Source organism: Gorilla gorilla, chromosome 15 (genome assembly GCF_029281585.2).
Source record: "Gorilla gorilla gorilla isolate KB3781 chromosome 15, NHGRI_mGorGor1-v2.1_pri, whole genome shotgun sequence".
Taxonomy (NCBI): Eukaryota; Metazoa; Chordata; class Mammalia; order Primates; family Hominidae; genus Gorilla; species Gorilla gorilla.
Window position 1 is genome coordinate 69981257 of NC_073239.2, and position 121896 is coordinate 70103152.

General features: G+C 38.5%; 1 protein-coding gene and 1 long non-coding RNA gene across 9 annotated transcripts; one reads left to right on the forward strand and one right to left on the reverse strand.

The window, feature by feature from the left end:
- Positions 1 to 13167: 13167 nt before the first annotated feature.
- On the reverse strand, positions 13168 to 119647 carry DDHD1 (DDHD domain containing 1). Of its 8 annotated transcripts, XM_031001904.3 has the most exons (15): positions 118534 to 119595; positions 69811 to 69984; positions 69159 to 69179; positions 62387 to 62488; positions 59722 to 59850; positions 58198 to 58345; positions 40138 to 40244; positions 38992 to 39098; positions 30029 to 30291; positions 28213 to 28288; positions 25586 to 25735; positions 22769 to 23021; positions 21546 to 21737; positions 18957 to 19040; positions 13168 to 14093 (listed from the first exon to the last, which is right to left on the reverse strand). In XM_031001904.3, exons 1-15 carry the CDS (start codon positions 119378 to 119380, stop codon positions 13912 to 13914), a joined length of 2835 nt encoding a protein of 944 aa, XP_030857764.3. In that variant the 5' UTR covers positions 119381 to 119595; the 3' UTR covers positions 13168 to 13911. The 8 variants fall into 8 exon arrangements, with proteins under 8 accessions (XP_030857764.3, XP_055217375.2, XP_030857766.3 ...); XM_055361400.2 differs by lacking the exon at positions 69159 to 69179 and having other exon boundaries at positions 118534 to 119639; XM_031001906.3 differs by lacking the exon at positions 62387 to 62488 and having other exon boundaries at positions 118534 to 119633.
- Positions 75463 to 93970, forward strand: LOC134757123 (uncharacterized). Its single transcript, XR_010130748.1, has 3 exons — positions 75463 to 75626; positions 76384 to 76474; positions 93848 to 93970. It is a non-coding gene; the product is annotated as an uncharacterized lncRNA (long non-coding RNA).
- Positions 119648 to 121896: the final 2249 nt, after the last annotated feature.

Here is a 121896-nt window from a genome sequence, read left to right on the forward strand (position 1 = left end):
TTACCATCGCCCTAGTTCAGTTGAGAGCTGACAAAGAGCCTGCATTAGTTACTGAATTATTTTTGAGGATAAACTTATGTGTTGACTTGAGTGTATTTTTGGATTACATTTCCAAAACAAATAATGCATTCATTATTTCGTTGTAGTCAAACTTTTCTCAATGCCATGAATAATTAAGAGCTGACTTAAATTTTTTAAGATGTATAGCAGTATGATATACACACCTAGGTAAGTCTGAGTTTCCTGCCACCATATAAATGAGAACATTCTTTAGCTTGTCCCTCTGCAAAAAGACTACTGTGTTCTAAACTAGAATGTTATGCAAGAATCTGAACAGCATACAGTTTACTTAAAGCTCAGCCTGTACAGTGACAACCAAAAAGTAGGACAAAGGTTAAAAGCAAAAACTTGGGGCAAGTTCTAAGCAATAAAGTTAAAGGCATATGGATGATAAAATATTTACCAAAGCAGAGACCAGGCTGTAAAATCTGGCTAGTAAAAGTGTAAAGATGAGCTGTGATTGACATGGCTATTCAATTCAATGATCTCACTGTTTTGCTGAGCATTAAGAATGTTGCCAAAATCATGAAATTAGACCTCTTTGAACAGAGAAGAGGTGGCGTGATAGTGTAATATATCATTTGCCTTTTATTCCCACTATAAAGGCAACACCTCAAGCTATAAATATTAACTATTTGTACATGAGAAATTATTGAAAGGTGAAGCAAAGCTAAGTAAAGGAAGTGGAACATCACACTCTGGGGACTGTTGTGGGGTGGGGGGAGGGGGGAGGGATAGCATTAGGAGATATACCTAATGCTAAATGACAAGTTAATGGGTGCAGCACACCAGCATGGCACATGTATACATATGTAACTAACCTGCACATTGTGCACATGTACCCTAAAACTTAAAGTACAATAATAAAAAATAAAAAATAAAAAAAAGGTGAAGCAAAATAGGCAGCAAAAAGAAACTGTTACATTAAATTAAGCATAAAGCATATCAAGTTAGGACAGCATTTTCAATTCTAGGAAAATGACCTAACACAGATTTCATGATTCTCCACATACATTTATTTTTTAGAGACAGGGTCTTGCTCTGTTGTCCAGGCTGGAGTGCAGTGGTGCAATCATAGCTCACTTGCAGCCTAGAACTCCTAGACTCAAGTGATCCTTCCACCTCAGCCTCCTGAAGAGCTAGGACTACAGGTGTGTGCCACCACACCTGGCTAATTAAAAAAAAAAATTGTAAAGAGGAGGTCTTGCTATGTTGCCCAGGCTGGTCTTGAAGGCCTGGGCTCATGTAATCTTCTTGCCTTGGCCTTCCGAAGTGCTTAGGATTTCAGGCATGGCCACATGTGGCAGATTGTCCTTATATTAATAGAATTTGTCTCAACTGAGTTATATGAGGAATACTTTTTACAAACAGCGACCATGCTGAGTTTTAACATGTGCCTTAAGTATCATTAAGTGCTGTGGTTACAAGACTCAGCAAATCTCAGATAAACGGAAATCTGAGTCTGACAAGCCTCTCAGAGAAATGTAAAACATGATTCCAAAACTAAAGGGTATTCCAGTTCCTTTTGATGACAATTTTTAAAATTTAAGATTTGTGGACTCGTTAAGGACCTCTGTATAGCTAAGAATCTGAGTCTTAGTTTTATATACATATATACATACATAAATAAAACATATATATATGACATGCATGCCACATATATGTCACATATATGTGATTCTGAAGAACCTTTGAAAGATTTCAGAGTCTTTATTCTGGAAAAGCCTTCACACTCTTAAAAATGTGGCTCCAGGATGATTACGACATTATAATACAGGATATTTTCAGACTTAAACCTGGGGAGTGTGAATTGAACCATTCCTAGGACTATGTTATTCCTAGATAAGAATATTTAGCTGTTGTATGTACTGGAAGGAATACAGGTAAGATTATACTCATTGGGCAACTCACTTGTCAAGATACCAACCATTCTGCTCAAAGCCCAGAAGAGGCAAAACAGGAAGTGATCACCTTGGTTTCTTCTTCCATGTGAAAGGTTTCTCTCTTTTCCACTTGTGCACACTGTAGTTATTTTACTAGCAACTGAGATTACTAGCAGGGAAGTAGGCTAGACTTTTGGCTGAATTACAATTTTCAGGCCTCTACATACAGACGTTTATGTGGAGTCTGGTCTCAAGGCCCATCTAGAAGGCATTCCCACACATTAAGCTGGGAGAGGCAGCAGAGTACAGGATTAAGCATAGACATACCACGGCTCCACCGCTATCTCAGAGCTGTGCGGCTGTGGTTACCTAACCTTTCTGTGCCTTGGTTTCTTTGTGGAAAGTTAAGAGCTAACAACAGTATTTCCCTCATAGGGGTATTGTGGACATTAAATGAGGGGATGTATCTAAAGCACCTACAGTGCCAGGTATAGCAAACCTTCAGTAATGTTAACAGTGATCTTAATACAAGCTGCACAATTAAGGATTTGATAAATTTTGCAAGCTAGTAGGCTCTCACTCCTATATACATAGCCACATTCTTAAATATTTTTACAGTTGATAGGGGGAAAAATGAGAATTCTTTGTAACAGGTGGTGTTAGCAAATATTTAAAGCCACTGATCTTGTTGAGAAAAATGCTCAGCCTTTGATGTATCAGCAATGAGTGTTCTCTATTTTGGCATTACTATAAGGAGCCAGACTCGGCCCCTAAATAAGATGCCCCAGTAGTCTCCGTTGCTTAAGTAACTTTCCACCATTACTGTCTGTGGGAGGGGTTTCTCTCCCACATTAGTCCCCTCTTCACTGTGTTGTGGTTTTCTCTCCCCATAGAAATCATTTTTAGTACATCAGCCACACCTTAAAATGCGCTTATATACTGGTAGAAACTGGTGATCCTTAGCCTTCCAAATAGTTGCATTTCTAAAGTTAATAGCTATTTATTTAAAACTTGGAATACATTCCCTTCCTTATAAACAAAACACAACAACAAAATGTTTTAGTATCCCTCACAAAAGCAAACTAATTGATCAACCACCATTTTCCACAAATCTCATCTTTTTCTCCTTTGTTTTCCCTTCCATTTTATTTCAGTTGCAGAATGAGTGAATCATAAATTACTGTCTAGCTTAGAGACAAAATAGTCTGCAGCTGGAAGGCATTGAGAAAGCACTGGGAATGTGTCTTTTTTCCAACTGCAACTCATTGCTGACTCCAAAATAAATGACAGTTCAATACATGGAAGTTTCTGGGGTGAGGGGACAGCAAATGCAAAGGTAGAGAGGGGCAAACATGCACTGTTATGTTTAGGGAACAGCACAGGGCAAGCAGGAAATACTTCTTGGTTTCTGTAGGAAACTGCCACTGAGTTACTATGGGACCAAGCTGGGGAATGCCTGCAATTATAAATATTTTGTTAGGCACTTTAGCACAGGTTAATGTAACAGTTTTTTAAAATAGCACACCCCAGTTCTGCATTCAAGTTCACCCTGACATATAATTTCTACTCTTCTGCCCTGCCCCACAAGCTACTAATTTTGCTTTCTTTGGCTGTGGAAAAAGGAATCTTCCTTTTGTCTGAGCCTTTTGGTTCCAGGTAGGGTTTGCCCTTTCTCAAGGCTTCTCCCAATTCAGCAATTCTCATAATTTTGGTCACAGAATTGCCCATGAAGGCAAAGATTTTTGTATTTTTAAAACTCATGGTTATTCCCAGCACTTAGAGCCTGGTGTATATACTGGTGTAGATATAATTCAGTAAATTTAAGCACCTATGATGTACTGCGGAGGGTCTGGTGATGATTAGGATTGCTCCCCACCTTTAAAGAGCTTACACACACAAGTGGGAGACTGTAATCAAACCCCAAATCAAGGCAAAATGAAACCAGTGCAATTATTGAGAAACATATTGCTTTTGTGTTTTTTAATAAAAAATATTTCAGCTTTTCATTTAGAAACAGTGGGTAAATGTGCAAGTTTGTTACAAGGGTATATTGTATGATGCTGAGGTTTGAGGTACAGATCCCATCACCCAGGTAGTAAGCATAGTACCCAATAGGTAGTTTTTCAACCTATCCTTCTGCCCTCCTCACCCATAGTGTTCTAGTCTGCAGTGTCTGTTGTTCCCACCTTTGCATCCTCAGGTACTCAATGTTTAGCTCCCATTTGTTAGAACATGCAGTACTTGGTTTTCTGTTCTTAATTTGCTTAGATTATGGCTTCCAGCTGCATCCATGTGGCTGGCTACAAAGGACATGATTTTGTTCTTTTTATGGCTGCATAATACTCCATGATTTATATGTACCACATTTTCTTTATCCAGTCCACCGCTGATGGGCAGCCACGTTGATCTGTCTTTGCTACTGTGAATAGCACTGTGATGACCATATGTTTTTGGTAGAAGGATTTATTTCCTTTTGGGAAATAAACCCATATGCTGGGTTGAATGGTAGATCTGTTTTAAGTTATTTGAGAAATCTCCAAACTGCTTTCCACAGTGACTGAACTAATTTACATTCCCACAACAGTGTATAAATGTTCCCTTTTCTCTGAAACCTTACTGGCATGTTATTAGACTTCTTTACAATAGCCATTCTAACTGGTGTGAGATGGTATCTTATTGTGGCTTTGATTTGCGTTTCTCTCATGATTAGTGATGAGCATGTTTTCATATGTTTGTTGATTGCTTGTATGTCTTCTTTTGAGAAGTGTCTGTTCATGTCCTTCACCCATTTTTTAATGGGGTTGTTTTTTGCTTGTTAAGTTCCTTATTGATTCTGGATATCAGATCTTTGTTGGATGTCTAGTTTGCAAATATTTTCTCCAATTCTGTATGTTGTCTGTTTACTCTGTTGATAGTGTCTTTTGCTGTGCAGAGTGCTTTAATTAGGTCTCCACTTGCCAATTTTTGTTTTGTTGCAATTGCCTTTGCGGACTTAGCCAAAAGTTCTTTGCCAAGGCTGATATTGATAAGGGTATTTCCTAGGTTTTCTTCTAGGATTTTTATAGTTTGAGGTCTTACATTTAAATCTTTAATCCATTTTGAGTTAATTTTCATATACGGTGAAAGGTGGGGGGTCCAGTTTCATTCTTCTGCATACGGCTAGCCAGTTATCCCAACACCATTTATTGAATATGGATAAAATCCAACATCCCTCATGATAAAACCCCTCAACAGACTAGGTATCAAAGGAACATATCTCAAAATAATAAGAGCCATCTACAACCAACCCACAGACATCATACTGGATGGGCAAAAGCTGGAACTATTCCTTCTTAGAACTGGAATAAGAAGAGGATGCCCAGTCTCATCACTCCCATTCAACTTAGAGCAATAAGGCAAGAGAAATAAATAAAAGGCATCCAATTGGGAAAAGAAATCAAACTAGCTCTCTTCACTGATATGATTTTATACCTAGAAAACCCCAAAGACTCTGCCAAAAGCTCCTAGACTGATAAACAACTTTAGTCAAGTTTCAGGATACAAAATCAATGCACAAAAATTAGGAGCATTTCTATACACCAATAACGTTCAAGCTGAGAGCAAATCAAGAACCCAATACCATTTACAACAGCCATAAAAAAACTGAAATACTTAAAAATACACCTAACCAAGGAGGTGAAAGATCTCTACAAGGAGAACTACAAAACATGGCAGAAAGAAATCAGGGATGAAACAAAAAAATGGAAAAACATTCCATGTTCATGGATTGGAAGAATCAATATAGTTTAAAAATGGCCATACTGCCCAAAGCAATTTACAGAATCAATGCCGTCCTATCAAACTACCAACCTCATTTTTCACAGAGGTTAGAACATTTTCGCAGAATTAGAAAACAACTATTCTAAAATTCAGATGGAACCAAAGAAAGAGCCTGAATAGCCAAAGCAACCCAAAGCAGAAAGAACAAAGCCAGCAGCATCACACAGATGTGGCTTCAAACTATAAGACCACAGTAACCAAAACTGTACAATAACGGCACTGGTACAATAACAGACACGTAGACCAATGGAACACAATAGAGAACACAGAAATAAAGCTGCACACCTACAGCCAATAGATCTTCAGCAAAGCTGATACAAGCAAGCAATGGGGAAAGGAACACATTGTTAATGGGGGCTCACAAGCAGTAACTTCAACCAGGTGATCACAAGACATTATCTTCGAAGACAACTCCATTAGGAATGTGGAGGTAATTTTTTGTTAAATGATTATTAATTTGAACTCTTTTGGATCCAAGAGACAGAGACCCACCTCAGAATAGTGTAAGCAAATAAAAGTACAACTCATCTGGAGGTGATACTTGCTTCAGTTCTCCAGGAACTCTTGGCTCATTTCTTGTGTATGCTTCCTTTTCATGGCAGATGCATATAATCCATGTCACAGGAAAGGGTGGAGTTTTGCCATGGATGGCTCCATCCTCATATCACCCCATGTGCCACTGGATTGTGTTTAACAGCCATAGAAGGCTACCTGCATTTCAGGGCCAGCAAATAAAATCCTATGGAAGGCTTCTGCCCTATCTAGTTAGGGTCCTGTGCCTATTTCTTGTCTAATCATTGTGGCTTATGGGGTGGGAAATAAGGTCTGACCTGAGTCATGTACTCATCTCCTGACCATGGTACAGACAGTGCTGATTGAGCTTTTGGTGTTTACAGGGACTCACACAAAGCAGAAAATAATTTTAACAAGGAGCAGGAAAGGATTCAAGACATGGAATTGGCTAGGAGAGGATCCAAAAGGAGGGGAAATAGGATGCTGGGCAGACAAAAACAGGTAGCCACTACAATAACTAAAATGCAAGCATTTAAAGGCAAATGGAATGTAGTTTGCTGTAACAAAAATATAGTTTGATTGTTGAAGGTAGGCAGTGGAGAAGCAGGCAGGAGAGTCAGGTTGGGCAGGCTGTGGGGAGCCTTGAGTGACAGATGGCATCATCAAAGGGCTTTGGTTGTCATCAGACCTATGTGTCCCTATCTCCTTTCTCAGAAACAATGCCTCTGAAATGTCTAAGCTGTCAGACTGTCATGACCATGCACCAATCTCTTTCCTTTCACACATTTACCTTTTCTTTCCCCTCACAGTCCGTACACTGTCCCATCTCAATTCTTCATGCAGTCCTTATAGCCTGGCCACGTATTTCTCATCTAAGGTCAGCACCACCTCAGGGAATTGCACTGAAATTCCTGGACTGTTAAAAAACTAACACCTAAAACTCGACTTTTAAAGTCACTTTGGTAGCAAAGGTGGGGGAATGGGAAGGTGAGTGGAAAGGTAGTAGGAGTAGGTTTCTATCTGGCACGGGTTCTTGGAGTTAGCCTGAAGACCTCAGAGCTATGGTCACTGACTGAACTCTGGACTGAGAAATTGTGAACGAACCATAATCAGAATATGCCTGTCTTTTCTAATATATAAGTGTACTTTATCCTCTGATGTTCTAGAGGGAGTTGTGGCCACCAGCCTTCCTAGTAGAACGGAATGTGGCAGCCACAGCTGATGAATAGGGAGATCTTTCAATTTTCATAAACTTTTTGGAAGAGTTACCACAAACTGTATGATGAGGATTATTTTCTCCAGAATGCTTAGAACAGCCTAGTCTGAGGTTGCTCACTGTAGGGCACAACACTTGTTTCGGGTGAGCAAGATAACAAACGGATCAATTCAGCTAGAGAAACACAGTATAATGCAGGAGAAAACATTTACCTCCCACTTCTTTGAAATTATTAAATATGCATGCACCAGTTCCAGCTGAGAAAATCAGAACTGGACAATGCTAGAATAAAAGTTTAAAGTTTCTGTCATCCAAACTGATCACTGCAGACAGAAAACAGAAATAATGCATGCTTCAGTAAAACTGAAGATTCTGAGAAAACTAACCTGCTTTGGCTATTGAAAATAAGAGGTAACAAAGGAAAAGAAAAAGCCTGCCTTCAAAGAGTTGTGATTGCCGTCATTGACAACATTTAGTAGTGTTAGAGAGAGTGAACCTAAGAAGTCACAGGAGCTGAAAGAAAGGAAACAACTTAAGGGTCTCAGGAGAGTTATGGTGCCAGCTGCTTCTGAGAAATGTCCCTATGAGCAAAAATTCTCCATCTTCTTACTGGCAAAGTTGGGATTATGGCAGCCTTAGAACCAGAAAATGGTTATAATTTTTTGTCATGAAGCTCAAAGGGAAACAAAAAGTTTGAGAGATCAAGCAGGGACCGTGATGGGTGTGGGTACAGTCAAGGGAAGGTATGAGTGACGCTCCTAGATATTCAATGTCTTCCAGGAGAAAGCAGTAAAGGTCAAGTGTTAACATACTTGTTTTTCATCTTACTCCAACAGAAGACCAGATGTAATCTTCCTGAAGAATATTCCCCAACATATCCTGACAACTGTTGGGTGGGAAGGAAGCAAGTTGTACCATGTTACATATAAATGAAAAACCATAAGGTAGCAGACAATACTAAGCACGCACCCGCCCTTATTCAAACACAAAGGCAGAGGAAAAGTTCACTCTAACAATCTGCCAATGGACTATTTTTGGGGAATGCACATACATACACACACACACACACACACACACACCAAAAAACAAAACAAAACACAATAGTAAGAACTCTTCTCGTAGTCTCCAAAAAGGATAGTACTTAAATTTTAAATTTCTGAGTTAACCTATGTTGGAACAGTTTTGGAGGTGACCTATTTGTCATGAATTAAGGCCCACATAAACACTATGGAAAGGAATGTTAAACTGTGCAACTTGTTTCCTTAAGTTTGCATTTGTCACCAGAATAGAAAACTAACAAAATATTTCCTGGACATCTTATTTTTTTCTTGATTTTCTTTTTGTTGTTTTGTATTTCTTCTTTTTCCTGGGTATTTTGAATCTGAGGCATAAACGGAAGTCTGTCCAGACCTGATAGGGTACTCTTATGAGAGTCTGGAAGAAAGAAGGGACCAACTGCGAACTCAAGCCTACCGCCATGTGTCAGATTACAGCTTGCTGATGCTTTAATCTGAGCTTAAAGCATCAGATTACAGAGGTGTGTGTGTGTGGAGGGGAGGTTGGGGGACAAAAACAAAGAGAGGCAGTTTCTGCCCTTTAGGAGTAGTTTCCTATCAATTAGGGGAAACAGTCTGGTATAAGACACGGTTGGGAATCAGGGGACTAGGTTCTAATTCTGACTCTGTCATTCATTGGCCATGTGATTGTATAGGGTGGAATCGGTCACTTACAAAATGAAGGAATCACATGAGGAGGTGAAACTGTAAAATGAAGGAATTAAATGTGATAGCATTTCTCTAGGTAAATGCCAAATTTAAAAATATGGTTAAATAAATTTGGAGGCCCCCACGCAGCACTAGATAGATTCACAGAGCATTTAGTGTAGCAAAGGCTCTCAAAACCCTGCTGTAAGGGAGATTTTTGAATTTGTCAATTCCTAAACTTAGTTTCTGACATGACACCTATTAATATTTGCAGAATATTACTGAGAAAAGAATGGTCTCTATGCCCCTTCCAGCTTTAAAATTCCATCAATATTTTTTTACTTTACCACTTCCCTCAGTTGTCACTGTATTTAGTTTTTCATGGAGTTTGCTGCCTTTCACTTCACTTTTCATGACCTTTACTGCTATTTAAATGCTGACATGATACTGTAACAGGGTTGGATTAAATGATCTCTAAAAATCTGTACAGACTCGGAAATTTTACGGTTCTTTGAAAACTATCACAAGCATCTACTGAAGACTGAAAGAGAAAGTATATAACCCAGGCTGTCACCAACTTAGCACTAACATTTACTAAATGAGACCTTTGAGATTCTTATGTTTTAAGTTCAGCCAGAGTACCATCAGATTCCTGGCAGAGGCTTGAGGCACAGGAATGACAGCGGAATACAGATAAGGGATAGAAAACTTTAGAATAGCTACAGAGGTCAACTACCCCAAACATAGTTTAGCAAAACTTAAGTTTCTTTTTCTAGTATATGATTGTTACATTCTTTTTTGCTCTGCCTTGATCTTTAATATTTTACGTGTTTTTAGAAGAGCAATTTTAATACATACACTCAAATTAGTTTTCTCGATTGTCCACATGCCTTACTCATTAATTAGCTGAGAAGATAGAAATACCAATCTAATGGATCAAAAATAAATTTGTCTTCTACTACAGACTTTACAGGAAAATCTTTTGGCTTGATCTGACTCCACTGGAAGGGGCTCATGTACTACACTGGAATGAACAGAGGCACTAGCTGTGATACGGTACTGATAATTTCTTTTCCTTTTGTCTACTGTCTAGGTGATGCAAAGCTGGAATATGGTGTGTTAAATTTTCTGCAGACTAGGATGCTTCAGCTCCCAACGAGAAAACAGAGAAAAAAGAGACTAAGGATGAATGTTTACATGTCTGAGGCCTTTAGCGTGAGTATTCAGCATGAAGTATGTTCAGTGTGAGTACTTCAAAAGATAACAGATGCCGTTTAACAGAAAGAAGTAAAATGTAAGATTCCTAAGGCTTGCTTCACATACAAAAGAGCAGTTATTAGAACATCCAGTGTGTGTGTGTGTGTGTGTAAATATATACTTTTTTTTTTTGGATACAGTGTCCAGCTCTGTCACCCAAGGCGGAGTGCAGTGGTGCAATCTTGGCTCACTGAAGCCCTGACCTCCCGGAATCACGCAGTCCTACCGACCTCAGCCTCCTGAGTAGCTGGGACCACAGGCGTGTGCCAACACACCCAGCTAATTTTTGTATTTTTTGTAGAGACTGGGTTTCACCATGTTCTCCAGGTTGGTTTTCAACTCTTGGGCTCAAGTAATCTTCCCTGCTTGGCCTCCCAAAGTGCTGGGATTACAGGCATGAGCTGCCACACCTGGCCAAAATCCAGTATATTTTTAAATTACGTCCTAAAATACAGAAACACTGGATTATAAACAAGATTACTGTTGAAAAGAAAGTATGAACTAACATAAGGCCTTAGCAAGACTAATTTTAAAGTAAAAATAAAGCAAGATTTAATCTAAGACAGTCTTATTCTAACGGTTAATAATTCTTGGGAAGCTAACTAAAGTTCAGTGATCTAATCAGTACTTGGGAGAATCATCATAGCATGTACACAAAATAGAGAATAAAATTTTAATGGTATCAAAAACAAAACTTTTTTTGGCCGATTTAGTACTTGCTGGAATAAAGTTGCAAAATGTTACTCAGTAACTGACTTAGCTTCTAATCAAGCCAGATTGACACACAGTCTGTATATTAATTAAGTATATACAAATACATCCAATGTTAACATGCACAGACATAGAAACAAGGATACTACAAAACCGAAATCACCATCTCTACTGATGAAAAATGAACTGAAAACAAAACATCCATCCAGTAGTCCAGAACATCTTATTTTTGAAAAGGTTTTGAATATTGCTCTTTCCAAGAATTCAAATAAACTCCAAATGGTTAAATTTGACTGTTTTCTCAACATGAAAAAAAGGAAGCAGACATATTCCTATGGCTATAGGAACATACCTTTTACTCAGTGGTATCAAATTAAAAGGTTTGACATAATTTCACTCTTCTCAGGTAAAAAGGGCTCTTCATATTCTAGTGGTTAAGAATAAATCCCTTCAAGTTCTTATGCATTTGAATGTCATACCACCTACAGCAACATATGCTCAAGTACCTTTAACGATACAGTCATATAGCATGAGTTTAATTTTCCTGAGAACTAAATTAGACCTACAAAATAAACAGGCTATGAAAATGACCTGAGTTCATAGGAATCTCTAAATTAGAGATACTTTAGCTTTGCTAAGATTTCATCAAAAGCCTTTTATAGCAAGGGTTTCTTAGTGAGTCACATACTTGGTCATGGAGCCTTGGAATTTTTTTTAAACATTAAAAAGAAGTGCTTTATGTTGTTGTGCAAATTCAACAAAAGGCCAAAACAGCCAACAGTACTGAAGTGCTAAGTAAAACCTACAAGTAAGCCACAGATTGTACTATCTTATGAAGAAAGGAGGAGGTGAGAGATACAGCTGACCAACTTTGCTCCCAGTTTGACAATGATTATTGGGAAGCTAAGCAATTCCTTGCAAGTTAAGAAAAGACAGCACCTTAAGTGGAACCTAGTGGAAACCACTCAGAAGTGAGGGTTGTGTGCAACAGGGACGGCTACTGATCCCCTCTAGGTAACTGCTCTTTTGTGTGAGAATCCAAGAACATAGAAATCAAGCAGGGAAACACCGGCTTCATGGTCATTTCTCTGAATTATGAATTGCAACTTCTGTTATTATTGTTTGCAAACTACTAAAAGGTCACATGTGAATCAAGTCATTGAACAGCATATAAAAGAATATGGCCTGGCTTCAACCCAAGCTTTTCTTTTTTGTTTTTTAGAGACAGGGTCTGGCTCTGTCACCCAGGCTGGAGTGCATTGGTGTGATCAGAGCTCACTGCAGCTTTGAACTTCTGGGCTCAGGTGATCCTCCCACCTCAGCCTCTTGAGTAGCTGGGACTACAGGTGTACACCACTACAAGTGGCTAATTTTTGTCAGTTTTTGCAGAGAAGGGGGTCTCACTATGTTGCCCAAGCTGGTCTTGAAATCCTGGGCTCAAGAGATCCTCCCATCTTGGCCTCCCAAAGTGTTGGGATTACAGGCGTGAACCACGGTGACTAGCTCAATCCAAGCTTTTCTGATTTGTGATATAATCTAATTCATGGCACTTTAAATGTTTTGGTGCCTTGGTGTATTAACATGTAACATGAGAACAAGATTTATTTACTTACCTCAAGAAGCTAGTACATGGGTTATCGAATGCACTCTTTAAACTTTGAGCCCCTCAGATGAAAAGCACTGTGGAAACAATTACACCTGAAGAAAACCCTTCTAATGCTTCAGAATCCTGACTTACTGTGCCTTGTGTCTCAATGGCACAATGAGAAACAATGTGCACTAGTTAGTGGCATCACATCCCTTCATATATGTTGTTTGGCACACAAATGTTTATACATTTAAAATAGCTGTCATACTACCTATTCAAAAGCATTTACTAGTTTTCTAATAAAGCTAATGAAATGTACCCATTATGGAGTACTCCGTGTCAAGTTTAGAGAAACTTTAGCTTTCTCTGAAGTACATGTAACATAATAAAAAGTTTATTTAAAAAATTGAACTAGTGTTGTATGAAGCCATAAGTTTTTAATGAAAAAAAATGTATGCCACAGTGTCTATATATTCATCTGAAGAGTACAAAGATGGAGTTCTGAGAAAAAAGGGTTTAACACTATAGAAAATAAATCTGGTTCTTAAATTATGTTCAAAGCAAACATTAAAACAGTAATGTCTCATACACTGAAATAAAGCAATTAGAGGTAATAAATTATAAATACAGTAGTTCAAATATTGTTTTAAGCATTAGTTTTTCTAAACAAGTTAAATTCAAAACATTTTAAATCTGTTATATTTTTTCAAAGGGAGTACAAATGAAAGCCTTCATAGAAATCTAAAACAATGATACCACCTTGCGATCTTCATATAGAATATGCTGAACCCTGACCATTTTTAATTTATAACATACTTTGGTTAATACATTATGTTCCATATGCCTTTATATTTGGGAGGAATCAGATTGTGATTTGTAGCCTTTACATGCAGTTTACCCAAACCTTCTTCACATCCAGGTCTTGCTTGATTCTCTGGAGAAGGTTTTGTCAGACTCATAATTAAAATGATGCAAACTGTAAATGACTTCTTCAGAACTGAAAACTTTTTTTTTTAAATAAAGTGCTTTTAAATTCAAATATATGTTGCCCTAAAGAAAACTGAAATATACTTTAACCCTGAAATCTCCGTATCTTGACACACACATTTTAACGGAAAAAAAAAAAAAATCAGTTTTAGGCCATTCATGTCCTTCAAGAGTTCAGATTGGATCTAAATTGGGTTTTGCATCATCATCGTGCTCATGTTTATACATGAAGGTTAAAAGAAAAAGGGCAACATCCAATGATGACCAATAGGCAGTATGCGACGTGACAGCTGACCAATAGCGGCTCTCCACAAGGCCTTCTCTGAGTTCAAAATCAATCCTGTGATCCAACTCCACTAAAAAGAAAAGAAGTTAAACAAATGAATACAGATTATAATAAAATATGTTCTATATAGACTTACTGGAGTTGAGAGTAAAAATTTAGCTAAATAGAAGTGATTCTGTCACTTTTTTAAGAAGTGACTTTCCATTATCATCTTAAGAGAAAAACACTCAAAAGAGCCTCAGTAGTACAGGATTCCATTTGTAAAGTTCTTTCCTTTGTATGCTAAAGTTAATATAAAATAATAAAGGAAGACAAAAAAATCACTTGGCATATCACAGAATATTTTCAGAGTTAAAAAAATTGCTTTCAAAACTTGGCATTACCATTTAATCCTTGTGCCTAATCTATAAAATAAGGAAAACACCCCTCTTGAAGATTTACGGGCCAGGCTTGCATGCAATAATGCCCGTGGGAGTGCAAGAGATCATTCAATCTCCTCCTTAGGGAGGCCCTATATATCCACTAGTTGTGTGAGGGATATGTTAGAAGATAACCATCTGTGTACAATCCTAGAATGTTTTCTTCTCTACTAGGCTGAATGTCTCACAGGCAACCCCCATAAACCCTAGTCTCCATCCAGTCAGCAGGGTCTAACATGTGTCTGGGACATACAAACGCTCATTAAGTGTTTGTTCAACAAAAGAAGAACATGCAGGGTGGCTGGGAAAGTTAAACAGGGAGGAGCAGTGATGATTCTTGGGAGGAAGGACTTTGCTTATAACAGTGCTGTCCACAAACAATTCAGTGAATTCAATCAAGTATTTTCTAAAACCCACAGAAAGTCCTTGCGATTACCTGCTAGAGAAAAATCACCTTAACAAATCAAGGCTCTAAAATAATTCCAATGAGCTCATTTAATAAATTATTAGAGATAAACACTTAAGAATATGACATTTTGATCTTTAGGAACTCCTTTAAACTGTTAATGAGCCGCAGAGTGTTCTGAAGGGTCTGTGTTACAAACAAAACAAAAATGCTCAAATCACTACCAACCAGACACTGTAAAGTCTGCCCCTGAACAAGCACCAAAAGGATTTTAAGAGTAAAACTGGCACAAATTAAGAAGGAGATTGGAGAAAAAGTTGGGTTTTGCTTTATACTGGGAATTTGGTAATCATACATAGGAAATCATAATACTCTAGGGAAATATTTCATATAAATGCTTAAATAGGTATTTTGTGACAATACCATTAGGTAATTTAACAATGCTTATACGGTTGTTATTTTTCTATTAAACTATGCTCTTCTTACAAGGTATGTTCATAAATCTAGCTACACATTTTCAGAGAAGGTTTACATTTAAGTGGTATAAATACCAATTAGGTTATAAAATACTTGTAAAATACATTGACATGGGCTTTTTACTAAGTTTTTTGGGCTTTTTTTTTTTTTTTTTTTTTTGAGATGGAGTCTCACACTGTCACCCAGGCTGGAGTGCAGTGGCACGATCTTTGCTCACTGCAACCTCCGCCTCCCGGGTTCAAGCGATTCTCTGGCCTCAGCCTCCCGAGTAGCTGGGATTACAGGTGTCCACCACCACACCTGGCTAATTTTTTTGTATTTTTAGTACAGATGGGGTTTCACTATGTTGGCCAGGCTGGTCTTGAACTCCTGACCTTGTGATCCACCCACCTCAGCCTCCCAAAGTGCTGGGATTACAAGTGTGAGCCACCGCACTCGGCCTGGACTGCATTTTTAAAATTTAAATTACAATAAGCGAATCAATAACAAGTCAGAAATAGCTGAAATCCATGTGGACTGATGAGTTTGTAAATGTCTTAATCTTTTGTATTCCATGGGACATTTGTATTAGATTTGTAGTACATTCTGACACAATAGACGGGAAGACAAAAATAGAACAAGAAACTGGAATGCTCAAGCACAATGAAGATGAGTCAAGATGAATTACAAAGGAAAAAGAAGATGAAAAACAGTTGGAAAATGTGTTAATATTGGTGAAGACCACAAAGTTATAATTTTTAAGACTTCACTTTCAAATGCCACTTCATGATGTTTTCCTAGTCCAACACTCTTTAGTTACAATTCTGTTTTTTAAGTCAAAGAAAGGAAGATATTTCCTGTTTATAACACGTGTTATTTGGCTCCACTTTGATTTTATGTTCCTGAAATTATTCTTAATACGCTATTACTGTCTTACAACACTGCCCATTGAGTAGACCAAATGTTAAATTTCATTCTTGTCCTATATTATGTGCCCTTATCATTTTATCACTTAAAGGGACTTTACTCAGTGTCACTAACCAGATTGACTCCCTCTATCCTTCCATATTTATCTACAGATTGTCTACATCAAAGTGGGTATTAGGAAGCTAGCTTGTACTTGATGAACCTGTTTCAGTTTCTCGTCCTCCCTGAAAAGGTTTACCCCAGGCAGTCTGGCTATCAGTGCAGTGGACCTCACATCTATGTTGGTTATGTAGGTGGATGGATGAAACTAGGTGGGCCTATGTTCCATCTTTTTTCTCTCTTTTAGGTAGATCACAGATTTCCCAAGGGAGTGAGGGTCTACATAGTAGCACCATTCTGTATGTGTTGTGAGATCAGCTCTTGGCCAAAGTAGGCTCGAATCTATGTGGATTAGCCTAGGACCTACTTTCTCATTATTACCATCTCAAGAATGGGTGTTGTCATACAGGTTGGTAGTTTTTCCCTGGTTTCTCTGAGCTAGGCCAAAAAAAAAAAAAAAAAAAAGAACATAAATCATCACTTCTTTTTCTCTCTGGAATGCCCAAGTGACAGAATTTCTCTATCCATAAAAAAGAAGAATCAGGTTTCTGAACAGTTGAAGAGAAGTAAAAATGAGAAAAGAAGCTGTGTTTTTAAACAATCATCAACTCTTTGCTTACACTGTTTTAAAACACGGATTATTTTCTTTCTGGGGTGTCACATACATAGGCATATTTCTTTCCCTCTTCCCCAAAGTAGAGTATCTGCTACATTCCATGTGGAAGTGCTTGACAATCAAGGAATCTCCATAGTGTGAAGGTCAAGTGTCATCAGTAGTGTGCTTTCATCAGAGAATTCTTTTGTGCACAAGGCTTGTCAACAGACATATAATAAGTAATTATAATATATGGTAGAATATGATGAACCACAAAACAGAGGTACAGTAAAGGACTCCCAGTTCTAAGGAATGAAAGATGGCTTTCACCTGGAGAAATCATAAGAGGCTCTCTGGAAGGAGGAGGATTTGGACATGTAGAGATGAAAAGACATTGCAGGGAGAAGAAACAGCATGAGCAAAACTGCAGAGGTGGGAAGCATGGGGTACGAAGAGAAATATAAGTTAGTTTTCTTGAGAAAAACCAGGAATGATTAAAAGGGAGTAGTTCTGAATTTGCCTAGAAAATTTTGTCAAACCAAATTGTGAAGGGTCCAACAAATCTAGCTATTCATTTCTTTGTATGAATGATTTTCATAGGGTCAAACAAATCTAGCCATTCATTTCTTTGTATGAATGATTGAGACCTTTCTCCAGGTGAAAGCAATCTTTCATTCCTTAGAACTGAGAGAGTCCTTTCTTTTACCTATGTTTTGTGGTTCGTCACATTCTACCATATATTATAATTACTGATGCAGTTATCTACCTTCCCTACTAGAGTTTATGCTCTTTAGAAAATACACAATTTTCACACTAGCATCTTTATAGGCAGTATTGAAATTTGTTTCATCTTATCTTTTCTAGTGACTGCCATGGTCTCTTGGCTCAAGGTAAACAGTGAAGTAAATAATTGTTGAGTGAATGAAAACAGGAAGCGCAAAAAGAAGCCATATAGATATTACCATCTGAATCATTTTGTGTAGTTATGATTACAGGTTTAACTACTTAGGTAGCTAGGTAGTATGGCTTTGAGATACTGGATATATGGGCTACTTGGTTGCAGGACAAATATGAGTGAATTAATTTTCCTTTCTCCAACCAAAAATGCAAAAAACATAAATAAAATTATTTATTTATGAAACAGGCTGGCTTGGGCAGAGACCAGAGAGAGCACTTATGTAAGATAATTTCTTAAGGGGAATTCACTGAGTTAGATCAACGCAAACTGAAGTAATGTAAGAGTTTTTTTTTTTTTACTTGAAAAAATTTATGAAAATTGGTGATCAAATAAAGAAACTATAAAATGAGATTTGGTTAAAACATTAAAAGAAAAAAAATCCCACAAAGCCCTGTAACGTGTTTTGTCAAAGACAAAATCCAGTATTTTTTTTTTTTTTAAAGAGAAGCTGTGGAAAAAGAATCAGAAGTTAGTCATAAAAATAATTTTAAACTGCTAAAGTTAATCCATAGTGATACATTTAGAATATATTGAAAATTAAGAGATTAAAAATATCTCTTACATCCAAGAATACTGTTTTTAAAAGTGAATGTACTCCCCTAAACTACATTAAATATTTGTGTTGAAAGCAATCAACTATGACATACCTACAACCCTAAGTGGTAAATTTACTGATACCTGAAATAACCAAGAATGATGACATTCTTTGTACTATTAGAAACGCTTTTATATCTAAATGTATTAAATGAAAAGAAATAGCAAACCTCTTTGGAGCCTTTAGGACAATAAAGAAGAAAGAAAATGACCTTATGCTTTTCTTCAGGTTCCTTCTTTGTAGAAGTATACACAAATATACTTTAGCACATTAAGTGGCTAGTCAATTTTCAGGTTTCAGAACCACTACCATTTAAGACTAGAAAATATGGGATGAAAATACACATAAAATAGTCTGTAATGGTAACACTGAAGCTGGGATCTCATAGAAGAACTGATCCAATTTTTGAATAAGCAGAAGAACTCTAAGTAGATCATTTTTATAGTATTCTGAATGCTATTCCTGACATATACCATACCGAGGGCATTATCTTTATTCTGCATTACATTTTCCGGAAAAAGAAGTTGTGGGAGATTAAAGAACGATTCTTGAAGTCTGAAATCTGTGAAAAAAAAACACAAGATGCTGTAAAGGGTTGGCTGGTGATTAAAAATGGCCTTCAATGATGTAGTGGCCAAAAGTTAGAACAATACTCCCAAATAAGCTGACTAAATCTAGCATACATAAAGTAGTACACATCTTAATTTTTGTAAGGAGCTCTTTCATGGAAAATGTAAGCATAACTAACTTGAAATATAATCTCATAATCTGTTAACACCCAGATATTCCCCAAATTCATAGCTAATTTAGTTCCTAACCTAGATGCAAAACAATGCTAAAAGAAACAGATCTTTGCATTATATGTTAGAAAAGAAGTCTAGACTTTTCAAAAGAAGAATAGCTATGTAAGATGCTTCAACTGGATGAAAATAAAATAGGTTTCAATTGACAACACTGATTCTTCACATAAAGAAACAGATCATGAATTCTAAGCCTGTGCCCCATTTTACCCTCAAATAGCAAGTGAATCAAAGTCGGTAGCTTCAGAATAAAGGTTATCCAGAAGAACTGAGGCAATTAATGTAAGTAGAAGGAAGAAAGGAGGGAAGCCAAAATCACCTAATCACAATGACCAAATTACAGAAAGAAGATTTAATGAAGAAAAGTTTTATGATTTGCACGATATAGCCAAGACAGCACTTACGACGAGAAATTATGACGATTACACAGATTACGTTATTGAAGCAAGCCAAATAATTAGTAAAGCAAATCTTGGGAATAGGATTTAAAAGGCAGAATCTTATTATAATAGTCCAATTTTAATAGTTATATCTATATCTAGAGGTGAATATGTGTAATATGTATAATATATAAGTATGTGTAATATGTGAATATGTGTAAGACTCATAATTACCTCATATTGAGTCTTGTTGACTATTTTACCATTTGGACTATCAAAGAATTTAGTGTAAGAATGACATAGTATGTATTTTGTTAAGCTCTCAAAATAAAAAGATGCAATACAGCTATGCACCTCTACTAACTGCTGTTCTGGAAGAAAAAACTGGGGGTTTCTCTATTATTTTGAAATTATTATGTTAAACAGAAAAAAAAAACCTAAAAAAGTTTTATTCCCTCAGAGCCTGTAGATTCTATACATACATTTTCATTACCCTTTCTCTAGGGGGTTAAACCCTACCCTGCTCTTCTTGCTCCCTCCCTCACTCTAATGTTTACTAGCACTACTGTTGCGCATTAATGACATTACAGAGAACCATGACTTTTTACCTGCTACCTTACAAAATTCTTTGAAATTAATTTTCCTCAGCAGTTAGAGTTTTCTTGACATCTGCATGTCACAATAGAATTTTGTATTTTCACAATCACATTTTTGATATTAAGTAGAAAAGGAAACAAGTCAGAAATAGTATGAGAACTCTTATAGGAAAAGTAAAATATATGCAAATATCAAAGTCTAAAAAAGAATTTTCCAGACTTGCAATTATAAAATTTTCAGTGTCCAGAGTCTGGCACAGATATAATTAAATTAAAAATGCTGTTGGCCCAAGTAGGAATGTTCAACCCTATTAATAATTCATCCTGGAGTGGAGTTGACTGTAGAAGAATTATTCAGCCTCTAGGAGTGTCACACCTGAACTTTCTAAGAATGGATGGCAATGAATGCCATCATTTTACAATTTAGAGTAGTAGACACAGTAAGAACACAATACTCTAAGTAACAAATAAAATCTGTTTAAAAATTTCTAGAGAAAGAAAAGTTTTCTCCCTGCTATAGTTACAGAAAAGGAGTAGCTAGTTTCAGAATTTATATTTCATTATAGGTGTTGATGAAAAAATAGGACTTGACGTTTTAGTTTTATTTTACTAGACACCTAAAAATAACGTTCAAGTTCAGACTCTTGGAAGTAAATATATACTAAGTGTATTAGTGTTTCACAACTGCTCAACATTTCAAACTTTCTAAGTCCACCGGAGAAAGCTTAAATAAAGATCCATATAATGCTAAGTCCAACATAACTATCCATTTATTTACTCATTTTTTCAATATCTGCTTTACACTAGGTAGCTGGGATAGAATTGGAAGCCATTCAGCAGATCCAATACAATTTCTAAGCTTTGAATAGAAGTAGGATGACTTTGGTATAGCAGTTTTTAAAGTCTCAAGACCAGATACAGCACAGATCTAAAGCAATAATTACACGATTTTTGAGACTGAGAAGATCACATTAGTAAAAATCTACTTTATAAACTTCAGGGGGTACTTACCCTAAAGAGATTTGTTTTATGCTTGATGGTTAAGACCCTGTGCCAAAAGGCCCTAATTATTAATATTCTATTAATTCATCAATGCAGAAAGTAAAACTGCATTTTCCTGGAAATTATTCTTAAAAATATAAGCAGAAGGAAAGCATTTTTTTCTTTCAAAGTTAAGGCACACTTTAGATCTTAGAGTTGACTAGCTAGTATTAATATCTTATACCTCCCTGCCCTCCCCAAGTTTTAAAAAGATACAGTATAAACTTAAGGAAATAATGTATGAACTAACATGCAGAATCGAGGAAGCCAGAACTGCTATGTGGAAGGGTCTGTGTCCCTACGGTGGTAGCAGAAGGTGAGGCAACTGGCTTCTTCTCATCTTCCATTGAGTCTTTTGATGTTTCAGATGACTGTGTTGTAGATGAACGTCCAAATCTTGAGAACAACATTCCTCCAAGTCCCTTTCCAATGCTAGCAGCCCCTGTATTTCACAAAGCAGGGTAGTCATTCTGTTGAATCACACCACACTCTAAGCTAAAGAGCACCACCCATAATTATAGCCAACTGGCAGAGGGACCAAACCCTAGTCATGTTTTTCCAGGGTGGGAACATAAGAAAATTATAATTTATATTGCAGGTTTCTAAATAAAAATGGCGAATAGAATGAGAGTTGTATAAGCTCTAGGAATATAACACAGGAATATATAAACAAAGGAATAAAGATTCTATTTTATTCAAGTGATCATGGTTTATTAAAATATTTGGCAAGATTAAAGTCTTTAATAAAAGAACCATGCCATTGACATGAGTATAGATTTACTATTGATATACTTACTACTGAATTTAAATGGACATGTAAGAAAAAGCCATCAATAAACAATGTATTAACATGAGAAAGTAAAACAGCCAATGAGTCCAGGAGATAAAGCCTATTTATAGTGCCACCTTGTGGTATTTTACATTAAGGCAACTTGTTACCAAAGGCAATGGACAGATTCAAATACCACATAATCGAGTTCCAGTGATACAGCAAACATTGTGCCAGTATTGGAGATCATTCAAAGAAAAATTAAACATCCTTGTTGCCCTCAGGAATCACATAGTTTGAGAGACTTTTAGAATAGATCAGAGAACTGGTTGACAGGGAGCACCCTCTGACACAAGTGCTTTCTCATTTCACAGATGAGCAAGTAGAGCATTAAAAACTATATTATTTACTCAAGATCTCACAGCAAGTGGTAGGACCAAGATTAAAATGAGGGACTTGATTCTCATAACAGCTTTTTCTGGTCCATCCAGCTATCTCATATTCTAAAACTATAAGATCTGATCTAATCAGAGAACTTTAGAGCTTTTTGAGCCTCAAATATGAACATTGGGAGGGTAGTTAATTCTAGACACAGGGATTAACTATTGGGAGTTTCCTAATACATAGAATACTTCTAATCCCCCAAACTTAATGTCTATGAAAGTGCTTATATGCATAGATAAGGAATACTTAAGAGAAATTACCTAATATGCTTGCTTTGCCTATATTTGTTATAGATTCTCCATAGTGTCGGCGGGACAAGACTGGTGAGGTCACAGGGCTTGGTATGGTTGAAATGCCTTCATTCTCTGAAACTGAGGTAGGTTCTTTAGCTGGGTTGAGAAAGCTTGGCTTCATATGTTCATAAGGTAAAGGATTTGAAGTATTGTACCAGTGGATCTGGACAGGTGAAATGTTGCTGTAGTGTTTCAGTATTAATGGTTCTAATCTATAAGCCTTGATTTAAAAAAAAAATTCAAAGAAACACAGTGTTAAATCACAATGCTTGGATTTTAGTAAACTCTTCTTACTCTATTGCATGTTAAGTAAACCTCCGAGAAGGAATTTAATTAAAAAAACAATAGCTATTTCAAACATGTATTTGTATTTGTTCACTGTTAATATGCAGTTGGTCTAATGATGAGATTATGAAAAACAGTCTAGGCTAATAGTGTCTATCAGTTAGTTTTTCAGAGAAATATTTTTATTATGTTCTGATATGTAACAATTAGATTTATTTTAGTCTCAGGAGCAAAGTTGAAGTAGTAGATGGTAATCCTGGGAAACAGCAAATAAGGCCAATTTTTAATATTTTAGGAGCTCTATTTAAGCTCTGTTTTAAAATAGATTGATACAGTAACAGCATAAATCAGATGCCAGCATAAGAGCATCTGTCTCATGTGAAGTAGCAATGAGACAGCAGAAAAGGCAATGGATATGGCATCAGAATCCCCCAAATTCATATTCTGGTTTCTATCACTTATTTTTTAATTTACATTTTTAGAAAATTTTATTTTTTAAGATGGAGATGGGGTCTCGCCATGGTGCCCAGGCTGCTCTCAAACTCCTGGGCTCAGGCAATCCTACCACCTCAGCCTCCCAAAGTGTTGGGATAATAGATACGAGCCACTGTGCCTGGCCTCTGTCACTTATTAATTGCATGATGCTTGTTAAGTCACTAGGTCTTGGAGCCCTGAGTTTCCTGAGCTGTAGAAAGGAGGTAACACTTCCTCTCTTACAGAGATGTAAGAAAGAACAGATAACGTTTGTAAAAACTGCCTTGCACCGTTCTGACGTAAACTATTTAACAAAGTATTAATTTTTTTAAAAATCACAGAAAAACTATAAAACGAATAATACAAATTTAAGAGTTTGGAACCGTCCTTTAAAGTTACAACAAAGTTTAAGTTATACAAAGGACAGGGCTCAGAGCAGACCTATGAACTGAAATTCACTTTCAAGTTACAAGACAATGAATAAAATGAGTATATGTTAATGAAATGCTTATTGTCTAGCTGGGTGTATATATATTTTACTTAATCCTAACAATCCTAGAAGGCAAAATATTATCATCTACATCATACAGATAAGATACAATCTCAGAAATAACTTGGCCAGGATTGTGCAGTTTGTATTTGAATCTTATATTAAACTTCCAGTTCAGTGAAGTTAATATGGCAGTTGTAAGTCTTTAACATATGAGAGATTTTCTAAAATTCGAATGGTTAGTCAATGTTGTTTATTTGGTACTAGCTAAAAGGATCCTTTAAAAGACTTTCCACAATTATATGAAGCTATTTTTTCAGAGAATAAATGCTATTTAAAATAGTTTAACATTTAGTTAAACCAGCCTTGTCCCAAAGAAGTTTTAAGGGGGCATTTTTCTTGTCTGAAAATCTTACTTGGCATTACACTGTTTAACAGGATGCAAGGTTCTTGGAGTGCTTCCATTAAAAAAAATATTTACAGCATAAACATAATAGAGAATAGAAAAATCCAACATCTTACAATTCTATTAGGCTATAATAAAGTTTTATTTTGATGTTCAGTATTTGAATATTTTCATTTTTCAGAGAGCCTACAAAATACATTCCAATATTGTGGCATACTTTAGATTAAAAAAGTATTTAGAGCAGGATTTTTAAGATTTATGGTTTCTAGGTTACTGGTATTACAATTGGTTAAGGTTTGAAAGTCCAGTAGACTCCTGTCTCTTGTATTAACTGTCTGGGAATAATATTTTTACATTACATTCTTGTATTACAAGTGCAACATAACCAGACCATCTCTAAGGTATTTTATCTCATGAGCCCTAAATTAACCAAAACACACGTTTAGTAATCAGATAAATGAAGTGTTTTCATTAATTCGATGGCACCTTGTAAGATGTCTTAGATAGATTTTTACTTTTTGGAGACAGAGTCTCGCTCTGTTGACCAGGCTGGAGTGCAGTGGCACAATCTCGGCTAACCGCAACCTCTGTCTCCCAGGTTCAAGCAATTCTATTGCCTCAGCCTCCCGAGTAGCTGGGATTACAGCCGTGCCCAGCTAATTTTTTGTATTTTAGTAGAGATGGAGTTTCACCATGTTGCCCAGGCTAGTCTTGAACTTGAGCTCAGGCAATCTGCCTGCCTTGGCCTCCCAAAGTGCTGGGATTACAGGCATGAGCACCACGCCCGGCTTTTTTCTTTTTGTTTGAGATGGAGTCTCACTACTCTGTCACCCAAGCTGGAGTGCAGTGGCATGATCTTGGCTCAGTACAACCTCCACCTCCCAGGTTCAAGTGATTCTCCTGCCTTACAGGCACCCACTACCACGCCCAGCTAATTTTTGTATTTTTAGTAGAGATGAGGTTTCACCACGTTGGTCAGGCTGGTCTTGAACTCCTGACCTCAGATGATCCGCCCGCCTCAGCCTCCCAAAGTGTTGGGATTACAGGCGTGAGCCACTGTGCCCAGCTGATAGATTCTTTTTAGGAACAATTTGACATTGAGAAAAAAAGAGTCTATATTGCAACTCACCACTGGATCTGTAGGATGAAAAATATTTAGTAACCGGTTACAAATCTCTCTAGGCAAAATATGGTCTTGACTTCCAGTATTTCCTGGGCGGATGCCACGCAACGCCAAGAAAACTGCTAATGGGGATCCCATACAGAAGAAATTCTCAACCTAAAATGATAAAGTCATCTTAAAGTTTAAAAATGGTGAAGTGTTATTTTTCAACAAAATTTGGGCATAACATAATATATGGCAAAATACAAATAATAAAATTATCTTTGAGTATATTCGTTTTTAATAAGAGTTATCCAGATGGGCTCTGCCAACCATTAACCATTCTAGAATAATCTATTTCCATGAGATACTTCATTATCTTTAAATCTAATACAAGTTGAATAAAAGGAAGATAAGGATCATTTTCTTATATATTTGTATACACAAATCAAATATTTATTGAGGTACTACTTTGTGTGAAGTAATACACTCGGTGCTGTGAGATATAAAGAAAAGTAAGACACAGCTTCTGCACTCAAAATTTACAGTCCTGTGGGGAAAGCAGAATAAAATACGTGCATAACAGAGGGAAATAATGCTTTAAGAGAGTGAAAAAAATTATTCCAACTTTGAAGGCTTTACAGAGGAGGTAGCATATGCATTGGCCAGTAAAAGACGAGAAAGGTTTCTACAGCTGGGGTTGGATATTGGTGCTGGAAAGAATAACATTCCAGGCTCATAGAACCAAATGAACTAAAGCCAAGGTGGGAAATAACTTGGTTTATTTTATTTCATTTATTTATTTATTTTTTGAGACCGAGTCTCGCTCTGTCACCCAGGCTGGAGTGCAGTGGTGCGATCTCAGCTCACTGCAAGCTCCGCCTCCTGGGTTCACCCCATTCTCCTGCCTCAGCCTCCTGAGTAGCTGGAACTACAGGCGCCCGCCACCACGCCCAGCTAATTTTTTTGTATTTTTAGTAGAGATGGGGTTTCACTGTTAGTCAGGATAGTCTCGATCTCCTGACCTCGTGATCCGCCCACCTTAGCCTCCCAAAGTGCTGGGATTACAGGTGTGAGCCACCGTGCCCTGCCATAACCTGGTTTATTTTTGAGAATAAAAATAGTCTGATAGGCTGGGTGCGGTGGCCCACGCCTGTAATCCCAGCACTTTGGGAGGCCGTGGAGGGCGGATCACGAGGTCAGGAGTTCGAGACCAGCCTGGCCAACGTGGTGAAACCCCGTCTCTACTAAAAATACAAAAATTAGCTGGGCGTGGTGGCGGGCACCTGTAATCCCAGCTACTCGGGAGGCTGAGGCAGGAGAATCATTTGAATCGGAGGGGCAGAGGTTGCAGTGGGCCAAGATCACGCCACTGCACTCCAGCCTGGGCGACAGAGCAAGACTCTGTCTCAAAAAAAAAAAAAAAAAAAAAGTAATGATAGTAGAGATGAAATGCAAAATCTACAATGGGATCACTCCAAAGACCATACTCTTAGGACTTTTAAAAATGTTATAACTTACCATATTGTTTTACAATGTATGGTATATATATATTTTTAAAAAAACACTTTGTAAGTAATGGAGATAGATTCAATTAAAAAACTCTTAACGTTTTAAAGAAATTTCTGCATCATTCCACATCTTAACCTGTGTGTTAAGTTCTTGTGAGAAAAGAAACACATTTCAAGAAGAGGTAATACAGTATACAGACATGAGCAAATACTCAACAGGAAATGAGTATTAGGAAACTTATGACATTTCCCATTTAACACTGCAAGCAAGTTATTTGTTATTCAGCTATAGGGTATGTCCTTTCCAATAGTCTAGTCAATGCTCACACCTCCTAAATCACTGCTTTCAACAGGTCATTCTAATACTTAAAAACCCTGCAAAGCTTCCCAATGCCCATATCAATATAAGTTCCTTATTTCTAGCTATTCCTGCTCTCTCACTGCCTCCTTGTCCTGACTTCTGTATATTCTAGCTAAACTAAGTTTGCTCGCACAGCTCCAAGCTAACCCTGTGCACCTCTGTCTTGTGCTTTTGTCATATATTGTTCACCCATTGAAATGTCAGCTTTCCATCCCTGGAATCATTACTCATATACTTCCTCTGATTTTTTCTCACCACTGACCAACTAGGTGGTCATTAAGATTTCTTAATTCTAAATAATAAATATTTCTCATCTGTCTCTATTTTTCTTTACCACTATTCTAGATTAGTTGATGTTTCTTGAGGTATATGAAGTTACAGCCCTCCATGCCTTTGTTTATGCCATTCCTCTTACACAGAATAGCATCTCTCCTTTCTTTCACTTGGCAATATCTAATTTACTGAGACCAAGTACAAATATCACTCCTTTGTAAACTTTTGCAGGCAAAATTAGAACCTCCCTCTCTTGTACATATATTGTTCTGTATACTGATAATAGCATCAATAATACTGTGCCATATAACCTGAGGACTGGGGAACTGACTTGTCTATTATTTTCTTTGTACGACCAGAAATGGCAGTGTCCAACATATAGTATATGTTGAATAAATATTTATTTTGAAAGAACAATAAACTTTCATTTGAATCCTAAAGGCATATTTCACATGACGTTAAAAAAAATACTGAGATCAATGTTGAAGAACACATTGCTCTTTCCTTACCTTAAATTTTAAGGCAGGTGTTTGTGTCATAGATGATGCTTTCAATCCATGCAGCCGTTCTTCTATTTCCTTCAGCCTAACAAGGGGTATGAGATTATATACACACACGTATTTACAATGTCATAAATATTAGATGCTTGCTAGCTTACTAAAGTATAAAGACGCAGATGATGGCCCACTATCCCTCACATTAATCCTGGTTGACAGTATTTAATAAATGTCTCTGCCACAGTACAGAAAGTATATAAAAATTTATGAAATAATTAGTAAAAGTACCGCTAGTTGTCATGATACCTGCTGCTAATAGCTTTTTTTGTAGTAAAATGTGAGTCATATACAAGCACATATACATCTTTTAAAAAATTATACCAAATGGTTAATACCATATATACTGTTCTCTCTTTTCTATACTTAAGAGTTTAGAGATCTTTTCATTTCATTGCCTCCTGACCGACTTCAATTTTTTTTTTGTAACAACTATGACTGTCCAAAATACAGGTGAACCATATAGTCTAACCCTTCTGTTGATGAACATCATTTTCAATTACAATGTTTCATAGCTACTTACATTTAGTAAACTATGGAATTAAGTTATTATTATCATTATTATTTTTTAAAAGCTATAGTTGGCCAGGCACAGTAGCTCATGTCTGGAATCCCAGCACTTTGGGAGGCTCAGGTGGGTGGATCACTTAAGGTCAGGAGTTCAAGACCAGCCTGGCCAACATGGTGAAACCTCATCTCTACTAAAAATACAAAAATGAGCCGGGCGTGGTAGCAGATGCCTGTAATCCCAGCTACTGGGGAGGCAGGGGCAGGAGAATCACTTGAACCTGGAAGACAAGAGGTTGTAGTGAGCTGAGACCGTGCCACTGCACTCCAGCCTGGGCAACAGAGCAAGACTCCGTCTCCAAAAAAAAAAAAAAATTTGTTATTTTCCATGCTTTTTTTTTCTTTTTCTTTTAAGTTTTACTGGATTTATACATCTAAAATGCTGCTCTGAGTATTGCCAAACATGACATTTTATTTCAAACGTGTCAATTACTTTGACACTATAATATTTATGTGTCTAGCCTATGGTACTTAACAAGATTCTAAATGAAATCCTTAGTTAACATCTATAAGACAAAAACAAAACTAGTAAAAATTTTAGTCAATTAGCACATTTGTTTTAATATGCTAGTAAATTATCAAAATGAGTGATTTTTCATTTTTATATTAGAATTAATCATATAAAGAGAACAAAGAAGATAAGGCATGTAACTAGAGATGAAGATAGGAATGCAGCAAAGAATTAAAAGACAGTATCAGGAGGGCCACAAATGATTAAATAATTATAAAATCTTATAATTATATAACACATATAATTATGTTTATACATATAACATGTAAAAAAATATATTTGCTAAAAAAAAGCACTTAAAAATTATTTTCAGAATAATAAGAAAGGTAGAAACCCACCTCAAAAGGTCAGTAAAACTACAAAGGATTATAAACTGGTAAACATTTTCAATAAGGATTCTATGCAGTGACTAAGCTTGGAATAAGTTTTAAATTTCACTCCTAACAAACTGTGAAGAAACGATGAAGGGAAAACAAGGAGAATAACAAAAGAATTTATTTTATGCTACAGGAAAATGCATGTAATTAGCATGAAAATCAACAGTCTCTAGCTTGATTAGGCATGCTATATAGTAATCTTTGTATCTTGAACAATGCATTATTTCTTTATCATGAAATTCTTAGTTTTCTCCTAAGAGGTCCAGTAATTCCATAAAGACATTTAAAAATTTTTCAAAAGATTAGGATATTTTACCGTCGTTTTGTTATATAGAGTTCATCAAGAAGATGTCGTTCTTCATAGCTCATCCATCGTTCATCAGGCAACTCTTCTTCCTTTTGCAGCAACTGTTCATACAGTCGAACTGGATTCCAGCCAGTCATTATGTCATAAGTAATTACACATCCCAAGGAATGTGATACTATTGAGACTTTACCCCCTTTTTCTTCAAAGTCTGGATTCCGAGAACAGAAAAGGGAATACAATCGATTCAGCTCTTGCTGAAGGCCTTTAACTAGCTGTTTGAAATAAGAAAACATTATCATATTAGAGTTGTCACTGACTACTATACACTTATTCTAAACTCAAATACATTAAGGTAGAAAAACATACATTACCGATCAAATATACCTAGGTTATTAAAATTAACTTAGGTCTTTCAAAATCTTGCAGGAATGAAGTAAGGTATACATACTACTATAATCCATATCATCACTAAGAATATAGGCAGACACTACCTACATAGATCCTTCTGTAGTCCTTAAACCAACTGTATAAGCCAGCAGTTCCATAGATTTAAAAAAAAAAAAACCAAAGTTCTATGCAAATACCAATAAGATTTTCAAAGACCCCCGCAAATTTCTTTTTTGTTGTAACTTACCCACATGCAATTCTAAGTTTTTTGTACCTTGCAGTTTTTAGTCAGTAAGTTTTAGAAAATGAGTATCTGGGCTTATGATAATAGGTATACTAACATATTATAAATTATTGTGCATTTAGATAGAGTAATGTAATAAAAGGCCACTGAATGATTGAAGAAAAAACTAAAGTTGATCTACTGGGTATTTCAAAATTCCCACTAAGTTGGCAATACAGATATAAAAGTAAAAAGTTGTTTTCTATGTCTGGAAAGCAGGGCTATTTTAAGTTTAGAGGTTAATAATGGGGGGAGTATTTTCGTAATTTTTCTTTGTAAAAGTGCTTTCTTTGAAATTAAGCTTTAACAAATATTACTGAAATATTCCATAAAGTCAGAAGAATAAGGTTCTTTTGTTACTCAAACCCATCCTGGGCCCTGATCTGAGTTTTAAGGCAGTCTTCTTTCTTCCTACACTTTAGAAACTACTGATTTAATGGCAATGTACATAAACATCTTCTAAGACATGGGTTGTAAGTAAAACTCTAACATAGTTTCAGGAATATGCAGTGTGAAATACTACACGGCTCTGTCTGAAGGGAGCTATAATATGCTTTGGATTTGGCTTTGATAAGAATATCAACCAATCCTTAAAATTTCGTTATTTTCCTGATTTACAATCTACATGAGGTAGGTACACAGAAGGCTAATATTTAGATAAAATAATTTCCTTTAAAAGCAACAGTTCTTAATTGTTTTTATTTTTGAAGACCTTGATTTTACGACTTGTACCATGTAAATCTCAAAGCACTAAAAGATATATACTTTAGTACTCTGACAAAACATACCTAATCTTTTTGTTTTTATAAAATACCAGCCTACTCCCATATTAAAGTTTGTTAAAAAAGGAAATCACACTACCAGTAATTAACCTATTTCATATTCAAAAATTTTAAAACATCTCTCACTACACCAAATACTTCATTAGTTTGGCAATCATATAGGGGTAAAAAAACAAGATCAAATTATCTAAGGCAGAGAAAGTCTATTTGATACTAAAATATTTCACTATGGAATGAGGCATAGCATGGACAGTTTCTGAAGGCCTGATGATGTCATCTGTTTTAATAATTATACACTTGAAGAGAAATGGCCTTTGTATTTCCTTATTAAAGCATATCTGGATTTGACAGCATTTTCTTTTTCTATTGCTTATGCATATATATGAGACATCTATGGTCAGACATTATGATTTTGAAAGCCAACTTTTTAAACAGCTTTGTACTACCTCTAAACGCTTCTGTATCTCATCTGCTCATCAGTGAAAGGAGAAATTCATCTCTATGTTGTATCCAACAAGTTTACTCTAATTGGAAATTTTTTTTTCCTTTTCCTTCTCCTTTCTGATCCTATTATATTCTCCTAATTAGGATCCCTTTGTGACCAAGTGTATTCATTTGGGACATCTCAGCCAAGATTAACAATATATCCTGTGATCTTAACTTTATTATCTATTAGGTCTACAATATGATCTAATCAAGTCAACGAACCTCTTACACAGTAAGCACTGGATAGCTTTTCAAAAGTTTAAAACAATTTCTAATTTCCATAACCACTGCTCAAGAGTTAAAATTTATGAAGGAAACGAACGTAAGAAGGAAAAACCCGGCAGTTTCAAGAGTTGAGTCCAAATACACAAAATATGGCTGAGGAATAGAGTTAGCCCTTTGTTCTCCCTGCTTCAAGAAATTGTAATGAGAAAATGTAATTTAGAGAGTTCTAGTCATCTATATCAATTAAATAATTCAAATAATGTCAAGATACAGCTAGGACAATTCTCTTTATAATTCTTCAATTTTAAAAGCTATTAAAAAGAGAGTTCAGATTTACACAAGATGTACAGTTCTCTCTGGATTTCTTGTGTTACTTCAGAGTTGAAGTAAGGGCCAAAGGCTCTCTGATGATCTCCTGATAGTCTGAAATTAACTTTTTTGGTTGATTTTTTAAACTGGTCCTCAGAAAGTCATCTGAGAAGTACTAATTGATATACACAACTTTTCCCCTAACCATGACTTTTCAGAAATTATTAGGAAAATCATTAGGGTTTTCCTATGAGCATGTAAGAATCTGAGAGTTAAAAGGGACCTCAGCAATGATCTAATTTAAACTGCTGTGAAGGTAGGAGTCCCTTCAGTAGCATCCCTGAGAAGTGGTCACTCAGTCTCTACCTTAGTGCATGTCTCCATTTTAAAGTGTCCACTTCTATCTTTAGAGACAGCTTTGTTACTACAAAGTTCATTACAGTTAACATGTTCCTTCCTATATTTTCTATCCACTGACCTTCACTTTTTAGAGTTAACAGAATAAGTCTATTAAAAATATGGTGGCCCTTGTAAGACATAAATATACACAGAATCAATCATAATTTGAATGTCTAAGGACCATGAGTTGTACCAGAAACTTTATACACATTTCATTTTTAATCCTAATGACAAACTTTATCAGTACATATTTTATCCCATCTTATAAGTGGCGAAGCTAAGAAAGTGAGAAATTCGATCTAAGATCACAGAGCTGGTTAAGTGGCAGGTTTTTGTTGTTGTTGTTGTTTTTGTTTTTTTAGATGGAATTTCGTTCTGTTGCCCAGGCTGGAGTGTAGTGGCGTGATCTCAGCTCACCGCAACGTCTGCCTCCCAGGTTCAAGTGCTTCTCCTGCCTCAGCCTCCTGAGTAGCTGGGATTACCGGTGTGCACCACCACGCCTGGCTAATTTTTGTATTTTTAGTAGAGACGGGGTTTCACCATGTTGGCTGGGCTGGTCTCGAATTCCTGACCTCAAGTGATCTGCCTGCCTTGGCCTCCGAAAGTGCTGGGATTACAGAAGTGGCAGGCTTTGAATCTGCATCTATTTGACTACAAAGGCTCAGAGAAGAAGGGGGAAAAAGGCTCTTTCAAATGCCTCACAAATAAACCAAACAAGGTTCATTCACCAGGTATGTGACTTAGTCCTAATCATTCCTTCCCTAAGGAAACATATACTTTTAAATAATTTATCCTAGAATATTGCCTAACACCAATGCCATGTTAATATATTTTAATTTACAGAATCAACTTTTCTTTTTTAAAAATAGGAATAGGCCGAGCACAGTGGCTCACGCCTGTAATCCCAGCACTTTGGAAGGCCGAGGTGGGAGGATCACTTGAAGTCAGGAGTTCAAGACCAGCCTGGGCAACATGGTGAAACCCTGTCTCTACTAAAAACACAAAAATTGGCCAGGTGTATTGGCTCGTGCCCATAGTCCCAGCTACTCAGGCGCCTAAGGCATAAGAATCACTTGAGCCCAGAAGACAGAGGCTGCAGTGAGCTGAGATCATACCACTGCACTCCTGCCCCCGTAAGAACCTGTCTCAAAAAAAAAAAAAAAAAGTTTGCCCACCTCTCACTTAGGAAGCACCCCTTTTGTTCTTCACAATGCCTTAAGTAGTATTTTCCCAGAATTCCCAGGATAGTATCAAGTAGGGGAACTGTTAAAAATACAAAATCACAGACTCCATCTCAGAACCACCAAATGAGAATCTCTGGGAGATCTGGGAAACTATTCCTTTTCTTTTTTTTAAGTTATACTTTAAGTTTTAGGGTACATGTGCACATTGCGCAGGTTAGTTACATATGTATACATGTGCCATGCTGGTGCGCTGCACCCACTAACTCATCATCTAGCATTAGGTATATCTCCCGATGCTATCCCTCCCCCCTCCCCCCACCCCACAACAGTCCCCAGAGTGTGATATTCCCCTTCCTGTGTCCATGTGACCTCACTGTTCAATTCCCACCTATGAGTGAGAATATGCGGTGCTTGGTTTTTTGTTCTTGCGATAGTTTACTGAGAATGATGATTTCCAATTTCATCCATGTCCCTACAAAGGACATGAACTCATCATTTTTTATGGCTGCATAGTATTCCATGGTGTCTATGTGCCACATTTTCTTAATCCAGTCTATCATTGTTGGACATTTGGGTTGGTTCCAAGTCTTTGCTATTGTGAATAATGCCGCAATAAACATACGTGTGCATGTGTCTTTATAGCAGCATGATTTATAGGCCTTTGGGTATATACCCAGTAATGGGATGGCTGGGTCAAATGGTATTTCTAGTTCTAGATCCCTGAGGAATCGCCACACTGACTTCCACAATGGTTGAACTAGTTTACAGTCCCACCAACAGTGTAAAAGTGTTCCTATTTCTCCACATCCTCTCCAGTCTTTTTTTTTTTTTTTTTTTTTTTTTTAAATGAGATGGGCTCTCCCTCTGTGGCCCAGGCTGGAGTGCAATGGCGTGACCTCGACTAACTGCAACCTCCGTCTCCTGGGTTCAAGAGATTCTTCTGCCTTGCCCTCACCAGTAGCTGGGACTACAGGTGCCTGTCACCATGCCTGGCTAATTTTTCTATTTTTAGTAGAGATGGAGTTTTGCCATGTTGGCCAGGCTGGTCTGAACTCCCAGCCTCAAGTGATCTGCCCGTCTTGGCCTCCCAAAGTGCTGGGATTACCAGCGTGAGCCACCATGACTAGCCTCTTTTTTTTTTTTTTAGAGATGGAGTCTCGCTCTGTCACCCAGGCTGCAGTGCAGTGGCGCGATCTCAACTCACTGCAAGCTCTGCCTCCTGGGTTCACGCCATTCTCCTGCCTCAACCTCCCAAGTAGCTGGGATTATAGGCGTGTGCCACCACGCCCGGCTAATTTTGTATTTTTAGTAGAGACGGAGTTTCTCCACATTGGTCAGGCTGGTCTCAAACTCCCAACCTCAGGTGATCCACCCGCCTTGGCCTCCCAAAGTATTGGGATTACAGGCGTGAGCCACCGTGCCCTGCCCAGCCTCTTCTTATTTGAAAATAATTTCAAATATATAAAATGTTGCAAAATAAAAATAACACAAAGATCACTCATAACCTTTACCCAGGTTCACATATTGTTAGCATTGTATTCCATTTGCTTTATTCACTTGTTCTGTTTCTATGATAAACACATAAACCGCCACCTTTTTTGGGAATCATTTGAGGATATATTATATATGTCACGATCTTTCACCCCTAAATTCTTCATTGTATATTTTCTAAAACTAGGAATATTCTCTTCTATAATCATAGTAATCAACTTTATAAATTTATTTTGATATAATATTTCATCTAATCTACCACCCACATTCTAATTCTGCCAGTGTATCTAATAATATCTTTTATTGCAGTTTCCCCCATCCAGTACAGGATCCAGTTTAGCATGAGATATGGTATTTAGCTACATGTCTCTTTAGCATCCTTTAATCAGGAACATTTTCCGCAGCCACTCTGCCCTTATGATACTTTTTTTTTTTTTTTTTTTTTGAGACGGGGTCTTGCTCTTTCACCCAGGTTGGAGTACAGTGGTGTGAGAACAGCTCACTGCAGCCTCAACCTCCCAGGCTCAAGCAGTCCTCCCTGGCCTCAGCATTCCGAGTAGCTGGGACTACAACCCAAACCACCATACATGGCTAATTTTTAAAAAATTATTTTTGGTAGAGACGGGGTCTGGCTATGTTGTCCAGGCTGGTCTAGAACTCCATGGCTCAAGTGATCCTCCTACCTTGGCCTCACAAAGGGCTCATGCTCTCCCATGAAATTCATCTGGATCAAAAGACTAATTCAAAGGACTGGGTGTCCCCTTTGCCCCCCATTTATCATAGCCATTGGTTCCCTCTTCCTACTATCTATTTTATTCAGTTCCTTTCTGAGGATAGTTATCTTTCCACATATAAGAGCATTACAGAAAGTGACCATTTGCTCAGTCACCACTAGCCAATAGCCAGAGCTTTGAGCCCTCTTAGGGGTACCACCAACCATATATATGCACATATGTGTATTTGTATGGTAACACGTGTTCTGATATCTTCCTCCCTCCACTCTCACTGGTTTCACTTTTAATATTAGAGTATATTCTGTGCTATAAAACTCCAGAAGGAAATCGTAAACATACCAAAAACTTGCAAGTATAATTCATTATTTTCTTTATGTTCTACTCTCTTCCCCTACAAAAATCTGGTTCCCTTTCCTCCGTTTATAGTTAATATCAGAACAATCTACCAGTTGCCTAAGCTAGAAATTGTAAGCATCATCTGTCTCTTCCCTTCCTGTATCACCCATAACAAATCATTTCAAGACCACTTAATTCTATCATATTTTGAATCCATCTCTTCTCTTTATTCCTATTGACACTATTTTGGGTTAGAACCTTGTTATTGCTCACTTGAATTTATGAAGATAGAATTGGGGTATGGAATAGAACTGTTTTTTCCTTTTTTCATTCTCAAGAACATAAAAATATTGGGGAGAAATGAGACACAACACTATCTGTTACTTCCTTTGCCAAATCTATGTCATTTTACTAGCTTATAAAAATGAAAATGTGTCAAAATGTGCTCAGAAAATATTTGGCAAATTAAATCTATAAGTTAATACATACAAAATAAACCTGTTAACTCTGAAATGCTTTACATGTCTATTATAAAAATAGTTACAGGTTATGAAACCTTAAGAAATCTGAGATCTTTGTACAGAAAACATATACACTAAATCCATTCCATACTTAGTTTTTCAAAGCTTAGTTAAGAATATTTTTAGATTAAAAACACTGATAAAAGAAAGCTCCCAGAGAAAACATCGAACCCTTCTTTCTCTTATGAAAGCAGAGGGATCTACAGGCAGCAACACATCTGTTTCTGCATTGGAGAATTTTACTCAGAATTCAGAAACTAAAATGATTTGATATTACAGTACCTGTAATAACAGTAATTCTTGACTGCCATGTGCCACATGTTAATATAAGCATTACCTCAATTAATCTTTACAAGAATGCTATGAAGTAGCTACTTGTTAGAATATCCACTTTGCAGATAGAGAAGCCATACAAAAATTAAGTGTTACAGTGGGACTGGAATCAAGCAGTCTATCTCTACAGCCCATATACAATTGGCAAAAAATAATTTCCACTGCATGGTTTTTAGAACAAAAATTGGGGCCATATATGATTATGAGGAAATGTGGAAATGTAATTTATCTTAAGTACTATAACAATAAGCGTAAATGCTTTTTTCAGAGTGAAAAAAAGAATAATTGCAAAAATTTCCATGGATATCTCTTCCTTCCATACATTTCATAAATGTGGCCCTATGTACTGTAATATTTTAAACTTTCTTGAAGGCAGAGACTCCCCCTTGTACAAGATCCTTGTACAGTATCTTACACGTAGTAAGTTCTCAATAAACAAATTTTCAATAAACATGTAGACCATATTCTTAGTTCAAAACACCTTTAACCAGCTGATTCAGTATACGTATATATTATCAAATCTTACCTGGGATTCCTGATAAATAAATTTTACCAAAGTGACTTATCTTACTTTCAAACACTTGCACTGATTTTCCCTGTCTCCCTGCTAATGAAGGGTAACAGTCTGCAGTAAAGTGGCCCCCTGTTAGCTAGTGCTTGGCATAGAGTAGGGCTCACTAAATATTTACTGATTAAAGGCCCAGGAAAGTCAAAATAATCAGCCAATAAATAACAGAGAGACTGGCTATATTGTGAACACAGAGGAGAGAAGCAGTAAACAGTGTAAGCTGTGAAGCTGTATTACCTGGGTTCAAATACTGGCTCTGCCACTTATTAAGTGAGATGCAATGAGCAAGCCTCAAAACCTCTTTTGGCATCAGTTTTCTCATCCTTCAAATGAGGATACTAATCATACCTACTTCACAGGATTTTTTAAAATAAGGGTTAAACAAGTTCACACATGTTAGGCAATTAACAAATGTTAGTTATTCCTACTAAACAGAATTCCTTTCCCTCTTATCAATAAAGTGACAAAATGCATTTGGTGGAGATTCCCTCATCTTCTTGAATAAACCTTCACCTCTCGCCCCCAGTGTTACTCTTGGGAGACATCAGCTCCACTACCATTTGAAAACTGTACAAATTCATTACAGAAGTGAAGCAATAAAAGTCCATCACATACAAAAAGTTTAAAGGACATTTTATGTCTAAAACTCTTTTGTGAAGACAACAATCATAGATATAATTAATTAGATTTATGAAAAATGTTATGTCTCAAAGAACTATTTTCTAAACAGTCCTCCAACCTGAGACCATCTGTTTTATTAAGGGTCACAATGTCTAGTTTGAAGACTATCAAATTTATTAAAAGTAGGCTATTTATAGATTAATGAATTCCTGTAATTTCTCATTTCCTTAAAAAAACATAAAATGTAAAAATTCAGGACATTTATAAGCTATCACTAAAAAACACCCACCAGCAAGATAATCATGATACTTACTTCATCTCTATAAAGTGGACTAGTATAATACATTATGTCCATTGCACTGCTGTTCAGCATATCCCTTAAACCTCGTACTTTGTCAGGAGTAATGGAATCAACAGTGTCTACAAAAACAAACAAAAAAAGCAAGTTAACTTATAGAAAGTCTCTGTTACAGGAAAATAATAGTGAAGAAAATTACGTTGCCTGAAATAGTAACTATTTAAGTTAACATTTAAATATTCAAGACCAGCTTTGGCTCTAAAGGATCTTCCCTTCCTATAAAATACTTCAAGAAAAAAAACAGTAAAAGACAACATAGGAGATGAAAAGAAACATTAAAGGATGAAAGCCATTATCAAATCTATAAAGCGTCACCCTTTTTTATATGTACTGGCTTTTGCATTAAATTCAGGGATACTCAGAGCAAAATGAGGCCACATATTTAGAACAGGTGTCAAAACACAATCCCAAATGGCAGCTGCTAATATTATATCCAGTATAACAACTCTCTCATTTTGCAGATTATGTAAATAATCAATCTAAACATTGTTTTTATGGTTTTAATATTTAACAGACATAACTTTGTGTAAAGAAAGACACATATTTTGGTTGATGACAGCTCTTTAAGGAAGACAACTAAACTGATTTTATTTAAACAAATATACAAATTATCTATGCTAGACTGTAATTCACCAGCCCAGGGAATGTACGAAAAACAACAAAGGAAAACAAAAAACCTGAGATTTTTATCTTCCGATTATGGGGAGAAAATTATTAGAAAGAAAAATGTGAGCTCGTATGGAATTATGGAAAACAAATATTTTTAAAGTACTGACAAATCAATTTCGTGTCAAAAACTTTAGAAAACATTTTGTTCCCACTATATCCCTCCACCATGCCACAATCCAGAGGGCATGCATGAAAACAGTGCTATCTATGAAATCTATGTAGTGGTCCAAATGATATTAGTCAGTATAATTATTCTAGAAATCAATGGATTTTATTTTCTTCATCTAGAACAAAGGGTGAGTATATCTCAAGACAATTAAATTGAAGACACTATATTCTCAATTAACAAAAAGTGTTTTCTAAAACTTTCTGCATTTATTTTGGTAAAAGTTTGCCATTGGCTAAATCATTCAATTTTTAAATAAAATATACCTCCATCAAGAGTAAGTTTTGACCGCCACTCAACAGGCAGAAATTCAACATGTGTTGCATGGTTGGAAAAATGCCTTTCTTCTATTTTTCTTGCAGCCTCTCTCATCCTAAAAAAACAAACAAAGAAAAATGCAAACAAAGCTTTATGAGAATAACTTCACATATAAATTTATGAGATAAAAATGTGTTTAATCATAACACTTCCATTTGCTTATAGCTTTGTCCAGTTACATTCCAATGACTACCACACTAAGCAAGTCTGCAATACTAGGATACCTTCATTTCATGGTTATTTTCCTAAATTTGCCATCTATGATTTCAAATATTTTAAGCTTTTACATTATATTCTAAATAATTATATGTAAGAATTTTTAGTACACAGAATGGCATAATGAATATCTCTGTGCCATCACCCAGCTCCAAATATTAGCAAGTCATGATCTATCTTGTTTCATCTATTACTCTCTTCATCCTTTCCATAATATAAATTTTAAAATTTTATTTAAAAATATTAAGATACTATAAAATTGACCCTTTTCCCCCTTTTGGTGTCAGTTATATAAATTTTAGCACATGTGCAGATTTGTGATTAGTATTACACAATTCAGAACATGCTATTCTTTTAGTAGTCACTCCCCTCCCCCATATTTAAAAGCAAATCCTAGATATTGCATTATTTTGTCTGTAGTTTAGTATCTACTTCTAAAATATAAGAAAAACATAACCTATTCAGTATTATCATGCCAAAGAAATTAATAATTCTTTAATTTCAGCAAATATGTAGTTCAGTGGTCCTATTTGCCCAGTTGGACTATAAAATATTATTTTAAATTATTTTATAATATTAAAAATTTTTTTACACTTGTTTAAATTCAGCTCTAAATACAATCCACACACTGCAATTGGAAGACATGTCTCTACTATAGGCTCCTTTCTCTATTTGCCTTGTAAAGGCATACCCTGTTTTACTGCATTTATTTTTTAAAAAATTGCACTCTGCAGATATTGCCTTTTTCTCCACTTTTTAAAAAACTGAAGGTCTGTGGCAACCTTGCATGGAGCAAGTCTATTAGTGCATTTTTCCAACAGCACGTGCTCACTGTGTGTCTCTGTGTTACATTTTGTAATCCTCACAATATTTCAAACCTTCTCATTATTATTACATCCACTATGGTTAACTGCACCCATATAAGATGAGCTTAATCGATAAATGTATGTGGTCTGACTGTTCCACTGACTGGCTATTCCCCAACCTTTCTCCTGCTCCGAGGGCTTCCGTATTATCCCTGAGACACAACAATATTGAGATTAGGGCACTTAATAATTCCATACTGGCCTCTAGGTGATCAAGTGAAAAGAAGAGTCGCATATCTCTCACTTCAAATAAAAAACCAGAAATGATTGAGCTTAGTGAGAGAGGCATGTCAAAAGCCAAGCATGCCAAAAGCTGGACCTCTTGCACCAGGTAGCCAATTTGTGAATGCAAAGGAAAAGTTCTTGAAGGAGATTAAAAGTACTACTCCAGTGAACACACAAATAAGAAAATGAAAAAGCCTTATTGTTGATAAGGAGAAAGTTTTAGTGGTCTGGATAGAAGACCAAAACAGCTACAACTTTCCCTTCATTTATGCCAAAGCCTAATCCAGAGCAAGCCTTAACTCTTTTCAATTCTAAAAGACTGAGAGGGGCAAAGAAGCTACCGAAGAAAAGTTTGAAGCTAGCAGGTTGGTGCATGAGGTTTAAGGAAAGAAGCTGTCTCCATAACATAAAAGTGTGAGGTAAGTGCTAATGTAGAAGCTGCATCAAGTTAAGAAGATCTAGTCAAAATAATCAATGAAGGTTGCTACACTGAACAACATATTCTCAATGTAGACAAAAAAGCCTTCTGGACTTTCACAGCTAGAGAGGAGAAGTCAATGCCTGGCTTCAAAGCTTCAAAGGACAGGCTGACTCTCTTGTGAAGAGCTAATGCAGCTGGTAACTTGGAAGTTGAAGCCAAAGCTCACTGACCATCCCAAATAGCCTAGGGCCCTTAAGAATTATGCTAAATCTACTGTGCCTGTGCTCTATAAATAGAACAACAAAGCCTGGATAACAGCACATCTTTTTTACAGCATGGCTTACAGAATATTTTAAGCCCACTGTTGAGACCTACTGCTCAGAAAAAAAAACGATTCCTTTCAAATGGTTACTGCCCGCTGACAATGTACCCGGTCACTCAAGAGCTCTGATGGAGATGTACTAGGAGATGAATGTTGTTTTCATGCCTGCTAACACAATATCCACTCTGCAGCCCATGGATCAAGGAGTAATTTTAACTTTCAAGCCTTATATTTAAGAAACAAATTTTATAATGCTATAGCTGCTATAGATAGTGGATGAATCTGGGCAAAGTAAACTGAAAATATTCTGGAAAGAACTCATCATTCTAGATGCCATTAAGAACATTTGTGATTCAGTGATTCATGGGGGGTGAAAATATCAACATTCCAGAAGTTTGGAATAAATGGATTCCAACCCTCATAAATGACTTTGAGGGGCTCAAGACTTCAGTGAGGAAGTAACTGCAGATGTATTGGAAACAGCAAGAGAACTAAAATAAGCAGAGTGTGAAGATGTGACTGAATTGCTGCAATTTCATGAGAAAACTTCAGTGGATGAGGAGTTGCTTCTTATGGATGAACAAAGAAAGTGGTTTGAGATGGACTCTTGGTGAAGATGTGAATATCGTTGAAATGGCAACAAAGAATTCAGAATATGCCATAAACTTAGTTGATAAGGCAGTGGCAGGGTTTGACAGGATTGATTCAAATTTTCAAGTAAGTTCTACAGTGGGTAAAATGCTTTCAAACTGCATTGCATGTTACAGAGAAATCTTTCATGAGAGGAAGAATCAATCGATGTGGCTAACTTCACTGTTGTCTTATTTTAAGAAATTGCCACACCCACCCCAAACTTCGGCAACTACCATCCTGATCAGTCAGCAGCCATCAACATGGACGCAAGACCCTTCAACAGCAAAAAGATGCTGTGAACTCACAGAAGCCTCAGATAATTGGTTAGTGACATTTAGCAGTACAGCATTTTAAAATTAAGATACGTACACGATTTTTAAAGACATTATGCTATCACATACTTGTTTATAGTGTAGTATAAACGTAACTTTTATATGCACTGAGAAGCCAATTTGTGCAACTTGCTTAATTATGATATTCACTTTATTGCAGTGGTATGGAACCAAACCCACAATATCTTTGAGGTATAACTGTAATTTTTTGTGTATGTGTCCTACAGAGTTACTCAGAGTCCGATTTTCATTCACTGCATCCCTATGGTGTTGTTTAACATGTTCTTTGTCCCGTTTCCTATAATTTGGTAGTTAGTTATAGGGGCTTCATCAGATGCAAGCTCTGTTTTGGCGAGACTACTACTCCATATGTACATAGGTACACACAACTCTTCTCTTTTTAGTGATGATAGCAGTTACTGATGATCATTGTTTAAATCCATTAGTTTATCATGGTGGCAAAAGGGCCTTTTAAATTCCATCACTCTTCATTTGTTTATAGGCTTATACTTCCAGAAAGAGAAATTTCCTTACATTAAATATTTAGCTGCACTGGGGGTATAACCAAATAGTTTCTGCATGAACTGAGGCACAGTTAATCTAGAAAAGGTAGGATAAATGGTTAATTCTTCCCTTTATTAACAGTTTTCAAAATAACAAGTCATTAGGTTTTATATATTTTGATGTCATTGCTAACTCACAGATTTAAGCATATTTGATGCATATGAATCCACTGTAATTATTATCCTTGCCAAGGTTCAAATTGTCTATTTTAGGTCTGTGAATCTCTCCAAGTTGCTTTTGACACAACTTCATTAGTTTTTTGTTTTTTATTTTTAAAAAACAATTGTGGCTTTTAGTATATTCAAAGAGTTATGCAGCTATCACCATTATCTAATTTCATAACACGTTCATCACCCCAGAAAGAAACACCATACCCATTAGCAGTCACTCTCTATCCCTCTTCTTCCCACCCACCAGCACCCACTAATCTACTTTCAGATTTGTCTATTTTGAACATTTCATATAAATAGAATCATACAATATGGGGCCTTTTGTGTCTGGCTTTTCAGTTGGTGTAATGTTTTCAAGACTCATCCATGTTGCATCATAAATCAGTACTTCATTGCTTTTCATTGTTGAATAGTATTTCATTATATGGATATGCCACTTTTGTTTAGCCACTCATCAGTTGATGGATGTTTGGGTTGCTTCCATTTTTTGGCTATCATGAATAATGCTTCTATGAACATTCTTTAACAAGTTTTTGTGGACACACATTTTCAGATCTCTTGGGTATACACATAAGCGATATTACTGGCTCATACACTAACTTTAACTTTTGGAAGAACTGTCAAACTCTTTCCAAAGCAGCTGTACTATTTTCTGATCTCACAAGAAACATGTAAGGGTTGTGATTTTTCTTCATCCTAGCTAATACTTGTTAATTTCCATCTTTTTGATAAGAGTTATCCTAGTGGGTATAAAGTGGTACCTTTAAAGTGGTAGCATTCAAGGTCACATCTCTCTAATAACTAAAGGTGCTGAACATCTTTTCCTGGATTTATTGGCCATTTGTATATCCTATTTTGACAAATGTCTACTCAAATCCTTTACCCATTTAAAAAAACTGGGGTCTTCCTTTTTCAAAAACTGTTGAGTTGTAAGAGTACTTTATATATCCTAGATCCTAGACCTTTATCAGATATGTGGTTTGCTAGTATTTTCTCCCATTCTGAGGGTTGTCTTCATTTTCTTCAGTGTCCTTTGAAGAACAAAAGGACTTTTCTACTTATAATGTCATGTCATTTGCAAACACAGATAGTTTTATCTCTTCCATTCTAATCTAGATGCCTTTTATTTCTTTTCTTGCTTAATTGCTCTGGCTGAAACGTACAGTACAATGCTGAACAGAAGTGGTGAGAGTGGATATCCTTGTCTTGTTCCTGATCTCAAGGAGCAGCTTTCAGTCTTTCACTATTAAAGAATAAGTTTAGCCACAGGCTTTTTGTAGATGCCCTTTACCAGGCTGAGAAAGTTGTCTTCTGTTTCTAATTTCCTGAGTGCTTTTATTATGAAAGTATGTTGAGATTTTGTCAAATGTCTTTTCTGTATCTGAAAATCACATGTGTTTTTTTTCCTTCATTCTACACATGTGGTGGATTACCTTGATTAAAAAAAAAATGTTGACCCAATCTTGCATTCCTGGATAAATCCCACTTAGTCATGGTATATAACCATTTATATATGGTGCTGGATTCAAGTTTGTTGGCATTTCATTGACATTTCTGTGGTCTCTATTCAGTAAGGGATATTTGTATAGTTTTCTTTTCCTTATGATGCTTTCACTGGTTTTTGGTATCGGGGTAATACCGGCTTCACAGAATGAGCTGGGAAATCTTCCTTCCTCTTCCATTTTTTAGAGAGTTTGTAGAGAAGTGGTGCTAATTTTTCTCTATTTTTTTTTTAAGACACAGGATCTTACTATGTGGCCCAGGCTGAAGTGCAGTGGTTAGTCACTGGAACCGTCGTGTACTATAGCCTGGAACTCCTGCTTTACTTGTTACAGGTCTACTCAGATTTTCTATTTCTTACTCGTTACCAGATCAGTTTTCCTAGTTTGTGTCTGTCTTGGAAAGTGATTACTAAAACAGTTTTGGTAGTTTGTTTCTAGAAATCTGTCTATTTAATCTAGGTTATATACTTTGTAGCATAGAATTGTGCATAGTATTCCCTTATAATCCTTTTTATTTCTGTAAGTTTGCTGGTAGTAATGTCTCCTCCTTTATTTTTCATTTTAGTAATTTGAATCTTTTTCTCATTTGGTCTAGTTAAAATGTTCTCAACTTTGTGGATCTTTTCAAAGAACCAGAGTAATACATACAGATCTTCCCTATTTTACAACTGCATACTACTCCATTATATAAATAAAAGCTGTAGTTTATCAAGCCATCTCTTACTGATGAATATTTGAGTAGTTTCCTACGTGATGCTGCTATCAAAAGCCTTGTGCATGCCTCTTTTATTTTTTGCTGATTTTTTTTTTTTGGGATAGTACCTGGAAGTTGGTTTTCTGGGTCAAAGGATAAATACATATGCAATTTTGATAGATACTGCCACATACTCGTTTTCATTGCATTCCATCAGCTGTACAAGAACATCTATTACCTACAGCCTGGCCAAAAAAAGCATGTTGTCAAATTTTGAACTTTTGCTATTGCTAATCTGATAGTTAAGAAATGACATCTGTTTGGGTGCACTGCTCACGCCTGTAATCCCAGCACTTTGGGAGGCCAAGGCAGGCAGATCACTTGAGGTCAGGAGTCTGAGACCAGCCTGGCCAACATGGTGAAATCCCTACTCTACTAAAAAAACATAAAATTAGCTGGGTGTGGTGGTGTGCACCTGTAGTCCCAGCTATTTGGGAGGCTGAGGCAGAAGAATTGCTTGAACCCAGGAGGTGGAGGCTGCAGTGAACCGAGATCACGCCACTGCACAAGAGTCTGGGTGACAGAGCAAAACTCTCTCCAAAAAACAAAAAAAAGACTTTTCACATGGTTAAGAGCCATTTCCTTTTCTGGGAACTATTTGCTTATATCTTTAGCCCATTTTCCTATAAGGTGGTTGAACATATTTTTATTTTTAGAATGATTTTACATATTAAGAATCCTTCATCTGTAAGTTGAAAATGTTTCTTTCAGTTCAACTTAATTTTTCTTTGCCATATTTTTTTTCCTAGACAATATATTTATCAATATTTTTCCTTATTTCTCGTGGATCAAGTCGTAGAATAATTTTCTCTATTCCTAAATTCTAGAAGAATTCAAACTCTCCTTTAAAAAAATCCCTAATACTTGTATAATTTCATTTCTTTTCCTTCCCCCTTCCTTTTTTTTTTTTTTTTTTTTTTTGGAGATGAGGTCTTGCTATGTTGCCCCAGCTGAAGTGCAGTGGCTATTCATAGGTGTGGTCATAGGGCACTACAGCCTCGAACTCCTGGGCTCAAGCGATTCTCCTGCTTCAGCCTCCCATGTAGCTAGGACTATAGGCATGTGCTACCATGGCCTGGTTTCATTTCTTTCACTTAAATGTGATCCAACTGAAATTTATCCTTGTGTGAGAAATGGATCCAATTTATTTTTTTCTATATGCAAATCTAGTTATCCCAATAGTACTTGTTGAGAAGTCTATCTTCATTTTCAGTACATTTTAAAAGACATTGCATTATAATTATGTTTATTGACTGCATATCCCCTAAGTTCGCATTTTAAGAAGCCTAGATTCTACTTTGCCAAAATAAAGATGTGCTTCCCTTATCATCACTGAAAATAAAATGACAGCCAAAACTTTAGACTTGAAGGCAGGATTTCTTTATTATCCACAAAGTCTGAAAGTTCCTTTTTTACATCAGATAAGTAATCGCAGAAACATTTTTAAAGTTTCTTTGTCATCTTTTCAAATGTTCAGTTTTAACAAATATGAGTATATGCAAGGAAGAACATATTTAAAAATTTCTAATATTTTTCTACCCACTCATTCAATTTTGATGGCTGTGTAGTTCTTATGTAAATCATTGTGGCATAGTAATTAGGAAGTGGTACATGTGCTGTGGTTTGAATTTGCACACAAAAGAGTTCATTTAGATTAGTGGTTCTCAACCATAGACAATTTTGTACTTCGAGGGACACTTGGCAATGTTTGGAGATATTTTTGGTTCTAACAACTAAGGGTTTTATTTGCATCAGTGAGGAGAGGCAAGGGATACAGTTATACATCTTACAATGTACAGGCCAGCCATCATAACAAAAAATTATCCAGTCAAAAATGTCAATAGTGATGTAGCTGGGAAACCCTAATTTTGAGTTCTAAACTTGGAAACACTACATCTGCTTAAAATGTTGTTTTGTTATAAAGCAAACTTACACAATCCTTCACTCCACAGGATCGCTATCATAATTCTCAGATGATTAAAAACTGATCAAACAGGTATGTCTACTGAATCATTTGGAGTACTGGAGTGACTGTTAAGAAAAAAAAGAAAAGGATGGAAGAAAAATGAAAAAATAGTGAGGGAAGGAGAAGGGAGAGAAGGGAGAGGAGGGGGATGCGGAAAAGAGGAAGGGGGAGACAGGGAGAGGGAAGAGAGAAGATGGATATGTTCTGGCTATACGCCCAAATTTGCCTTACTAAAAACAGTAAAATCTATTTCTTAAATATCTCATAAGAACTACTGAGACCAATGGGAGATAGAGAAAAATGAGAAAAAGGAATGATTAAACAATATTATACTATACCTCAGACAATGACCCACTACTGTGCTGCTAGGCATGCACAAAAATCATGATTTCAGTCCTGTTATAAGCTTATTTCAATTTCCATGTTCTCTGAGCAATGAATGTTTACTTCACATTGTAAGAAGAGAAGATAGAGATTAATAGCACTTAAGAATTACTGTACAACTGAGGATCATTAAATAGCTGTAAAACATAAGTCTTCATAATTCCTCTCAATTAGAAAAAAATTGGTAAACTAATTGGTTTTAAGAAAATATATGTGTGACATAAATATAGAAAAAAATAGAAAAAGATATAAATAGAAAATCATGAACAGTGATCTCCAAGATACCTTTTTTTTTTTTTTTTTTTTTTAAGAGATGAGGTTGGCTGGGCATGGTGGCTCACGCCTGTAATCCCAGCACATTGGGAAGCTGAGGCGGGTGGATCACCTGAGGTCAGGAGTTCAAGACCAGCCTGACCAATATGGTGAAGCCCTGTCTCTACTAAAAATACAAAAATTAGCCGGGTGTGGTGACGTGTGACTGTAGTTCCAGCTACTAGGAAGGCTGAGATAGGAGAATTTCTTCAACCCAGGAGGCGGAGGCTGCAGTGAGCCAAGATCACGCCACCACACTCCAGCTTGGGCGACAGAGTGAGACTCTATCTCAAAAAAAAAAAAAAAAAAGACATGGGGTCTTGCTTCATTATCCAATGCTGCAGTGCACTGGCAACTCACAGGTACGATCATAGCACACCACAGTCTTGAACTCTTGGGCTCAAGCAATCCAAAATACATTTTTTAAACAAACAAACAAACAAACAAAAAAAACAAGGTCCAGAAGTCTATAGCATGCACCTTTTGTGTGGAAAAAAATTTGTGTATGCCTAAAGAAAATCTAGAAGACTCTAAATGGGGACACAAGGACAAAGGAAAATGAGGGAAGATGAGGACAGAAATGAGAATCAGCCTTTTTACTCCATATTTTAATATTTTGTTTTGTGAACTACATGTATGTCCTGTGCAAAAAAATAAGTTTCGTTGATATTCTTGTCACTATTGTTTATTCTCCCATTTTTTTTCTGTACTTACGGGTTTATGCCTTTTTGCTTTTTAAAATTCTTTTTTATATCATGTTCATAGAGGTTTCAGGAGGGAATAAGATAAGCTCATGTGTTCAACATACTGTGTTTAACTGAAAACCTCTTTATAGACTTCTAAGATTATAGCTTTAAAATGACTAATTTAGGGTATTAGATATGCCAAGTTCTATGAAGAGTTCCCTTGTAATTAAACTCCACAAAAAGTAAATTCAATTGTATTTAAAATGCCTTCCGTTTATCCCTTTTAGTAAACTAATTCTGACATTCCCAGAAGTTGTCTAAAAATTTGCTTCTCAGTCTATGTAAGCAGTAAACGTATTTTTCTGGAACAAAGGTGATTAAAGCTAGTCTGAACTAATCATTAGCAAGTTTGCTAAAATAAGGTTAAGAGGGAAAACTCTCTATTCCCAGGAATCTAAGACATGATTTAAAGAAATCCTCAGAGAACAAAAGGCTGTCAAATCAATCACAAGTACACACAAGCTTCAGGATGGCACTGATAAGGATGAAGTTTTGTATAGTCCTGAACACTGAACTTAGGAATGACAGCAAGCAGGGAAATGGTAAGAAATCCTATGGATTTTCCCATCTTTCTCTCTTTTATTATGCAGAATTCCTTTTTATATGAATATTTTCCATTGATTACTAAGTTATGTGTAGAATTTTCCATCAAATTAACCTGTCTACGAAGAAATGATGGCAATGCTCCCTGTAGTGGACACTTGGGTTTTTTTTTGAGCCACCTTGGATTCATTCATCCTGCTTCCAATAATAGCTCTTGATTTTTATCTGTGAATCTAGCTCTTCCTACAGTTAAGATGAAGTCAACCTCCATCTGATTCTAGGTTGGGAATATGACAAGTTTAGCCAATCATACCCTGCATGGCTACATACATAGATTCAGGAAGTTGGATCAACATCATTAGTCACTAAAATGCATAGACTAGCTGGGACTTCTGGAAAAAAGGACTTATTCTTCTTGAATTTGAACACAAGATTATATAAATCACATTTGGAATCAAAGGAGATGTGTGATAATGGCTCCAAAATGAAGGCGATAGAGCAGATAAAACTGGATTTTGATGACTTGCTTGGCAATATGACTCCTAGACTCCTCAGTTTTATGAGTTACTAAATCCTGCTTTTGGCTTAAGCCTTTTTGGGTTAGGATTTCCCTCACTTGTACTCAAAGAAATCAAACTGATACCTTCTTATTTATCAATGGCTCCAGAGAGAATATACAAGTAAACCTAGTTCTCAGGTTCCTAGATATTCAAGCAAAATATCTGCATACTAACATATAAATATAAACATCACGGGAAGTAATACATAACTCATCAGAGAGTAAAATCAGGATCAGAGGGAAGAGATTCCTGTAATATAAGCTATGGAGATTGAAAAGGATCAAGGTTGGCCTGGCACTATGTGACAAGGTTTTTTCTTTAAAAAGTTGAATTTGAGGTCTTTTCCAAGATGGTCAAATAGGAACAGCTCTGGTCTGCAGCTCCCAGCTTGATCGATGCAGAAGACAGGTGATTTCTGCATCTCCAACTGAGGTACCTGGTTCATCTCACTGGGACTGGTTGGACAGTGGGTGCAGCCCATGGAGGGCGAGCCGAAGCAGGGTGGGGCATTGCCTCACCCAGGAGGCGCAAGGGGTCTGGGGATTTCCCTTTCCTAGCCAAGGGAAGCCGTGACAGACTGTAATGGGAAAATCGAGACACTGCCACTTAAATACTGTGCTTTTCCAACGGTCTGAGCAAATGTCACACCAGATTATATCCCGCGCCTGGCTCAGCGGGTCCCACACCCACAGAGCCTTGCTCGTTGCTAGCGCAGCAGTCTGAGATCAAACTGCTAGGCGGCAGCCTGGCTGGGGAAGGGGCATCTGCCATTGCTGAGGCTTGAGAAGGTAAATAAAGCGGTTGGGAAGCTCAAACTGGGTGGAGCCCACCGCAGCTCAATGAGGCCCGCATGCCTCTGTAGACTCCACCTCTGGGGGCAGGGCATAGCTGAACAAAAGGCAGCAGAAACTTCTGCAGACTTAAACATCCCTGTCTGACAGCTCTGAAAAGAGCAGTGGTTCTCCCAGCACGGGGTTTGAACTCTGAGAATGGACAGATTGCCTCCTCAAGTGGGTCCCTGACCCCTATGCAGCCTAACTGGGAGACACCTCCCAGTAGGGGCCAAAAGACACCTCACACAGCCGGGTGCCCCTCTGAGACGAAGCTTCCAGAGGAATGATCAGACAGCAATAATTGCTTTTCTTCAATATTTGCTGCTCTGCAGCCTCCGCTGGTAATACCCAGGCAAACAGGGTCTGGAGTGGACCTCCAGCAAACTCCAACAGACCTGCAGCTGAGGGACCTGACTGTTAGAAGGAAAACAAACAAACAGAAAGGAATAGCAGCAGCATCAACAAAAAGGACATCCACACCAAAACCCCATCTGTACGTCACCATCATCAAAGAACAAAGGTAGATAAAACCACAAAGATGGGGAGAAACTACAGCAGAAAAGCTGAAAATTCTAAAACCCAGAGCACCTCGTCTCCTCCAAAGGATCGCAGCTCCTCGCCAGCAATGGAACAAAGCTGGACGGAGAATGACTTTGATGAGCTGGCAAAAGTAGGCTTCAGAAGGTTGGTAATAACAAATTTCTCTGAGCTAAAGGAGCATGTTCGAACCCATCGCAAGGAAGCTAAAAACCTTGAAAAAAGATTAGATGAATGGCTAACTAGAATAAACAGTGTAGAGAAGACCTTAAATGACCTGATGGAGCTGAAAACCATGACACGAGAACTACGTGACGCACGCACAAGCTTCGGTAGCTGATTTGATCAAGGGGAAGAAAGGTTATGAGTGATTGAAGATCAAAGTCATGAAATGAAGCGAAAAGAGAAGTTAAGAGAAAAAAGAGTAAAAAGAAACAAACAAAGCCTCCAAGAAATATGGGACTATGTGAAAAGACCAAATGTATGTCTGATTGGTGTTCCTGAAAGTGACAGGGAGAATTGGAACCAAGCTGGAAAACACTCTTTAGGATATTATCCAGGAGAACTTCCCCAACCTAGCAAGGCAGACCAACATTCAACTTCAGGAAATACAGAGAACACCACAAAGACACTCCTCGAGAAGAGCAACTCCAAGACACATAATTGTCAGATTCACCAAGGTTGAAATGAAGGAAAAAATGTTAAGGGCAGCCAGAGAGAAAGGTCAGGTTACCCACAAAGGGAAGCCCATCAGACTAATGGCGGATCTCTCGGCAGAAACTCCACAAGCCAGAAGAGAGTGGGGGCCAATATTCAACATTCTTAAAGAAAAGAATTTTCAACCCAGAATCTCATATCCAGCCAAACTAAGCTTCATAAGTGAAGGAGAAATAAAATCTTTTACAGACAAGCAAATGCTGAGAGATTCTGTCACCACCAGGCCTGCCTTACAAGAGCTCCTGAAGGAAGCACTAAACATGGAAAGGAACAACTGGTACCAGCCACTGCAAAAACATGCCAAATTGTAAAGACCATTGATGCTGGGAAGAAACTGCAGCAATTAATGGGCAAAATAACCAGCTAACATCATAATGACAGGATCAAATTCACACATAACAATATTAACCTTAACTGTAAATGGGCTAAATGTCCCCAGTTAAAAGATACAGACTGGCAAATGGGATAGAGTAAAGACCCATCAGTGTGCTGTATTCAGGAGACCCATCTCACATGCAGAGACACACACAGGCCCAAAATAAAGGGGTGGAGGAAGCTCAACCAAGCAAATGAAAAGCCAAAAAAAAAAAAAAAAAAAAAAAAAAAAAGCAGGGATTGCAATCCTAGTCTCTGATAAAACAGACTTTAAACCAACAAAGATCGAAAGAGACAAAGAAGGACGTTACATAATGGTAAAGGGATCAATTCAACAAGAAGAGCTAACTATCCTAAATATATATGCACCTAATACAGGAGCACCCAGATTCATAAAGGAAGTCCTTAGAGACCCTACAAAGATACTTAGACTCCCATAGAATAATAATGGGAGACTTTAACACCCCACTGTCAATATTAGACGGATCAACGAGATAGAAGGTTAACAAGGATATCCAGGACTTGAACTCAGCTCTGCACCAAGCAGACCTAATAGACATCTACAGACCTCTCCACCCCAAATCAATAGAATATACATTCTTCTCAGCACCACATCACACTTATTCCAAAATTGACCACACAGTTGGAAGTAAAGCACTCCTCAGCAAAGGTAAAAGAACCCAAATGACAACAAACTGTGTCTCAGACCACAGTGCGATCAAATTAGAAGTCAGGATTAAGAAACTCACTCAAAACCACACAAATACATGGAAACTGAACAACCTGCTGAATGACTACTGGGTACATAACGAAATGAAGGCAGAAATAAAGATGTGCTTTGAAACCAATGAGAACAAAGACACAATGTACCAGAATCTCTGGGACATTTAAAGCAGTGTATAGAGGAAAATTTATAGCACTAAATGCCCACAACAGACAGCAGGAAAGATCTAAAATTGACACCCCAACATCAGAATTAAAAGAACTAGAGAAGCAAGAGGAAACAAATTCAAAATATAGCAGAAGGCAAGAAATAACTAAGATCAGAGCAGAACTGAAGGAAATAGCAACACAAAAAACCCTTCAAAAAAATCAATGAATCCAGGAGCTGGTTTTTTGAAATGATCAACAAAATTGATAGACCGCTAGCAAGACTAAAAAAGAAGAAAAAAGAGAAGAATCAAATAGATGCAATAAAAAACGATCAAGAGATTACTACTACTGATCCCACAGAAATACAACAAACTACCATCAGAGAATACTATAAACACCTCTATGCGAATAAACTAGAAAATCTAGAAGAAATGGATAAACTCCTGGACACATACACCTTCCCCCAAGACTAAACCAGGAGGAAGTTGAATCACTGAATAGACCAATAACAGGCTCTGAAATTAAGGCAATAATTAATAACCTACCAACCAAAAAAAGTCCAGGACCAGAGAGATTCACAGCCAAATTCTTCCAGAGGTACAAAGAGGAGCTGGTACCATTCCTTCTGAAACTATTGCAGTCAATAGAAAAAGAGGGAATCCTCCCTAACTCATTTTATCAGGCCAACATCATCCTGATACCAAGGCCTGGCAGAGACACAACAAAGAGAATTTTAGACCAATATCCCTGATGAACATCAATGCAAAAATCCTCAATAAAATACTGGCAAACCGAATCCAGCAGCACATCAAAAAGCGTACCTACCAAGATCAAGGTGGCTTCATCCCTGGGATGCAAGTCTGGTTCAATATACGCAAATCAATAAACGTAATCCATCACATAACCAGAACCAAAGACAAAAACCATGTAATTATCTCAATAGATGCAGAAAAGGCCTTTGACAAAATTCAACAGCACTTCATGCTAAAAACTCTCAATAAACTAGGTATTGATGGAACATATCTCAAAATAATAAGAGCTATTTATGACAAACCCACAGCCAATACCATACTGAATGGACAAAAACTGGAAGCATTCCCTTTGAAAACTGGCACAAGACAGGGATGCCATCTCTCACCACTCCTATTCTACATAGTGTTGGAAGTTCTGGCCAGGGCAATCAGGCAAGAGAAAGAAATAAAGGGTATTCAATTAGGAAAAGAGGAAGTCAAATCATCCCTACTTGCAGATGACATTACTGTATATTTAGAAAACCCCATTGTCTCAGCCCAAAATCTCCTTAAGCTGATAAGCAACTTCAGCAAAGTCTCAGGATACAAAATCGATGTGCAAAAATCACAAGCATTCTTATAAACCAATAACAGACAGAGACAAATCATGAGTGAACTCCCATTCACAATTGCTTCAAAGAGAATAAAATATCTAGGAATCCAACTTACAAGGGATGTGAAGGACCTCTTCAAGGAGAACTACAAACCCTGCTCAACGAAATAAAAGAGGACACAAACAAATGGAAGAACATTCCATGCTCATGGATAGGAAGAATCAATATCATGAAAATGGTTATAATGCCAAAAGTAATTTATAGATTCAATGCCATCCCCATCAAGCTACCAATGACTTGCTTCACAGAATTGGAAAAAACTACTCTAAAGTTCATATGGAACCAAAAAAGAGCTCACATAGCCAAGACAATCCTAAGCAAAAAGAACAAAGCTGGAGGCATCATGCTAACTGACTTCAAACTATACTACAAGGCTACAGTAACCAAAACAGCATGGTACTGGTATCAAAACAGAGATATACACCAATGGAACAGAACAGAGGCCTCAGAAATAACACCACACATCTACAACCATCTGATCTTTGACAAACGTGACAAAAACAAGAAATGGGGAAAGGATTCCCTATTTAATAAATGATGCTGGGAAAACTGGCTAGCCATATGTAGAAACTGGCTAGCCATATGTAGAAACTGGCTAGCCATATGTAGAAAGCTGAAACTGGATCCCTTCCTTACACAAAATTAATTACACCTTATACAAAATTTAATTCAAGATGGATTAAGGACTTAAATGTTAGACCTAAAACCATAAAAACCCTAGAAGAAAACCTAGGCAATACCATTCAGGACATAGGCATGGGCAAACACTTCATGTCTAAAACACCAAAGACTTCATGTCTAAAACACCAAAAGCAATGGCAACAAAAGCCAAAATTGACAAATGGGATCTAATTAACCTAAAAAGCTTCTGCACAGCAAGAGAAACTACCATCAGAGTGAACAGGCAACCTACAGAATGGGAGAAAATTTTTGCTATCTACCCATTTAAACAAGGGCTAATATCCAGAATCTACAAAACTTAAACAAATTTACAAGAAAAAATCAAAGAACCCCATCAAAAAGTAGGCAACAGATATGAAGAGACACTTCTCAAAAGAAGACATTTATGCAGCCAACAGACACATGAAAAAATGCTTATCATCACTGGCCATCAGAGAAATGCAAATCAAAACCACAATGAGATACCATCTCACACCAGTTAGAATGGCAATCATTAAAAAGTCAGGAAACAACAGGTGCTGGAGAGGATGTGGAGAAATAGGAACACTTTTACACTGTTGGTGGGACTGTAAACTAGTTCAACCATTGTGGAAGACAGTGTGGTGATTCCTCAGGGATCTAGAACTAGAAATACCATTTGACCCAGCCATTCCATGACTGGGTATATACCCAAAGGATTATAAATCATGCTACTATGAAGACACATGCACACGTATGTTTATTGCGGCACTATTCACAATAGCAAAGACTTGGAACCAAACCAAATGTTCATCAATGATAGACTGGATTAAGAAAATGTGACACATATACACCATGGAATACGACACAGCCATAAAAAAGGATGAGTTCATGTCCTTTGTATGGACATGGATGTAGCTGGAAACCATCATTCTCAGCAAACTATCGCAAGGACAGAAAACCAAACACCGCATGTTCTCACTCATATGTGGGAATTGAACAATGAGAACACTTGGACACAGGGTAGGGAACATCACACACCGGGCCCCACTGGGGTGGGGGGATGGAGGAGGCATAGCATTAGGAGAAATACCTAATGTAAATGATGAGTTAATGGGTACAGCAAACCAACATGGCACATGTATACATATGTAACAATCCTGCAGGTTGTGCACATGTACCCTAGAACTTAAAGTATAATAAAAAAAAAAAGTTGAATTGTATTTTAACTTTAATCCGTTATCTGGCATTAAGAGATGTTACAATAAAAAGTGAAATAAAACTCAGCATTGCATTATTATTATAGAGGTGTTGCTGAGGACATACTTCCTAGTATCACACACTGTTTGCTTTATAAGGACTCAAGGCTTTATAAGCCTCAGAGTCAAATAAACTGGGCTTGTCAACAACAGACTTGCTCTCTTGGCATCATCTATAACTGATTATATTTTTCTTTATACTGGTTGCTAGCTCAGAGCCAAATTTGTGGTGGAACCCTTAACCCTAACATGCCCTTTTAACAAAGTTGTTAATGTTTTTGAAACATGCAAATATCACATATACCCCTAAGACATCTTAAAAAGTTTCAGGATAAAGCTGAATATAAATAAACTAATGAGGTAAATAACCTGTCCGGTGTGTTGGTAAATAATCCACTGTTTTCCACATAAAATTCAGAGTTCAGTCTCCTTGGGTAGCAATTAATCAGATAGGTTAAGCTGCTAACTGGCTAATTCTTAGCCTTTTTAGAGTTGTGCAACTTTGCAGTATTCTTAGTTTCTGAAGTTCAGAGAGTAAGATGTAACTTAAAACTAGATCTTTTTCTTGCTTTCAATGTTAGATTATAAATTAACTTAATATATTAGATTAAAAAAGTCTTCCTTATCCCTCTTCTCCATACTGTGGGGAGAAAGATCAAACACTGTCATCATCCTGTAGACATAATCCCTCTCAAAATTTGGTCCAGATACTTGATCTATGACTTAAGAGGTATTAGAACAGTTGGCACTGGAGGAACATGCAGTGGAATTAGTATACTGTTAATATCTCTTATACCCTGGATCAAAGTTTGGATTCTAGATTAGATATAGAATGTATTCATCAAAGAACTTACATAGCTGTATTTTTGATAATTCTTCCTTGGTCCATTTTCTGCCCAATGCCATGCACAACAAATACAATATGGGTAGTCTGTGATGGCTTGTCTTCTAATGTGGCTTCTTCTACATAACCTCTATGAAGTCTGGTACCACTACTTGATGCTGTAGAAAAATTATAATTCTAAGTTTACTATTTAATCTGAGAAATAGCATTTCCACAATATATTAAAAGAAAAAAAAAGAAGTAAAAGGAATATTATGAAAAAATTTCACTGGCTGTGGGGGAGGAAATAAAAACTGTAAGAAGGTATATATTGATCAGCTGTGATATAAAGTGAACTGGACACAACACCAAAGCCAGAAACCATAAAGAGAAAGAAATGGAAGGAAAGAAGGACAAACTGAATATATAAAAATTTAAAGCTTCTATATTATAATAAGAAAATATCAGGAAAAAAGAAATGGCAAACTGGAAAAAAATATGCAAAATATAACACATAATTACTTAAGCATACAGAGAGAGCTTACTAATTAAAAAGTAAAGACAACCATTCAAATAGCAAAATAAAGTTATGGAAGGTAATTCAGAAAATCAATATAACTAATAAACATAAAAAGATATTCAAAGCACACTTATTGATGAAATTAAAATTTTAAAATAGGATATAAAAATTTTATCAAACTTTAAAATTCTTTTTACATTTATTTTTTGATAATGCTCTCACATCTTTCCCAGGTATCATTCTCTCTTTTCTTTCATTTAGTCAAACTTCTCTAAACAGTTGTCAGGCCAGGCACTGTATTTCAAGCCTGTAACCCCAGAGCTTTGGGAGACCAAGGCGAGAGGATGGCTTGTGCCCAAAAATTTGAGACCAGCCTGGACAACACAAGGAGACTCCGTTTCTACAAAAAAATAAAAAAAATTAGCTGGGCATGGTGATGCATCCCTGTAATCCTAGTTACTGAGGAGGCTGAGTTTGGAGGATTGCTTGAGCCCAGGAATTAGTTCCAGGTTATGATGTGCTATGATCACACCACTGTACTCCAGCCTGGGGGACAGAGTGAGACCCCATTTTAAAATAAAACAAGAAGAAAAAAAAAGGAGTTGTCTATTCTCATTGCTTCCATTGCTTCACTTTCTACTTACGCTTCAACCCATGCCGATCTGGTTTCTGCCCCATCAATCCATCTAAGTCACCAGTGACCTCCAGGTCACTAAATACAATGGAAAACTTTCAGTCCTCATCTTCCTTGACACTATATTTCAACTGCCACATTTTAGGTTTAACAGCTTTTGTGCTTTTAGAAGTATAAAAGATATTTATTAATTTTGTGAAATCATTCTAAATATATAATTATTCCTTGATGAACACGTCAACTCAATCAACTTAATACAAGTTTCATTTAAAAAGGAATCTGTCACTAAATTTAATATACTTAAAACATACTAAAAACAGAATATGAATTGTCTATTTTGAATATGACAGAAAGTCAGATTCCCAAAATTTTGATAAGCTCTAGTAATATTTAACAATTACCTTTAGAAAATCCCAGTTTTTGGGTAACTGTTCTTGCAATTTTAGATGTTGTTGCATCACTATAAAGATATACTTCATCCACACTGTGCCAGTCCACATGGTTTCGACTCAACTTGAAACTATGAACAGCTATTGCAAAAAGGAAAAGCTAATTTGAAGGTCTCCAAGACAAACTTTATTTGTTTGAAGAATTATAACACTCAGATTTTAAAATCAATATGTTATCTAACAAACTCAGATATGTAACTTAATTCAATAAAACACTATTTCACATAAAAAAAGTTATGTGAAGCAAGTAATGGATAGGGACTTTATTTTATAAATGATTAATCCTGCTACAGGGAATGGCAACTTTTTAAATCATTGAGTGACTTAAGTATCATAATTTTAACCTCTAATATACAGCTTCTATGTGTTTTGATAATTAAACAACTGCTTTCCCGGGTGATGTGGCTGACTCTTCATTGGGTCTAAGGCATATATATACCTCAAGCCCTCAATAGCTTTGACAGAGCAACTTAATTTCAGTTTCTTCTACTGATTTTACTAAAAATATCAAAGGATTTGTAAAAATTTCACTAAGTGGCCAGGTGCAGTGGCTCACGCCTGTAATCCCAGCACTTTGGGAGGCCGAGGCAGGCGGATCACGAGGTCAGAAGATCGAGACCATCCTGGCTAACATGGTGAAACCTCGTCTCTACAAAAATACAAAAAAAAATTAGCCGGGCTTGGTGGCGGGCGCCTGTAGTCCCAGCTACTCAGGAGGCTGAGGCAGGAGAATGGCGTGAACCTGGGAGGTGGAGCTTGCAGTGAGCCGAGATCGCGCCACTGCACTCCCGCCTGCGCTACAGAGCAAGACTCCGTCTAAAAAAAAAAGAAAAAAATTTCACTAAGTGCTAGACAAAATAAGACTCAGAGGGGAAAAAAATTTACCTTTAAACTGGGAAAAAAATAATCTATTAGAAAATGAGGTATTTTTGTAATGGATAGTAAAGCCAATAATTACTGGATATTGCTCATCATAGCAGAAATCCAAAATTGAAAGATATTTTAGTAATACAAAATTAAGGAAATGTTTTTCTGCTACGATGTTCAAATCAGTATGGTTGGCTGGGTGCAGTCAGTCATGCCTGTAATCCAGCACTCTGGGAGGCTTAGGCAGGAGGATCACTGGAGCCCAGGAGTTTGATAGCAGCCTGGGCAACAATAATGAGACCCCGTCTCTTAAAAAGAAAACTAAAAAATTAGCTGGGCATGGTAATATGTGCCTGTGGTTCCAGCTACTTGGGAGGCTGAGGCAGGAGGATCGCTTAAGCCCAGGAGGTCAAGCCTGCAATGAGCTATGATCATGCCACTGCACTCTAGCCTGGGCAACACAGAGAGATCCTGTCTCAAAAAAAAAAAAAAATCAGTATGGTTGCTGCATTTCTGTAACTGGGGATATGCTTGGTGAAAATGAGGCCTTAAAAAAATTCCAAACCTATTTTCTTTAGGAATTCATAAGCCCCAGGAGCCAGGGAATGTGTCTTGACCATTTCTTACATATCCCTAGCACCAAACAGAATGTCCTATCACAGTGTCTGGCACATACCACAAATACAGCAATGTTTGTGGAAGTAGTGAAGAAATTGATATAACATATCCATCAATTCATAATTTGATAATTCTTACGTTTTGAGGGCCTTAAGCTTTTCCTTTATAGCTCTGGTATATAGGTAGGAAAAATTAACATACCCATCTTCAGAAAGCTAAGTACCTTCAAATCACTATGCTTGATTTATTTTCTTAAAATTATTTCAAGGCAAAATATTATCTCCCATTTTACTTACAAAAATACAGAGGTACAAAGAGACAAACTGACCTGCCACAGAGTTAGCTACTGGCAGAGTCTAACTCTTCTGATTTAAAGATGGGATGAAAATAACCTCAAGCTAAATATAAAAAGATATAGCTCTGGTCAAGATGTATGATCATAAGACATTTTTATGAAAACCTATGCCCCACTAGGATACAAGTACATTATGAGGAATTGTACTTCTTAGTTATATTAAATGTGCAACTTCAGAAGTTTATGAAAAACCAATTTATATTTTACTTACCTGCCACGGCACATTACTAACACTGTACACCAGATCAAGATTCAATTAACATAATAAACATAAATTATATCTTCGGTTCCAAAGAAAATAATGTATAAGGTCAGCTTTTTAAATAAAAGAGCTTTTCATAAACTAAAAAAAATCTTTTGCAAGGGTTTAACAATCACTTTTCTAATTACATATCTGATCCATGCCACTACTTCAAGCTCTTATATGTTTCTAAACCACATTTTTGTTAAAATAGTTGTCAGCAACAGATGCTTAAAACGTTAAACTATGAGATCAAGATATTTAGAGACGAGTGTTAAGCCAGAAAAATTCTTTTCCTCTTTAAATCATCCATATATCATCTTAAACCATTTTAATGTTGGGGAACATCTGAATATCCTGTTACTGGACTATACACACTGTTTACCAATATTTATACACATAATAAAGTAGCAGTAAACAAACTAATACAATGGACACATTTAAAAAAAACTAATAATTTCTATGCTTTAAATGCAACTGAACACTATAAGCCAGGAATATAACTACATGGAGAAATAAAACTACAATTACTGTACCTTGGGAACGCTTTCGTTTAAGACCTGTCGCATCTGTACTCTCCTTATATCTTCTCCATTTGAACAGAGAAGGGAGGGAGAAGGGAGGGAGGTGGTAGACAACTAAGAAAGCAAAAACACTGAGCTTCAAAGTAAATTTTAAATGAGATTTGCCATTTTGCCTTTTTGTTCTAGTATTAACTTTAAAAAATGAGTTGTATTTGAAAAACATTATTCTAAATGCTTCATTTATATGATTTCTAAGAATCAGTAAAGCAAAACATTAGTATAATGTTTATCAAATAGCTGCTGTTACTGAAAGAAAAAAGGCAAATGATATCTAAATTTATTAAAAACAACTGTGATTATCATGTTTAATGTCTTTGCATAGAAAGAATTTTTTTAAAAAGAACATAACATTTTCAAATGCCAAGAGACTTATAAACTCCATCTTTACAACACAAAGGTTATTTACTGTCACCAAATTTGTGACTGACATAGCCAACAGCTGATGTACAAATTGAGAATGCAATAAATAACATTTTACATATCTAATGCAACCTTCCTGAGAAGATACCACAGCATACATTCTACTAGATGCTTTCCACTGCTGAAGTATAATGGAACCTTCCCCTAGGGAAAAGAAAAAAATTCTTTTCTTTGAGAAAAGAAAACTCGAACTCCATTCAAGTTCTTAAAAGACTTTAAAAAACAAAACTTTTACTAAAAAACAAAAATCAAACTGGAAGCTCTGCTTTTAACTTCGCTTTTGAAAAGACTGTAATAAAATAATGAAAAAAGTCATTAGTAAAAATGTATGCTGTGACAACTTGTAAGCACTAAACAGACAACATAGAGGAAAGCTAGGCACAGACTTGATATTTGGCAAATCAGTAGATAACCTTAAAGTCAACATTTTCCCTGTCAAATTTTGGTAGTTATATAAATTTCTTTATATTTTAAGTAAGCAATTATTTAAAAGTTCACTTGAACTTGAACCTTACAAATTAGTTTCTCACCAGTTAATAAATTACAGGATCTTTATGATTAGCTCAAATTCATGTTCAAATACATTTGATTTTCATCCTCACTCCCTTCTATATTAATGTGACATTCAAAGGTTAAATACTGCTCAAATACAAAAATATTTAATTCCTGTTTTATAATACTAGAAATGTAACAAATCTGTTGAATATGCAGATGTAGTATATGCAAAGATTTGTGTAATAAAAGTAATTGAGAAATGCTTACAAGACACAATAACTATATCTATATGTAATTAGATGGCTACAAAAACTATAAACTGGAACTAAAAGCTGTGCTACGTCAGGATTATAAAAACATTTCCTTGTCACAGAGAGGTAGAAAATGACAACTGATGCAATTTTCTTCACTGAAAATGTTTCTTCTTTCATGTGCCTTCTGGTCAGTTACTGAGGAGCAGATGTACCACTTAGACCAGGAAACAGTTTTAAACAAAAAATTCATTAGGAAAAAGATGCTAATATATCAAAGTAAATCAAACTGACACAAACTTGAGACTTTACTGCTTGAAACAAAAACTAGATTTTGTAGATCTGGTAGTAAAACTAACGTGAACCAATTCCATATTATTAAATATTAAAAGAGAACGAAATGGGAAATGTATGGACCATTTGACCATGTTTTAAAATTATGTAAACGCTTTCGGAAAGCTAGCCAAGATACACAAATGAAGGATTTCTTTTCTAAAAGAATAGTATAATTTAAGGATTAAAAAAAAGACAAACACCCCTACACACAGAGAAACAAAGAAAAAAATTTTTTTCATCCTCCAGAGAAACATATTTAAAACATTTTCACAAAATTAAACAGACATGGTTCTTTCTTTTCAAATGTAATTCTTATTTTCACTTGAAAGTCATTTGCTTTATTTATTACACATCCTGTAGCATACAGAGCTTAACTTTTTCAACCCAAAGCACAGAATTAGGGGTACTATGAAAAGTACAGTAGAGGAAAAAAAGAGTTTACTATCGATCCAAACAAAGATCACTGTTAAAGAAAATTCAAGTGCCAGAAAGCACTATTTAATTTTTTTTAATACAGTTTTAGTTAGAAATTCTTACATAGTATTAGCAAAAGATGCATAACCTCAAAACACAACTGCAAATGCTAATTTATTAATGCTAACATTTAATAAAAATTAATATGTTGAAGTCTTACATAGCAATGAAAAAGATTTAAAATACTAAAAATATTTCCAATAAATTTCCTTACTATATCTTAAAGAAACTTTCTGCATTATATAATTCTGAAAGCACAAGAGTATCACAAAAGAGGGTTACTGCTGCTGATGACATACTAATTCCTACAACAGAAAAACTAACTTTTCCCTTTAGAAAAGCTGGCAACCTGAAAAATTCCAACCCCAGGGAAGCAGTCTTACACATCTCTAGAAGGTGAGCACCCCTCCATCTTTTTAATTGAGCTTTGAAATGCTATGTTCACAGTATGGGGTATATTTATTCAGCTACAGTGATAGGAATATACACTTCATCCACCAACTTGTTAAATGTCATAAATCTTTACAGAGACACCAACACCTGTGCTGCTATGGCACCTGAAATTACCTGGAACAGTAAAAATTCCAATCTTTTACTTTCAATTTATCTGTGATTTTTATAGTCAGGTCTTGCGTTCTTAAACAATCTGTCACTTTGCCTTTTAATTGGAGTATTAATTATCTTATATATACAAATATATTTATATTTGTTGTTATTGATATGGGTGAATAGGTCTGCCATTTTTCCATTTATTTTTCTCTTTGTCCCATCTGTTTTTTGTATCTCTGTTCCTTTTTCTTGGTTTATTTTGGGTTAATTGAATATTTTTTAGTATTTCATTTTAATTCCTCTACTAGACTTAAACTTTGTATTTTGGAATAATTTTAGACTTAACAGAAAATAGCAAAAATAGTACAGGGAGCTATGACATATCCTTCATCCAGCTTCTCCTAATGTTAGCATCTTGCATAACTATAGTATAATTATCAAAACTAAGACATTAACAGTGGTACAATACTATCAACTAATATACAGACTTTATTCAGGTTTCTCTAGTTTTTCCACTAGTATCTTTTTCTGTTCTACGATCCAATCTAGGGTACCACATTGCGTTTTGTTGTCATGTCTCCTTAGTCTATTCTGTGACAAATTCCTCAATACTTACTTGTCTTTCATGACCTTGACACTTTTGAAGACTGCTGGTCAGTCAATTATTTTGTAGAATCACCCTCAGTACGAGTTTTCTCATGATTGAATTGAGTTTACTCATTTTTTGGGCAGAGTGATGTGCTGCACTTACCCATTCAGTTCAACCTATTTTTTACTGATTACTATGCATGTTTGGACAAATAAGATGTAAAATGAGTGAAACACTAATCCAGCAGTAGATTTAAGTATTAATGTTTACCAAATTACTTGTTGACGTCTTGATTTCTATTTTTATGTTTCATCCCAAGTGAAACAGTAGGCTTTCATTTGTTAAACTGCTAAACATTTTCTAGCCCAGGAGGTAGGGTAAGAAGAAAATCAATTTTCATTTTAACTCTCACAGAGAACTAAATTTAGATTAAAGTATCTAAATCACAAAGTCATTATCTCTTTGTGGGTTATCTTTATTTGTATGCTACAAAGAGTTACACAGTGTACCAAATTTTCATGTTTTTTTAATTCAATGCTCATTTTGAGATTAGTAAGGAAAGTTAATAAGGAGGAAAAAATTAAATACAGTTGGCACTCCTGATCTGCAGATTCAACCAACCACAGACCAAAAATATTTGGGGAAAAAAACAATAAAAAAAAAATTATCAATCAAAAACCAACACAGTGTACAACTATTTACATGGCATCACATAGTATTAGGTATCATAAATAATCTAGATATTATTTGAAATATACAAGAGAGGGCTGGGCACAGTGACTCACACCTGTAATCCTGGCACTTTGGGGGGGCTGAAGCAGGAGGAACACTTGAGCCCAGGAGTTCAAGACCAGCCCGGGCAACATAGTGAGACCCTGTCTCTACAAAAAATTTTAAAAAAAAATTAGCCTGGTGTGGTAGTGTACACCTTCTTGGGAGGCTGAGGTGGGAGGGTCCTGGAGCCCGGGAGTTAGAAGCTGCAGTGAGCTGTGATTATGCCACTGCACTGAGGCCTGGGTGACAGAGAAAGACCCTGTCTCCAAAAAGTAAAATAAAATATATAAGAGGATGCTCATAGGTTACATGCAAATACCACTCCATTTTATTAAAGGGACTTGGATGTCCTCAGATTTTGGTATCTGGTGGTGGTAGGGGGCACCTAAAACCAATCCCCCACAAATACCAAGGGACGACTGTACAGCTAATCTGTTTGTGGCAAGAACAACCCTAACCAAACAGCCAAGGTCAGAAGAAAAAGGAATTATTATTTATTTTAATGTCCCTGAAGGCAAGAACTATTAGTTTCTTTGATATTCCCTAGAGCATTTAATAAACATCCCTGAATATAGTATTTTAAAATGTTTTAAATTATTAAATGAGGTTTTTCCAGAAAGCCTTATGTGAATAATTCCACTGCATTGTGATTATCTACTCACTTTATTCCAAATATCTTTTCAGAATATGTAATATTGACTGTCTACTACTATGTCTTCTTGTACTTACTCTTTTGTAACTGTTTTCATCTGTTGGCTTTGTCTACTCTAATAGGCTTAAAACTCCTTGAAGGTAGAAACCTTGTCAATTTCTTTCACAAAAGTGCCTATCACATTACTATACATGGCATCATTCAAAATCTGACAATATGAATAGTCAAGGCTTTATACATGAGAAAATTTAGGTGGAAAGGGTATTTTCCTCCCTCAAACTAATGAAGTATAAAATTTCAGAAGCTTAGAGGTAACAGTAAATTAATTAAAAAGATTATAATATTTTTTAGTCTTTGTAGTTACAAATTTGAATGATTTTCCCAACAATGGTAGCTTTTTGGATAGCCAATGTTCTTTCCTTAAGACTTGTTATTATTTTCAAATGTACTACACAATTTCCCATAATTTTCAAAGCCAAATGTAACAAGATATAAATATATGTTTAATACTGAATAAAAATAAAGTGACCAAAAATTATGACAAAGATATGTTCAGTTGAACATCTTTGCTAATAACAGAACATGCTGAATCTTATATGCCACAGTACATTATAAAAACAAATTTTCTTCTAATGAACCTCAAAGAATCATTTTTGAAAGATTACAATGCAAAAGTGTTCTAATAATTTAATAATTTTCCATTACTAATTAAAATTTTACTACTCCGTGTATATCCATAAAGATAACAAAAAATATTACAATATCCTAGAGATTGCTACCCTAGAACTGATATATACACTCACACATACACATACGCAAAGACATTCTAAAAAATGTACTCACACAAATAAACCATCTTCTTACATCAGTCTTATTTAAATTCAAACACTTTGAGAAAAACTGAAGTATCTTGCTACATTTAGCATTTAGGCAGGAAGCAGAAGTAAAAAGGACATATTAAATTCTAATTTTTATTGTAGTAAAAACAATAGAAACAGGCAGAATCTAGAGAAGAAACAGAGCTGATTATTAATCTCCACAGGATGACTTAGCAAATGGAAAAAAAAAGTTCTGAACACAGAATGAGAAAGGGGAACCATCTACTTGTATTTTTCATACTCATCCTCTTTCTCCTCCAAGCTCCTGGATTTTTTTCATGTGTTAATAATAAGAAATTCAGGTGGCTAAACTGGGTTTGTGATGGTGAATTGACATTTTTGAGGCAGAAGACTTAGGGGAATTAATAGAAGGAAAAAAAAATCTGGAACTCAGACTTCTCCAATGGCAATAAGATTATTTTATGATAAAAGGTCTATCCTTCAAATACTATGAAGTAGACTTTTGAAATTATTCTGACCAATATTGATGAGAAGTTATAAAATATTTCAGTCACTACCATAAGTCACTACCATAAGATCACAGATATGTAAAACTTGGTATTTTTACAATAAGGAGAACAAAGTATTATATGGCAATCTGTAGAAACATACCTAGGGCTCTTACACTGGGCTGCTCCTTATTTATTGATATGTAAGAACCTTTAGTTTAAATTTTACAGTGAAATAAGGACATATTTGATTCTACCAATTAGGAAAATATATTTAGAATTTCCAGAGTATGGTATCTGGCACATAAAAGACAACTATTATTATATAAATTTGTTAGCTTTAATTGCTAATTTATTCAGAAGTCACAAGTTTCCTCAGTTATGTAGACTTTTAATCAACTAGATGCAAATGATATTTTAATTTGATATAAGCTAAACTACACAGTTTCCTTGCTTGTGACAAATGTATACATATGTTCAGAGAGGTAAGAGAGAGCAAAGAGTGGAAGAGAGAAAAAATATGGAGTGTTACTAACAATAAGAAGAAAAAAATCCCCTGCCAACTTAAAGCTTAGTGCTGACATTAATTATGTTATGTAAACAATTACTTCCAACCACATAATTCGTTTTTTTCAAGCTTCATTCTGTAAATTACCTGATCAATATTGAGTTTTTCTGCTTTAGAGATGTTTCAGGAGGGGAAGGGAAAAAATCAATTAATATTTTAATTCACTAGATTCAGTAGAGCTTGCCAAGAAACCTCCCAAATAAAGGCTAGCATGGATGAAGAAACGGTTTTAGAAGAAAAACTTCAGACAAATCTACAAATTCTAATCTACCTGTACAGTTATACTCACCAGAATAGTTGATCCCACTGCCTGCAGTAAATGGAACAATAGAAGTATTTTTAACTTTACCACATATTTTGAAGTTTACTCAAGATTTAGACACACAATGAAAACATGGCAATCTTAGCTACTATACAGTATTTTTAACTGTTACAAAAATATGCAAGTGCTGAATAAAGAAATGTAAGGAGTAGATTGTTTCAAATTAAAACTTGATACGGTTTTCAATAGGGGATAGCTAAGAGATACACAAAGATAATTAAAGATTTTTTTTCTGAACTTCAGGAAAAGAACATTGAAATATTAATGAAACTTGTCTTGATATAACAACAAGGAATTTTTTGGTTAAGTTCAATTTCCTTTGATAACTAAAAAATTACTAAAAAAGATTAAATAGGGAGTGCACTGTAACAATCTGTACATTTATAGTAAACTGTGTTAATATCATGACAGTTACCATACATATTAAAATAAAAATTGAGATAGTTCAGATATTTATAGCAGTTAATTTTTAAATTCTAGAATAATCAAATGTTTAAAAAAATCAAATTTTCTAATTCTAAACCTCCTGAATTATTATGTCAAATTTACAAACCACTCTAAACTTTATCAACAACTTACTTGGTTTGTAGAATATATTAAATGTATCAATTGATCTTACCATCTTTTCCATCTATGGATTTTGACACTTCAATATCGAAATTTTCCTGCATCTGCTGGCCCCTAAAACAATTGAGATGTTCTTGCTCAATTAAATTACTTTCTTCCTCTTCTAGAGGCTGCCAAGTGCCATCAATAAACCACTGTCCACGCATTACTGGTATTTTATCAGCCTCTGAAAAAGAGAAATCACAGAATTATACACATTTTAAGATTCAACTTCCCCAAAAGAGACACAGTATCTACAATCTTATATTTTGCTACTGCTGTCACAAAAACAGATTTTCATGACCCAATACAATCATCTCAACTTTTATTTGTGTTTATTTATTTTGAGATATTTATCTTGCTCTGTTGCCCAGGATAGAGTGCAGTGGTGTGACCACAGCTCACTGCAGCCTTGACCTTCCAGGCTAATTTTTATATTATTCTGGTAGAGATGTGGTTTTGCCATGTTGCCCAGACTGGTCTCAAACTCCTGGGCTCAAGAGATGCGACCACCTTGGCCTCCCAAAGTGCTAGGATTACAGGTATGAGCTGCTGCGCCTGGCCCATTTAAAGTTGTAAAATCCAGATTTTGAGCCAGAGTGTATCATATTCTATGGCATATAGTTTTACTTATATTAAATTATTATGCCTAAAAATCACTTTAGCACTAGAAAAATAGATGAGCAGCTACGTATATAATTGAGACTCTGAGTAACCAAAATTAATAGGCTAAGGGTTTGTCAAAACGAGTTTCATGCAAGGCTCTGATGATAGTTCCAATGTCTTAGAAAATATTAATATAAAATCCAGAATAGTGTTTAGAAATAGTGTGTGTGGTAGTAGTGTATGGCACTTTTTAGAGCTGCCTTGGAGACTAGAGGCTTCTAGTACATATACAGGATAAATGAAACTATTATATTAGTAAATATTTCATCTACTTTAGGGAAAAAAAAATCAAGAAAAACTTTCTTGGCTAACTTTTGATGAAACACTATTCCTAGAAACTCAAAACTTTTAGTTGCTATTTAAAATAAACCACAACTGTCAGCTAAACTATCTTGAATTCTTTAAAACAATTTTTTAATAAAGCAAAAATACAATAAAAATAACAAAACCCTAAAAGTAAAAAGCAAAATGAAACAAATGGATCTAATTATGTAGAATGCTGGTGGTTTAATCATATAAAGAGAAATTATTTCAAGTGAATTTAAAACTCCGTCATCTGTACATACATATTTGGAAATAAAATATGGAGAGAAAGAACTGCAAACATCTTAAACCTTTTGCAATAAGCATATTGTTAGTAATACTATTTGTATTACTAATTTGAAACTGTAGGTTAAGATGAATGTATTAATTTTATTAATATCATTAGGAACCTAGATTTTAAGCATAAAACAAAAGAGATACAAATATAAAAATCAAATAAATAAAAAAGCTTGTAATCATAAATTTTAATTAAAAACTTCAGTATGGACTAATGATGTGTTTTCTCTTTGTAAAAATGTCCTAGTAAAGGCCTAGAACTGAAGACAAACCCAGTATAAGTGAAACTCCTAATATAAAGATTGTGAACTATAAATATCATTTCCCATTAAAAGAAACCAAGAGTCCTTGAAAAAAATGGCTAACTTCAGGTTTGAGACAAGAAATATACTAGATGATCTTGAGACATCTTGTCATACCAGATTTGTACTGTGATGTATTTAAAATTTTCTATTATGTGTTTCTATTGCTACTTGCATTCTCCTATATTCTGCTATAGTGATTCTGGTATATTTAGGTGTTTGCTGTGTCATTTGGTACCTAGATACTAAAAAATATTATAACTTCATTGTGAATTATGGCTTTAACCATTATAAATATACTCTGTCATACTGAATAGTTTTTGCCTGGATTCTACTTTGTTTAGCAAACTGGAAACTCCTGATTTCTTATTTTTTCCATTTGCCTGTAATATCATATACATTCCTTTATTTTTGATGGTTGGAATCACTGTTTTATATGTCTCTTGTGTAAGGCATAGAATTGGGTTTTGCTTTATAAAGCCATCTGAACACCTTTTTATTTTAATAGATGAGTTAAGCCCATTTATGTTTACTAATATGATTGACATATTTGAACTCAACTCTATCTTTATAGTTACCATGTTTGTTATTCATACTTATTCTTTTTTTTCCTTTATGTGGTATTTCTGCTATTTTTTTATTTTTTGTACTTTCTTTTGGTAGTTAGGAAAATTTTAATTTTTTGTTCCAGTGGTTCTCTCTCTCTCTCCTGTGGTGGTGGTGGTGGTGGTGTGTGTGTATGTGTGTGTGTTTTAGAGTAACCCAAATCGACTTTTTGCTTACTTTACCTTTTATTATCTGGTCAATCCATTTAAAAGGTATTGTATGACTCTCACTTATTACCTATATTGTGGAGAATAATCTTAATTCTTTGTTCACCCACTTATTTTTAGTTTTATTCTTTTTACTTTGTCAGAACATATAAAAATTACATCTATGTCCCCAACACTGTTTTAAGTCTTGGATCTACATTTAAACATAGTAAATTATCACCACATATTTCCTAAATTCTTGTATGTTCAAACTGTTTATCTGATACTCTAAAGACAGGTTGGCTAGCTTGTGCTTTATTTCTTTGAGTTTTTAAAAATGGTGCTCTACTGTAGCCTTCCTTTGAATATTGCTCTAGGTCAGGTGCAGTGACTCATGCCTGTAATCCCAGCACTCTGAGAGGCCGAGGCAGGTGGATCACTTGAGGCCAGGAGCTCAAGACCAGCCTAGCCAACACAGCAAAACCCCAGCTCTACTAAAAATATAAAAATTAGCTGGGCATGGTGGTGCATGCCTATAATCTCAGCTACAGGAGGTTAAGGCATGAGAATTACTTGAACCTGGGAGGCGGAGGTTGCAGTGAGCAAAGATCATGCCCCTGCACTCCAGCCTGGGTGACAGAGTGAGACCAAAAAAAAAAATATTGTTCTTAAGGAATCTGATGTCAGCCTGATTTTATTAATAATATAATCTTTTTTCCCCTCTCCAGAGGCCCAGGAAAAAAGTCTTTAAAATCTAATAGTTTTACTAGGCTATGACTCAGAGCTGTTCTGTATTAATCTGTCCATGATGGGGCCTTTTAATATGTAAAATTTGAAATTTCCTATTATTTCTGAAAAGTGTTGAGTTATGGTTTAATTAGTTCTGTTCTAGTGATTTGCTTTTCTTCTTTAGGGACTCCAATTTTAAGTATGTTAGGTCTTCTTTTGCCTGTATTGAATTTAAACTACTTTTTACATTCTCTTGGTTGTTTTCCTTCCTTTTATCAATGGCTCTTATTAGATTTTTATTTGAATCTATTCTCCACAGGCACCTTGTAATTAATATACAGTAGTCCCCCCTTATCTGTGGGGGATACATTCCAAGACCCCCACTGGATGCCTGAAGCCTTAAATAGTATTGAACCTTATAATGTTTTTGCAATATATACATATTTATGATAAAGCTTACTTTATAAATTAGGCACAATAAGAGATTAACAACAACTAATAATAAAACCCAACAATTATAACAATGTGCTAGCACCACCACTCTTGCGCTTTGGAGCCATTATTAAATAAAATAAAGGTAACTTGAACACAAGCACTTCAAAACCACCACAGTTGATCTGATAACTAAGACAGCTACTAAATGACTAAGGGACCAGTGGCATAAACAGCTGCATATCCTAGACAAAGGAATAACTCCCATCCTGGGCAGGATGGAGCAGGATGGCTGGAGACTTCATCACACCAATCAGAAAAGCATCCAATTTAAAACTTGTAATTGTGGCTGGATACAGTGGCTAATGCCTGTAATCCCAGTACTTTGGGAGGCCGAGGCAGGAGGATCACCTGAGGTCAGGAGACTGAGACCGGACTGGCCAACATGGGGAAACCTCATCTTTACTAAAAATACAAAAATTAGCCAGGCATGGTGGTACACACCTATAGTCCCAGCTACTTGGGAGGCTGAGGCAGGAGAATCACTTGAACCTGGGAGGCGGAGGTTGCAGTGAGCTGAGATCGTGCTGAGAGACAGGACTAGATGGATTTTATAGGCTGACTAAGAATCCCTGAGCCTAGCTGGGAATGTGACCGCATCCACCTTTAAAACATGGGGCTTGCAACTTAGCTCACACCCGACCAATCAGGTAGTAAAGAGAGCTCACTAAAAAGCTAATTAGGCAAAAACAGGAGGTAAAGAAACAGCCAATCATCTACTGCCTGAGAGCACAGCGGGAGGGACAATGATCGGGATATAAACCCAGGCATTCAAGCCGGCAACAACTACCCTCTTTGGGTCCCCTCCCTTTGTATGGGAGCTCTGTATTCACTCTATTAAATCTTGCAACTGCACCCTCTTCTGGTCCGTGTTTTTACGGCTCAAGCTGAGCTTTCGTTTGCCATCCACCACTGCTGTTTGCCGCCGTCACAGACCCGCCGCTGACTTCCATCCCTCCGGATCCGGCAGGGTGTCTGCTGTGCTCCTGATCCAGCGAGGCGCCCACTGCTCCTCCTGATTGGGCTAAAGGCTTGCCATTGTTCCTCCACAGCTAAGTGCCCGGGTTTGTCCTAATTGAGCTGAACACTAGTCACTGGGTTCCAAGGTTCTCTTCCGTGACCCACGGCTTCTAATACAGCTATAACACTCACTGCATGGCCCAAGATTCCATTCCTTGGAATCCGTGAGGCCAAGAACCCCAGGTCAGAGAACGTGAGACTTGCCACCAGCTTGGAAGCGGCCCGCTGCCATCTTGGGAGCTCTGGGAGCAAGGACCCCTGGTAACAGTGCCATTGCACTCCAGCCTGGGTGACAGAGCAAGACTCCGTCTCAAAAAAACCAAAACCAAAAACAAAAACAATTTAAAATTGCTTATTTCTGGAATTTTCCATATAATATTTTTGGACTCCAGTTGACTGTGGCTAACTGAAACTGCAGAAAGCGAAACCACAGCTATAAAGCTGGATTACTGTAGTCTTCCGAGATGGCTTTGCCTTTCTCTTCAATTTCTTTCCTGTGTTCAATCAAATTTTGTTGCACTTCTTCCTTTTTCACTTCTTTTCATGTCAGAGTTTAGATTTCTGCTTCTAAGTTTGTGGTTTTTGTAGTATGTTCACAGATTTGAGAATATTTTATTTGGTTGGAGCACTGAGATGCCCTTTCCCTTTGCATTTGCTTTTTTGGGGAGAAGTTTTATCAACTGAAACACTTTCTTTCAAATTTCTATATTCCTCTTAAAGTAGCTTTGTGTAGCATTTGATTCATTTCTATTCTTGAGCATTTTGTGAATAGGGTTCTTGGGTTCTTAGTTTAAGAGCATTCACTTCTGCAGATTAGTAAAGAGGAGCGCCTATAATGGATGGTGTTACGGTGGAGTTGTTGGGTGGGGGTTGGGTTGCCGTGCCTTGTTTCTCTTTCATTTCTCTAGAAGCCTCAGTTTTATCCCCACTTCCTTCTTTCCTCTTGCTGCCATGCCTCCAAGAGGTATCGTTCTTTTCTCTGTCTCTTCTAGGAGCAATGCTACTCTGAAGCTGCTGCTTGTGGCCCCTCTCACTTTCATACAGCTTCCTGTAGCTAGTTCTATAAATTACCAAGTCCTAGGCCTGTCTTTGTATCTGGCAACGTTGAGGACTTTTTCTGAGGGTGATGTTGCCTGTGGTTTATTTTAACCTCTGTTCCCTTCTCCTATTTTCTCAGTCTCTTAAGCCTTTCCTTACCCAGCTCTTCCCACTCACAGGTTTGTAGCAGCAACAGGAACCATTGTAATGTGCTATTTCCTTGTATAAAGGTAATTAAAAATTCATGGTATCATCTGTCTTGCAGTAGTGCTGAAAGTGTGAGTTATGTATGGTTTCTGTGTATATATATGTGTGTGTGCATGTGTCTGTGGAGTCCTTTTGTTCTTACAGCTTTTGGGGAGGGCATGCGGAGAGATTTAGATTTGGACAGTTGCCATTTATCTTCCAGACCCAGAAGCTCATCTCATTTAACAATAATCTTAAAAGGCTATCATTCTCCCAACTTTACAAATGAATAAGCTAAGTCTTAGTGAAACTAAATAATTTGCTTAAAGGCACATAGCTACTAGTAATGTGAGAACCAAGATTCCAAGCAAAGTTTGAGTTCAAAGTTCATTCAAGCTCTTTCTACTACATAATACAACCTATACTCTCAAATACAAAATGCATTTTCAGCTCTCATTTAGTTCTCACCTCCCAAGCAATAGAGGTTCTTTACTGGTGTTCAACCACAAATAGTCATGAAACCCTTAGCTTCCTGGAAAAAAATTGAACAAAACAAAACACACACCCATTTTTCCACCTGTATTCCCTATCACAGTGAATGGAAAGCTGACAGTATTTAGGTGGCTACCCAAGGCAGAAACCTGGGACTCATCCAAGATGCTGCCTCCTCAAGTACTTCTTACAACTGGACACTAAATGCCGTTTATTCCATCTCCTAAATCACTCTCAAATTCATCCCTTGTTTATCAGGCCTACAGTCATTATTTGAGTTCACACTAATCATTTCTTGTTTTATTTCAGAAGCCTCCTACGTAAACTCAGTATCCCTAGTTTCAACTCTGCAACACTCTCACCACCATTACCCAGTGCCTACTCACAAGCAAGTGTATATGTAAGTACATGCCCATACATTCAGATTCCCTTCATTTCCTCTCTCCTCCTTAAAACCCAGAATGTGTTGTGCTGGTTCTTACTTCTGTATCTTGCATATGCTGTTCCTTCTATCTGGGATGCTTGTGCCTATTTTCTACATTTAGCTAGCTTTTATATTTACTTCTTCAGGAAAGCCTTTCTTCACCTTCTATGATTTCACTGAAATAATTCTGCACATGTCTGTCAGTATTTTTCTTAACTGTATTCTATTTAGTCTTCCTCCCTTCTCTGGAATTCTTAGATACAGGTGTTATGTCTTCATACATCTTGAGAACTCAAAAGATAAGAGTAACTATCATAGCTAGGCGTGGTGGCTCAAACCTGTAATCCCAGCACTTAAGGACGCTGAGGTGGGCGGATCATCTGAGGTCACGAATTCGAGACTAGCCTGGCCAACATGGTGAAACCCTGTCTCTACTAAAAATATAAAATTAGCTGGGCTTGGTGGTACACGCCTGTAATCCCAGCTACTCAGGAGGCTGAGGCAGAAGAATCTCTTGAACCCGGGAGGCGGAGGCTGCAGTGAGCTGAGATCACACCATCGCACCTGCACTCCAGCCTAGGTGACACAGCGAGAGTCCGTCTCAAAAAAAGAGAAAATAACTAAGTCATTATCCTAATTACAATTGCTAGGAAGAATGGTCTTTATTGAAATCAAAAGAAGAACATGGGTTCTTCTTGACTGAAAAATAATTCTAAGGTTCATTTTCTACTATGCAAATGCTTGAGTGGATCTCATGTGTGAGTAGGAATACATTCACAATAAAGATATTTATGTGGCCGGGCGTGGTGGCTCACGCCTGTAATCCCAGCACTTTGGATTGTCTAATCCAGATCAGCCCCTGAACTATTAAATATCTAATGTATTAATGCACTGTTGCCATCAAACCATCCTTTATGTTTTCTTATAGAAAAACATATTCTAAGTTATAATTTAGACCATCAAGCATTTATTTCTCCATTAGGGTAAAGACTATATCCCATAAATCATTTTTTTTTTTAACAGTAGCTAGGACTCGGTAGCTATTGGTGATAATGACTCTTCCTTCTTCCCTGTAGTTAACGTGCTTACAGCACAGGCATCAGGCTTTTTCTGAATTAGAAAGACAAAAGGCAGGTTGGTACCTGTGTACTGTAGACTTTGAGTTTTCCTGTACAGGTCATGCAAAAGCTGTTATGCATTACCAAGAGGAGGCTAGGTATCTTGGTGTTTTGGTAATTATCTTTGAAGTTTATTACCCCTCCCCCAAAAATACATTAGACTCAGCAAATTAAGAATTTTTCACTTTAATGCTTGATATGTAATATACATTGAATTAAAATCCATTTTACAGAACTAGAGTTGAACAGAAATACAAGGTTTCAGCTATTCAGGTACAATTTCTTTGCAACCTCATTTCTTTACAACCTCATTAAAATTAGTCTGGTTATTGAAATGTAATATTGTGGATAATTAAGATATCCCAAAGCTAACTGTCCAATTGAAAGCACAGAACACTTCCTGAAGTCTTTAACACTTCCCTTAGTAAACAGAATAGGGTAAATATAAATTTACATTTTCAAGGCATTGCCTTAATTGATTATGAAAGGGAGCTTTGTCGTGGAAGCTATATATACTGCTTATATTGAAAGGATTTTGACCACAGAGTAATGTTAAACATTGTCTGTGTCTCTACTGTCAACTTTGTCTACTGCTAATCTGTATCAGTCTTAGATGAATATAACAAGTTACACAGGGCCTGGCGTGGTGGCTCACACCTGTAATCCCAGCACTCTGAGAGGCTGGGCAGATCATGAGGTCAAGAGATCGAGAACATCCTGGCCAACATGGTGAAACCCCGTGTCTCTACTAAAAATACAAAAATTAGCTGGGCATGGTGGCGCACTCCTGTAGTCCCAGCTACTTGGGAGGCTGAGGCAGAAGAATCGCTTGAACCCGGAAGGCAGAGGTTGCAGTGAGCTGAGATCGTGCCACTGCACTCTAGCCTGGCAACAGAGCGAGACTCCATCTCAAAAAAAAAAAAAAAGTTACACAGTTTAATGTGACATGAATTTAGCTAGGTAAAATTAATTGCTATATCAAAGCCTTTTCAAACAGGTCTTTTCTCAAATTACCATAAATAAAACCATTTTCTATGGTGACTAAGTTTTTTGCATGCTCTCCATGCCTATGATATTCAACACCTATATCTCTTATTCTACATTACTAATATAACTTATCAATCTGCTTATAAAAACATCTATGTCCTTATCGACTATTTTCTATTCCTATTTGTGTAAGTAACATGTGGAATAGTCTTTACAGCATCTATCATCTATACCAGTATAATTTGTGGAGCCTACACATTCTTTATTATTGCAAGACAATGGTAGACGTTCTTCACACCTATCACTAAGCCCTGCTTGACTTTAACAAAACTGGTTGAATGCTATTCATGATATTGAAAATCATGAAGAGTGCCTGAGTATAAAAAAAGATACGTTAGAGTCACTTGGTAAAGAAATATGTAATAATTTAAATGTGACTTTCACTTTTTTTTTGTTTTTTGAGACACAGTCTCGCTCTGTCGCCCAGGCTGGAGTGCAGTGGTGCGATCTCAGCTCACTGCAACCTCCGCCTCCCAGGTTCAAGCAATTCGCCTGCCTCAGCCTCCAGAGTAGCCAGGAATATAGGGGTGCACCACCACACCTGGCTAACTTTTCTATTTTTTTTTTTTTTAGTAGTGTCAGGGTTTCGCTATGATAGCCAGGCTGGTCTCAAAACTCCTGACCTCAAGTGATCTGCCTGCTTCGCCCTCCCAAAGTGCTGGGATTACAGGCATATGCCAAGATGCCTGGCCATCTTTCACTATTTTTTAAAAAAGGGTTAGAACTAGAAGAAATTATTTATAATGCATATAGCCATTCTATATTTTCTTTTTCTTTTTTTAAAAAAAAACCCTGTACAAGCCAAAAAAAAAAAAAAAAAAAAAGTATGAGAAACTCTATTTTAAAATATGGGCAAAGGAGGAGAGGCCAAGATGGCCGAATAGGAACAGCTCTGGTCTGCAGGTCCCAGTGAGACCAATGCAGAAGGCAGGTGATTTCTGCATTTCCAACTGAGGTGCCCAGTTCATTTCACTGGAGAAATGAACCCACGGAGAGTGAGCAGAAACATGGTGGTGCGTCACTTCACCTGGGAAGCGCAAGGAGCCAGGGGACCTCCCTCCGCCAGCCAAGGGAAGCCATGAGGGACTGTGCTACCCAGCTGGGTTACTATGCTTCTCCCATGGTTTTTGCAATCTGCAGATGAGAAGATTCTCTTGTGTGCCTACACCACCAGGACCCTGGGCTTCAAGCACATAACTGGGCAGCTGTTTGGGCAGACACTGAGCTAGCTGCAGGAGTTTTTTTCAAAACCCAGTGGTTCCAGGAACCCCAGTGAGACTTCACTTCCCTAGAAAGGGGGCTGAAGCCAGGGAGCAAAGTGGTCTCACTCAGTGGGTCCCACTCCCATGGAGCCCAGCAAGCTAAGAACCACTGGCTTGAAATTCTCACTGTCAGCACAGCAGTCTGAAGTCGACCAGGGACACTGGAGCTTGGTGAGGGGAGGGGCGTCCACCATTACCAAGGCTTTAGTAGGTGGTTTTCCCCTGACAGTGCTAAGGAGCCTGGCAGGTCTGGACTGGGTGGAATTCACCACAGCGGGGCAAAGCGGCTGTGACCAGACTGCTTCTCTAGATTCCTCCTCACTGGGCGGAGCACCTCTGAAGGAAAGACAGCAGCGCCAGTCAGGGGCTTACAGATAAAACTCTCATCTCCCTCGGACACAGCACCTGGGGGAAGGGGTGGCTGTGGGCACGAGGCTTCAGCAGATTTAATCTTTCCTGCCTGCCGGCTCTGAAGAGAGCAGTTGATACTGACAAGGGTGATTCTCCCAGTACAGTGCACCAGCTCTGCTAAGGGACAGGCTGCCTCCTCAAGTGGGTCCCTAGCCCCCATACCTCCTGACTGGGAGAGATCTCCCAACAGGGTCTGACAGACACCTCATACAGGGGAGCTCTGGCTGGCATCAGGCCAGTGCCCCTCTGGGACAAAGCTTCCAGAGGAAGGAGCAGGCAGCAATCTTTGCTGTTCTGCAGCTTCCACTGCAGGTCAACAGGGTCTGGAGTGGACCTCCAGCAAACTGCAGCAGACCTGCAGGAGAGGGGCCTGACTAATAGAAGAAAAACTAACAAACAGAAAGCAACGACATCAACAAAAAAGACCACCACACAAAAACCCCATCCAAAGGTCATCAGCCTCAAAGATCAAAGGTAGATAAATCCACGAAGATGAGGAAAAATGAGTGCAAAAACACTGAAAATTCCAAAAACCAGAAAGCCTCTTCTCCTCCAAATTATCGCAACTCCTCTCCAGCAAGGTCACAAAACTGGATGGAGAATGAGATTGCCGAGTTGACAGAAGTAGGCTTCAGAAGGTGGGTAATAACAAACTCCTCTGAGCTAAAGGAGCATGTTCTAACCCAATGCATGGAGGCTAAGAACCTTGATAAAGGTTACAGGAACTGCTAACTAGAATAACCAGTTTAAAGAGGAACATAAATGATCTGATGGAGTTGAAAAACACAGTCCGAGAACTTCATGAAGCATACACAAGAATCAATAGCCAAATCGATCAAGTGGAAGAAAGGATATCAGGGATTGAAGATCACCTGACTGAAATAAGGCATGAAGAAAAGATTAGAGAAAAAAGAATGAAAAGGAATGAACAAAGCCTCCAAGAAATATGGCACTATGTGAAAAGACGAAACCTAAGTTTAACTGGTATACCTGAAAGTGGTGGAGAGAATGAAGTCAAGTTGGAAAACACACTTCAGGATCTTATCCAGGAGAACTTCTCCAGCCTAGCAAGGCAGGCCAACATTCAAATTCAGGAAACACAGAGACCACCACTAAGATACTGCTCAAGAAGCGCAACCCCAAGACACATAATGATCAGATTCTCCAAGGTTGAAACAAAGGAAAAAAAGGTTAAGGGCATCCAGAGAGAAAGGTCAGGTTATCTACAAAGGGAATCCTATCAGATTAACATCAGATCTCTCTGCAGAAACTTTACAAGCCAGAAGACAGTGGGGGCCAATATTCAACATTCTTAAGGAAAAGAATTTGCAACCCGGAATTTCATATCCAGCCAAACTAAGCTTCATAAGCAAAGGAGAAATAAAATCCTTTACAGACAAGCAGATGCCTAGGGATTTTGTCATCACTGGGCCTGCCTTACAAGAGCTCCTGAAGGAAGCACTAAATATGGAAAGGAAAAACCGATACCAGCCACTGCAAAAAGAAAACAAAATATAAAGACCAATGACATTATGAAGAAAACACATCAAATGATGTGCAAAATAACCAGCTAGCATCACAATAACAGGATCAAATTCACACATAACAATATTAACCTTAAATGTACATGGGCTAACTGCCCCAATTAAAAGATACAGACTGGAAAATTGGATAGAGTCAAGACCCATTGGTGTGCTGTATTCAGGAGACCCATCTCATGTGCAAAGACACACAAAGGCTCAAAATAAAGGGATGGAGGAACATTTACCAAGCAAATGCAATGGGAAAAAAAAGCAGGGGTTGCAATCCTAATCTCTGATAAAACAGACTTTACCAACAAGGATCAAAAAAGACAAAGAAGGACATTACATAATGGTAAAGGGATCAATGCAACAAGAAGAGCTAACTATCCTAAATATATACACACCCAATACGGGAGCATCCAGATTCATAAAACAAATTCTTAGAGACCTAGAAAGACACTTAAGACTCCCACACAATAATAATAGGAGACTTTAACTACCACTGTCAATATTAGATGGATCAATGAGACAGAAAATTAACAAGGATATTCAGGACTTGAACTCAACTCTGGACCAAGATGACCTAATAGACATCTACGGAACTCTCCACCCCAATCAACAGAATATACATTCTTCTCAGTGCCACATAGCACTTATTCTAAAATGACCACATAATTGGAAGTAAAACAATCCTCAACAAATGCAAAAGAATGGAAATCATAACAAACAGTCTCTCAGACCACAGTGCAATCAAATTAGAACTCAGGATTAAGAATCTCACTCAAAACCACACAACTACATGGAAATCAAACAACCTGCTCCTGAATGACTACTGGGTAAATCATGAAATTAAGGCAGAAATAAAGAAGTTCTTTGAAACCAATGAGAACAAAGAGACAACGAGCGAGGATTTCTGGGACACAGCTAAAGCAGTGTTAAGATGGAAATTTATAGCACTAAATACCCACATCAGAAAGCAAGAAAGATAGAAAACCAACATCCTAACATCACATTGAAAAGAACTAGAGAAGCAAGAGCAAACAAATTCAAAAGCTGGCAGAAGCAAGAAATAGAGCAGAACTAAAGGAGATAGAGGACACAAAAAACCCTTCAAAAAATCAATGAATCCAGGAGCTTGGTTTTTGAAAAGATTAACAAAATTGATAGACTGCTAGCTAGACTAATAAAGAAAAGAGAGAAGAATTAACAAAATAGACTGCTAGCTAGACTAATAAAGAAGAAAAGAGAGAAGAATCAAATAGGCACATGAAAATGATAAAAGGGATATCACCACTAATCCCACAGAAATACAAACTACCATCAGATAATACCATAAACACCTCTATGCAAATAAAACAGAAAATCTAGAAGAAATAGGGGTCCCTTCCAAGATGGCCAAATAGGAACAGCTCTGGTCTGCAGCTCCCAGTGAGATCGACACAGAAGTGAATGATTTCTGCATTTCCAACTGAGGTACCTGGTTCATCTCATTGGGACTGGTTGGACAGTGGGTGCAGCCCACGGAGGGCAAGCTGAAGCACGGTGGGGCGTCGCCTCACCCAGGAAGCAGAAAGGGTCACGGGATTTCCCTTTCCTAGCCAAGGGAAGCTGTGACAGACTGTACCTGGAGAAATGGTACACTCCTCACCAAATACTGCATTATTCCCACAGTCTTAGCAACTGGCAGACCAGGAGATACCCTCCTGTGACTGGTTTGGCAGGTCCCACACCCACGGAGCCTTGCTCACTGCTAGCGCAACAGTCTGAGATCAACCTTTGAGGCTGTAGCCTGGCGGGGGAAAGGGGCATCTGCCATTGCTGGGGCTTAAGTAGCTCACAGTGTAAACAAAGAGGCCAGGACGCACAAACTGGGCAGAACCCACTGCAGCTCAGCAAGGCCTACTGCCTCTATAGATTCCACCTCTGGGGGCAGGGCACAGCTGAACAAGAGGCAGCAGACAGCTTCTGCAGACTTAAACATCCCTGGCTGACAGCTCTGAAGGGAGCAGTGATTCTCTCAGCAGGGCATTTGAGCTCTGAGAATGGACAGATTGCCTCCTCAAGTGGGTCCCTGACCCCTGTGTTGCCTGACTGGGAAACACCTCCCAGTATTGGCCGACAGACGCCTCAAACAGGCGGGTGCCCCTCTGGGACGAAGCTTCCAGAGGAAGGATCAAGCAGCAATATTTGTTGTTCTGCAGCCTCCGCTGGTGATACCCAGGCAAATAGGGTCTGGAGTGGACCTCCAGCAAACTCCAACAGACCTGCAGCTGAGGGACCTGACTGTCAGAAGGAAAACTAACAAACAGAAAGGAATAGCATCAACATCAACAAAAAGGACATCCACACCAAAACCCCACCTGTAGGTCACCATCATCAAAGACCAAAGGTAGATAAAACCACAAAGATGGGGAGAAACCACAGCAGAAAAGCTGAAAAATCCAAAAAACAGAGCACCTCTTCTCCTCCAAAGGATTGCAGCTCCTCACCAGCAAGGGAACAAAACTGGACGGAGAATGAGTTTGATGAGTTGACAGAAGTAGGCTTCAGGTCGGTAATAACAAACTTCTCTGAGCTAAAGGAGCATGTTCTAACCCATCACAAGAAAGCTAAAAACCTTGAAAAAAGATTAGACAAATGGCTAACAAGAATAAACAGTGTAAAGAAGACCTTAACTGACCTGATGGCGCTGAAAACCATGGCACAAGAACTTCGGGACCCATGCATAAGCTTCAATAGCCGATTCATACAAGTGGAAGAAAAAATATCAGTGATTGAAGATCAAATTAATGAAATAAAATGAGAAGAGAACTTTAGAGAAAAAAGAGTAAAAAGAAACAAACAAAGCCTCCAAGAAATATGGGACTATGTGAAAAGAACAAATCTATGTTTGATTGGTGTACCAGAAAGCGACCACGAGAATGGAACCAAGTTAGAAAACACTCTTCAGGATATTATCCAGGAGAACTTCCCCATCCTAGCAAGGCAGGTCAACATTCAAATTCAGGAAATACAGAGAACACCACAAAGATACTCCTCGAGAAGAGCAACCCCAAGACACATAACTGTCAGATTCACCAAGGCTGAAATGAAGGAAAAAATGTTAAGGACAGCCAGGGAGAAAGGTCAGGTTACCCACAAAGGAAAGCCCATCAGACTAACGGCGGATCTCTCGGCAGAAACTCTACAAGCCAGAAGAGAGTGGGGGCCAATATTCAACATTCTTAAAGAAAAGGATTTTCAACCCAGAATCTCATATTCAGCCAAACTAAGCTTCGAAAGTGAAGGAGAAATAAAATCCTTTACAGACAAGCAAATGCTGAGAGATTTTGTTATCCCTAGGCCTGCCTTACAAGAGCTCCCGAAGGAAGCACTAAACATGGAAAGAAATAACCAGTACCAGTCACTGCAAAAACATGACAAATGGTAAAGGCCATCAATGCTACGAAGAAACTGCAGCAATTAATGGGCAAAATAACCAGCTAGGATCATAATGACAGGATCAAATTCAAATGTAACAATATTAACCTTAAATGTAAATGGGCTAACTGCCCCAATCAAAAGACACAGACTGGCAAATTGGATAAACAGTCAAGGTACCATTCCTTCTGAAACTATTTCAATCAATAGAGAAAGAATCCTCCCTAATTCATTTTATGAGGCCAGCCTCATCCTGATACCAAAACCTGGCAGAGAGACAACAAAAAAGAAAATTTTAGGCCAATATACCTGATGAATATTGATGCGAAAATCCTCAATAGAATACTGGCAAACAAAATCCAGCAGCACATCAAAAAGCTTATCCACCACATACAAGTCAGCTTCATCCCTGGGATGCAAGTCTGGTTCAACATATGCAAATCAATAAACGTAATCCATCATATAAAGAGAATCAATGACAAAAACCATATAATTATCTCAATCGATGCAGAAACGGTCTTTGATAAAATTCAACATAACTTCATGCTAAAAACTCTCAATAAACTAGGTATCAATAGAATATAACTCAAAATAATAAGAGTTATTTATGACAAACCCATAGCCAATATCATACTGAATGGGCAAAAGCTGGAAGCATTCCCTTTGAAAACCAGCACAAGACAAGGATGTCCTCTCTCACTACTCCTATTCAACAGAGTACTGGAAGTTCTGCCAGGGCAATCAGGCAAGAGAAAGAAATAAAGAGTATTCAAATAGGAAGAGAGGAAATCAAATTGTCTCTGCAAATGACATGATTGTATATTTAGAAAACCCCATGGTCTCAGACTAAAAACTCTTTAAGCTGATAAGCAGCTTCAGCAAAGTCTCAGGACACAAAATCAATGTGCAAAAATCACAAGCATTCTTATACACCAATAATAGACAAGCAGAGAGCCAAATCATGAGTGAACTCCTATTCACAATTGCTAGAAGCAAAATTAAATATCTAGGAATACAACTTACAAGGGACGTGAAGGACGTCTTCAAGAGGAACTACAAACCACTGTTCAACAAAATAAAAACGACACAAATAAATGGAAAAAAATTCTATGCTCATGGTTAGGAAGAATCAATATCGTGAAAATAACCATACTGCCTAAAGTAGTTTATAAATTCAATGATATTCCCATCAAGCTACCATTGACTTTCTTTGCAGAATTAGAAAAAAAATACTTTAAATTTTATATAGAACCAAAAAAGAGCCCGTATAGCCAAGACAATCCTAAGCAAAAGAACAAATCTGGAGACACCACACTACCTGACTTCAAACTATACTACAAGGCTACAGTAACCAAAACAGCAAGGTACTAGTACCAAAACCAATATACAGACGAATAGAACAGAACAGAGACCTCAGAAATAGCAGCACACATCTACAACCATCTGATCTTTGACAAACCTGACTATAATAAACAATGGGGAAAGTATTCCTTATTTAATAAATGGTGCTGGGAAAACTGGCTAGTTACATGCAGAAAACAGAAACTAGACCCTTTCCTTACATCTTATACAAAAATCAACTCAAAAATGGAGTAAAGACTTCAATGTAAAACCCCAAACCATAAAAACCCTAGAAGAAAACCTAGGCAATACCATTCAGGACATAGGCATGGACAAAGACTTCATGAATAAAACACCAAAAGCAACTGCAAAAAGTCAAAATTGACAAGTAGGATCTAATTAAAGAGCTTCTGCACAGCAAAATAAACTATCATCAGAGTGAACAGGCAACCTACAGGATGGGAGAAAATTTTTGAAATCTACCCACCTGACAAAGGTCTAATATCCAGAATCTACAAGGAACTTAAATCTACAAGAAAAAAAAAACCCCATCAAAAAGTGGGCAAAGGATATGAACAGACACTTCTCAAGAGAAAACATCTATGTGGCCAAAAAACATGAAAAAAAAGTTCATCATCACTAGTCATTAGAGGAATGCAAATCAAAACTACAATGAGATACCTCTCACACCAGTTAGAATAGCGATTATTAAAAAGTCAGGAAACAACAGATGCTGGTGAGGCTGTGGAGAAATAGGAACACTTTTACACTGTTGGTGGGAGTGTAAATTAGTTCAACCATTGTGGAAGACAGTGTGGCAATTCCTCAAGAAGCTAGAACCAGAAATACCATTTGATCCAGCAATCCCGCTACTGGGTATATACCCAAAGGATTATAAATCATTCTACTATAAAGACACATGCACACATATGTTCACTGCAGCACTATTTACAATAGCAAAGACTTGGAAGCAACCCAAATGCTCATCAATGATAGACTGGATAAAGAAAATGTGGCACATATACACCATGGAATACTATGCAGCCATAAAAAGGATGCATTCATGTCCTTTGCATGGATGAAGCTGGAAGCCATCATTCTCAGCAAACAAACACAGGAACAGAAAACCAAATACTCCATGTTCTCAGTCAAAAGTGGGAGCTGAACAATGAGAACACATGGATACAGGGAGGAGAACATCACACACCAGGGGTCAGGAAGCAAGGGAGGGAGACCATCAGGATAAATACGTAATGCATGCGGGGCTTAAAATCTAGATGATGGGTTGATAGGTGCAACAAACCACCATGGCACATATACACCTATGTAACGAACCTGCACGTTCTGCACATGTATCCCAGAACATTAAAAAAAAAAAAAAAAAAGGGCAAATGATACTGTGTAAATTATCCACTTACTGCCTCTCAGCTCTAAATCTACCCTTCCTTGTGTGCTCTACAATAATGGAGCTGAACTCTGTAAATAGTTCTCTCTTGCCAGCTGGTCCAATTAGGCTTTACCAGTAGATGACACTTGAAGGATGCTGGAAGAAGAAGGTGTTTCTCCTTCTGGTTCCAGTGTGCTTACCTTATTGGGTTCCTGCAGGATGCAGATTTTAATTTTTGGCAGCGTCCAGGTGCTAACAGCCGTGGCACCTTCCCATGAGCTGTTTCCCTGGCACCAACCACCCCAGACCTCCTGGCAGTTTCATAGTGAAATGTCACCTGCTATGTAACTCCCCTTGGACTACTTTTTTAGCACCTAACTCAGGCAGCTTACAATGAGTTCCACAGCTAGGCACCTCCCTGGGGAAGACTATCCCGAGGGCAGATTTCTAACAGTCCCCATGGGGCAGCACTTTGTGACCATTGCCACACTCTCCAACTAGGTCTGAATCTCAACCTTGAGGGGGAATGTCTCTTCCTTGGGTGCTCTATCTCAGTTCCACAGATAGTGGCTGCTACCTGTATCTATTATTTCTGTATTCTTTACACACTTCTCTTTGCTCTGTTACTTTGTTCCTCTGCTAATAGTTTTTTTTTTTTTTTTTTTTTTGACAGTCTCACACTATTGCCCAGGCTGGAGTGCGGTGGTGCGACCTTGGCCCAGGTTCAAGCAGTTCTCCTGCCTTAGCCTCCTGAGTAGCTGAGATTACAGGCACCCGCCACCATGCCTGGCTAATTTTTTTTTTAATTTTTATTTTTAGTAGAGATGGAGTTTCACTATGCTTGTCAGGCTGGTCTTGAACTCCTGACCTTGTGATCTGCCCGCCTCAGCCTCCCAAAGTACTGGGATTACAGGTGTGAGCCACTGTGCCTGGCCAGTAATTATTTATGTTATACTCTCTCTGTTAAAATTAAGAGTGGTTTCTGTCTCCTGATTAAAATATAACAACATTTTTACAGAAGGAGAAATCCAAATAGTTAACAAAACTATGATGTAAAATATGCTCAGATTCACTGGTAATGAGAGAGACAGAGAGAGAATTTGAAACAGTCTATTCCTAAATATATAATCTAGAGAAATTCTGGCACATTTGTACAGAGACACAAATGTGCCAGATAATTGCTGTAATTATTATTATTATTATTATTATTATTACTATTATTATTATTTTGAGATGGAGTATTGCTGTGTCGCCCAGGCTGGAGTGCAGTGGTGCGATCTCAGCTCATTGCAACCTCCGCCTCCAGAGTTCTAGTGATTCTCCTGTCTCAGCCTCCCAAGTAGGTGGGATTACAGGTGTCGTGCAACAACACCCAGCTAAGTTTTGTATTTTTAGTAGAGACAGGGTTTCACCATGTTGGCCAGGCTGGTCTTAAACTGCTGACCTTAGGTGATCCACCGACCTTGGCCACCCAAAGTGCTGGGATTATAGGCATGAGCCACCGCACCTGGCCAATTGCTGTAACTATTACAGCAATGTTTGTAATAGCAAAACAAACAAACCTGCAAACAACCCAGATGTCCAAAGAGGAAAATAAACTGTGGTATATTCATGCATTGAAATACTACTATGCACAGTAAAAACAAATCACTGGAACTATATGCATCAGTATGGTTAAATCTTGAAAACCTGTATTAAACCAAAATGCAAGTTTTAGGAGGATGCAAACAGAATGAGACTGTTTACATAAAGCTAAAACAAGCAAAAAATGCCAATGGGAATAATAATGCATGGAAATAAACAGAAATTTGGAATGGTGGTTACTTCTGGATTAAAAACCGGAGAATGGAGGAGTCAGGAGATTTTGATTGTATCTGTAAAGTTTAATTTCTTAAGGTAGGTGAAAGAGGTGCTGATTATATTTTTTTACATCTTTGAAATATTTCATAATAAAGTCAACAATTAAAAATAATAAGCTGACAATACTCAGATGGGTGATAAAAATATATTAAGTTGGCTGGGCATGGTGGCTCATGCCTGTAATCCCAGCACTTTAGGAGGCCAAGGCGGGCAGATCACCTGAGGTCAGGAGTTCGAGACCAGCCTGGCCAACATGGTGAAACCCTGTCTCTACCAAAAATACAAAAAAAATTAGCCGGGCATGGTGGCAGGCGGCTTTAATTCCAGCTACTCGGGAGGCTGAGGCAGGAGAATCACTTGAACCTGGGAGGCAGAGGTTACAGTGAGCCGAGATCACGCCAGTGCACTCCAGCCTGGGCGACAAGAGTGAAACTCTGTCTCAAAAAAAAAAACAACATATATATATATATATATATATATATACATATATATATATATACACATATATATATACACACATATATATATACACACATATATATATATATACACATACACATATATGGTTAAAAATCAAACATTTAATTGGTAAATGGAATGAAAGGTAGTAACTTAGGATCTAGCATCAAAATGCTACCTTGCATTAGAATACCCGAATACTTGTTCATTCACTAGCTAGAAACTGTAATCTGAAAGAATAATGCAGGACAAAAGTAATTAATCATTATCCTAATAATCATTTAGCTTGGCTGCTAAGTTGGATAGTAGTTAGCAATTATACAGAATTTTATCTTACATAAAAAATACCTATACCTCAAAATATAACTGGGATCGCATTTGAAAATAACAGTCATGCTAAGAATACTAAATAATGCTTCAACAAGGGATAATGTCAATAGTATTTACAAACCACTTTGATAGAGGTAAAGAATTCCGGACAATGTAAGTATACCCTAAATACCATTTACTAATTTTGATTCAAGAAACAAGGCTGTAAGGGTTTTAAAACCTGCATATATGTCTTAGTGCTTCAGCAGTGTAGCTGTAAAATTAATGAAAAGATTTATTGTCTCTATATTAGTTAGCTAGGGCTGCTGTACAAAATACTACAGATTGAGCGGCTTAAACAACAGAAATTTATTATCTCATAGTTCTAGATGCTAGAAGTCCAAGATTAAGGTGTCAGCAGGTCTGATTTGATCTAAGGCCTCTCTCCTTGGCTTGCAGATGGTCATCTTCTTGCTGTGTCTTCTTATGGCCTTTCCTCTGGGTGTGTGTGTCTCTCGTGTCTCCGTGTGCCCAAATTCCCTCCTCTTGTGAAGACACCAGTCAGACTGGATTAGGGAAGTTTAGGACCTACCCTAAATGTCTCAATTTAACTTTATCACCTCTTTTATAGGTCTTATCTTCAAATACTGTCACAATCTGAGGTATCAGGGCTAGGACTCCAACATAAGACTCTTAGCCTTTTTGCAAATTTTAATTCATGGAGGTAGCTTTTATATATTCTCAATTCTTTGCATCTCAATTTGGAGAAGAGACTTTAAATCATAGGTCATTTTATATCAACTCTTCCAAGTTTAATATTTTGGTGGATCTAGGCAATGCAGAATTTTATATGCTTAGGGAAAAATTTCTCTCTAGGTACTTAGCTAAGAAAAAAAAATTTGATATAACCTGCATAGATATGGAAGAAAAACCTTGCTAAATAAAATGGAGTATACAACTGCAAAACAGTTGTCTGAATTTTCAGTGTTGATTTTAGCTTAGTAGATACAATCAATTCCACACTGATTATAGCCATTCTATCAGATTATTAAAATCAAAAGAATATGTATTAACATAGTTGAAACTTTTAATATCAGCACAGTGTCATTCAAACTTTTCTATTTTCTCTTTCTACTCTACATATTTTCCATGATTTAAACCTGTGGTTTCTAAACCTGGCCTATAATCAGAATCACCTGAGGAATTAAATTAAAAGATGGATTTTTTTTTTTTTTTTTTTGAGATGGAATCTCACCCTGTCACCCAGGCTGGAGGGCCATGGTGTGATCTTGGCTCACTGCAACCTCCGCCTCCTGGGTTCATATGATTCTCCTGCCTCAGTCTCCCGAGTAGCTGGGATTACAGGCACCCACTACCATGCCCGGCTAATTTTTTGTATCTTTAGTAGAGACAGGGTTTCACCATGTTGACCAGGCTGGTCTTGAACTCCTGACCTCGTGATCTGCCTGCCTTGGCCTCCCAAAGTGCTGGGAGTACAGGCGTGAGCCACCGCGCCCAGCAAAGATGGATTTTTTAAGATTCCTTCCTAAACTTAATAAACCAGTCTCTGGAGATAGGGTCCAGAAATATGTACTTTAAGTTCTTCAAGTTATATATCACAAAACACAGTCCTTGCATAAGTGATCACTGGTTCCCAACTAGTTAAAAACAGTTAATTCTCTAAATCTGATCATTTACCCAAGGTAAAAATATTTTCAGTATTCTTATGTATACATATTTACAAATTATGTATATATATTATTGTTCTAAAATGTTTGATTCATTATGATACACAAAAAATAGAAAAATTGAAAGGGTGAAATAGAAGTGAATATGAATTCAAACATTTTCATTATAATACATCTAAATGTAGTGTCTGCATACCCTATTTTACTCTTTTTGACACAGGGTCTCACTCCCATCTCCCAGGCTAGAGTGCAGTGCAGTGCAGTGCAGTGCAGTGCAGTGCAGTGCAGTGGAGCAATCACGGCTCACTGCAGCCTCGACTTCCCGGGCTCAGGTAATCCTCCCACCTCAGCTCCCAAGTAGCTGGGACTACAGGCATGCGCCACCATCCCAAGCTAATTTTTTGTATTTTTAGTAGAGATGGGGTTTCATCATGTTATCCAGGATGCTCTTGAACTCCTGGGCTCAAGCAATCCATCCACGTTGGCCTCCCAAAGTGCTGGGATTATAGGCATGAGCCACCCACCCAGCTGATGTAACATCCTTCTTTAAGACTCATATCAAGCATCAATTTCTCTGGAAAGCTTTTTACTTGATGTAGAAGTGGTCATTCCCATCTTTTTTTTACCTAGTAAATATTAACTATTTGTTGAATAAATGAAATTAAAGTTTTGAAAAAATGTATTAAAAAAACAATTCACGTTACAAAAGAGAAGCACAGCGTTCAGAAGATGGCAAACAAATGTCAGACTGTCAAAATAGTTACTAGTCAGGAGGATTAACTAGCTATAAATAAAACAATCACATGAGAATTTAAGCTCTAACGGGTTGAAATCAAAAGAGAAACTAAAAATTTTTAAAAAAGGAACAGAGAAAAAGGAGAAAAAGATTGGTGTAGTCGAAATTCATAATGCTAACAAGCACAGATGTAAACGCTTGAACATTTTTTTTTAAAAAAAGCAGAAGAAACATTTAAGAAACTAAAGTTACCAGACAATTGAGAAATTTATTTAGAAAATCATCAAACAGGAGGAATACATAGCAATAAAGTTGAGTGAGGAAATTTTACACAGGTTACAAAATAATCCAGGATATTAAGAATTATTGGCAACCTAAGCTTCATTATCTGCTCAAATCGTGTAAACAGTGAAGTTGCAGACTGTACAACAGTAGAAAAAGAACTGGGTTAAGGACTCAGGAGGCCTAGCCTAAAATTCCAGTTCACCCCTTAACCTCTCTGAGCCTCAGCTTATCATCTATAACATGAGGATATTGTCTCACTGCAGGGTTACAATGGGGATTAATAAAATAATGTATGTGAAAGTACTTTGTAAACTACAAAATCTCATTCTAAATTATGGCATTATTTTAATTTGTGAAATATTGTTTGAAGTTTCTAAAACCACATGCAGTAGTTACACACAGCTACATCAAGACTAACCGTCAAGAATCCTTAGCCATTTGGTACAACTAAACACCATTTTCCCCACCAAGTCTTCTAAAATAAAAACCTTATGCCATGACAGCTGGAGAAGCAAGCCCAGAGAATCAAAAAACAAATACATACTAAGACCTGAAGATGAGATCGCTACAGACACACAATGACTGGCAAGCTAACTCAATGCTCTGATTTACTTCCTGGTGTTATTAGTAAAAGGTAGGTCTTTTTATGTGAAAACAGATCCTTAAGAGTCTGTTTTTACATTGAGTTGTATAGTTGTATGAACCAAGACAGAATAAGAAAGGTGGAATGACATGGTTTGGCCGTGTCCCCACCCAAAATCTCATCTTGAACTGTAATTCAAATTGTAATCTCCACGTGTTGGGGGAGGAACCTCATGGGAGGTGAACAGAACACGAGGGTGGTTGCCCCATGCTGTTCTGATAGTGAGTTCTCACGAGATCTAATGGTTTTATAAGGGGCTTTCCCCTCTTCGCTCTATATTTCTCTCTCCTCCTACCATGTGAAGAAGGACAACTTTGCTTCCCTTTCCACCATGACTGTAAGTTTCCTGAGGCCTCCCCAGCCACGTGGAACTCTGAGTCAATTAAACCCCTTTCCTTTATAAATGACCAAGTCTTGGATATTTCTTCATAGCAGCATAAGAATGGACTAATATATGGAGACTAAGGATCTGTCTTAGTCCATCTAGGCTGCTGTAATAAAATACCATAAAGTTGGTAGCTTTTAACAATGGAAACTTATGTCTCACATCTCTGGAGACTGCCAAGTCTAAGATCAAGGCACCAGCAGATTTGGTGTCTGGTGAGGGTCCACTTTCTGGTTCATTGTGCCTTCTCACTGTGCCCTCACATGGTGGAAGTGGGGAAGGAGCAGGGTGTTAATGCGATTCACAGGACTCTGCCATATGACCTTATCACTTCCCAAAGGCCCCACTTCCCCAATACCATCACCTAGAGGTTTAGTATTTCAACATACAAATTTTGGGGAGATATTAACCTTCAGTCCACTATAGGAGCATAAGAAATTAAGTGCAACAGTTGGTTCAGTTAGGCCATATGTATCATGTCAGCAAAAAAGGGCCAGAAGCCAACAGTTCTGATACAAAAGTCTAACTATCACTTCTACCTACAGCCCATAACTGCATAATGTCAGACCTCTAAGCCCAAGCTGAGCCATCATATCCCCTGTGACCTGCAGGTATACATCCAGATGGCTTGAAGCAACTGAAGAACCACAAAAGATAACATTCCACCATTGTGATATGTTCCTGCCCCACCCTAACTGATCAACTGACCTTATGACAATACACCCTCCCTGCCCTTGTGATAATGCACTTTGTGATATTCCCCTGCTCTTAACAAGGTACTTTATAATATTCTCCCTGCCCTTGAGAATGTACTTTGTGAGATCCACCCCCGGCCCACCTATCCCAAACCTATAAGAACTAATGATAATCCCACCACGATTTGCTGACTCCTTTTTCGGACTCAGCCAACCTGCACCCAGGTGAAATAAACAGCCTTGTTGCTCACACAAAGCCTGTTGGTGGACTCTCTTCAAATGGACGTGCATGACATTTGGTGCCGAAGACCCGGGACAGGGGGACTCCTTTAGGAGACCAGCCCCCTGTCCTTGCCCTCACTCCGTGAGGAGATCCACCTACGACCTCAGGTCCTCAGACCAACCAGCCCAAGGAACATCTCACCAATTTTAAATCGGGTAAGCAGTCTTTTCACTCTCTTCTCCAACCTCTCTTGCTATCCCTCCACCCTTCAATCTCTCCCTTCCTTAATTTTGGTTCCTTTCCCTTTCTGGTAGAGACAGAGGAGACGCGTTTTATCCGTGATCTCAAAACTCCGGTGCTGGTCACGGACTCAGGAAGACAGTCTTCCCTTGGTGTTTAATCACTGCGGGGATGCCTGCCTGATTATTCACCCACATTTCAGAGGTGTCTGATCACCGTGGGGATGCCTGCCTTGAACCTTCACGTTGGTGGCAAGTACCACCTTCCCTGGGAGGCAAGCACCACCTCTCCTGGGTGGCAAGTACCACCCTCCCACCCCCCATGTCTCTACCCTCTCTTTTCTCTGGGCTTGCCTCTTTCACTACGGGCAATCTTTCAACCTCTATTCCTCCTTCTTCTCCCTTAGCCTGTGCTCTCAAGAACTTAAAACCTCTTCAATTCTTGCCTGACCTAAAAACCTAAGCATCTTATTTTCTTCTGCAACACTGCTTGGCCCCAATACAAACTTGATAATGGCTCTAAATGGCCTGAAAACGGCACTTTTGATTTCTCCATCCTACAAGATCCAGATAATTATTGTCATAAAAATGGGCAAATGGTCTGAGGTGCCCAACGTCCAGGCATTCTTTTACACATTGGTCCCTCCCTAGTCTCTGCTCGCAATGCAACTCGTCGCAAATCTTTCTTCTTTCTCTCCTGTCTGTTCCTTCAGTTTCCACCCCAAGCTCTGAGTCCTTTGAATCCTCTTCTTCTACGGACCCATCTGACCTCTCCCCCTCCTCCCCAGGCTGCTCCTCACCAGGCTGAGCCAGGTCCCAATTCTTCCTTGGCCTCCGCTCCCCAACCCTATAATCTTTCTATCACCTCCCCTCCTCACACCCGGTCTGGATTACAGTTTTGTTCCACGACTAGCCCTCCCCTACCTGCCCAACGATTTCCTCTCAAAGAAGTGGCTGGTGCTAAAGGCATAATCAAGGTTAATATTCCTTTTTCTCTATCAGACCTTCAGACCTTCCCCAAATCAGTTAGCATTTAGACTCTTTTTCATCAAATATGAAAACCCAGCCCAGTTCATGGCCCATTTGGTAACAACCCTTAGACGTTTTACCACCCTAGACCCAGAGGGGCCAGAAGTCCGTCTTAGTCTCAACATACATTTTATTACCCAATCTGCTCCCAACACACATCAGGACTTAATTAACCTCGCCTTCAAGGTGTACAATAATAGAGAAGAGTTGCAATTACTTGCCTCCGCTGTGAGACAAACCCCAGCCACATCTCCAGCACACAAGAACTTCAAAACGCCTGAACTGCAGCAGCCAGGCATTCCTCCAGGACCTCCTCCCCCCAGGATCTTGCTTCGACTGCCGAAAATCTGGCCACTGGGCCAAGGAATGCCCGCAACCCGGGATTCCTCGTAAGCTGTTGTCCCATCTGTGTGGGGCCCCACTGGAAATCGGACTGTCCAACTTGCCCGGCAGCCACTCCCAGAGCCCTGGAACTCTGGCCCAAGGCTCTCTGACTGACTCCTTTCCAGATCTTCTTAGCTGAGTGGCTGAAAACTGACGCTGCCTGATCTCCTCAAAAGCCTCTTGGACCATCACAGACACTTTGGGTAACTCTTACAGTGGAGGGTAAGTTCATCCCCTTCTTAATCAATACAGAGGCTACCCACTCTATTACCTCCTTTTCAAGGGCCTGTTTCCCTTGTCTCCATAACTGTTGTGGGTATTGATGGCCAGGCTTCTAAACCTCTTAAAACTCCCCAACTCTGGTGCCAGCTTGGACAACATTCCTTTATGCACTCCTTTTTTAGTTACCCTCACCTGCCCAGTTCCCTTATTAGATCGAGGCATTTTAACTAAATTATCTGCTTCCCTGACTATTCCTGGGCTACAGCCACACCTCACTGCTGCCCTTTTCCCCAGTTCAAAGCCTCCTTTGCATCTTCCTATTGTATCCCCCGACCTTAACCCACAAGTGATAGGACACCTTTACTCCCTCCATGGCAACCGATCACATGCCCATTACTATCCCATTAAAATCTAATCAGCCTTACCTGGCTCAATGCCAGTATGCCATCCCACAACAGGCTTTGAAGGGAATAAAGCCTGTCCAGGATCTTCGTCTTATTAATCAAATCATCCTTCCCATCCATCCTATGGTGCCAAACCCATATACTTTCCTACCCTCAGTACCTTCCTCCACAACCCATTATTCTGTTCTGGATCTCAAACATGCTTTCTTTATTATTCCTTTACACCATTCATCCCAGCCTTTTTTTGCTTTCACTTGGACTGACCCAGACACCCATCAGTCTCAGCAACTTACCTGAGCTGTACTGCCGGAAGGCTTCAGGGACAGTCCCCATTATTTTAGTCAAGCCCTTTTTCATGATTTACTTTCTTTCCATCCATCTGCTTCTCAACTTATTAAGCATTTTGATAACCTTCTACTTGATAGCCCCTCCTACAAATCTTCCCAACAGGACACCCTCCTGCTCCTCCAACATCTGTTCTCAAAAGGACATCGCACATCCCCTCCAAAGCTCAAATTTCTTCCCCAACCGTTACCTACCTCGGCATAATTCTTCATGAAAACATGTGTGCTCTCCCTGCTGATCATGTCCAGCTAATCTCCCAAACCTCAACCCCTTCTACAAAGCAAGAACTCCTTTCCTTCCTAGGCATGGTTAGGTACTTTCGCCTTTAGATACCTAGTTTTGCCATCCTGACAAAACCATTATATAAATTCACAAAGGAAACCTAGCTGACCCCATAAATCCTCAATCCTTTCCCCACTCCCCTTTCCATTCTTTAAAAAACAGCCCTAAAAGCTGCTCCCCACTAGCTCTCCCTAACTCATCCCAACCCTTTTTCATTACACACAGCCAAAGTGCAGGGCTGTGTGGTCAGGATTCTTACACAAGAGCCGGGACCGTGCCCTGTGGCCTTTCTGTCCAAACAACTTGACCTTACTGTTTCAGGCTGGCCCCCCCATTATTCCTGATACCACACATGACCCCCATGACTGCATCTCTCTGATCTACCCAGCATTCACTTCATTTCCCCATATTTCCTTCTTTCCTGTTCCTCACCCTGATCACACTTGGTTTATTGATGGTAGTTCTTCCAAGCCCAATCGCCAATCACTGGCAAAGGCAGGCTATGCTATAGTGTCTTCCACATCTATCATTGAGTCTACCGCTCTGCCCCCCTCCACTACCTCTCAGCAAGCCGAACTCACTGTCTTAACTCAGGCCCTCACTCTTGCAAAAGAACTGTGCGTCAATATTTATGTTGACTCTAAATATGCCTTCCATATCCTGCACCACCATGCTGTTACATGGGCAGAAAGAGGTTTCCTCACTACACAAGGATCCTCCATTATTAATGCCTCTTTAATAAAAACTCTTCTCAAGGCCGCTTTAATTCCAAAGGCCACTTTACTTCAAAAGGAAGCTGGAATCATTCACTGCAAGGGCCATCAAAAGGCATCAGATCTCAGCGCTCAGGACAACGCTTCTGCTGATAAGGTAGCTAAAGAAGCAGCTAGCGTTCCAACTTCTGTCCCTCATGGCCAGTTTTTCTCCTTCTCACTGGTCACTCCCACCTACTCTCCCACTGAAACTTCCACCTATCAATCTTTTCCCACATAAGGCAAATGGTTCTTGGACCAAGGAAAATATCTCCTTCCAGACTCACAGGCCCATTCTATTCTGTCATCATTTCATAACCTCGTCTATGAAGGTTACAGGCTGCTAGCCCATCTCTTAGAATCTCTCATTTCCTTTCCATCATGGAAATCTATTCTCAAGGAAATCACTTCTCAGGGTTCCATCCACTATTCTACTACTCCTCAGGGATTGTTCAGGCCCCCTCCCTTCCCTATACATCAAGCTCGGGGATTTGCCCCTGCCCAGGACTGGCAAATTGACTTTACTCACATGCCTCTAGTCAGGAAACTAAAATACCTCTTGGTCTGGGTAAACACTTTCACTGGATGGGTAGAGGCCTTTCCCACACGGTCTGAGAAGGCCACCACAGTTATTTCTTCCATTCTCTCAGACATACTTCCTCGGTTTGGCCTTTCCACCTCTATACAATCTGATAACAGACCGGCCTTTATTAATCAAGTCACTCAGGCAGTCTCCCAGTCCCTGGGCATTCAATGGAAACTTCATGCTCCTTATCGCCCTCAATCCTCAGGAAAGGTAGAAAGAACTAATGGTCTTTTAAAGACACACCTCATCAAACTCAGCCTCCAACTTAAAAAGGACTGGACAGTACTTTTACCACTTGCCCTTCTCAGAATTCGGGCCTGTCCTCGGGATGCTACAGGGTACAGCCCATTTGAGCTCCTGTATGGACGCTCTTTTTCATTAGGCCCCAGTCTCATTCCAGAAACCAGCCCTCTAGGTGATTATCTTCCAGTCCTCCAGCAAGCTACACAGGAAATTTGCCAAGCTGCTAATCTTCTCTTGCCTACTCCAGATTCCCAGTCATATGAAGACACCCTAGCTGGATGATCAGTTCTTGTTAAGAATCTGACCCCTCAAATTCTACAGCCTCGATGGACTAGACCCTACTTAGTCATCTATAGTACCCCAACTGCCGTCCACCTACAAGACCCTCCCCATTGGGTTCACCATTCCAGAATAAAGCTGTGTCCGTCGGACAGCCAGCCTGAAGTCGCAAGTACTCTCCCCTACTTCCCTTAAACTCACTTGCATTTCTGAATAACAGTAATAAACCTTATGAGCCTAATACATCCCTTCATTCTATTAGGTCTATTTGTCCTTACCCTACTTTTTGCAACAGGGCTTTACGCAGTCACTCCCACTACTTGGACTGCGCCCCAAAAACTTGTCATCCCTCCTATCTTCTGTCTAGCCATACCCCTATTCACCATTCTCAACTACTCGTAAATACCCTGCCCTTGTTTACACTGCTGGTTTACACTTTTCCTCCAAACCATCATAGTGGATATCTCCTGGTACTATCCCCAATCAGCCACTCTTGACTCCCTCTTGGAGTGAACAGATGATCTTTGCTGACAGGGCACACTCCAATACTTTCACCCTGATGAAGTCCTATTCTTTACTTTTACACTCACTCTTATTTTCATTCCCGTCTTATGCCACCCTCTACCTCTCCCCGGCTATCTCCACCACACTATCAATCTCACTCACTCTCTCCTAGCCATTTCTAATCCTTCCTTAACAAACAATTACTGGCTTTGCATTTCTCTTTCCTCCAGAACCACCGAGACCTCGACCTTACTCACTGCTAAAAAAAAAAAAAAGAGCAGACTCTATATTTTTAAATGAAGAGTGTTGTTTTTACCTAAATCAATCTGGCCTGGTATATGACAACATAAAGAACTCAAGGATAGAGCCCCAAAACTCCCCAACCAAACAAATAATTACGCTGAACCCCCTTGGGTAATCTCTAATTGGATGTCCTGGGTACTCCCAATTCTTAGTCCTTTAATACCTGTTTTCCTCTTCCTTTTATTCAGACCTTGTATCTTCCATTTAGTTTCTCAATTCATACAAAACTGCATCCAGGCCATCACCAATCATTCTATATAACAAATGCTCCTTCTAATAACCCCACAATATCACCCCTTACCCCAAAATCTTTCTTCAGTTTAATCTCTCCCACTATAGGTTCCCACGCTGCCCCTAATTCCGCTCGAAGCAGCCCTGAGAAACATTGCCCATGATCTCTCCATACCACCCCCAAAAATTTTCGCCACCCCAACACTTCATCACCATTTTGTTTTGTTTTTCTTATTAATATAAAAAGACAGGAATGTCAGGCCTCTGAGCCCAAGCTAAGCCATCATATCCCCTGTGACCTGCAGGTATACATCCAGATGGCCTGAAGCAACTGAAGAACCACAAAAGATGACATTCCACCATTGTGATCTTTTCCTGCCCCACCCTAACTGATCAATTGACCTTATGACAATACACCCTCCCCACCCTTGTGATAATGCACTTTGTGATATTCCCCTTCCCTTAAGAAGGTACTTTGTAATATTCTCTCTGCCCTTGAGAATGCACTTGGTGAGATCCACCCCCGGCCCGCCTATCCCAAACCTGTAAGAACTAATGATAATCCCACCACCCTTTGCTGACTCCTTTTTCAGACTCAGCCCAACTGCACCCAGGTGAAATAAACAGCCTTGTTGCTCACACAAAGCCTGCTGGCAGCCTCTCTTCACATGGACGCGTGTGACACACAACACATCTCAATTCTACTCTGTGTGGCAGCCGCATGATCTGTATTAGCTCACTAAAGAGTTGTCCATTTTAACACTCCTGAACAGGAAGGCACATAGGATATGTAAGCACTGGGTTGTGCCTAATAGAGAAATAAAGATGGTCAAGAATGAAGAGAGTAAATCAGTTAAACTGGAAGAACAGACTTCTACTTCCAGCAATGACAGAATAACACATAATGGATTTAATATCTCGATGTTATGCCCAGACCGTTAGTTCCCCAAAGAAGACCACCAGAGTCCAGAGTCAAAGCCAAGCGGCAAGGATCTTTACTACAAGTTCGAACCTGGTCCCTCCATTCCACAGCATACAAGAGGGCCCTGAACAATGCGAGTGTTTGCTTTTTATAGCATGAGAGTTACAGGGGAACAAAGGAATTCTTTTGGTTCCCGCTTTTTCAGTAAAACTTTGAACGGCTGTCCCCTTATCGGAGACTTTCCTGGTGGTGTTTGTACTGGGCTCAGGAAGTTTGAGAGATATATGGCGATATGTGGTGAGATGGGAGGATGGGATGTGTTTGTACTGGGCTTGTTTGTTTTAAGCCCGGGGCTGAGGAATGTGCCCGGCTCCTTTCATCACCTTAAATAACTAGAAAATCAGACAAAATATATGTAACAATGATTTTCAGATATTGTACAAAAGACAGAAGAGGACAGTGATCACTGAAAGAATTCCTACCACTGTAATGTCAGGCCTCTGAGCCCAAGCTAAGCCATCATATCTCCTGTGACCTGCACGTATACATCCAGATCACCTGAAGCAACTCAAGCTCCACAAAAGTGAAAATAGCCTTAACTGATGACATTCCACCATTGTAATTTGTTTCTGCCCCACCCTAACTGATCAATGTGCTTTGTAATTTCCCCCACCCTTAATTAAGAAGGTTCTTTGTAATTCTCCCCACCCTTGAGAATGTACTTTATGAGATCCACCCCCTGCCCGCAAAACATTGCTCCGACCTCCACCACCTATCCCAAAACCTGTAAGAACTAATGATAATCCACCACCCTTTGCTGACTCTCTTTTCCGACTCAGCCCGCCTGCACCCAGGTGAAACAAACAGCCTTGTTGCTCATACCCTGTTTTGGTGGTCTCTTCACACGGGCGCGTGAGACAGTACAAGCTTAGTGCCAGAGTTTCCAGGCAATAGCACAGGGAAAGTTAATCCAAACAAAGCCTAGCACTCTAATTGAATTTTGAAACAGCTAAGAGTTCAGGAACACCAAGACCTAGAATTTGTGAGGCAAAATGTAGTACATGGCATTTTGGCACTGTAGAAAGACAGTGCCAAAGATCTCTAGAAGAGTTCCCTTTATTCTTTAGCTGAGTACTGGCTTATGCACATAAAGGAGAAAACTACCTGAAGCCAGGGAAAAGAACCACTGGAAAGGAGCAGGTGGAACAATCTCCAGAGCTCATATAAGGCAATAAATAGTTCATGTTCCAATCAGCAGTCAGAATATAAAGACCTAATCCAAGAGGCAGTGAGCAATGTCCTCAGAAAGGTAGTGCCTCAGTAGTGGAGATAAATTATCCCATTAAATGCTGCTGTGACTACCCTAACAAAGCTCAAAAGAAAGCCTTGGTAGAACAAATTAATTTGAAGTATCTTAACTGTCCATTAGAATAAAACCCAAAAGTACTAAAGGAATCCTACATAATCCAAAAACATCTAAAGCATATGCCTAACAGGTATCCAAAGCAGCATGAAAATTCAACACATACCCAGGAGAAAAGTCAGTCAATAAAAACATCCAGAAACAACATGGATGGGAAAACTGGCAGAAAAAGATGTTAAAACAACCATTCCTCACCCCCTAGATTCAAGAAGGTGGAGGAAAATACAAACATGATGAGGAAGAAAACAGAAGATACAAAAAAATACCTAAAATGAACTTCTAGAGATGAAAAATACAATATCAAAAATAAAACATGTAACAAATGAGATCAATAGTAAATTAGAAATTACAGAAGAAAAGATCAGTGAAATTCTTCAAAGTCATAATATAGCAACAGGACATATTCATTCAAGAAAACAGCAATAGAAACATAATAGAAACTAAGGTGAAATACAAAGAAAAAAAGAAAATAACAGGGCAGGCCAGGGGCGGTGGCTCACGCCTGAAATCCCAACACTCTGGGAGGCTGAGGCAGGTGGATCACTTGAGGTCAGGAGTTTGAGACCAGCCTGGCCAACATGGCGAAACCCTGTCTCTACTAAAAATACAAAAATTAGCTGGGCTTGGTGGCACATGCCTGTAATTCCAACTATTTGAGAGGCTGAGGCAGGAGAATCGCTTGAACTTGGGAGGCAGAGGTTGCAGTGAGCTGAGATTGCACCACTGCACTCCAGCCTGGGTGACACAGTGAGACTCTTTCTCAAAAAATAAAAATAAAAATAAAAGAAAATCACAGGGCTACAGGGCAATATCAAAATGTACAGAGTTGTGAAGCAATATCAAAGCATACTGACTTACATGTAGTAGGAATCCAAGATAAGGGGTAGGATGAACAGAAAAATAAATTTGGAGAATAGCCAAATTTGATGAAAGTGATAAACCCACAGTTCCCAGAATCTCAACAAATCCCATGCAGATGAATTATGAAGAAAATCACAGGAAGACACATCATAATCAAATTGCTGCAAGTCATCAATAAAGTCAGGGGGTTGGGGGGAGGAAGCTGTCAGGGAAAAAAAAGCTGAAAGTTAGAAGAACAAAGATAAAAACGATAGCAAACTTCTCATCAGAAACTATAGAAGTGAAAGACAATGAAGTGATAATTAAGTTGTGAAGGAAACAAAAATGTCCACCTAGGATTCTATATCCAGCAAAATTATCTTTCAAAACTCAGAGAAACAGTTTAAAGAAATTGTTTTTTTAAAAATTGACTACTTAAAGGCTGGGTGCGGTGGCCCATGCCTGTACTCCCAGGACTTTCAGAGGCCGAGGTGGGCAGATCACTTGAGGTCAGGAGTTCAAGATCAGCTTGGCCAACACGGTGAAACCTTATCTCTACTAAAAATACAAAAATTAGCCAGGTGTGGTGGTGCACATCTATAATCCCAGCTACTTGGGAGGCTGAGGCAGGAGAACTGCTTGAGCCCTGGAGATGGAGGCTGCAGTGAGCCAAAATTGTGCCACTGCACTCCAAGCACTTGCTTACTTAGGGGGAAGACATCAGATGCCATACAAGCCAGTAAAAAGATTTCAGCAAAAATGTTTCAGCAATTTGCTAAAGGTCCAGTGTGGGCTATAGTAAGAGTATAAAACTGCTGGGGCTTCAGACACGAGAGGAAATTACACCTTGTTGCAGGTTCTTCTCCACAGATATTACCAGGAACTCATAAAAAAGACTGAGGGAAGGGCAAGAAACGTGAAAAAGTATCCCCTTTATAGTGCAGGGTTGGGAGAGGGGAACAGTGGCAGCTATGGAAAGGTCTGCCTGGATCCTTACAAGGTCTTGTCTAGATCCTTACTCCCTATCTCACCTAAGGAATGAAAGCCTTAAGCTGCTGCTAGAAAAGCAACAACTAAAGAACCATAGCAGCTGGGAAAAGGTAATAGGAGAGAGAAAAAAAAAAACCACACCCACACCCACAACCACACAGGCAAACTATCAGAGGCAGGAAATTGTCCTGGGCCTAGAACATGAGGTCATTCATGGCTGGGGTCCGGCAGAATTGCTGAGAAGGCTCCACTCTTGAGACCCAGAGACACTGTGCTTAAGAATAAGGCAGAACCAGAACAACAGAGAATGTCCCTTCTCCACTCTCGCCCACACCATCATCACCAAGTTCGGGAGTAAGTTTCATCTATTTCTGGGGGAGAGTAAAAGCATGAAGAACCTTCTTGAGATAAAGGTGGAAAGGGAAAACCTGAAGCTAAGAATAAAGCAGACCTGAAGAAAAATCCTTGGCGAACAAGCCCTCTACTCGAAATGCAAGGCAATGCTATGGGAATTTGAAGCCTGTGGTGCACTGATAGTAAGTACAGCAATAATGAAACCCAAACACAGATCAACTCCCAACTAGGTTGCTCAATCCCCCACACTAAATGTCTAGCGAAATACAACATGTGCCTTGAGAATTACTTGAACCCGGGAGGCAGAAGTTGCAGTGAGCTGAGATCGCGCCACTGCACTCCAGCCTGGGCAACAGAGTGAGACCCTGTCTCAAAACAAAAACAAAAACAAAAACAAAAAAAAACAAAAAACAAGCCATGCCTATTTCTAGGCATAAATACTCTACTGCCCACCACAAGATGTCCAACTTTAAATTAAATTATAAGACATACAAAGAAGATGGGAAAAACCAACACACTGTCAAGAGACCACGAAAAAAAAAAAATCAACAGACCCAAACCAGAAATGCCCACAGATGCTGGAACTATTAGAAAACTTAAAATAATTATGATTAATATACTAAAGGCTCTAGTGGAAAAGGTAAGCAACATGTATAATTAGATGAGAAATTTCAGCATGGAAATAGAAACTAAAAGAGTCAAATAGAAATGCCAGAAACTAGAAAAATGGTAAGATAGATAAAGAATACCTTTGATCAACACAGCTGAGGAAAGAATCAGTAAACTCGAAAATAAGTTAATAAAAATTATGCAAATAGAAATACAAAGAAAAAAAAGAGTGGGGGAAAAATTAAACAGAATAGAGCATCCATGAGCTGGGGAACTATATCAAATGATCTAACATATATATGTAATTGAAATTCAAAAAGCTTAGAAAGGCCTGGTGCAGCGGCTCATGCCTATAATCCCAGCACTTTGGGAGGTCGAGGTGGGTAGAGCACCTGAGGTCAGGAGTTTAAGATCAGCCTGACCAACATGGTGAAACCCCGTCTCTACTAAAAATACAAAAATTAGCCAAGTGTGGTGTACGCCTGTAATCCCAGCTACTTGGGAGGCTTAGGCAGGAGAATTGCTTGAACCTGGGAGGTGGAGGTTGCAGTGAGCTGAGATTGTGCCACTGCACTCCAGCCTGGGCAACAGAGCAAGACTCTGTCTCAAAAAATAAACAACTAACCAAAAAAACTCAGAGAACACAAACCTAGACAAATACAAAAAAGTATCCCTAAAAATTAATATTAAAGATAGAAGAGAATCATTAAACAAAATCCAATCCCAAAGAAGGCAGGAAAAGAGAAGAAAGGGAATGAAGAACAAAGGGGACAAATAGAAAATTAGTAGCAGGATGTTCATTTTAAAATCAAACTTAGCATTAATCACACTAAATGTAAATGGTCTAAAATGCCAATTAAAAGGCAGAGGTTGTCAGAATGAATTTTAAAAAGCAAGACCCAACAGATAGGTAAAGACACATACAGGTTTAAAAGCAAAAGGACAGGAAAAGATACAAATTGCAAATACTAATCAAAAGGAATCTAGAGTGGCTATATTAGTATCAAATAAAGTAGACTTCAACAAAAGAAACATTACCAGAGATAAAGGGGGATATTTCAAAGTGATAAAGGCAGTATTTCATCAAAGGATGTAATAATCCTAAATGTATACACATCTATAAACAGAGCTTCAAAATACATGAAGCAAAAACCAATATAACTTTATCCAGGCTAACTATACCCACAATTATAGTTGGAGACTTTATCCTTCTCCTCACTGACAAAATAATACAGATCAATAAGATACAGAAGTTTTAAATTAGAAGGACACAGTGGCAATACATAGGTAGAAAGAACAAAAGAGATTAAATAAAACTACTAACTTGCCAGAAGAAGGTTAACTCCCCTAGAATCTCTTGAAATGCAACCTTGGATTGACTGAACTGGTAATTCTCAGAGTGTAAGTGAAAACAAGTGAAGATGATGCAGCTTCTGGCCATTTAGACTAGGGGGTTTATGAACTAACAGAATTACCAAAGTAAGGTCTTCGAACCCCTTGTAAACAGAATTTCTTCTACTAAAGAGGAAGATTGTCTGGACCTAGCTCAGATCTCTTGTACCAAATCTCCAGGGATAAGATCTGAGAATCTGTATTTTAACAATCTTCCCAGTAACTGTTACACTCAATTAAATCTGCAAACTACTGGTCACACAAAAGTGTTAGAAATTAACAACACAGGTTGCCATTCTGCAGACTAGAGAATCCAACAGAGGCAATCAGAAGCTGAAGAGTATTCCGTTGTCTTCATCTTAGCTAGAAAGTTCTACATTTTCTTCAAATTCAGAGTTCAAAGGAGGAATTAAGGTGAAGTGTGAAACTTCACTGTGACTCCCAGAACTCTTGGAGTGATTAAGTAGTTTTAAGATGAGTACATGAAAATATATATAGTACATGTGTGTATGTACGTGTATATATGGTTATCAAGTATAGGCTGAAGTAATTTTGATAGAGTCATAGCTTTCCATCCTTCCCCTCAACCCCAAATAGAACAGGTTTACCACGTATTTTTTTTTAATTCCCAGAAGATAGGCTTCTATTTAAAGAGCAAATATACCAGCCTGGCTTAGCTAACGCTTATTGACCTAGGTACTGTGCTAAGCATTCTGCATATATGTACTTCAATTAAATCTAAATAATAATAATCACCTGATGATAACTCTTGGAAGCAGGAATGATCCCCATTTACAAAGGAGAAATAAATTAGGCCACAGAGATTATAACTTGGCCAAAGGCATATAACTATGGTAAATCAAGCATTCAAACTAAGGGAATTTGACAACAAAGATCTGTGTATCTGTTCCCACATGGTTTTTATTGCCAATGCTGGATAAGGAATGGCTGTCATGTCCATTGACTAAGGAGAGATTCAAGATTATTTTATACTGTTAGATTTTACACTAAGTGCCAGAACCTAGCTGCCATCCCCACTACTGCTGGTTTAACTGCAGATCAATTAAGAGGATTCTCTCATAGTTTTCATGCTAAGGTCTCCATCATAAGAAGAATTGTGGGCCATTTTTTTCTTGCCGGCATGGCAAAAACAAACAAACAAACAAACAAAAAAAACAGGAACATTACTGGCTTTGCCTTAACTGAAAACTGAGCAGTCTTTTAGAAAACTGTAAAGTTCTCTATTTTATCAAAAATCCTGGTAGCTGGGAGAGTCGTCTAAATGAGCTCTGGGGATAAAGTTGGTATCTCTCACATTTGGTGACAGGATCTGCATACCAACAAAAGCAGATGCTCAAGAATTTAGAATGCTTTTACGGGAAAAAATTCCTCCTCTCCCATAGGCAATAGATTTGTAAGAGAATGACTGGTGAACTTCTCCCAGGTCCAAGCCAGGAGAACTCAAGACAGCACCGATCTTTCTGGGGCCTGAGAGACCAGACAAAAATCACAGCTTCTCATAAAGGCAGGCAACAGTTACAGAGGATCTAGGGCTGTGCCCATTTGAGAGTTGATTATCAAGATGGCAGGCCAAGAATATGCCAAGTGAGGAAACAGACTACAAATTGAAACAGGAGAGCCAAGAATGTCAAGCAGGTTGGAAATTTGGAAGAATAGGCAGGAAGATGGAGAAACAATCATAGCTAACAGTTTTACAGAACTTACTATTCATCACGGGATATTTTTAAGTTCTTTAAATATTTTAACTATTAAAAACAATCACGAGGTAGATAGTATTATCCACATTTTCTAGAAGAAACTAAGACACAGGGAATTTCAGTTGCTCAAGGTCACAGTGTACAGCAGAGCTGGGATTTGAGCCAAGTCTGGATCCAGTGGTCCTTAACATTCTTGAAACACTAAACAATGTTGCCTCCCTAGAAAAACCAGTAAGAATTGAAATGGAGGTGGCAGAGATGAAACTGATGAGCTGTGGTAAGGTGAGTGGTGATTTGAAAACAAATGCTGTAAACCATGTTTGTTAGAAATGCTTGTTCCTCGGTGCAGTAAAGAAATAGCTCTTGAACATAAATTTAATTTCCTCAGCAAGGCCATTTTTACTTTCTGCAGAAAGGGTACACTTGCCAGCAGTTCTGCCATGAGAGTGCACCAAACAAAGGAGACAGGGTCATTTATAACCTGACACGTCCACCTTACTACTGTGTCTGGTTTCTACTGGCTGGAACGGGACCTCATATTCTGTATCTGCCCTGATTGGCTAACAACTTAGAACTTTTTAAAAGAAGCAAAGGCAGAGGACAACGAAGGAAGGAGGAAGTAACTTGTGGAATGCTGAGAAAAGTAAAAACACCTTCAAATAAGGAAGAGGAATAGGCTATGACTTAATGCTTGCTTGGACCAGTATAAGCATGCGAGGGCAAATATTTAGGCTAAATTGTAGGAGCTAAGAACATAAAGTACATTGATTTCTTTATTATGGCTAGCAGATATTTAAGAAAGTTACCACAGGTCTTTGAATAAATTTTGCTTCTAAGAGAAGTTACTCTTTATTCTTAATTAGGTGGGGAGGAAACTCTTTGAAGAGGAACTTCTACTTTACTTTTTACAAGGCTCAACCTTTGTATGTGGCCTATCATACTTCTTGATGGATTGCAGGTCTTTCCATAAAAGGCAGAATCCTGCCAGGCAATTAGAATTCCAAATGATTCAACCCAGTATTCCAAGATTAGGGGCATTCACTATACATGAGACATAGTTGCACCTTTCTCCCCTACCAAAACAAATAGATAATGTAGTTTACACAAAATAGCATAACAAGCAAAACAGTAAATAGGTGAAAGAATAAACTGCAACTATATCCAACCAGATATTCTAAAATATAAAGTCCTAATGTTTTCCAGTGAAAGGCAAAAAGCGGAATCATGGGTAACTTGTGCTAATCTTAAATAAGAAGCATAATAGTGATTGGCTATACAATGAGAATGTTAAGCAAAGGCAAGTATCTTTTCCTAAACCTTACAGACAGGTACACTTGTCTCATATGGTGTTAGCCATATAAGAAAGGTTCATTTCAGCAGTAGATAGCCACACTGGAAGAATATGAGTCACTGAAAGTGCTTCAGCAACCACACTGTGCTTTCTTTCCTCAGTTTGGATGCTCAACAACATCTTTGGTTTGAAGAAGATTCTCTTTCCTACAACTGTCTTTTGATTTATAGCAAAGACTTTGTTTAAAAAATAAACAAACTTGGGTGCACTTAATGTTGAAACATGTACCAGATGTTAAAATGCAAGTTTTACTGAAGGTCTAAGTAGGTGTGTCAGGTACACATGAGATACCCTGGGCCTAGTTAGAAGCAGTTCTACAGAATGAGAATAACAGACTCAGCCAATAAAATATGAACTAAAAGTTGCTATTAAGTAGTTGTAGTAAGTTGCAAAATGTAAGAGTGGGATTGCATTTAACTAAATGTCTACACTAAGGCTTAGAAGTAATTCTGACTCTGCTCCCTGTGCATCATCCAAAATTACTGAGCAGAGGCTGGGAGCGGTGGCTCACATTTGTAATCCCAGCACTTTGGGAGGCTGAGGCAGGTAAATCACCCGACGTCAGGAGTTCAAGACCAGGCTTACCAACATGGTGAAACCCTGTCTCCACTAAAAATACAAAACTTAGCCAGGTGTGATGGCGCTGGCCTGTGATCCCAGCTACTTGGGAGGCTGAGGAATGAGAATTTTTTGAACCTGGGAGGTGGAGGTTGCAGTGAGCCGAGATGGCTCAAAAATAATAATAAAAAAAAAGCAGAGCATTCCATGGCACGTGCTTTAAAATCTTCAGTTTTAATAAGGCTGGGTGTGATGGATCATCCCTGCAGTCCCAGCGCTGTGGGAGGCTGAGGCAGGAGGGCTTCTTGAGCCCAGGAGTTTGAGACCACCCTGGGCAACATAGGAAGACCATGTCTCTACAAGTAATAATTTTAAAAATTAGCTGGGCATGGTGACGTGCACCTATGGACCTAGCTTCTTTGAAGGCTGAGGTGGGAGGATTGCCTGAGCCTGGGAGGTCAAGGCTGCAGTGAGCTATGATCACTCCACTTTACTCCGGCCTAAGCGACAGAACAAAACCTTGTCTCAAAAAAAAAAAAAAAAAAAAAAAGTTTTAACATAGTACAACTAGTTATTTGTCCCATATCATGTTTCTCAAAGGATATCCTGCATCAATGTTCAGAAAGATAGTCCACTGAGAAGCAGCCAGAGACAATTAGTAATATCAGAGAGATTTCCATTCATATAGTTAATATTACATTCTAGCACATAAAAGCTTAACTCTCCATTATTTGGAAAAGCCATCCATTCAGATGGAATTTGTATTTCTCAAGGATTTTCCAGTATCTGAGGTCTTGGAATACAGAAGTACCAATAACAATGTCATTTCCAAAGGGTGGCCTGACCCCCAGCAGTCATTCAATAGAGTTTATTTAAACATACAGAGCAATGATTATAAATATTATCTAGAGATAGCTTAATGTAGTAAGACATTAAAATAAACATTAATGGGCAGGGTATGGTGGCTCATGCCTGTAATCCCAGCACTTTGGGAGGCCGAGGCAGGCGGATCACTTCAGGTCAGGAGTTCAAGACCAGCCTGACCAACATAGTGAAACCCTGTCTCTACTGAAAATACACAATTAGCCAGGCATTGTGGCACATGCCTGTAATCTCAGCTACTTGGGAGGCTGAGGCAGGAGAATCACTTGAACCTGGGAGGCAGAGGTTGCAGTGAGCTGAGATCGCGCCATTGCACTCCAGCCTGGGCAAATAAGAGTGAAACTCCATCTCAAAACAAACAAAAAGGTCAGGCGCGGTGGCTTACACCTGTAATCCCAGCACTTTGGGAGGCCAAGGTGGGTGGATTACTTGAGGTCAGGAGTTCAAGATCAGCCTGGCCAAAATGGTGAAACTCCGTATCTACTAAGAATATAAAAATTAGCCGGGCATGGTGGCACATGCCTGTACTCCCAGCTACTAGGGAGGCTGAGGCAGGAGAATCGCTTGAACCTGGGAGGCAGAGGTTGCAGTGAGCTGAGATCACACCACTGTACTTCATCCAGGGCAACAGAGCATCCCAAAAAAAAAAAAAAAAAGAATGAATGTATAATTCAATCTTGTTCACATTCTGTTGATGCTAAAAAGCAGTACATAAAATATAATTACTCTTACACAATCGTATCAATTTTGCTACTGTTTTTCTTCAGTTCTCTGGTACAGGCAAGTTCCAATTTTTTACCACCTTGAATTTCACTTGTCTCCTAATCTAGGAGTATCAGAAAGTATCTGCATTGTGGTTTTCTTCCTATTAATCTACTCAATTGTCAGTGATTCAACACTTGTTATGGGTACGATTTTTCTTTACCAATGTAGACACAAAAGAGTAGAACTGTACATTATATACAGTAACTACAAAAAATTTTTTCCTTGTTCTACTTTTTAACTGAACTTTTAGAGTGTACTGTGGAAAAACAGAAGGGACTCTGTATCTGTACCCTTCATCAATGCTGACAGTTTTTTTTTTTTCGTATAACATGCACAGTTTAAATTCCACTACACTCATGAAAAAACAAAGGTCTTAGGTCAGATTCCCTAGTTATTAGGAATTCCATAACTACCTATTTCCCAATCTCTTTTGCCAATATTTTTCATCTTAGGCTTCCTGTGAATAATACATTCTCCTTCTAGTTCTCCTCCCTGACATCCACTTTCCTCCCCCAGTGTCCATAATTCTCAGAGGATTCCTTGACCAGCACATCCAGATTTTTCTTGCTCTCCACAAAAAAGGATCAACTGTAGGTTCCAGACATCAAAGTTCTCAGCAAAATACAAACTATAAAGAGTTATATGGAGATAAAAGGCCCAAAATACAATTCGGAAGAGAGAAACATACTCAAGGTCTCTTTTATAAGAAAACGGTAAAAGAGGAAAGAAAAGCAGAGGTGGTTGACGGGGTAAGAAAACCACACTGATTGCTCTAAGCATTTGCATAAAGCACTTGCAAAACATGCATTATAACATTTTGGCCACACGTAAGGTGAATCAATAACTGATATTAGATCTGTTTTTAAAGTAATGGTGCATTTCAAAGGGAAAGAGAAGCCCCAAATGCCATGGTCAGGTGCCAAGTCCTGCCCTCCATACATGTCACTATCCATTCACATCCTTTTTCTGTTTTAGCAGGTCACTGTGCATTCTAAAATGCACTCTAAAGCAGACTTGATCTAGGATGAGGTGGGTTCTCAGAAAACTGGGGCCTTGGTAATGTAAACCGAGCAGTCAGGGTTCCAATGCAGTCCAAGGCTGCTTTCCAGTCCAGGCTAGTGGGAAATAACACAGTTATAAAGAGTAAAAGATAAAAGTCTCCAACACTTTTTCAGGGTCAGGCACGATCCCTATAGTCCTGCTTTATTGGAGACAGAAACTGGTCAATAAAGAGTGCCTTCTACCCCCTGGGACTCCATTATTTTCCCATGATGCCCTGTGCCACACAAAGGATTGTTATTATGAATAACATGGTCACATCTACACCAAGTTTGTAAACATTATGTAATTAAGGGAAAAGCTCTAATTTTTTTATCTCATTTTATTGGTAATATAATCTTCCCGTTGTTGCAATATACCACAAAAACAACTGGTCTATTTCTAAAGCATTTGAAACTGAAAATGGTTTAAAATTTCAATAATGCAAGTAGGCTGTATAAGTATACCAGAAGGTGGGGGGTGACAGAGGGGAAAGAAGAAATCTGTGGTTTATAGTTAAGACTCCTGGAAACTACATATAAAAATTTGGTCAATTAAATAACTTTATTAGTTTAGTCAATGAATAGAAATCACACAACTCCCTAGTGCAAACTGCACACATCACTGCCATTGGAATTGAATTATTTCTTTTTTTTTTTTGAGAGGGAGTCTTGCTCTTGTCGCCCAGGCTGGAGTGCAGTGTCACAATTTCGCCTCACTGCAACCACTGCCTCCTGGGTTCAAGGGATTCTCCTGCCTCAGCCTCCTGAATAGCTGGGATTACAGACGCTCGCCACCACGCCTGGCTAATTTTTGTACTTTTAGGAGAGACAAGGTTTCACCGTGTTGGCCAGGCTGGTCTCGAACTCCTGACCTCAGGTGATCCACCCACCTCAGCCTCCCAAAGTGCTGGGATTACAGGCATGAGCCACCACGCCTGGCCTAGAATTGCTGAATTATTCTAAGCTCATGAAATATCTCTAGAATGTTCCATATGCCTTCCCATCTGCTATTACTTAATGCTTTGGCCACTTTCTTGCCAATGTTCCTTACAGACATTCTGTCACCTCTGATGAGGTACTGAGTAATAACAAGAAATTGTGGGCACTCAACAACTGTGCACTGGTTAACCTTACTAACCTGTATGTGAACTAAAAATAAGGTGTATAGTTTTTGTGAGATCCACATATAGTTAACACCTAGTACAACGTGCCAACCACTGTAATAAGGATGTTACATATAATAATCCTCAAAACAAGTCTATGAAGTGAGTACAAACAGGAAGAACACTGCAAACAAGAGAGTTCCCTTAACCATTACTCAGCAATGATTAGTTTTTATCTAAAATGTCCACATGCAGCCAGGAGAATATCTAAACATACAATAAAACAAAAATGTTTACTATGATATTTTTTCATATGTAATAATATTGCTCCTCATTAATAGAAGACAAATTCTGTTCTGCTTTCTGATTCATGTACCCCAAATTAGTTCAAATTTTATCTGCTAGTCAAGTTCAAAAGGAAGAATAAAATAAAATCTTTCTTTTAGAATAGGTACAGCTAACTTGTTGGCCTTGACACCCAGATGCAGTGGGCTAAATTAGGCCACAAAAATCTAAATGGCCAATGGCTTCATACCACCATTCTACATAGGAACTTACTGGACACTTTTTTTTTTAAACACTTTTATTACCACTAACCAGACAGTTTCCAAAACAGCTAAAAAGGAAAAGTAAAATGGGGGCAAGGTCAAAAGCTGCAACATATAGTATGAGTTTTTCTATTTGAAGAAAGGCTGAAGAACCCATACGGGGACTGGACCCTCCTAGAAAGTGTGAAAACTTACACACAGAGACTTAAGAAACCAATTAAAGTTATATGAGATTTTGTGAGAAATGGCAAATTACAGGATAGACAAAAAGCACTACTGTGTTTTTATTATAGCTTATACAAGGGCTTGGACATCCACAGGATTGTATCTTGTAGAAAACTATTTAGAAAATGCTAAAATATAGATAAAAATAGGTGTTGCTCTTATGCTAGTTATAAGCTATAATTGGCCTAATGGCTATTCGCTTTAGGAAAGAAGATTGGAGAAAGATAAGTCCACATTACCTTTAGGTTAACTTTTGTAGGCTCCCACCAGTTTTCACCTGATTTATGACACTAGCATTCTACTGATATTCTGCTTCCAACTCTCCAGCTCAACTTTTGCATTGTCATTAATCACATGTAAGTATAAAGAACCTTCTACTGTTTGGTTCCTCATTACTCGCAGGATAAAGGCCAAACTCCTTAGCACTGCATATCTACCCTGTCTCTTTTCCAGCTATTGTCCCAAATGCGCCATTCATGTGCAGGTGCTCCCTTCACAATTTCCATCCTGTCCCTGACCAAACACCATCCCTCACATACTTCGGTCTCTGTGGTTGGTCAAAGCCCAAACCCACCCCATGTGTCACAGTGCCTGCAGGTGTAGACCTCACTTCCTTAAAATGCCACGCAGTTTCAGACCTGTGTCCTTGTGTATGTGCCCCATCTAGCTGGAATGCCCTTCCCTCTATTTCTCTGCTTCATTAAATTCATCCTGTAAGACTCTGTCTTAAATCTTCTGGGACGCTTTCCTGATACCCTCACCCTTGGATGGGTCAGAAGCTATTTGCATACTGCACTGTATTCCCCCACTAGACTAATGAATGAACTGCTTCATCACTTTCTAGCTAAGTGACCTTGGACAAGTTCATTAATTTCGCTGAGCCCATTTCTTCATGTATATAATGTTGGTATTAACTTGCTATCACTGTAAAATAATGAATGTCAAAAATCACTTTGTAAACAGTGAAGTACCACGCAGGCATTAACAATTTTATCAAAAACCAAGAGAGCACACAGTATTCTTGGTGAATATACTTCAGTTTAATCTAAGGGTAAGATTCATCTCTTGGTTTCCATCCCCTCTCCAAGGATACCCTGTATTTTCATCCAACTTTCTGACTCCACTAAGTCTTGGTACTTCTATCTTCAGGAAAAAAAAATCTATGATTATGTTTAAGTTATTTGAAGGAAACACCGAGTGGGAAGCTCTGAAAGGGTAAGGATTTTCCTTTTCCCCATCTTTCTTAATGCCTTCACAAGAGTACCGTTATGCACATATAAATATTCTGAATATGAAAGCACTGAATGAATATAAACATACCCTGCCTTTAGTGAGTATATAATCTAAAAAAGTGAATGATGTAACAGATCTCACTAAATCTGACCTTATAAAAATGGTAATGAATGCCTTTAGTATCATCTTAATGTGCAGTAAGAAATTAAATTTCCTGCTATTATTTTATTTGGTGATTTGACACATGTTGGAATTGCTATCTTAGTAAGTCATGCTTAACATATGAATGTTTTAACATTATCAGAATCACTGATGCAATTCAATACCTGGTTATTGAATATGTATTGCACTAGGCCCTATCAGAGTACAAAGATAAAGGTGATGGGCTCTGCCGATGGTAAGGTCCTAACATACAGAAAGGAAGCTGTCATCAATCCATCTAATTAATAGAGGGCAGAGTGTTGTATGGAGGATCTAAAGGTTGTGACAATCAATGAAGACATCTGAGTTAGGGCATTGGGCCCATGAAAATTAAAAGTGTATATTACATATTATAATACTGGTGGTCAGTAACTTCTGTCACTATTGAATATCTCCTATATATTACATACGTAATATTTGCTGCATGCACTGGCAGATATTTATGGTCACCTTCCTCCTATTCTAACTACAAACCCATCTGTGTTGTTGTCTAATAAATACTGTTAACACTCATATCACACGTAAGTACCAACCACAGTTCCAAGCCCTTGAGGTATATTTTCTAATTTACTTTCACAACAATCCCGTGAGGTAGGTACAATTTCTCCCCTTTTACAAATGAGGAAGACGAGGCACAGAAATGGTAATTTTTCAAGGTTAAGATGCAAACACAAAAATATGTAAATGAGGACCTAAGAGACAGAATCCAGTATTCCACCGAGGGAGCGGAGCCACTTGCCAGAGCTGCTTCACGCAGTGCTTTCCACCTCTCCGAACACACCCAGTGGGAACAACCTATCTCCTTTCCCGCCAGGGATTCTTTTACTTTTCCTGAATCCATAACTAAGCTGTTGATTCTCGAGCAGATCCTCTCAAACCTTCCTACTCCAGAAGACGTGCCGCTATTTAAATCATAGGCTGTTTAGGGTAAATGAGACAGAACCAGATCCCCAGGTGGACAAAGCTGGTAAGATCACGAAATTAAACCTCGGGCTGCGGATCCGGTCCTGGATCACTTCCAGGTGATGGCAGCAGCACCCGGCTCACCCAGGAGGCGCTACCCCCGAAGGTATCCAGTCCTCCTGACCCCAGGCAGCTTGGGTTTTGCCATCTGCTCGTTTACCCTTCAGCTGCCGACGCTCCCTGCTCAATCTCCATCCTGCCCCAGCCAAACGCCAGGCCTCATGCGCCTCCCTCTTCGCGGCGACCAGTCCCAAAGCCACACCGGTGCGCATCGGCCCATGCAGGGGCAGCCCGTCCTGCCCTAACCCCGGCCCGCTACTCACGGTTCCAGTACACCGGGTAGCACTCTCCTTGGGTCACATCCACCTCGTAGAGGCCGCCCCGCACGCACACAGGCTCGATGTTCACAAGCTCCACCATCTCCGGCTCGTGCCCCGTCGTACTCTGGCAGAAGCCGCAGGCGCGGTCCTCATCGTCATCTTCTCCGGAACTGGAGGCTGGGCCCGTGGGGGAGCACACATGGTCGCCGTCCCGGTCCCCGCCCTGGGGCCGGGCACCCGTGGTCTGCAGCAGGGTCCGGAAGGCGAGCTCGATGCGGAGCGAGTCGTAGCCGATGAAGGGCTTCCAGGTCTTCTTGTCCTCCTTGTAGAACCAGCGTACCTCCTCCGGGCCCAGCTCCGTCACTACCTCATAGCGGTGCCGGGCCGCCGGGCCGCCAAGCCGGGTACGTTTCCTTTCCCCGGGGGCCCCTCCTGTCGCGCCGCCGCCCCCCGAGTTCGTCGGGACCAGCGGAGGCTGCTGCGGCGGGTGCAGCGACAAGGAGCTGCCGCCGCCGCCACCGCCGCTCTCACCCTCGCTGTAGTAGCGCAGCGAGGAGCCCGACTCGGCGGAGCTGAAGTCATAGTTCTCGTCACTGAGGCAGGGGTCCAGCGCGAGGTGGTGGTTGTGGTCGTCGGTGCCCGGCGCCAAATGCAGCCCGGGTTCCCCGCGCAGCAGGGCCAGGGGCACGTCGCCGTCGTCCGGGTCCCCGCCGGGCAGGTGCTCGAAGCAGCAGACGCCGCCGCCGAACGCTGGCCCCGCGTCTGAGCCCAGCTCCCAGGCGCCGCCGCCGCCGCCGCCTCGGCCGTTATGCTCGGGGCTCCGTGGGGACCCGCGGCCCGGGTAATTCATGCTGTGGAGACGCCGCCGGCTGCCCGGCGGCGCGCGGAGCCGTGACCCCCAGCGCTTCCGCCACACATTCAACGCCGCCGCCCTCTCCACCCGGAGTTTCTAATCTTTCAAATCCCGACCCGAGCTGCGGCGGCAGCGGCGGCCGCTCCGCCCCCACGAGACCCGCAGCCGCCGCAGCTGCGTTCTGCGGCCGGCCCCATTGTCACGCAGCCCGACGTAGGCGGTGCTTCGGCCCCCGCCCCGCCCCCCGGCCGCGCGCGCCGCCCCGGAAGCCCGGGCTGCACCGGCGCCGCGCGCGGGGCTTCCCCCCTGCCCCTCTGGCTGGGAGGGCAGGGTGGCCTCAGGTCGCCCGCCGCTCTTGGGCCTCCTCGGCTCCCTTCCTCCTTCCCTGCGGTCTTCATGCACAGCTGCCTCGGTCCCCCGCTTCTGGAGTTCACAGCCCAGATGTGGATAGGCTTTACCCCACTCATCCTTACAATGTGGGTCATGAGCCCAGAGCCTTAAGCTACGTGTCAGGAGGGCCCCAGGATGTAGGATTCAGCATTGCTCTTTTTGACCTTAGGCCCTACTGCGGCCTCGCCTGGACGTTTTGTCACCTGGCCCTGGTGCCTCCAGACAGAACCAGGACGCATAGGTGGGTGGATACGAGGGCACTCCACACCCATCACTCACCTTGGTGTCACCACTCCCACTGGGAAACTGGAATCTAAACCTTGCTTCATATGCCATCTCATATTGTTACTTATCTTTTGATGCTTGGATTTCCTGTTTTCTCAACCTCATTGCTAGTCCCTTGATGGAAACCAAGTCCATGTCAGCCTCTCCCACACAGTGGGTGCGCAATCAGTCTTAGTTGATTATAATGATGTCAAGTCCAACCAGCTGTGGTAAAGAGTGTTCGACTGAGAGGCAGAAAACAACCAGGTTCTAGATTTAGCTTTGCTAACCAGCCACAGGCAAATCACATAATCTCCCTGATCTTTTTGGTTTCCTCATCTGTAAAATTAAGATTCTTGGACCAGATGATATCTAAAGTTCCTTCTAGCAATGGAATTCTATGAACTTTAAGGTTTCTTCCAGATTTTTATGCATCTCCGATTCTGTAACTCATATTCTGGGATCCAGTTGAATACAGAGGCTCCCTTATGTGGGTATTTTTTATTAAAAAAAAATTATTTTGTAAGCACATCACCCTATGTTGAGAATCCAGAGAAAAACCATCTCCAACCTCAGTGTTTTCATTTTAAGAATAGACAGTCTTCACTATTTCTTTTACTTTCTGGTGGAATCAAATTGGTAGGGCAATTTTTCTTGCTCCTGAGATGTAACCTGTCAGACATTATTACTGTCATTATTTAAATCAAGACTATCTGAAGTTTGTACAGGGCCTTTGTAGGAATTTGAAAAAAGGCATTGCTTCCTGTGGGCAGATACAGAGCAGTGTTGGAGTTCATAGCTTGTCAAGTAGCATACAGGCTGGATTTTCTGCCCCAATTAGTGCCCTTAGCTGGTTAACCTTGTGCAGTGAACAACCTATCCAATTGTATACTGCAGCTCTGACTGAAAGCATCTAAGATCAGGACCCTCTTTACCACTCAAAAAAAATTTCTGAGTGCCTGCTTCTCAGTTGCTCCTCCAGTATTTCTATTGACAATATGCAGAATATGATATTGGGTATGAGCTTTGGTCCGTTTACTAGCTGTAAAAGCATTCATTCTACGGGGTTTGAATAGGTGTCTGGCCACCTATATGCCAGGCACCTCTATGCTAACTTCTGCTATAAGAGAGAATGGGAGAGAGTGAGTTCTTTCTTCAAGGAACTTACAGCCTAGAGGGGGATACAGACAAGTAAACAGATACATTGTATTATAGTACAGTATGAAAAGTACTATGAAGGGGATTATAAATAAGGAATATCACAACATTTAAAATATCTCTATTCCTTTATGTTTCTTGATAGAATGTAGCCTAACTATATAACTATCTGGTCAGATTATTTTGGCCAGATTTTAACTCTTGACTACACAATTTCCGTTAACATTATCCTCTATTAAAAAAAAAAAAAGTACTAAGGCCGGGTGCGGTGGCTCACGCCTGTAATCCCCGCATTTTGGGAGGCCAAGGCGGGCGGATCACGAGGTCAGGAGATCGAGACCATCCTGGCTAACATGGTGAAACCCTGTCTCTACTAAAAAAAATACAAAAAATTAGCCGGATGTGGTGGCGGGCACCTGTAGTCCCAGCCACACGGGAGGCTGAGGCAGAAGAATGGCGTGAACCCGGGAGGCGGAGCTTGTAGTGAGCCGAGATCGCGCCGCTGCACTCCAGCCTGGGCGACAGAGCGAGACTCCATCTTGGAAAAAAAAAAAAAGTACTTTCTGCTTTGCATTGAATGAATGTTTCTATTATTTTTAAGTGTGCTTATTTGGTTATTTTGAGAAGATTATCCTCTTGTGGTTCACTGGGGAAATGCCACACTCCTTTTAGGTAGAGTGATCATTTTTGAAGGAAATGTT

Coding starts and splice junctions, on each gene's coding strand:
- DDHD1 (XM_031001904.3), bottom strand. CDS start 119,380: ATGAATTACCCGGGCCGCGGGTCCCCACGGAGCCCCGAGCATAACGGC. Junction 58,346..59,721: donor AAAACTGGGATTTTCTAAAG/GTAATTGTTAAA, acceptor ATTTTTCTACAG/CATCAAGTAGTGGTACCAGA. Junction 25,736..28,212: donor CACCTGCCTTAAAATTTAAG/GTAAGGAAAGAG, acceptor TTATCATTTTAG/GTTGAGAATTTCTTCTGTAT.